The 142,701-nt window shown below is 44.5% G+C and overlaps 2 protein-coding genes across 4 annotated transcripts; one reads left to right on the top strand and one right to left on the bottom strand.

The window, feature by feature from the left end:
- The first annotated feature begins 41,718 nt into the window (after positions 1-41,718).
- On the top strand, positions 41,719-134,655 carry ABCA1 (ATP binding cassette subfamily A member 1). Of its 2 annotated transcripts, none has more exons than XM_048051479.2 (50): positions 41,719-41,865; positions 57,110-57,264; positions 62,340-62,433; positions 66,303-66,444; positions 67,291-67,412; positions 85,979-86,100; positions 89,705-89,896; positions 96,535-96,621; positions 101,200-101,440; positions 102,042-102,181; positions 102,865-102,981; positions 106,348-106,536; positions 107,376-107,581; positions 107,673-107,849; positions 108,461-108,683; positions 109,033-109,254; positions 109,835-110,039; positions 110,628-110,741; positions 111,189-111,360; positions 111,892-112,023; positions 112,554-112,693; positions 113,796-113,933; positions 114,477-114,697; positions 115,150-115,222; positions 115,726-115,928; positions 116,654-116,702; positions 117,635-117,748; positions 118,090-118,238; positions 118,699-118,823; positions 119,247-119,345; positions 120,049-120,235; positions 120,390-120,484; positions 120,915-120,947; positions 121,538-121,643; positions 122,366-122,440; positions 122,887-123,056; positions 124,214-124,391; positions 124,927-125,042; positions 125,130-125,274; positions 126,233-126,356; positions 127,009-127,138; positions 127,272-127,392; positions 127,569-127,631; positions 128,094-128,200; positions 128,610-128,751; positions 129,522-129,656; positions 130,420-130,523; positions 130,651-130,743; positions 130,925-131,168; positions 131,366-134,655. In XM_048051479.2, exons 2-50 carry the CDS (start codon positions 57,199-57,201, stop codon positions 131,504-131,506), a joined length of 6,783 nt encoding a protein of 2,260 aa, XP_047907436.1. In that variant the 5' UTR covers positions 41,719-41,865; positions 57,110-57,198; the 3' UTR covers positions 131,507-134,655. The 2 variants fall into 2 exon arrangements, with proteins under 2 accessions (XP_047907436.1, XP_047907434.1); XM_048051477.2 differs by having other exon boundaries at positions 118,087-118,238.
- Positions 134,656-135,163: 508 nt separating this feature from the next.
- NIPSNAP3A (nipsnap homolog 3A) lies at positions 135,164-142,284 on the bottom strand. 2 transcript variants are annotated; one of them, XM_013188286.3, is made up of 6 exons: positions 142,077-142,201; positions 140,618-140,825; positions 139,429-139,590; positions 137,768-137,917; positions 137,278-137,364; positions 135,164-137,175 (listed from the first exon to the last, which is right to left on the bottom strand). In XM_013188286.3, the coding sequence occupies exons 1-6, from the start codon at positions 142,152-142,154 to the stop codon at positions 137,099-137,101; spliced, it is 762 nt and encodes a 253-aa protein (XP_013043740.2). In that variant the 5' UTR covers positions 142,155-142,201; the 3' UTR covers positions 135,164-137,098. The 2 variants fall into 2 exon arrangements, with proteins under 2 accessions (XP_013043740.2, XP_066844586.1); XM_066988485.1 differs by lacking the exon at positions 140,618-140,825 and having other exon boundaries at positions 142,077-142,284.
- Between the last annotated feature and the right edge of the window lie 417 nt (positions 142,285-142,701).

The following is a 142,701-nucleotide window of genomic DNA, read 5'->3' as shown; positions in this document are numbered from 1 at the left end:
AAGCAGCAAAACCTGCTGAGAAGAAAATTATTTAAGATAGCCAAGAAGGAATTGGAAAATTCTGGAAAGTCTAGGTAATAATATAGTTATAATAATATAGTAATAATATAATAAATCAGGAGGCACAAAAGAAACAAATACTGCTCCTGGTGTTTTTATCTGTGGGATAGGAATTTTACTAGCACTGAAACAGTAACAGACAGTGCTAAATTGTTCTCCAAAGGCATCATTGATAGAAAACATCAAGAGGCACAGGATGAAAGCTCCAGCATTTCCTAGGCTCTGAAAGATTGGCCCAGTAGCCAACAGAGAAGCAGAACATTATTCTTTGCATTGTCAGCATTTCTTGTGCCTTGTGCCCTGAATCACTCTGTTTAGAACAAAATAACTGACAGGCAAAAGAGATGCCTTCTTTCTGGTGTGCAGTTCCACCCTTTCAGGATATCAAGCCCTCTCATTATAACAAATATGTTCTTTGAAATCTCATTTTTCTCACTTTAATTAACTAATTCCTGACAGTAGGATGCAAACTTATTGTGGCATATTTCACTGAACATAGAATTCTTTGTATTTTCCTAGACAGTTAAGAGTTGACAATATTACTAAAGCCGAACAAAAGAAAATTGACTTCACGATTCACTAAAAATTATTCAATTTAAAAGCAAACAAACAATCACAGTGATAGCTTGGCTTTTCTCTCTCTCTCTTTTTTTTTTTTTTTAGCTGTACTATTCTGTATTCCTCACAAATATAGAACAATAAGCAAAACTATAGTGTCCAGGACGTGTGTTAACAAAGCTAGTCTGATTTCCAGATGTTAAGTACATGCTGATCCCAAAGAGGCTAGTGACAGCTATATATGATCAGCAGCTCTGGAAACCTGTCCTGCATTCAGAGTTTTAAACAAAAGGACTTTACATTCTTACTGTATTTATGCCCCCGTACTGAAACTCATAGATCAGATATATTAATGCAACCTTAAGTGTCTTTAAACACAGTATTTTTGTCATTAGCATCTAAGCTTAATGATGCATCTGGCTGAAATCATTTTATATCCCACTCCTCCCCTCCAAGAAAACATTGTCCAAAAGTGCTGAGTTAGGAACATCGGCAATTTCTGTGAAAATGTTTGCTCTTTGATATTTCTTCTGCTTAAAAATTATAATGATAATAAAAAGAACCAGGCACCTGAGGCCTTTTAAATGTTTTAAAAATTCTGTCAGTCACTCGTGTAATGTTTATGTACAAGAAAAAAAAAGAGAAGGCATGGCAGCTGGGTTTGCTCACCCTTTGTCTCCAGCATTATGTAAATTCAGAGTGATTGATATCAGACACATTCTGGATTAAAGAAGAGTTTTGTATACATGAGATTGGATTAAGCTTTTCTTCCAACATTTGCATAGCCCAAGGACAGGTGACTGTCCCTATAATTGTAGGTAATGTTCCCTATTTTAAGACGGACTCTTGAAGTTATGAAAGGGAATTACTGAGACGGTGTTTGTTCCATTTTGATCACTTTAGGCTTTTTGTTGTTGTTGTTGTTAAGAGTTTATTAACACTTGCAGAATATCTCCACTAGAGGCCTCATTATAAAGAGATGCATTATGTGAAAGGCTAAGCATATGGAAAAGATAAAGAACTGGTAGCATCTGCCTGGCTGGACAGACAGATACTTCTCTACAATGTAAACAATCTAACAGCACGGCATGCCTCCAATAACACTGTCACATCTCCTTCCATGAGTGGGAACGAAGATCATCTACAGCCATGCAATGAACCAGATAGGAACAGTTATTGTACCAGGGTCCACTGGAAAGGTTCTATGGGTGGGATCCAGGAACATGCGCAAAACTAGTGAAACTCAAAGGGCATATGGACAATGTAAAAACACCAGAGATGACTAAGGCAATACCCACATAAAAGTGCAGTCATAATTTAGTCTTCTGAAATCTGTATGGAGGGGATGGGCAGGAAGAGGAAGTATTTGCAGCAAAAGGCTGTAGGCACCATTCAGTAGCTTCCAACACCCTTTATGACAATACTCTTTCAATAGTCTGCACGTGTTACTCAAAACACAGGCCACAAAGGTAGATCATTGTGTTGATGAGTTGTTCCGAAAACAAGAGCAACCAGCAAAACCTCAACTTTGGAACATTTTCAGCAAAATGGGTGGTACCTTTATTTGTAAGGGAGTGTCTAGCACTAGGTCCAGGTTTACGTGGAGTGTTACAATAGTGTTAGCCCTTGTCCATATGAAAGTTTGCCAGCACAATGTGTTCCTACACCACACATGATGGTCATGCGAGCACCACCCCAGAGAACTGATGGCAACTTGATTGAATTTCATTAGATGAACTAATGGAAGTCCATCGCAGGCTAATAAACACGAAGGTGAGGATACAGTTTCTGCCACAGGAAGTCCCTAACCCTCAAGACATTGAAAGATAACAGAGTATATCAGGTAACAATTTTCTCTCCAATCATCCTGTTCTTATATTGTTTTTCCTACACCCTTGCCGTTGGCCATTTTCTGAGACAAGATCTTGGATCGGTGGGCATCTGGTCTGAATGTCTCATGTTTGTAGTTGTGCCTACGAGTTAATATAAGACAGAGTTGGATTGTTGTTGACATCCCCTGTCCCTTGCAGTGGTGCAGTTTACATGATGTTTTCTGTAGACATAATCTTCGAATGCATTGTGCTCTTTTGTCACCTTTTCTGTCCTTCTACCCTTTCCAGAAAAGTAAGACAGACAGAAGATTTAACCAACTTTCTTTTTATACTTCAGTAGCTATTTAGGCAAAAGAAAATAGTGTTCTATTTACAGGTTATTTATCAAGTTATTTTAACATCTAGCATTTTTTCCTGATTGTCCTTTGAAAAAGAAGTTCAGGCCTCTCATTTAACATCTAGCTCTGCAATGTTACACTTGCAATGTGCTGGAAATATTTGTGGCCAGGTGACACTGAACTGGAGCTGTCACGTAGTGCTGGCAAAAATAATTACGGTCACCAAGTAGTAAAAGTGTTCTGAATCTGTATTGAATTCAGGAAAAAGAAAAAAAAAAAAAGCTTGAAAAACAATGGAAAACGTTGTAATTTTTACTTTGCACTTCAGCAGTATGTGGATGACTTACCAATATGTCCTTTGGATTGGGTTGAACCAGAATGATTTTTTCCCCAACTTTTGGTGTGATCATCACCAAAAGATAAAAGGTTCTTCATATATTTATCCTGATGTAGGGGAGACAGGTTCAGTTTCTACCTCTACCACACTGCTTTTCAACGTGACTTTGAACACTTCCCTCCATATTCAAGCATCTTTTTATAAAATGAAGATGATGTTTACAGTCTCTTTCATAAAACACTTTGAATTATATGGATGAAGAACACTGTAGAAGACCTAGATTATATGTTGTCATCAAAGGAGGAGCAGGATTCATATGACTGGCAATGATGGTGTTCATTTTTACATTTTTCTGAAAGTGTTTCCAACTCTTCATATTTAGAAGGTCTTAAAGCTATGACCAAATATAATTCAAATCTCAGAAACCAAAACACTGGCAAAATACACATTAGTAACTACAGTGTTGCTGGATGTTTCTCTGCTGGAATTGCTTATCATTTCATTGTCAGTGCTTTAGAAAAGTAAAAATATATCACAGGTATATTGCAGTTTTACTTTTTCTAGGTGCTTTGATGCAAATTGGTTTGATCTAGAGAGCATAAAGTGTTCTTTTCCCAGAGAACCACATTTTGTCATTGAAGTTTTCACAGACTTGAAAGCACCATTGATCCCTAGAGTAACTGAGTTGGAAAGAAGCTCTGAAGGTCTCTGGTCCAACTGCCTTCTCAAAGCAGGTCAATGAGACCAGGTTTTTCAGGGCATTACCCAGCTGAGCCTTGAAGAATGGAGATCCCCCAACAGGCCACTCCGGGCCCCTGTTCAGTGGCTGACCACCTTCATAATGTTTTTACTGATACCACATTAGAGTTTCTCAGATTTGTAGCGTTACCTCTCATCCTGTTGAAGTGCACCTCAGAGCAGGGTATGGCTCTCTAGATTGTCACTTTCATTCAAATGTGCTTCACCAAGGCAGGAGACAGAGTCCTGGAGGGCAACCATACATAAGCCACCCTCCTACTTTGCAAATATGTTACCAGAGAGCTGACAAATAACCTTTATACAGCCTAGCCTAGACCTTTAATTCAAATGTGACACACTCTTTCACCTTCATGTAAATATGCTTTTTTAAACACTCATATAACCATTAAGCTTGGAGACCAGCTTATTCTCCCTAATACTTCAGCTGTTTTCTGTAAATCCCTGCAGAACCAATTCCTCCTGTAGGACCTGAAGCAGATTAGTACAAAATAACATTACTGCAGTGTGTGCTGTCAGTGGTACAGACCTGGCTTTATTATAAACACATTTGAGGTCGCTGCTGAAGTTCTGTACTAAAACAGACTTTATGAAGTGACAAGTTAATTGATAATGGGAAGTGTTCTTGGATGTATATCCTGCCTAGCTGCATCCAGCTCTTTCTCTTCAGCTCAAGTGATGCAGAGTTAAGTACGCAGCTGTTGGTGACTCAAGACCTAGGTGGTCACATCCACACCACGTAAGTGTTTGGTGTAGTGATGCCCTGTGGCCATGAGGCAGCTACTGTTTTCTGTGATGGCTGGGGGTGGGGGAGTTCAGCATAGCAGCTTGATGGTTTTTAGCCTGAAACTGAAATGGCTGTGGCCTGAGGGCGTGCAGGGGTGTTTCGAGGGTGCAAAACCTTCTGGGATATGACTGAAAAGATTATATATGGCAGACCTGAGATGCTGTTTTATCCAGATTGCCTTTTGACTGGAGTTAGCCGCTTCCAAAATTACACTTAGGTCTTATATGAGAGGGAATTAGTTTGCTATCCAACAACAATCCCCTCACCCCTGCTCCCCCAAAAACAAACAACAACAACAACAAAAAACAACAGAGGATTACATAAGCTATGCAATTGGTATTTGTTTATTTATTTATTTAATGGAGATTATGGAAGCAAGCAGAACAAGGAATGAACAAGGGAGCTAAGTAATTCAGTGTTGATGTGTGCCATCAGACAGTTGTTCCAGATGTTTTTATAGAACGAGGAAACAAAGGGACAGTTCCTGGATGAACAGACCTCCCCATGTGAACAGACTGTATATATATAGAAAAATATTGCAATCACTCACATTAATGCAGGGGTCAAAGTAAGGGTAACCCAACCTCCTGGCAGTGAGACATATACCAAAGTCTTCACGTGGCAGATAACCACAAGCAATGCACTACACGCATGGACGATCAAGGAGGTAGGGTTTTCCAGGGCTGTTCACAGGCAGGAGATAATACTGATCACCAGGGCTTGATTACACACCACTATAGGTGGAGTTAGGACTGGTTAGCCTATGGACCTCAGGGCAACCCAAGACACCCTGAGAGCCACTTCTTGGCTCCTTTCCTCCTTCGTGTAGGGTCTGGATTACCCATCAATCCCCACCTGTACAAAATATTACTGTCTGGCACCAGAACGGCACCTGGAATGCATCATCTGCTCAAGAACATGAGTTGGTCACCCTTTGCTTAAAGCCTTTGTGGGTAGATGGGACCCAACTTTTTTTTTTTTTCCCCTTTTTAACAAGGAATTAATGTAAAATCAATTCAACTTTTTAAAATGGCATGTGTAGGAGTGATGAAACCTAAAGGTTTTAACAAAGTGATCCTCTCAAGACATACTTGTCCATGGGAAGAGTACACAAACTTGGATTTAAACGTAAAAAAGGAGACCCAAACCTATTACGAAAGAAAGGGGGATGCTTTTTTTTTTTTTTTTTTTTAATTATTAACCACCATTATCTCATGGATTGCTTGGAGAATCATTTTTATTTGACAAGTGGACAAAAATTAACATTGAGCTGATCTCACTTATCTCAGTAAAATGGACAGATCAGGTGATTAAAGATAATTGCATGTTTCTGTAATTACTGGATTGTCTCTTAACAGTGCTGATCAAATAATTTAGCAGAAACTCTGTGGCGAAAAAGTCACTTTATCAAAACCAAAAATTTCTATCAGAATATATCAGCTCCTGTACTGTATTTAGTTATTAAAAATTTATGGTTATTTATGGGTAAAATATTTTTTCTCCCCAGCTAATATTACTTTTATAAAGCTGTGAATTTGCTATTTGCTCTATGTGTATTCATGATCAGACTTTAATTTAGAGATATTAAAGCAATTTGAATATGCAGTACTTCTGAAGCTGAACAAGTGATAGATGATAGGCATTATTAAATGCAAAAGAAGAATCAGACAGTATTTGTACTGATCTATGCCTAGTAAAAGACACCTATTAGACTTTGGCATACACTCAGACTATCAGTTTGCTTTTTAGAGACAGACCAAAGTCTCCAAATTTAATAAGTTAAAGAATGAAATTCATTATGGAAATATTAATGACTAGTAGCCAAAAATCAAAGCTTAAAAGCAGAAATGTTTACTAACTAAGTTTTGTCTGTATTTATAAAATGTTTTGTTCATATTTATCTATTATGTAAATCAAAAGGTCCAAAAGAACTTCATGTTATGCTTGATGCTTAATTATTCATGTAGTAATATTAATACTAAACTACATATGCAGAAGATGTTGGATTTTGTGAAAGTTGTGATATTTTTTGTTTGTTCTTTTTCCTAAAGGAGCTATAAAGTAGCATTAATTTAGATTGTTGTTTCAGGCATACTACTCTGCAGAATGCCAAAGTGTCCATGTATTCAGAGTTTACATATTTAACATTTGGGGTTAAGTGTGTGCCACTCCCTCTTCAGCTATGAATTTGGAAATCTGCACCAAAACTGCTTTGGACCTTTTTCTGGTATTTATGCTGAATTATGGATTATTATGGATTTCTAGCCATTTGATTTAAAAATACTGAATCATAATTTTTATTACTCAGAAATTTTCTATTTCTGGCCAACCAATATGAAATCTTAGAAATCCCTCATTTTCATAGGCAGGAGCAGATGTCACCTCTCTCTGCATAATTCTGCATGTTTTTAGAAGCATGGGTGTTACTCTAAGGCATGTCTGACACATGGTACTGTTGCAGCAGAGCTGGGTCCAGAGCTTGAGACTCACTGCAAGCCTCCTATTTGCTTTGGGGATAGGGTTGGAATGACTTACAGGAAGGTCTTCAAACTCTCCCTTTCATGGGGACTGCACCTTCTTTGACATATAATTGATGCTGGCAGATTAGTGCTAAAAACTTGCTTTTATTTTTCATAGGTGACTGGGAATGCTTCTTCTAATACATCCTGAATGTGGAGAGAACAGTCTCATGAGTGAACTTCACAGCTGGGGCAGATTTTGTAGACTTATAGCCTAGTAATGCAGTAGTGGTCAAAAAAATCACAGGTTTTGTACAGAGTTTGCCAGGCCTCAGAACTACAGCAGGCTTGCTTTGCTGGAAATTTTCTTGACTGATTGGAGTTTTGTTTTTACTTTATTTAGCTGTAGTGTCATTTGTTCTAATGACCATGCAGCCATGTCTGATTTTTTTAGTTTTGCGTATCATTGAATGGCACAGCCATGATTTTTATATCAGTAGTAGTAAGTAGTTATTCAGTTTAGATCAAGACACGACTCTAATGCACTGATGTAGTGTAGAGGAATAACAGGCCTGGTATGACAGCAGAAGACACAGGATGCTGTATGGAAGAGCATGGGCATGGAGTGGCAAGAGCTAGGACACAGGTTGGTTCTGGCCCCAGATCCCCAGTGGTAAGTTAGAGAAATGCAGACCTGGAGCTGGGCAAAGCTCTCTGTAGGAATAACAAAGAGAAACAAAAAAATGCAAGTTTTTCACATACATAAAATACATTGTACATAGTAAACTCAGGTATAATACTGCAGACCGGTAGAGAAAGAGCAAGGTTTGAAAACATCATAGAAAGCATCATATATGTGAAAAATAATAGGAAAGAGTGTAAGAAAGAGAAAGCAACATAATATGCCTCCTGTCAAAGAAATGTGGATGCTGACAATTTATTCCACCCCTTCCCCTCTAACAAAGTGGAAACTGAACGTTAGGACCCAGGAAAGCAGTAGAGGGTGAGTATAACACCAGGAAAAAGTGTGGAAACCAAGAACTATGTGCGTAATGTTTTTAACTATATCATTATTGAGACTTATGTCTTGCTAGTAGTAAGTAGTATTCTTTTTTCTTTTTTAACGATTTTGTAATAGTTAGAATCATAGAATATCCTGAGTTGGAAGGAGGGACACACCAGGATCATGAGGAACACAGGCCCTAGGGAACCCCACTAGTGACTGGGTGACAGCCTGATGCAGCCTTTTACAATAACCCTCTGAGCCCAACCCATCAGCCAATTGTTCACCCATTATATTATGTATTTGTCTAGCTGCATGCTGGACATTTTGTCCAGAAGGATACTGTGAGAGACAGTATCGAAAGCTTTACAAAAATCCAAGGAGATTACAGCAACTGGATTCCCTTGGTCAACTAGATGGGTGACTTTGTCATAAAAGGAAATTAAGTTAATTAAGCAGAACCTTCCCCTCATGAACCCACGTCGGCTGTGACCAACGACCTCATTGTCTTTCAGGTGTTTTTCAATAACTCCCAGAATAATTTTCTCTATAACTGGCACTGAAGTGAGACTGACAAGCCTGTAACTATCAGGATCTTATTTATTGCCCTTCTTGAAAATTGGGACCACATTTGCCAGCTTCCAGTCAACTGAGACCTCTCCAGATTCCCAAGACTGTTGTAAAAAATTGAGGGAAATCTCGCAATAACATCAGCCAGCTCTCTGAGTACCCTGGGATGAAACCCATTGGGTCTCATAGACTTACGTGCAACCACCTGGAGCAGCAAATCCCACACAGGTTTGGGGTTGTCTGGAAGTCTATCATTACTGCAGTCACAGTCCTCCAACTCAGGGCATCTGGTGTCCCAGAGCCAAACATCTATATTGAAGACAAAGGTGAAGAATGCATTAAATGTGTCTGCTTTGTCTGTGTCCCTGTTTGTGAAGTGACCATCCTCACTAAGTAACAGACCAGTGTTTTCTCTAATCCTCCATTTGCTGTTAAAATATTTTTATAAAACTTTTTATTGTCCCCCACAGATTGTCCCCCCACACATTGGCCAGCTTCAATTCTAACTGAGCTTTGGCCACACAAATTTTCTCCCTGCAGTGGTGAACAACATCCCTTGTAGTCCTCCCATGTAACCCAAACTCACTTTCAGCATCCATTCACTTTCCCTCTTGGCCTAAGCTCTCGAAGTCCCCTGCTCAGCCTAGCTGGCCTTCTGCCCTGCCTGCTTGACTTTTGACATCACGGAATTGCCTGTTCCTGTGCTCTACGAGACACTGTGCTTAAAAATCGACCAGCACTGGTCGACCCTGATGTCTTCAAAGTAATTTGAAAGGAGGCCGAGTCCCTTGGGAGGCGGTTCTGAAGGGCAGAGGAGTCCAGGAAGGCTGGGCGCTCCTCAAGAAGGAAATCGTGATGGCACAGGAGCGGTCCGTCCCCACGTGCCCAAAGACGAGCCGGCGTGGAAGAAGACTGGCCTGGCTCAACAGAGAGTTGCGGCTTGTGCTTAGCAGAAAAAAGAGGGTTTATAATCTTTGGAAAAAAGGGCGGGCCACTGAGGAGGACTACAAGGATGTAGCGAGGCTGTGCAGGGAGAAAATTAGAAAGGCCAAAGCTCATCTGGAGCTCAACCTGGCTACTGCCGTTAAAGACAACAAAAAATCCTTTTACAAATATATCAACGCGAAACGGAGGACTAAGGAGAATCTCCATCCTTTACTGGATGCGAGGGGAAACCTAGTTACTAAGGATGAGGAAAAGGCTGAGGTGCTTAATGCCGCCTTTGCCTCAGTCTTTAGCGGCAATACCGGTTGTTCTCTGGATACCCAGTGCCTTGAGCTGGTGGAAGGGGATGGGGAGCAGGACGTGGCCTTCGCTATCCATGAGGAAATGGTTGGCGACCTGCTACGGAGCTTGGATGTGCGCAAGTCGATGGGGCCGGATGGGATGCACCCAAGGGTACTGAAAGAACTGGCGGAGGAGCTGGCCGAGCCGCTTACCATCATTTATCGGCAGTACTGGCTATCGGGGGAGGTCCCAGTTGACTGGCGGCTAGCCAATGTGACGCCCATCTATAAGAAGGGCCACAGGGCAGACCCGGGGAACTATAGGCCTGTCAGTTTGACCTCAGTGCCAGGAAAGCTCATGGAGCAGATTATCTTGAGGGTCATCACGCGGCACTTGCAGGGCAAGCAGGCGATCAGGCCCAGTCAGCATGGGTTTATGAAAGGCAGGTCCTGCTTGACGAACCTGATCTCCTTCTATGACCAAGTGACGCGCTTGGTGGATGAGGGAAAGGCTGTGGATGTGGTTTACCTTGACCTCAGTAAGGCTTTTGACACAGTTCCCCACAACATTCTCCTCAAGAAACTGGCTGCTCGGGGCTTGGACTGGCGTACGCTTCGCTGGGTTAGAAACTGGCTGGATGGCCGGGCTCAGAGAGTTGTGGTGAATGGAGTCAAATCTGGTTGGAGGCCGGTCACTAGTGGTGTCCCCCAGGGCTCGGTACTGGGGCTGGTCCTCTTTAATGTCTTTATCGATGATCTGGATGAGGGCGTCCAGTGCACCCTCAGTAAGTTTGCAGATGACACCAAGCTAAGTGCGTGTGTCGATCTGCTCGAGGGCAGGAAGGCTCTGCAGGAGGATCTGGATAGGCTGGAGCGATGGGCTGAGGTCAACTGTATGAAGTTCAACAAGGCCAAGTGCCGGGTCCTGCACCTGGGGCGCAACAACCCCAAGCAGAGCTACAGGCTGGGAGATGAGTGGCTGGAAAGCTGCCTGGCCGAGAAGGACCTGGGAGTATTGGTTGATAGTCGGCTGAATATGAGCCAGCAGTGTGCCCAGGTGGCCAAGAAGGCCAACAGCATCCTGGCCTGCATAAGAAGCAGTGTGGCCAGCAGGTCTAGGGAAGTGATTGTGCCCCTGTACTCGGCTCTGGTGAGGCCACACCTCGAGTACTGTGTTCAGTTTTGGGCCCCTCGCTACAGGAAGGACATGGACGTGCTCAAGCGAGTCCAGAGAAGGGCGACCAAGCTGGTGAGGGGTCTGGAGAACAAGTGTTACGAGGAGCGGCTGAGGGAGCTGGGCTTGTTCAGCCTGGAGAAGAGGAGGCTCAGGGGCGACCTTATCGCTCTCTACAGTTACCTTAAAGGAGGCTGTAAAGAGGTGGGGGTTGGTCTGTTCTCCCACGTGCCTGGTGACAGGACGAGGGGGAATGGGCGAAAGTTGCGACAGGGGAGTTTTAGGTTGGATGTTAGGAAGTACTTCTTTACCGAAAGGGTTATTAAGCATTGGAATGGGCTGCCCAGGGAGGTGGTGGAGTCACCATCCCTGGAGGTCTTTAAAAGACGTTTAGATGTAGAGCTTAGCGATATGGTTTAGTGGAGTACTTAGTGTTAGGTCGGAGGTTGGACTCGATGATCTTGAGGTCTCTTCCAACCTAGAAATCTGTGATACTGTGATACTGTGAGGGATTTTTTCATTGGTTTAAAATTACAGTAATGTACCCCCTCATATGAGTCTGCCTGATTCCCACATTAGATTTTTTGCTAGGTCTTTCTGTGACATGTGGTGCTGGTTTTACTCAGCTGGGCAGTGGAGCTCCACCACAACTGCTCTCTCACTCCCCTTCCTCAAAGTGAAAGGGGGAGAAGACATGATGAAAAAGGCTTGAGGGTTGAGATAAGGATGGGGGGATCACTCAACAGTTATTGTGACAAGCAAAACAGACTCAGCATAGGGAGATTAGAGAAATTTATTACCTATTACTAACAAGCTAGAGAAGTGAGAAACAAAAAACAAAACAAAAAAAAAAAAAGATGGAAACACCTTCCCCCTATTAACACTACCTCCAGCCCTCAGGCAGGGCAGGGGAATGGGATTTGTGGTCAGCCCCTGCTCCCCGTGGGGTCCTTCCCGAACTGAGCCTGCGGGGGCTGCCCGCAGGCAGCAGTCCTTCAAGAACAGCTCCCACACGGCTCCGTACCACGGGGTCCATCCATCCCCCAGGAGCAAACTGCTCCAGCACGGGTCCCCCACGGGTGGGCGGCAGCTCCCCCCAGACCCCCTGCTCCTGCGTGGGCTCCTCTCCACGGGCTGCAGCTCCGGCCCGGGGCCTGCTCCTGCGGGGGCTCTCCGTGGGCCGCAGCCTCCTCCAGGCCACATCCACCTGCTCCACCGGGGGCTCCTCCACGGGGGGGCTGCAGCGTGGAGATCTGCTCCGTGTGGGACCCATGGGCTGCAGGGGGACAGCCTGCTCCACCAGGGGCCTCTCCCTGCACAGGCCGCAGGGGAACTGCTGCTGCCTGCCTGGAGCAGCTCCTGCCCTCCTGCTGTACTCACCTGGGGGGCTGCAGGGCTGCTTCTCTCAGATTTCTGACTCCTCTCTCCCAGCTGCTGTTGCACAGCAGTATTTTTTCCCCTTTCTTCAACCTGCTCTCCCACAGACCCACCCAGCATCTCTCCCTGGCTCAGCTCAGGCCAGCAGCAGGTCCCTTTTGGAGCTGTCTGGAGCTGGCTCTGCTCTGACACAGGGCAGCTGCTGGGCTCTGCTCGCAGAGGCCGCCCCTGCAGCCCCCACTACCAAAACCTTGCCATGTAAACCACGTAATGTATGAATCAGAGTGTAAATGCATACCTGTGTGCTTCTCTTTGAGACTTTGATACTACCTACCTGAGTTGCCTCAGTTCTCTATTTAGCTGCCAATAAATTCTGAATTCTGTTTTTAGGTACTATATGTCTGTGTATGAGTTTTTGAAGTATCACGCACATATTTAGGACTTTGATTTCCATTAATAGTAATGGTTGTTGTGTGGCTAAACATTGTATGAGAAATATGAAAACATCTGTCATCATGAGCATTCCATTTATTATTTTTTATAAAAAGTATTTATACACAGTTAGAAAGTCACTGAGTATCACTGTTTCTTTTGTGGATTTACCAGCAACATACAGAGGCTTTTAATAATTGTGGTCTATTTTAATGGCATGTGTTTCTGTGGAACATCCCCAAAAAGTTGGTTTTCATGCTATTTCCTATCTGATGTGATCAAAAGCAATAATAAAAACATTTCTACAGCACTTGGGAAATAACTGTCTGTACAATTATTTTTATTCCTGTGGCACCTAGAAGCCCATTAAATCAAGCCCTCACTGTGCTAGCTGCTGTATAGGATGTGGTGTAGCTGCTGTGTAGGTCCTGGTCCTGCTAAGAGGGGATCAGTTGGGTAGGAAAGGTTATGTGTGAGGAAAGATAAGGCACTGAAGTTGTATCCACAGAGTTTTCTGGTTCCTGAGATATGCAGTTTGGTACTCTGTCTATTGACTTACCTTAGAGATCCCCCGCTTTCATTATTTTTTTCTCCTGAAATACCAGAGCTGAATGAAAAGCCAAGGCAAAGGAGAACTCCAGGAAAGTAGCTTCAAAGTCTAAGAAAAGGTCATTTTAAACACATTCACAAGCTTTTTATATCACTTCCCAGAAATGCTCTTACACGTGGATTTGCTTAGCTTGAGTGAAAACCTATGACTCACTTATTTCCCACAAAAGCAAATTAAAAGCCTGATTGTACAAGTAGTCCAGACAGTTCTCACAGAATGGTAACTCCTGATAGAAATGCATATATGTGTGCTGTACATAATTAGGGCACTCTTATAACACAATAAACTACAAGCCTGTGCTAGCCAAAAACATATGTTAGACCCAAATGTGATCTGAGACATATATTCTTGTTGCTTAGTTAAAGAAATTCTCCAGTAGAGATCAAAATGTGCAACTCCAGGAAAAAAAAAAAATAAAAATAAAAAATTAAAGTGGCTACTTGTCAATTAATCCTTGTCACTTGTGCCACCTGTACCCCAAGTATTCAAGTGATGGTGAACAAAAACTTGAAATGTGGAAGTGATTTCTGAGGGCTAAAGACAGAAAATGTGCACAGACTGAGTGCGTGAGCCCTCTATTCCCTGCAGAAGCAACACTATTAGACTGCAGAAAAGCATCATGAGTTGTTCTTTAGTGCTCCCTCTGGCTGGTACGAGGAACTGTGGCTTCAGAGGAAACAGGTTTGTAACTTAGAAGAAGGGGAATGAAACTTAGCTGAAGCAGGGGGCAAAATGCGAAAGATGTAAAAACTTCCTGAAAAGCCTGAGGTGTTACTTTCCCTTGGAAATAAAAGCTTCTTGGATGATCCCAATGGAAGGTGACATTCAGAAGCTGAGCTTGTGCCAAGACTTAAGCTTGACCACACCTGCACGTGCCCTTCGTGTATGATTAATGAACCATGATATTCAAACACCAGTGATGCTAACACTGGCAGATGGAGACTTTTTTTTAACTGAACCCTCTAAATAATGGCATGCTTGTGGTAAGTGCTGCAAAAAGGATTACATTTAGCTAAATGCAAGTGGACATGAAGAGTGATAGGAATTTGCTTTAGGGGATTGACTCATTTATTCAGGAGAAGGAAATGATCATTATCTGTTTTATTTTCGTATCCATAGACATTTTGAGACTTACTTGTGTGTAGGGCAAACTTATTTACATGCTGGACACTTATGAAATAAGCCAAACACATGATGGGCCAGAAGAAAAGAAAAGCACAGATTCACAGGAATTTAATCTTGTAGCTCATGGGAACTCTGGAGTTCATTGTTAAATTCCTCTTTTTCCACCTACTTTGTTATGCACCCAGAGGCCCTGGCCCTGTCTTGGCATGCTTCTATCCTGGCAGCTGTGAGAGATTATGCTGGAAAAGAGAAGGTTATGGACTGTGCAGGTAATCTCAGGATGAATGTATGTGAAACAGACCAGTATTAAGGGCTGTAGCAAGGTCCAAATCTGCCCCATTCTCTTTCATCTCTCTCTCTCTTTTTTTTTTTCCTTTTTTCTTTCCCTAAATTAAAAATAAATAAATAAATAAATAAAGACTAATTATGAATTTCAGCATCAGGGCAGCACAAGTGTGTCTGCACTATTCTCCCTGTTCAGCCTCTTGATTCCCTGCCACTGGCTAAGTTGCTCTTTCTAATTTTAAAAATTAGCAGCAGTGGTCAGATGTATCTGTGCAACCACACTAGCAAGCCAGAGGGCACAGAGGAGTCCTTCCTAGCCCAGTGTCTGGCTGAGATGAAGGCAAGAACACAGGCCAAGTGACTGTGGGATGCCACATATGAATAAGACAGGTATAACCAGTCTCATCCTCCTCTGGAGACAATGTGTCCTGGCTGTTTGGATTCATCTCCTCTTTCCCTTGTGAGTTCAGAGTCTATGAACCCAAGCTTAGCCCCAACCTTAAAATATTTAAGGGAAAATGCCTATGACCGTGGCACTCCTGAATTTCCAGTAGAAAAAGAAGTCCTAGAGGAGGGTCAGGCAGCTGGCTGCAGGGCAGCCTGAGAGGTGCCCTCCTTGGTCTTTGGCATCACGCTGTCCAGGCAAAGCAACTGAGCCACCTGCGGACGGTTCTGTCAGCGAGTCTTGTTTGTGTTTCAAAAGGCCATCCTTCCAGTTTGTTTGGAAAATCACATGGTGAGAAAAAGCCCTAGGAGAAGCAGGTGTTATCTTGATCTGGTAAGTCTCTGCATCAAGGTTGCTATTAGAAAATGTCTCTGGTAAAATTAAGGTCAAAATCTTCCCTGAGATCTGGATGTAGCAAACAGAGTAATTTAAAAGCCACTTTGTTTTCACGCTGCCTGGCATGTTGCTGCTGCAAAGGAGTCACTTGAAAAGCCCAGGTCTACTAAACTAACTGGATTTTGTTATGGAGGAGAGCCTTTGAGACACTGACAGCCTTTAGAGACAGATGAAGACCTATCAGCAGTTTTGCCAGTAAAATCCTGTTGGTCTGCCCACTGCAAATCTCCTTGAATGGTCCCACAGTTCACTGACAACACTTTTAATGTAGGCATCGTGAGATCGTCCTGATAATATACTGGGGAGAACTGTAGGAGTGCTCTCCCCAGAGTATGTCCATAACTGTGCTGGACAGCCACGTGGTGGGCCCCTGGGTGAAAGCACAGAGTGTTCAGAGACTGCAGAGGCCAATAAGCTCCGAGTGAGATTTTCAGTAACAAAGAAAATCGTTTCACAGCATTTCATAGCAAAATCAAATCAAAGCATTTAAAATGTGGCCCTTTGTTCCTTACATTTGCACCTAACAGTTAGGTCCTAACTCTGTCTCTTGCCCACTTGAGCACTTATCACCTTGTGAAACATGCTTTTTTTTTTTTCTTTTTTTTCATTGTCTAATGCGGAAAAGAGAATTTTGCATTTCCCTATTTCTGTGACTCAAGGCAGGCAGGAAGATCTGGTTTTGCCTTGCGGCCTCTTGCAGCACTCGTAATAATGAAAGAGTTCTTCGTCGGGGTTACTAGAGTTCAGAGCCGTCCGCCAAACACGGGCTGCCGCCTGAATCCCCAGCAAAGCACAGCCACTTTGTTTCTGAAATGGAAGAAGCGTTCTTACAGCAGGGCACAAGAGAATACCTGAGAAGAGAAGATAACTGGGTCGAAAGAGAGACACAGCCCGAGTGTGTGAGGGTAGCACCAGCAGCGGTACCTCTGGAACCAATGGTAGCTCGGTGTCAATGTACTTAAAACCAGCTGGCATTCAGAGGCTCCCCTAAGGAAGGATCAGGAAAGACCGAGCCAGTTCAATAACAACAAGCACTCCCAGTGCAGACGAGAGCTCCCAGTCTTCTGGGAAGGGCTTGGAAAGATCAGAGATGTAAATCACGAGCAGTTCCAGGGGAGCAGATACCTGCATGTTAGATCGATGAGGAGGAAAATGTAAGTACAGCTGCTTCTGAAGCAGCAGGCATGTAAAGGTCAGGGAACTGGTGAGTTCTCGGTGTGCAGTGACCATTAATACGATACATTTTGCGACTGTCTTGAAGGGCCTTCTGGTAAGAGCTGACGATAAGCCCACAGAGCAACTGTAATTACAAGTACTTCAGGGAATAGGTAGAAACTTCCTTCCTTTACTTGCTCCCTGGGTAATGCTAAAGTGAACAGGGATCTGGGAGAAGCAAAGTCACGGCAACAGAAACATTTTTCCACTGCCATCCACTTCAGTTTGGTTCACTTGCATTCCAGGCTCTTCCTATCAAGTACTGTGGGAGACGATATTCCTACCGCTCAGGCTCCACCTATTCGTAGCAAAACAACAAGATGGCAGTTTCACAGCTCTCCAGAATTAAACTACCTTTCCTCTTTTATCAGCAGTTCAGCGGGGATGTGTGTTAAATCTGAAGAATAATGATGGTGACTCCACTCTGCTGAGCTGACCGGGGTGCGGATTTGGAATCTGATTCACGTTTTTTTGAAACCATCAAAGACAAGGGGTTCCTTTAATTTCTGAGATGTGACAGATGACCAGTAAAGAAAAGTGGTGGCTTGCTGAGCCGCTGCAGTGTTGTCATGGCTTTAGAGGTCCTGCCGCTTATATAAAAGGGAGAATGTGTGCGAGAGGAGCAGTGGAAAGCAAGGGTACATCTTCCCCACGGTTAAGAGCGATATTCAGTTTCATCTGATAGGCCAAGGGGGAGGAATGTTTCAAAACAGATGCTACCATAGCTGTGTTGTTACATGAGTGTGGTGAGAGATTATAGCCCCTTCCTCCTGTTTGCTATACATACAAGAGATACGGATCTGCAATAACTTATCCTAAGCACATGTGGCAGATGCATGACTCACTCCATTTTTGCTACAGAATTAGTTCTGTGCCTGTCTTGTGTCAGCCTGTTCTGTGAAACCACTTCCTTAATTTACTTTGTCTAGATGTCATGGTTTAATCACTTGGTGTTGAAACCAATCCGGGGTTACAATAAGTCATTCACCTTGTGTTTGAAAGCAGGCTGTGTGAGCAGAGTAAATTAGAGGCGAATTTTCAGCCTAGCATCCATATGACTTCACCAAGAATAATGTGCTGTGTTGCGGAATACATTTACATTATGTAGGACAGATTTGTTTAACAGCTCAGCACTATAAAGCTCCAGAGAAATTAAACTGCCAGATTTCCCATGCAGCTCAGTCCCCACTGATCCATAGGCAGCTGCATGGCTGGAGTGGGGGGGGGATGTTCAATGAGCTGCACCCTCTCCACTCCTTCCCCTCTCATCTTGTGATGCAGTGAGCGCAGCTCCAGAGGGGATGAGGACCTAGACTTTCTTTCCCAGGTATAGCACTTCTAAGCTGCTTAATTTCACTTACATTAAGTATTCTCTTGAATACTTTCTTTCCTTTCTCAGGCTTTTCCAAATACGGTCCTGTGATTGCCTGGCTCAGTTGTCAGCATGAAGGACACTCACGTGGGTGTAGGTCATTCTCACATTCCAAGGGCCTTCCCAGCACCAAAACCTGGAAAAAAGCTCTTTGTGCAAATAAGATCGTGTGGTATGACAGACTTGCAAGTACTGTGAGAGAGCAAGCTGGGAGAGGAGGACAAGCTCTAAGGGGTACTCAGGCAGTCTGTGGCCCTCAGTACCTGGGAGGCATAATTAGCCTGCAAAAGGCTGCTTGCAGCTGGCAAGAAGAGAGTTATTTGTTGGGAGGGAAAGGGCAAGAAGGGCTTTTTCCTGAGCAGTGGGAGAGAAGAGGAAACTTGTCCAGGTTCCTAGGTTCAGGCGCACAGCTTTGGTCTGAAGGCAGTGGGAGCCTGCGAAGAGGCAGGAGGCAGGAGCAGGGCCTGCTAAAGGCAGCTGAACTACAGGTTTGAAGTGCTAAATAGAGCAGGTGACCTTGCCAATGTGGCTGGAAATCAGGAAAAACTAGTGGCCTGTGAGGCACATGGTCTTGCAACAGCTGTGGACAGCCCATGACAGACCTAGTAAAAGCCCATAAAATAAAGCTCAGCGAATCCAGGGTCTTCAGGATTCTACCCTCAGGTACCAAAGCAAGCAGCCTTTAACTCCAGCTTGCAGGGCAAGGCTTCTCCCCCAAAGGAGGGAGCCACCGAATTTCAAAAAGTTCTGGAAATGATCTGGTGACTGTCTCGACTTTGGTCCTAGTTGAAAGGGCCCCAGATGGCTGATATGTCTGCAGATAATGGCCTTGTTTCATAAGGGCAAATTTGGGACTGGATGGGCCAGCTGGGGATTTGTGCACAACGCTGGACACATGACATACCAGCCTCCTTCTTAGGAAGCTCTCTGACACTTCAGTTCCCTGAGCCTGCGTGGTTTCTCCAGCTTGACCCAGTGACTGTCCAGCACTGGTTATTTTTCTCTGTTTGCCCAGACACGTGCTAAGGAAGGGGGATTTGAGGGTAAGAACGAACTCCCAGAGCAGCCAAGTGCCTGGTCTTTTGTTTCTGCCTCAGCTTTTGGACCACGTGACACAGAGCCAAAAACATCTCAACCACTTAATTCTCACCAGGGTTTTCTCACCAGGACACTGCTGAGTAGGTCTGGCCTCTGCCATGACAAAGAACACCCAAAAGGAAATCTGCTTTTTAAATAACTTAGGGAGCTGAGCGCAGATACTGCTCTGCTGTCCCTTTGAGCCTCAAAGAGCAGGCAGAGAAAAGGGCAATGCGTAACCCTGGGAAGAGAGGTTATTCCTCCAAGTGTGTTGCTTGCATCAGCCCCTCATGGCAGTGAGGAAGATGTGTGCCAGCTCCATTTTGTCCCCGTTTCATTATGTGGGAGGCCTTGATCAGTGAGAGGTGCCACGGCAGGAAGAAGTTTGTCGGAAGGCAAACCAGCAGCACACCACTTACTTACGTAGCTGCAGCGAGGCACGATCCAACACCAGATCATGGAAGCAAAGCTCTTTAAAACTAAGCTTACTTAATGGGGGGTCTAATGCTAATGGGAAAGGCCAGGTCAGGCTTTGGCTATGTGACAGGGCTAACAGGCCCTAAGCAGCGAGGCTGCGGTGCGATGGTCGCGTACCCAGCGCAGACTTCAGCTTGTGATAGCTGGGATCTTCAGCGGTGTCTGCGGACAGCTCAGCAGAGGCAGAGGTCCTCCCGCAAAGACCATGAGGAAATTCCCCCCTGGACTGGGGGGAGCGGGGCGAGGTGATGGCTCAGAGGCACAGCCACCACGTGCTGGGCGCACGGACAACCCGACGCAGAATTGGTGCCCTGGCATGAAACGCTGCGGTGCCCCCCGGTTACTGCTCCAGGCTGAATGTCGTGTCAGCTGCTGCGGTGATAGCAAAGCGGACCGTAAACACTCCAAGGCAGGGCTCGTCTTCAGACTGCTCCGCGAAGTATCCAGCCTTTCCGCCGTGCTGCGAGGCACAAATGGTCTGCTGCTCGGGATGCCATTGCCCGACCGCCGGGACAAACACGAGGGGACTTTGAAATAACACATCCTTCCCTGCACGCTCCGTATGAAATGCTCTGAAGGCTCATACCAAACATATCTGTCCTTTTCTACTAAAACCTACTGGCATCCTCCCTGTGCCGTCCTCCGTGGCCGTGGTGCTGCTTCAGAGCATCCAGGCCGAGGATGCCTGTGACGTTAGGTGAATTTGTCTCGCCTGGCACCGGCCCACCCGGCCGCCTGTACCTGGAAAGGCTGTTTCTAGGGCGAGGTGTCTGCGCAGAAGAGCAGTGGATCCAGGAGAAAGAGAAGCCAAGCGTGCAGCGAGTTCTCACCGGAGTAACAAGGAGATGTCTGCCCGAGATAAACATGGACGGTCTCTCTGAGCTTGTAAGAGAAGATGGGAGAAATTCACATACAAGTAATTCAAAACACAGATTTAGACACCTGCTGTACTGAACAAGGGCACCATGTTTCCTCCGTGTCGTTACTGTCATCGCACTTACTGCAGTTAATGACAGGTTAGTTAAATCAGGTGGTTCTGGGTTCAGCGAAACGTGTGATTCAGGACGAAATCTGCCTGCCGGCCTCTCACACCTTGTGTTTACAAAAGGGGTGACCTAGAATAAACCCATCAAGGTTTGCACTGAGGTAGCTTTCTGTGCAGCTGCGAAGCACCTGTGGAGCTCCTGGCACTACAGAGCTGTTTGGCTGTGACAAATAGTCACAAGTCCCATCTCTGGATACGCTTAAAGCTCAAAAAAAGGGAAGGGAAGGGAAGTGGAAGGGAAGTGGAAGGGAAGGGAAGGGAAAAATAAAATAAAATAAATAAAATAAATAAAATAAAATAAAATAAAATAAAATAAAATAAAATAAAATAAAATAAAATAAAATAAAATAAAATAAAATAAAATAAAATAAAATAAAATAAAATAAAATAAAATAAAATAAAATAAAATAAAATAAAATAAAATAAAATAAAATAAAACACGGGTATCCCATTCCCGTCCTCATGTCAGCGGCACGACCCTTACGCAAACTGCGCACCGCGTTATTCCGGAACCCCCGTTCCGCAGCGCCGCGCCCGGCCCCCTCCCCGCAGCGCCACGGGGCAGGGGAGGGAGGCGCCTGCCGCGCACGCGCGCCCCGCGAGGGCGCTGACACCGAGTTACCTCTCACCTACTTCCCGGCGAGGTAACTGCCGGTCAGGCGGCGGGGCGCGGCGCGCATGCGCGGCCCCCTCCCGGCCCCCGGGGTTACTGCCGGTCGTGGCGGGAGGGCGCGCGCGTGGTTTCCCGCGGCCCCCGCCCCCACCCCCACCCCTCCCGAAAATTTTGCCCCGAATTGCTGCGAATTTAGGGCCGGGGCTGTCTCTTTTGCTGCCGTTAATTACTGCGTGCGGCTTCATTTCGGGAGGGTTTTCCGGCCCTGGAATCGCTTTTTTTTTTTTTTTTAATGATTTTTTTCCTCGTTCGCAGCAGGACAGGCCGGAGCACAAGGCGGCGGTCCTCCCCCCTCGGTGCAGGAGAGACCAAAACTGAACGGGATTCAACCCTGCAAGAATCTGTAACGCGATACGCGTTCCCATTCGCTTTGTGCCGCTCCAGAAAGGCAGCTTAAGTACAGTGTAACTGTCATTAAACAGCTACGAAAGAGATGAAAGAAGTGTTTTTGTTCTCCCAGGGGCTACGCTTTGCTCCCACTTAGCTGCTTAAAGCTGACACAAATTGCGCTGTATTGCACGGCAATGTAACATCGAGCAGCCAAGAGCTTAGGAAGAATGTTTCTGTGCTCTCAGAAGCAGCTTCCCCCACATAATACCGAGTGATTTGCTATCGAGTTAAATGCTTTCATTGTGTTCTTTTGTTTGTTTGTTTGTTTGTTTTTTTCCCTCTTGTGTTCTGCCGTGTTTTTCCCCGGGTCCTCGCCGCTCTCCCCTTGCAGACTCTCTGCTAAAGCGCTCATCTCGCTGTGTTCCGCTGTTTGCAGGTTGCTGAGTTCAGCTGTTCGTTAAGTCACCCCTGTGCTGCACGAAGGCACCAGTAAGTGGAGGGGAAATATTTATATTTGCTATGTGAAACAAGAGAGGGGTTCAGAAGCTGACCATTTATCAGCCTTGCAGCCTTTGAAGTTGTGTTTCCTCCTCCGTTCCCCTCGCCGCACTGCCCACACCTGTTGATGTGGATTTTCCACCTGCATTTGTTATCTTTCACTTCAGGGATATTTAAGGGAAACTGCACGATTGCTGTTTACAAAGTGCTGAACTATCTGGGGTCTCATTATACATACCAGTGAATCTTTTGACTTCCTGTGAGCAGTGGGGGAAGTCTGAGATGACATAGATCGAAAAAAAAAAAAAAAACCAGTGCTGAAGACAGTTTTAATGATGCTTTTTATTATTTCCACTAGAAACTCTCAATAGAAGCCAGGTGTTTGTTTCAGCAGGTTGTTTTCGCTGGTGAAAACCAAAGGGAATCCATGAAAAATAAAACTCGTGATTAGACTTAAATTTTCAGAGCTCATTCTGAGTCCTCGTACATTTAACTCTGTCTGCCTTTAAAGAAAACAGGAGACGGGTTTTATACTTTAAAGATAAAAGAAATGTCAGCATGCTTGGGAGGACAGAGTTATGAGCTAAAACATGCCTATATAAAACAATCTTTGGACAAGCTGCAGTCCCTTCCAAAAGACCCTGCCTTCCGTATATGGTCTCCTGGACACATTTTTGTGAGCGCTTGCACTTTCTGTGCTTCCTCTCCCTTCTTCCTTGTTGTTTGTCCTCACTCTGCAGCCCTTTGTCCCTGCTTGTGTGGCTGTAGCCTCGTCTCCGCGCTGCAGCCAGAAGATGCAGCTGCAGCAGGGAATGCTGTGCTTTGGGCAGCAGCATCTCACCTCCACTGTCCCACAGCGACTACATTTGAAGAGTAGAGACAAATACAGCATTTGCTAGCAGCACTCCTGCCCTGCCGCATTTTAAGATGGTCTTATGTTCCAGTCTGGGCAGCTTGAACCGTAAAAGAGCTGCTCTTTAAAAGGGTATTTTCCACCCTAAGTGGAAAGCTTGTGCTTCTGCAGTGTTTCTAACAAGACGGGGCACGTCTCCCCAGCTGGGAAACTAAGCCTGCTGAGCTGAAACTTGCTTGTAAACTGGAATGCCCATAAAAATAGCATAGATTTCCAACTGGATTTCCTTGGAACTGTAACTGGAGCTTCACTGAACGGTACTTTCATTATTGGGCCCACAAAGGCGAGAACTCCAGTCATATGTCAAGCTGGGGCATCCTCAGAAGTCCAGTACAGTAAAGACAGCGGTTAGGAATTTTAAGTGTTTGTTTTCAGCATCCCTGTTAGAATTAAAAAGCATGTGTGGTAGGAGCTCTTCCATCTCAGTTGCGGGAGGGTTTTGGTGAGATTTTTCTCATTAGCCTCCTTAGGGTCAGGTTGAGATTTCACCCATGTAACTAGTACTCCATGAACAGAGTTCTGGAATGATTTAATGAAATTATGTATGTGACAAACGAGGCAGGGTAGGGAACAAAAGGGAGTTAATTTTTCATGAGATGTTCATGATCTGCAAATGTAGTGCTCCAGGTATGTCAAAGATGTTTCTATGCTGCAAGAACTATTTTCATATTTGGTTTTACAGAATGCCTAGAAGATTTGCTGGGTTAGTGGCTAGGAGCCTTACGCATTTCTGCAGAACAAACAACAAAACGTAGGAGTTATTGTAGGTAATTAAAGATAATAAATGCTTTTGTATCAGGCTGGAGGTAAAGACATAAAGTGAAATATCATGAAGAATAACGAGGCCAAAAAGAGGAGAACTGGAAGTTAATTGTTGTAGCGTGAGCTTCCCTCTCGAAGAAAAACTGAGTTCTCAGCTTCTTTGTTTTCAAATGGATGTTCAACATATGTTTAAAGTAAGCGGTGGATATTTCTCTGTGTAAGAGAAACCTGGGTATTTTTCTCAGCTGAGCTCCCTTTAAATTTTTGTTAAATACCCAGACTCTGTCCCACAGTGTACACACAGGTGCTGCCAGCTGAGAGGCTGACAAGCATGCATCCACATGCGCTGGATTGCAGGAGCAGGGATTTCAAACAATCTCTTTTGGTTCTGCCCAGCTACTGTTTGGGGCTTGTCAGAACAGTGATCAGCACTGTACGGGTCTGAAATAACAGTCAGCTGCAGAAGCTTGGCTATGGGAGTGTTCTATCTTTTTAATAATTCTTCCATTAGTATTGTCCTTTTTTTTTTTTTCATGCCAAAACAGTAACACACACTGATGAGCACAATGAACAAGCAAAATTGTCTGGCACTAACTGTTCCTTAAGGTTCACAGACCTACACTCTGTCTAAACAGCCTTGTACTCTAAACAAAATCCTTCCTATTGGAGAAGTAACTCCCTTTGACTTCAAGAACAGCGCTGGACTCAATAATCTCTTCCTGTTCTATGGCTGAGGAATTGAGAAGTTTAATATTAAAAGAAAACAAACAAAAATTCTCTGCAGCATGGCAATTTAAAAACACATAGCTCAGTACTGAAACAAATGTGGGGCCCAGCCCTCTACCAAGGGAAGCAAGCAAGTTTTTTATTACAGTCAGAGCATGACTCTTGCTTTACATCACACGCTGCTTATTTCATTTTTCCTTCAGAGCATGTAACATGCTCTGGGCACTATGTAAATAACAATTCTTTCTGTGTAAAAGAAGCATGTTTCTCTTTTTACATGTAATTATCTGTTAGCAGTAACTTAAAGCTGTCTGCCTGTGTCTGAGATCTGGTTTTACAACGCCAGCTGGTTGAAGAGACTAAATAGTAGACAGAAAATGAAGTCAGCTATCTAGGAACTAGAAATAGTTAGGAAATCACTGGGAAATTCTCTTCCTATAGGGTAACATTTTCTTGATAATTCTTCTGATTACCATTTTTATGGGATGTTTTAATGTAGGACTGAATAAAACTGTAAATCATGTGGTTGAATCCCTGTTCTTTGAATTCACCCCAGAGCCTGCACTACAACACAGCCTGAACCAAGCAGTTTCAAACTTTCCCTTTTTTTGTCTGATTTCGGTCACTGTGGTGCTGCTGTTGTGAGTTCGTCACATCTCAGATCTCACCAGAGGTTGCATTAAGTTCGGCAATTTCTAAAGGAAAGGTGGGACAGGTGAAACTGGGCAGGAATGCCCATGCCACAAACACATGCTTTGGATTTGTAGGATTTGTGGGTTTAACATACCTTCCTCCTTTTCCTGTGCAGCTAGCACAGAGGGGAATACAAGTTGTTCCACTTTTACATTATCTCATTATACAGCGTATGAATCCTAAGTGCGGCGCTTGATACAGTCCAGATGCAGGAGGTGGGTCTTGGCTAGGAGTTTTATGTGTTAATGTCAGCACTGTTCAAAGAAGGGTGCAGTATATGCATTTTTCCAGACATGATATTAACAATAACCAAGATACGAACCCCAGTGCAAATGAGTGCAAGAAGTCTGGTTTTGACTACCAAGCTGCACGCACTTGTGAGATGCTCTAATCATGAGTAATTGTTGGCATTCTTGACTTATTACCTAAGCATTTCTCTGAACTGGTCTCTAGCCTGCTAGGAAGAGTTACAGTAAAGTATGCAAGGAAACTTCACAGTTGTGTACCCCTTGGGGACACCAGGAGCTTTGCAGGATGCAAGGCAAAGTCCTTTTCCTGAAGAGAAAAAAGGGGAGAGATTTTGTGGGTGTCTTTTGGTGGCAGGAAAGCTTGTCTCACGTGGACATGCCTGAAGGAACAACGTGATGCTTTTTCTGTGGTTCCTGTTTTTAAGGAAGAATATTGACTTTTGGCTGGGTAATAGTGGTAATTGTGGTAATAACTGACTTCTACGGGTAATAGTGGTTGCAAGTGGTATATGTCACGACGATTCTTCACTGGTCAAAGCTTTTACTTCTGTTTTAATAGTACCCATGAACACTTTGAAAGAGACGTTCTGTTTTAACCCAGTTAACCCAGTTTTAGTCTGTATGGGTATCCTACAGCCTGAATTGCATTTAGTGAATCCAAAAGTGGGTTATGTGATGTTCAAATCTTTGGTAGCACTTATGCTTTGCTTTTTACAGCTTGACATTTCTGGTCCATACAGACACCAAACAAAAGCAGTTAACTTTCTTTGCTTTACACATCTGCCCATGCTAGGAAGCGTTCAGCCACTTTCTGCTCAGGCACTGTGAGAATAACAACGGAAAAGGATGTTAAAAATAAACAAAAAATCCTGCCCAAGAACAGTAGGATCCCTATGATCTTTGGTTTTGCCTGGGACAGTGGAGCCTCTGCAGCGCTCTGGGAAGGGTAGAGCATCAGCACATAAAATCCCCGTGAGAAGGGGACGAGGACCTGCAGCTCCCAACTCACACTGCTTCTCCTTTGCCTCCAAAAGCAGCGCCCTTGCCCAAGGCTTACAAGGGCATGTGCAGGCTAAGTGTAAGCGATGTATGTCCTTTCATTTCTTCATTTATTCCCATAAGTTATCTGGAAGCCTCTTTTCATGTTATTTTTAAGTTTCCTTTGTTTAGCCTGTGCAGCGTGGTTTTTTTTTTTTTTGTCTAGTGTAAAGGGGGAGGGGAGTGAGGGCCTTTGGAAAGCAGAAACCTAAACCTGTCTTTTTACATGGTGTTGGGAGAGCTGTGCTGTGCACAGAGCTCGGCTTGTGTATGGCTTTCGTGGCAGAAAAAATAGCATGATGTACATAGCAATTCATACCAGTTTCCAGACAGTTTCTTCAGGCAGTCTCCCTGCATCTAAGTGGACGTTAAAATCCCCGAATCACAGGGGCTCAGCCTGATACTCCTAAAAATTTACTTAGAACTTATGTAAAAAGTATGAGTCACACTGTCGTGTGGACAATGGAGTTCAAGCTGTGTCTTTGCTTCCTTACAGATCATTTAGCTAGGGAGCCCCATGTGCTTACTGGTTTTTGTTTTTTTTTAATTACTTTATTTATTTATTTTGTAATTGCAGAACTCTGTATACTTTGAAGCTGTAAGACAATTGTCCCCATGGTTCCAAACTTCTAGTTTAAGAAGTAACAATTGATGCCTGTCTATATATAAAAAAGAACTGATGTAATTAGGAGTGTTGTTGAACAATTGCACGCTGACCATTTCAGCAGTTTATAGCTAGGAATGCACATAGATTATTCAGTTGTGATGGGTATACAATGACCAAACAAGTGATGCCAAAGCTCATGCTAATTTAAAATATCCGTGGCCTGGTACTGTATGCATTTTCCTGATGGAGACTGAAAACTTCTCAGAACTTCTCTACAGGTGGAAGAGGGATGTTCTCGGACTGCGCTGCCACGTCTCAAGATGGTCACCCTCCTGCTGAGTATATGTCTTGCTTTGTGGAACTGTTTCAGAAAAGTTTATCTTCCTTCCTTAGTGTTAATAAATCAGCAAAGATGGATAGAAAAGTAGCAAAGAAAGAATGGTATGTCTGGACAGAGAAGAGCTGATGGAGAATACTTCTAAGCTGAAAACAGGAGGAGAAAGCAAGAAGATGTTGGTTGATAGAGTCTCTCTTGAGATGAGTTTTAGGAAAGAGAAGGAGAGAAGATTAGGGGATTTTGCAGCACGGTACTGAAAAGGAAATGAAACACCAGGAAGAAAAGTTTCATTTTCCCTTTGGACATGTGATAGTCTATTAATAGCTGTCTGATTGAAGGGAGAACCCACCTGGTAAAAGCTCTTCAGATGCAGTTAGACACAGCTGTTTGCTGCTGTCCTCTCCTCTCCTCCCAGCTGGGTGCTCTCACTCCCTTTCCTGCCCTGGCCCTGGCACTCACTCCGGGGTCTTTTGGGAGGTGAGGAGAACATTGCTGCCGGTTAACGCAGGGGTGCAAGAACTGGCAGGGGGAAGGGGAAAGGCGAGAGGTAGGAGCAGGGCATGCTGCTGTCGGAGTGGCTGAGGCTGCTGTGGACATAGAGCCACTGTTGCTTTCACCCGAATTTCCCATCTGTCCCTTCATACAATTTTGGGATAACATCACCCTGTTACCTTCTGGGGTGCTTCTGGAGAGAATCAACATGTTTTTTGGGACTCTTCTTGGTGGCATAGAAATTCCATACTTGTGTCCATGGAAAAGGCTTGGCCACTGTTTACTAGAAGCAGCACAAGGTTGCAAAAAAAAAAAAAAAAATTGTCGGGAAAACAATTGCATGAGCCTTTAGTCACAGACCACTGCAACACCTTTGTGTGAATGAAGATAGCTTTCATCCTGGCATTTCATCAGTTTTGAGCACTTTACTTTTCTACTGCCGCAGTCTTCCAGCAGGGATTTGTGTGTGATATAGTGGTAGCCTTTGCCCAACCTGTTTAGGAGTTAAATCTTCCAGCAGTTAAAGCACCGGACAGTCCTTCAGTGAATCATTCCTGGGCATATATTCACTCAAAGCTTGGCCAAACAGTAATTTGCTTCATGCACACTGAATGTGTCCACATGAGAAGTGTGGTGCTCAGCTGTAAATTCACTTCCTTCCTTGCTAAAAAATAGCTTCCTTGTGTAGACAAGCTCTAAGACATTTTGCATTTAAGCTAGCAATACCATGGCCTGTGGAGATGGAGGGATGCCTTCCAGTGAGTAGACATATCTGAAGCCTGTCCCAGCCATTCAACAATTTGCTGACTTGAAAAAGCAAAGTCCCTGTCTGCATGAGCCAGGCTTTCATGCTGATCGGCAGTGGTGTAACGTAGCTGAGGGTATTGAATGTGCCCTGCTTTATTCTGTCACAGAGTTTGGCTCGATGGGACTGTTAGGCAGAGCAAGGACTGTTTGTCCAGGCTGAGGATGGGGAGAAATGACAGAAGTCTTCTTATAGGGAAGGAGATAGGAGGACAGGACAGGAGATGTTCAGGTCTGAACTGATACAGATGCTGAATCACATTACTTATTCTGTGGAGGTCATTCTCTCATTCCAGCATGTAAGCTTGTTGATATTTACTTTTGCACTACATTTTTCCTCAGGATAAATATGGATGAGATGCTTTAGGATCCAGTCTTCTCAGAGAGAAACAGGTAAACCAGTGTGCTCCAACCAGACTCTCACCCTTGTATAATTTGCATAGCTGCATTAACACCAGCAGATGAGGATTCACCCATTTGTTTAAAGCTCATTAAACTTGTGAGTAATTAATGAAGCTCGTGAGAATTCGAAAAGCACTAACTTTTCTATGAGAGACTCCTGTTTAACCGTCTCTGATACTGTCTTGCAGCCTAGCCAGAGGTGTGCAGGATCAGACCATATTTGTATGTGGCAGAAGGATGTTTTTCACATGGATTGGCCCCAACAAAAGAGTTTGAAAAGATTTTTCCTTTAGCATGTGCATGCGGGACCCCGGTTGTCTCATGCCCATCCACATAAATCAGTGGTATTACTGGAGCTGACCAGACTGGGATCTCTAGCTAGCAGAAAACACTGCCACCTTGATCTGTGACGGCATGAAAGGCTGCAGTGAATTGACCCCTCTTCACCAGCTGCTCTTGAACTGACGTTGTAGGAGAGACAAGGACTGATTCTGTCCTGTCCATTACTGGGGACTCTCCTTTATTCCCTGTTTATGTGGAGCCGAGCACAAGGCTTGGGCTGTAGCTGGTCTCCACCGATATAAAATGATTGCTCATCTTATCCAGAGCAGTGGGGAGGAACTTGAGTCAAAGGTGAGTGACAGTGATTTGCCAGACGTGGGGTCATTTTGTGTATTGCTTCGCAACCCCTCTCTTCTGCGCCATTATTTGGATGTACTGTTGCATTCAGCCTCTACTTCATGGTCATACACAGCTCTAAGTCAGTTTGTACATCTTAAAGAAAGGAGAAAGGCCAGCCATCTGCTATGTACTGCTGCTGCCAAAACTCCACGGAATATTAACAGCAAGACAAAGCTTAGCTGCCAGCAGACTCCATCTAAGAAGCACCAGGGAGCACAAGTGAAAAGATGCAAATTAAAAAAAAAAAAAAAAAAAAAAAAAGACTCTGCAAATCAATCCCAGGAACAAAAAGCTGGAAGAGCTAGGAAGCTAGGATTTTGAGATTCTCAGGAAAGTATGGGTAAAATAGATGTATGCAAGATTTGCATATGTGTTTCTCATAACTCACTGTATGCAAGAAAACATGTAAAGTACAAAGTATATTACTGTTTGTGAGAAACAAAGTTGTGTTTTTGCAATATAAGGTGTTCCTGAAGGTGATAGTGTCTGAGGAAATTATTGAGGTTTTTCTCACATGTTGATATATGAAGGTGCAGGTTAAAGCTAGAGTTTAGTTTCTGTTTTTCATAAAATCATCCTTGCTTTTCCTTCGGTTAACTATGTCTTCACTGTTTTTCCTCAGCAAATGGTTTAGGTGTGCAGGCCCACGCATTCTCAGATCTTAGATACATGCCAGAAAAGTGGTTGGTAAGGATGTTCTCCTCTAAAAAAACACAATTTAAGTGGCAAAAGGGTGTGTTAACTGTGTCTGTTTCACTTGTATGAGTTGCCGGTTCCAAGCAGATAAATTCCGTACTCGAAACAATTTTTTGCACGTGGCAGATAACCTCTGAAGGAGGAAGCACGTCTGTGGACAGCACTGAGTCATTCAAGTCCCCAGAGTCTGCTCCAGTTGGTAGGGGAGCCAATATCTCCTGTGCTGCTGGGAAGTTTCAAATCCTGAAACACAGAGGCTTGCATTTAAGCAAGGTGGCTTAAATCATATAAAAGGAGGAAGTGCTCCAAAATTCCTCGGCACTGGTCGGTCTTCCTCTAAGCAGCTACAGCATAAAGGGATTTTTACTGTTTGTTTTCCTGTGAGAACGGGGCTGCCAGACGTGGCTCTGTAGCGGTCAGACCCCTGCTCCAGCTCCCCAGCGGCAGAGCACTGCAGCGCGTGCAGGCAGGTGTATTTTCTAGTTGGGCTCCTTCCTTTGCTGGGAGACCAACGTGGAAAAAAAAAATAATAGGTGGGAAGATCCCTTAAGAAGTCATTTTTTTCTGCCTTCTTTTCCCAAGGTAGGGTTGACTAAATGTAAACTTTTCATAAGAAAATAGTTGGCCACATCTCAGTGTAAAGATATCGTGCAAATCAGGATGCATTCCTGCTTCTTGCTGCCACTGACTGGTAGGTTGCAGTCAGTTTTTCAGAGAGGCTGTGTGTAAGAGAGGCTGTGTTCCAGCTGTAGCCTTCAGGGACACACCTGCACTGGGGCAAGAGCAGCTAAGCTTCTTAATGCAGAGAGGACTCTGAACTCTCCTTAAAAAATGACCCAAAGAAACCTCTGAAAGAGCTTTTTTTTTTTCTCTCTTTTTTTTTTTTTTCTTCCCTCTGGAAGGAGTTTGTTCTTGTGTAGGCAGGGTTGGAATGCATCCACATATTACTGCTGTTTTTATTTGTCCACGTGCAATGAGCTTTATGGTCAGGCAGAACTGACGAAAACATTGATAATTATTCTCTGACAGCTCTTATCTGTGGTTGGTACAAACCAAAAATTTGTACTTTTCAGGGGCACCTCCTGTTTGTTTGCTGTCTTATACTTTTTTTTCCTAGCTCCTCCTGAATTTTCTTCCTTTTTTTTTTTTTTAACTTCCATGGAAAGGGTGGCAGCAAGGACAAGGGAAGGAAAGAACAGAGGTGGAGTCCCTTTATGTCTGAGTTTAGGATAAGAAATACTTTTTATTCTGTAGACAGCAGATATTTTTCATTCTTAGTTCAATAGGAAACCCATCTCCCATTTTAGAGGCCAGTTCTGGAGACAGAGAAGCTCCAATGAATTTCCCAGTTAGCTCTCCAACCTTGTTTCCAACCATGCAGTCTGAGATTTCCCAGCTGCAATGCCCTTCAGCTCACGTTGCTACATATGGACTCGTATGCAGGAATCCATCCCGGGCACAGTGTTACCTTATTTACGCAATGTTACTTGCATGTATCTCAGTACCCTACCCACTGCTCATATGCCTGAACAGTAATTGCACAGGGAGGAGTTTTGCATAAGCTTCCTGCCAACAGAGATTTATTTATCATGAATACTGAAGCATGTATAAACAGACCATTAATATTACCTTTAGACAGTACCCTAACTATCATGTGCAACCTTTAGAAGTAGGCAAGGAAAACAGGTAAGGCATTGTGACTGCAGAGCTGACACTCCATTGTGTCCCACAGAAATTCTAGAGATAGCTGACGGCTTTGAAGGTACTCATCTGTGGGAGGCTGACCTGGTCGTTCATTAAAAATGAAAACAAACTAGGAAAAGTAAACCTGAATGAATAAACCCAAACATTTCAAAAGCAGTCCTGGAGAGTAAAAGTGGAATTTTGAACCTATCATTTCGAATGGGTTCTTTAAAGTTGCTTCAGAATTTGGGACAACCACTTCCCATTTAATTGAGAACTAAAGTCACTGGGCAGCTTTTAAAATCCAGCCTTAAATTACATTTCAGAGTCAGAGAGCAGCTTTAGCTCAGTGTAGCAAAGGGACTGCAGAATATGCAGATGGAGTGCACAGAATCTCTGTGCCAGAGATAAACACACAGCCTGATCAATGGAGGGTTGAATCTGAAGGAGACTGAACTTCAGTGTCAGGAATACAAATTCCCGCAGTGGAAGGAATATGTTGATGATAAGCATTTATTCCAGACAAGGTCTCTTCTGTATATTAGTAGGCATCCATATAGCTTCTTGGCCTTTCAAGACCAAAAAATGTAAAGAGGATGGGGAAAGGAAAACAATAATGATCAAGTAAGCCTGGTTCACAGTGAAAAATACTCTGCAGAGAGACTGTGGATTTGAAGGTGAGATACTGACGTTATACCCAGTTAATCAGCCCATTGCGCTTACAGGGAATACAATCCAGCATGAATGGTTGAGACCTACAGCCCATCTAATTAATCTCTGAAAGTGATCACAACCAGAAGGCTTACATAATGGCATGTGAACACTGAAGCAGATCTACAAAGCTGTGTTAGCTCCTAACACCTTATGACTGCAAGAATTTGGCAAGACTATACTTCATGTATTTTAATAAAGAAAATACAACCTGCCAAAACTTAAAATGCCTGTTGATCTTGTGAGAAACATTGAGAGAGCTTTAAATGATAGCATATGTATCAAACTTGTCTTGCATCTACCTGTATCCTCTCCTTTTCTTTGATGATACATATCAGTTTTCTTGGTCTTTCATTTTTTTATACAGCCCTTCTGGCAACTAATACTTTTAGGCTGATTGCTAGGAATCATTTGCTCTGAAGATTTCTTTCTGATAGTTTACAATCATTCACTATTCCACAGATGGCCAAAGAAGAGTTGCGGAAATCTCAGTCAAAAAAAAAATTATCCCCAGTCATAACTTCGCTTAGAAAGATATAAAAGTCAACACTGCTGAGCAGCTTAGGGAGGAAGCCTGGACAAAGATCACGGGTTACAGCAATCATAAGAAGATTCTTTCCTGCATGCTGAAGAAGAAAGAGAACAAGTTTTTACATATACCAAGAAAAACAACACAAGCAGATATCATATTGCTCTGTAATTCTGATGGGGCTGCTGATGGCGACACTGCTTTTCTGAAGGAAAAGAATTCTGTGGAATACTCCGAGGTTCTAGAATGAAGGAGACAGCTAACAGCAGAAGGAAGAAGCCCCAGAGTTATTAGTTTTTATGGAAAATCTGGCTAAAATGGCCAGGAACCAAGTGAAGCTGGACAGAATGAATGAGTGTGTAAAGATGAATGAGTGTGTAAAGACTCGAGGACAGAGAGAGAAAGAGGTTGATGGTCTTTTTCTTCTATAAAAGCAGAGTGTGTCCAAAATGTTGGGTTAATCTTGTTACAGGGGCAGGTGGGAATGTGCTGACTGAGGAGCATCAAAGTGAGAAGGAGATCCTCTAAGCTGAAGGGAAAAGAGAGAGAACCTCTCCTGAAGGAAAAGAAGGATCTGGGATACAGAAGTCAGACAGCATTGATGCTGGGCAATAAAGAGACAGCGTTTCACCCTTGGGCATGCCACATGAGGATAAAGAGGAAAACAGGCTGGGAATGATAAGAAAGGACATGGCTAAGGTACTGGATTCTCCTTGGAAACATACAATAGATTGTGAGCCCACTGAACCTCCAGAGAGGTTGTTAATATCCTGACCAGTGACTGCACAGTCTCTGGCACCAACGCTGAAGGCAAGTTAAAGGCAGCATTTGTAGCAGCTACCCAACCACACAGAAATGGATGGGGGTGCACAAGACAAGGTTAAGCTCAATTACCTCCCCTTGCTATAGCTGCTAGGGAGAGAATTAACAGGCGCGAGGAGATAACCTGTTCTTTAGATCAAGACAAAACGAGCAGAAGCAGGAACTGGCCCATCTCGGAGCCAAGAAGCAGAGTGTGTCTGCAGCACAAGTTGGCTACACCCTAGATCCGGCCCCGGATGCCCGCAAGTAGCTACAGAATGTAGAGGTCAAGCCTGCTGCCTTGATAAAAGAGCTGGGAACATTCAGAAAGTGAAGCTATTTCCAAAGGGAGGAATATCAGAACTCAAAATCTGCTTTTTTTTTGTGTGTGTGTGTGTGTGTGTGTTTGTGTAGAAGCACAGTGCACAGCAGACCCCAAACTGAGCAAGCATTTAACCTATCGTGAGGAAAAAATGTTAGGCTCTACAGAGCAGACTGCAGTGTAAATAAGCGTGGAAGTCAGCTGGCAATTCCAAGCAGCTCTGGAAAGATTTGGGCTTGAATAAGAGATCCTTTCTTTTCCAGTGTGAGTTCATCTTGGTGTCCAGGGAATCTCCTGATTTGAAGAGACACCTTTAAAACTCGACTGCAGAAGGTGCTTCTCCAGGTGGATGAAAAGAGCAGCAAAATGTAGCCTCAGACCTATCTCTGTAAACAGTCATGCCTGGAAAAGGAGGGGTAGAAGAGGTCTCTCTTGCCTCCTGGAAAGCAAGTCCCTGTTGGATGGCATGGATGCTCAGTAAAGGCAGAGGTGGGAAAAGAGGAGGAAAGTGTTCTGACCAAAAAAAAAAAAAAAAGTATGACTTTTTCTTTTAGGGCACTATACTTAATGGCAGACGAGTCCTATTTTTTCCCTTCTCATAGACATGGAGATGCTGTCAGAAGGACAGAGGCACTTTCCCAGCTCCACACTGCAGGTTTGATGAGTGCAGAGGAAGCTGAAGAGCCCAAAAGCACACCTTTGCTGGGGTGGAGGCCAGGGGGCTGGCTGGCCTCTGCACTGCAGTGCGGCTAAGTAAGCAAAACCTTCCAGGGCCGGAGGATGGCCCTGGTTACCCGAGTGTGACTCCTGTGTTAAGTTCAGAGGTAAGGCACGGAGTGCTTTCCCCCGTGGCCTCTGGTCGTACTGGCGCTGAAACAGGCTGTACGGTTTGGGAGCCGTCCCCACCTCCCTTTCCTGCTGCTTCAGAAGCTGATTTTGTACACTTGAGTGCACTTCCTTCCCTTCCTGAATGTCGTTATCTACTAAAGGAAGAACATTTCCTCCTAAAACAAGCTCCCTCGTCACTAAGATTTGCACTGAGTGCTGTAGTCTACAGCTCCAGAGCTGTGGGTGAAGGAAGATTTGCTGATCAGGGGCTGACTGGGTCTGCAGTTTCACTGCCAGTATATGTGGCCTGATTCTCAAGTGCGTGTCTCCACCGACTTAAGGAGCTGCTCTAACACGGCCTCCACACATAAAAGGCTGAATCTTTTGTAGTAACAGCTCCAGTGCAGGAGTCCTTATTCAGGTAAACATCGCACTGAGTTTCACAAGGAATTGATTGAATAAGGATCTTTGATCAGCCGATTTTTGATCTCTCTTAAATAATTGTTTAAGAAAACGGGCAACTACAACTAATATGAAATGGCATTTGGCTGGCCATGAGGGAATGCTAGCCATTCTAGCTCACACCTCAAGGGTTAAGTTGGTGAAGTTTACCTCCTGGTCAGTCCATTTTACACAAGCAAAGATTTGTCCATCAGTACCTAAATTGAGGTTAGATAAAGCCAAATTGCAACCTTTTATTTGGCTTTATTTGCATTTGATTAGATCCTGTGTCTACCAGACCACTTCTGCTTTGTGATGAAGCCTTTCTTCCTTGTTCCACCCACTGGGGATGTTATTAGAATAATCATTTTTCACTGGGGAAGAAGTGCCAATTTTTTAAAGCATGGGCTTTGTTCACACTGACATTTTACTCTTTCCACTGCTAACCATTCAATCACATTAATGGCACAAAAACCCTAGTTTGTGCAGGCCAAGCTGTCCCTGTAAAAGTTGAATGGCAGAGTACACGTAATGTGCACTGAAACATTTCTAAAGGAGCCCTGGTGTGGGATAATTTTTGAACAGTAGACAATTGCACAGAGGAAGATTGAAATGTTATCACAAAAATTTATACATGCTGCATGCCATTATAAGGTATAGCTCTGGGGAATCTGGGGAAGGCATAAACTTGGTGTAAAATTAGAATTGCTACCTTAGGTGTATTTTAGTTGGCAACTCTACATATGCTCTTTGCTCTTTAAACTATAGGTTAGACTCATGGTTGGGAAAATCAGCTTATTTCTGGCAAGCTGAAGGATTTTTACCAGCTAAGTATTTGGCTGCATGTATATTTTACATCCAAAATGTAGTAATTTTGTTAACAGGGAGCCTCACACCACCTTATCTATAATAACTGCAGATGTAATTTGGCATTTGCGCTTACATTTAATGCTAAGCATTTGTGAGAAATGACAAGGCTATGCTTGTGGTAATGGGCCCTCTTCTTAAAATAACAGCAGTAATTTGGCAGCTTCACAAGAGATGAAGTTTTTAAATCATCCTTTTTAAACAAAATATATGTTACTTTAAGAAACATTACCCATACTGTTTGAATTGTTACTTGCTCATGTCTGAGCTTCAATATATTGTTTTATTAAAAAGATTTAGAAGTATCTTTTTGATGACTAGAGGCAGTTTGATGCTTATACTGAAGGATGCAGAGAACTAAGCAAGCTTCTTTGCCTTCATTAGGTGCTGGGACAGGCCAGCAATGTTCTTGGTCCCAAGGGCAGCAAATTCCTAGGTTCAGTACTTGACATGGCACAGACAGGCACCTTGAAGCTTCCCCCACTGCAGGGCACAGTGGAAGACCTAGGGGTTGTTAAGCCTCAACCACTTCTCTTTCTCTCCAACTGGAACGCCATCTTTTAAAGAGCAAATGAGTGTTACCTGTTTTTCTGTGAATAGGATAGGGAGAAAAAAAAAAGAAAGTGAGTGTGGCAAGCTGCAGTAAACAGCATGGTGCTGTCATTTGTACTCAGTGTGTTGTAAACCGGGCTGGAGTGACTAACTCCCATGTTAGGAAATACAAATTGAAGACGGGATGCTCAGTGAGAGTTTAGGTTGCTATAAAATAATAACGATGCAATTATTTCTTACTAAAAGTTTGGAAGTTCCTTCCAGGAAGGCCTTATGAAAGTTGTCACCTCAGCTGACTCAGATATTGCAAATCAGGGGAGAAAGTAAAACAATACTGAGCAGATGCTTGAAATGCTGATTAACCTTCACTGTGTACCCCACAATGCAATAGAAAAGAGTCCCAAAATGCTGCAAAACTGTCAAGTAATCAAAGAAGAGTTGATCAAAACTCTTTGAAAAGTAATTTCTAAACAGCAGTATTACTAATCTGTTATCTTTCCTGCTTCCTGAACTAAGTCCAAACTAGCTCACTTAGGGTTAAAAAGAGTTTGGATTTCCAGATGAAATATTTCATCTCAACAGCTGACTGCAAACTGTGGCATTCTTTATAGCTGAAGTCTGTCTTAGAGCTCTTCTGTTTACATCAAGGCATTTTTCGGTGTGACTGACTAAGCCCAATGTCTTCTCTAGCATCCTGATTTCAGGAGCCATTGATCTTGGAGGCTCAACAGTGGCGTGCCATGCCTTGTACAAGTTACAAGCATGGAGAAACAACTTCCTCCTCAACAAGAACCCAGCCCCTTTATTCCACTATATAAAGTCTTTTCCATGAACAGCAATTCACACCTTCTGGGACCTCTCACTGTAACTGTCTGGAGTAGTTGTGGTCCCTTTGGCAGCTCTCCCTTGCAAGTCTTCCCTTGCACCCAGCCTTGGACCCCAGTGTGGGCTGCATCTGCCACACTTGCAAAAATGAGGTTGTGGTGTGGGTGTAGGCTGAGGAAGAGGGTTATCCTTTGGAAAAGCAGAACAGGTTGAGTCTAGTCTGGAAGTGCATGTCACAGGAGCTGTGCATTGGCTGTTCCTGGAGGCTTTCAATAGCAGGGGGCTGCAAGGGAGGAGACCAGGAGGTGCTGTGACAGCCACAGGCAGCTTCTTCCAGCCAGCTCTGAAATGGATGAAAACGACCCACTGCATATCCAAACCTCAACCAATGGGAACAGCACATGGCACCTCTGCTCATGTGTATCTGAGGAAGGGCAGGAGACTGGGAGCAGGAGACACTGGAGGAGTAAGTGGAGGGGACGTATGGAAGGCGGTTTGGTCGGGGACATGGCTGGAGACATAATATTGAAAGGAGACATTGTGCCAGAGCAGAGATTTCCCCGAGGGGACTGTGGCCCATGGAAGACCCACAGAGTAGCAGTGAGAGGTGAGGAGCAGTGGAGGATATTGAATAAGAAGCGAGGAACAGCAGCAAGAAACCACTACACTCTGCCTCCAACCTCCCTCATCACCCAGTGCCTCACAGAAGGAATTGGGAAGGACTGGGCATAACACCACTGAAAACAAAGGATGTTGAGACTAGGAAAGAGGTAGAAGAGGTGTTTAACTGGAAGAGAGGTTGGGGAAGGGACAGAAAGGTGTTTCCCCAAGGGCTTGACTGTCTATGTCTTTTTTTTTCCCTCTCAATATCCAAAAGGTGTTTCCCTAGGCGTTCAGTTGTTTATCTCTTTTTTTTCCCCTCAATATTCAGAATCAGTACCTGGAAGTTTGTGTTAATTGGCAATAAACAAAACTGAGCACAATTCCCTGACTGAAACTCTTTTGCCTGCAACTAACCTATCCCACCTTCCATGGGACACAAAAGCCAACATAATGCTTGCTGTGGGTGTGAGACTTGGGAGGTAAAAATTTCTCTGAGGAATCTATAGGAGCTGCACGTGCTCATCCACTCTGAAAACTCAAGCCAACCAAATATAAATACTGTCGGTCCAGGAGACTGAGTTTTTATTAAAATCTATTCCTGGTTTAGCTGTGGGCTTGGCGTGTGTACAGGCTAGCCATGGGCTCTATCAATGCTCCCTTTCCTTGTTCATCTTCTTGGACGGTTCACCACAGCTTGCCTCTCAGTAACCTGACTGTGCTGTCATGCAAACAAGAAATTGTAAATGTGGAAAATGCTGTCAAATGCTAGTGCACAAAGATATTTCTCACCATCCTACAGGTATTTAGCAAACTAAATCAAATACTCCATTTGCTTCTGATGAACAGCTGTGTATTAAGTGCTTTACTGGAAGATGATATCCAAATGCTTTAACAGTTGACACAGATGCTGATTTCCAAAATTAAAAAAGTCTAGTTTTCTGATGATGTTTTGAAAAACAAGCCTCTTTCCTCAGAGAAATCTGATTTAAGGAGACACCAGCAGCAGGGCAATTTCCAGCCCCTTTTCAGTACTCACATAGCACCATTTCTACTGATGGCAGGTCACTAATTATTTTAAAAACCCTGCCCAGTACATCCCACTCTATTCAGACTTTATTGCATGGGATGAGTCCTTACACCCTGCTGATAATAAATTAAATGTACTCTTTCTCACTGTATTTGAGCTAGCATGCTGAAGTTATTTATACAACAATTTAAAATTGTGATCTAGTAAATGTTTGGAAATGTGTAAAAATTGAAAGGTGTAGTATATAGTGAAGAACACATGGCTCTATTTTTTACATCAAGGACCTAATTTTTATTTCAGTTTTGTGACCAGATGAATGTACAGACTGAGTCCATGTGAGTCAGTGGAGATATGTAGCAGTGGCATGGGGGAGCCTGGGATCAGAAGCCGAGTCTGTTTTTATTTTGTTCATCCCTGAGCTGCTCTGTGGGATGGTGACTGACCAAAGGAGCTTGGGTCATTGCCGAAACAAATGTGTCTGCGTTTATTCAGTGCAGAAGGGTCTGCACCATTAATCTGAATATTTACTACTATATATGACACTCCAGTGGATAATATTATTTCAGATCACAGTCAGTCCGAGCTCTCTGGAGTTTTGCTTTCAGGTCCTTGTATTTCTGCGCGCCTCGAAAAAATACAATTGTTGTAGGCTGAGAATCGAAACACAACCGAAGAAACTAGAACGTACAGTTCCCTCAGTAACCATGTATCATCCAGGTTGCTCATAATAAGGCAAAGTTTTAACAGCACGCACAATAACATCAATGACTTCACTGCAGATGAGCAATGGCAGTGCATTATGTCCGTAGTGGGAACCATAATTTAGAGTTGCCTGTCTTTCGCACGTTACATGTTTTCATGCACATTGGAAATGCAGTGCTACACTTCCGTAGACTGAACTGCAGTGCTTCTGGGTGCTCCTGACAAAAATTTTGGAAAGGGTGATGCGCAGGTTGGTGTTTCTGGGAGAGGAGCCCACTGGGGAGGATGACGAGCACAGGCCATTCCTCAGGTGTCTCCAACATGCTGCCCTTTGTGCTTGTCCCAACCAGGTGAAGTTGGGCACTGTGAAGAAGGGGCTTTTTTAAGGTTTTGGGAGTGGTTCCCAGTCTCACCACGAACCATTTCGGCCAAATTTATCGTTGTCTCTGGGTAGGTAGCAGCGCACTAACTTTCACAGCTCCTCACCCACTTCCTCACCACGAAGCAACACGGTGTGGGGGGCGTCCCGGTGCTCTTGAAGCTGGCACCGCCGGCGACAACGCTCCTCGGCGGTCCCCGGGCCACCCTCCACCCTTGTCGCCTAGGGGTCCCACACCACCCGTGTCCCCCAGTTGGCCTCCCGACCCGGCCCACCACGCGCTGTGCGGGCCCGTGTGGTGCGGGCGGAGCCTCGAGGTTTGTTTTTGGCTGCAACGTGCACGCCCTCATGCAAATCGCCGCGTCCCCGCCTCCCCTTCACCCCCCTCCGGGGAGGGAAAAAGTGGGGAAAAATAAAATTAAAAAAAAAAAAAAAGAGAAGAGAAGCAAAATAAAAAAATGCAAGGAAAACAAACAAACAAAAAAAAAACTAATGAAAGGGGAATAAAAAAAAAAAAATTGAAAAGGGGAAGGGAGCAAGACGCCCCGGCGCTGCCCGGCCTTGGAAGGGGCGGTCGCCGCCGCCCTATAAGAGGCGCTGCGGGGCCACAGCCGCCCGGGAGCAGGGCCGGCGTCGGGGCTGGAGCGGAGCGAGGCGGAGCGGAGGGGCAAGGCGGCTCGGCTCGGCTCGGCTCCCGGCGGGACCGACGGCGGCTGCCCAGGGCCCCCCGGCCCGGGAGGTAGGCGAGGAGGGCGGCCAGGGGGATGCGCCGCGCCGTGCCGTGCCGAGCCGTGATGCGGGCTGCTGTCGGGGGAGGCGGCCCCGGCACAGAGCGAGGGGGGAAAAAGCGAATGTGTCCTTTTTTTTTTTTTTTTTTTTTTTTTTTCCTTTTTTTTTTGGTCTTTTTGTTTCTCGCTGCGCGCAGCGTGTCTAGAGTGAGGCGCGGAGGATGGCTTGCGGGACGGCAAGGGACTGGGAAGGGGATAGTGCTGCATGCTTTTTCCCTCCCTGTGTGTTTGTTTATTATTATTACTTTTTTTTTTTTTTTTGTAATCGCTTTATTATAGCTCGTCCTGAGCGAAGCGACTCTGGGTTGGCTGCTCTCTCGGAGGGGGGCTCGCCTCGCCGCCCCTTCCAGCCCCGGTGGGCTGCTAGAAGATAACGGGAAGGGTTTCCATCCCCTTCACACCTACGGGAAATCCATAAAACGCCGGGGGCGGGGAGGGCCTTGGGATGAGCGGGAGTGTAAAAATAAAAAAAAATCGATCCCGCAGCTTTTGTGATGGGCAGGAGGTTCGCTTGCAGGCAGCATATCCCGCTTCTGTGTGCCAGGCTGTTGTGAAGTCTGTGCTCTGCTATGTTACAGGCTGCCATCAGCCTCCTACAAAACACTGCTGCTTAGTTCGGGACGTGTGTGACTGCTCAGATGCATAAAGTCTATCAGAGGAAGGTACTCTGACTGTAAATTGAAAGTTTATAGTAAACAGTATTTTTGTCTGTTTTGAACATAAGCTATTTGTCCCGCCACCCCCAGCTGTTGTGCTTGGAGATTTTAAGGGCAATCAACTTACTTGGAGGGTCAAAGTTGATCTCCAATGTGTTGGAGTAGACCTTACTAAAGCCAGGGGGATATAAACACATGCTCACACTTTTAGCTGAATTGGTGCCCATCTTGAAGATTACTGGTGTAGATTAATGCATTACAAACCCGTTAGGAGGTGGCCTTTGGAAATAGGTTGATGCTGGTACAGCAGGGAACAGCCACGTCTTGGGGATGTTCCATTAACAACAGATGGTCCGGCTTGCTGCCTTGAGGCTTTCCTAACTGAGCAGTCTCGCTTGGTTTTGAAAGGGGTTAGGGTAATAAACACACGGTGTGAGTATGTTTTTGGTCTGCTCCTGGTTGGCACAGGTTTCCTTCCTCATGAGCAGGGATGGGCGGCAGCATGTGCCCAGGCTCTCCCATAGCATCATGCAGGGAGCTGCCTGGGGCTGCGGCGTTACTGATGTGTCAGCTGTAATTGCTGCTCCTGGGTCATCACCCTTCATCGCACCCATCTGAACCTTCACGTGTGTAAAAGTGGTTCCCCAGTCTGTACCTGGTGTGGTCTGGGCAGGAGTTATATATATCTGGTGTGGTCTGGGCAGCTACGGGCAGGAGTCTGATGCCTTCACTCGCAACATGTGCCGTGTTGATCGTGTTGTCATAGTGCAGTAGGGCTGCATGGTAAGAATTGGAAGTCGGCTCTTTCCAAACTGTGGATAAAAGGTTTGCAGCCTGGAAAACAGGAGCTGTGTGGTAGAGCTTAAATTGAACTTTTGAAGTTGAGAATATCTTACTTTAGGAGAGAGCAAGAGTATGCTCACCACGGTTGTTCTGCGGAGATGGGTGGGTATGTGCTGGCTCTGGGCTGCCAGAGATGGCAGTGGCTCTTGTCTGCTGTTACAGTGTAGTGGTCAAGCATTGCAGCCATCAGAGTAACTTTACCTTGAGAAATTACTGTTGAAGTTCAATTAGCCATATGATATTTGTGTGAAACAAACACCTTGGGTGCAGCTATGTGTGAGGTTTTGGTGCTTGCAGGAGTTACAGCAATCTTTGGATATAAATTCCAGATTTCCAAATTCAGCTGGGCTGTAGTGTAAGCAGGTATATTGAAAATCTCTTAATGTCCCTTTCACCCAGCGAGACTGAGGCATGTTTATAAATGGGTTTGCCACAGGCAGCTGCTAGCTAACCTGTTTTGTCATGCCAAATTTGTTTTCAAAAACCTGTGTGGCTTGGCTCTATTGACATGAGCGGAGACCTGGTCTAGCACCAAGTTCAGCACCTGCCATTGCAGTGCAGGTGAGAGTGGTGCCTGGTGAAGTGCTGAACTACAGAAGTTGAAAAGGCATGAGTATTAAAAATGCAAATTCTCAAAGATTAATCTAGTGTACTCAACTCAGGAAGTGAGTCCTCCCTTGCCTTCCTCTCTGCAAGTCTGTTTTCTCGCTAGTAGTTCACCTGGCAGAATTGTGCCCACAAAACCAGAACAGGAGGAGGATCGGTCCCAAACCCATCCCTCCATGGCAGAATGGGATCAGTGCTGCTAGTGTTTATCACGTGTGTTGCACCACGCAGGCACAACATTTCCTAGGGTGTGGTTTCTTTAGAACTTTAATCCAAAGTAATTGAAGGTTGCAGCTGCGCTAGTAATGGACCCAGTTCACTTCCCCCCAAGTGCCCGTTCTCTCGTCTCTCCCCATCTGTTTTGCCCTCTGGGCTGGTGTTGGGAGTTCACCAACCCAGAGTGAACAAAGTTGAAATTAACTTTTTTCTCCGAGCTTTCGGGTCTGGGGGTGCTTTCACCGAGGGATGGAAGGGATGAAAACTTTTTTTAGCTTTAGCATCCTGTCTTCAGGGTTTTAGTGTGGGTTTGTGCACGCTGGTGCCAGCACAGAGATAATGACAGGAGCAGGGCAGAAGGGGAACCAGACTACCCCTTTGTTTAAGTAACCTTGGAGCAAGCACCCTCGGTGTTTATATAGGTCTCTTAGGCTGGGCAACACACCAAATCCTGAAATAAGTCCGGAGGCCATGGCTGACCAAACACCAGCATGTTTCTATTAGGCTGCTTATTCCTGATGACTCCTGCTGTGACTGGCCAGAGTCAGGATTTGCTGTTTAATAAAACACACACACACACATATATATATGCCATATTTTCCTAGTTCATCTGAGGCAGCTAGGGGCTGACATGGTAGAAGTTTTTATGTCTGCTGTGAAGATTTGAATCCTTAATTCTTGAAAGCTTACTGTGTAGTTATCCAGCACAGTTACGATTACTGATATTAAGAATAAAGATCATAAATAATATGGTAGAATTCTTACTTGTAGAAGATGATTGCTATTATTAAAAAAAATAAAATATTTCCTGTTATGTAGGAGATACTCCTCTATTTCTACTGGCTGTAGGAAAGTCATACAGAGCAACTCATAAGAATTACTATGATTTGAACTACTGAGCAGAGTACCCTCTTATCTATTTTTAGATCTGTTTTTCTAATAAAACAAACAAATGAACAAAAAACAGCAAAGCAAGACCTGTCTTTTTTAGCACTTGTCATAGGGCAGAAAACATGTGAGCTTGCCTCAAGGACTGAGGGAGAGACAGAGTAGGATGGAAAACTGTTGATGCAGCTTTCCTGACACAACAAGCTAACACTGTAGGAAAAATAGGAGCATTCAGATCTTAAGATTTATTGGGTTATTAGTGAAAAGGCTTGATCACGGATTATAAGAAGAATATACATCGGTCTGAAAGGCGTAAATATCCATATACAAGCTGACCTTTTTCCTCTTCTGTTATTTTCTGGAGGAGTGTTGCTTAGCAGAGCTCCATCTAATCCAATAAGAGATCCGTTTGTGTTGTGTTAACTTTGTTAGGGAACAATTGGCGTTAGGCAAAAGGAGGAGAGCAGAAGAGCCTTTCCAAGACTGCTCTGGCTTGGGCTAGATAGCAAGGTCGTTCTTTGGGAAAGAGCAAACAAAGTCAGAGCCTCTGACCACATGGTTCAGAGATCGTTTTGGAGGTCTGGCTTCCTTTCTAGCAGGCAGGGCTGCATGGAAGGTAAAGAAGTGGCCAAGAACAGCTACCAGCCTGCTTGCTTGGCTCCCTTAAACATTCTGCAGTTTGACTAGCCCATGTCCCAGTGAAAGGCTGTCACTGGGAGCTGGGACGCAAGCTATGCAATTAATGTTCATTAGCATTCTTGGCTGTAAGTAAAAGCCAAAATTAAGCCATGTGTAAGGTCTCAGGGCAACAGTGGTGGCGGACTAGGTGACAACAGCAGGCCCAGGATAACCTGGTTTCCAGCAACAGTGCCTGTCTTGTGATGACATGTTCCGTTTCCCCTTAACTGATTTTATTGTCACTATAAATATGAGATCACAAAACCTTATATTCTGCAAGGTAAAAGCAAAAGTGTATTTTTGCTCAGCTGCAGCACTGTAATGCATCTGTTTTTAAAGACTGTTGGCTGTGTTGCTTGTGTCAGCAACCAAATTGTAAAGCCCATGTTTTCAGACATAGCTTGTGCTTTTGCAAGTGAGTTCTTGTGCCTTCAAAAGAAACGAGCAGAAATTATCAAACGCGTGTTTTGTCTGAGATGTATTCATGGGGGATAAGTTTATATTCTTAGGATGTGTTGATGTCTTTTTCTCCTCTTACCCATGTTGTGATTATGCTCCCATAACAGGAATTTTGTTGTGGCTGCTGGTTTAAGCAGAGTTAGGACCAAATTTGAATGTATTAAAAAGTGAAACAAAACAAAACCAAAAACCTCCCCTCACTCAAACAATGAAATGGCAGCAACCTTTTGTATGTGCAGAAGCATATACATTTCTTTCTAGTAGCAGCAGTGGAGCCCAAGTTCAAAATCTAGTCCTTTCTTAAAGCATTTTCTGTTTATGAAACTAAATTAATCTTGCATTTCATTCTTTATGCTATCACTGGACAATGTGCTTTTTATCAAAATTACTTGTTTTAAAGTGTTCTTGATGTTTTTTACCCTATTAAATGAGAGTAGCAATTCTTACCACCTTGTTTATCAGCTTTAACAAACCAATATTGAAATATTCATCCTAAAGAAAGCCGTATCTTTTCTTCCCAGTTGCATTCACATATAAATCCAGACATAATTGCAGTCAATTGGATTGTCTGTGGGAGTATGCTTTGACTCCAGTGGAAATTTCTCAGCATCATTAAGAATATCCTAAGCTCAACAGAAAATGTATGGCTTGGATCCCATTTCCATTAGCAACTTGCCAAACTATTTTGTTTACATTTCTTTTACGAGCTCACTCTCTCCCTTTCAGCATTTAATGTCACTTCTGCACCTACCTGAAGTTTCTTGAATTGTTAGTCCTTTGCTTCAAATTGAATAGACCACAGCTCTTCACTGCTGGATTTAGTCCCTTGAAATTGTGCGAGTAAACTAATGGATCTTTGTCCCAAATCTTGCTTGAAGAGGTGTAACTTAGGATATGAACAAATTCGGTCATCCTTGTCTCTGTTACATCAGTATGTGCATTATATTAAAATAAACATACTTTTGTGTATTTTACATGCCTGCTAACTGTCTTGTTGAACCTAAGGGTTGGAGCTTTAGCTGCAGGAGTGTGAGTTGTACAGCTGGAGCTACAGAACATAAATGTGCGGAACGACTTGTTTCTGTGAACCAGGCAAAAAGGGGAAGCTTTGCACACAACTTTCTGGCAGCACTCCCGGCAAGGTGCCCAGTGCCACACCTGCTGCAAAAGGCATGCTGCCTCCATTCTTATCATCTATGCCAATTATTTTTTATTCCTCTATGAATAACCTTAGAGATAAGTGGTTATTGAAAGCCGTATCAGTTGCAAAGATAGAGCAGAAATTCATTCCTCTTCATAGCTGACGCTCATTACTTTCGAAAGCATTTGGACACATTTATTATCTCTAGTGAATTACTAGTTTCTACGTACATATTGTTGGGTGGCTCGTGATGTGGGAGCTGAAGTCGTGTTGTGGGACAGTTTGTTGTAGGGTTTCAAGGGTCAAACAGTTCAAACTGACATCTGTTGCAAAATACTGCCTTTGCCACCTGTTTTTTTGTGTTTTTTTTGACTATGTCACTTCCTTGCATTGTGCTAGAGGCTTTTTCTTGGCTGATTCTTTTCTGCATAGTTCAGAGAATTTTTTTTTTGTTTCTTCTGCTGTAACTTATACCTGTGTGACAGATATCAGTGCAGTTGTGTAGGTACCAGGCTTCACAGACAGCTTATTCCTTGCGCCAGTGAATCCCAAAGACACCTCTGGGATGTTTCCCACAGTATGAGCCACGTTGCATTCTGCTTTGTTACCGGACTTATGCTGGTTCATGACATGCTGCTCCCAGATGGCAAAGATCAAGAAGAAAAGAACTGTAAAGTTTATTCGGATGTTACAGGGCAGACAAACATCTCAAACTGCAGTTTAATCTTGTGCTGGGCTGTTTGTAACCTTGTCTTCTCCCAAGATCAAGAGCAAGCTACAGAAACAAGACTTTGAAGACATCGCCTTCCAAAAAAAGTCCTTATGAAGGTGATGGCAACGCTGCAAGGTGTGGTGACTTTGCTCAAGAGAAGATACAAATACCCCAGTGGTGCTCCAGCCATTCCAGGGTAGGAATGTGGAGCACTTATCCAGTGTACACTTTTAAGACAGATCTCTAGCTGCTTTGTATGGATGAAGTGATTCAGTGAGCAGGGAGTGGTGCTGAAGAGGTTTTCTTGCCTAAGACCCCTTGAGCTCACAGATTTCTGTTCCAAAAAGTTGAGAAGGCTGATGACTTTCTTGGGGGGTGCCTTGTCTTTCCTCTCACCCTGAAGGTGTCTGTGATGCAGAAAACGGTACCTTTTGCAATGTGAAATGCTTCCTCCTTTTTCCCATTTGAGGAGATAACGTCCTTAAACAGGATGCGTCATCAGCTGGAAAAAGTGACTGAGGCTGTGTTACACAGCTTTTTGCAGACTGTGTACTGACAATGCTATAGTTGCTCAGAGATCAAAGCTTAATGGCATGAATTGAGCTCAAATGTCGCAATTATTATTTTAGCAGGATGTTCAATTATTTCTAGATCCCACTACAGAGAGGAGCTCATTCTTTGAGAGCCAAAGAAAAAAAAATCAGCTAATATGGACTATGGATTTTTGGACATTGGCCGTGATAAAGCAAATCGTTTTTTTGTTTGTTTTCACCAGAGAATGGACTATATTTCGGCCTCTTTCTTTTTTTTGTACGGGGAGAGTTCGGATGTCCAGTGTAATAGGAAAGTTAAAATATTTCATGTGTTTCACAATGTTCCAGTGGAAGTTTTTTTTGGTAAAACAGACAACTGTGTTTGAGTGTTATACTTGACACTTAAGCAATTGCTCTTGCTGAATTGTGTGACACAATCTCTTGCACGTGCCTTTCTCTGGGCCAGTCCAGCTGTGGCACGTGCAAGCCTGACTTCTTCCATTGCATTGGAAACACACTTGTTTTCACCAGTGAGCCTCCTGAATGTGCTAGCAGTAAGGAGAACCAGTCGTTGTGGTCATTCTGGTAGGAGAACATTGCTCCTATGTGACCTGGGACAGGTTTTCAAAGGAACTGGGTATGCTCTGTCACAAAGGAGGCTTCTAAACACCAGCCCTGTCTAAAAACATGGCTTCATATAAATGCCTAAGGAGGCACTACAACATTTGGAAAATCTAGTCCAATTTATATTATGGAATACTTTGTAAGCTAGTGCTCAGGTCTTTCTCAGACTATCTCTTATGGTTTATTTCTCCCTGGTAGGCATGGACCCACCTGTGCCCTAAAAATACTTCTTGGGACTTCAGCTTTGCCAGAAAGAGGAAGCAAGACCATCTGAAGAGTTCATGGCCAGCAGTTTCTGTGCTTGTAATATTCATTTTGGTCTCAGGCTTTCATAATGATCTCTGCTCAGCGATTCATAGCTGGTCTTTTCGAGCTACTCAGCACTTAATATGCTGGCTTTGGAAAAATCCAACTGTTTATTCCTAGTGTCAAGGCTAGGTACCTTTTAGAAGTCCCTTTCAATTTTGCCTAAATATTTGGGGTGCTGGATTTCTGCCCCTAACATCACACTGTATTTGTTACAGTTCCTGCCAGAGCAAGGTCTAGGGTTCCTATCCTCCTGTAATTCATACTGTGACAGGCAGAACCCAGTACCAGTCTCTTTTACAGGACTAATTGTTTTAATAGCAGCAGTTAAAGCAGGTTGAGAGTAGCTATTTTCTTGTCCTGCTGTTTTTAAAAGGAGCAGTTCTTTTCTACCAGCTGTCTTTTCTCTTCGGTGAGGTTCAGCCCTCTTAAACAAAGGGTAGTCATTTACTTGGTCTTTTGTAGCTGTGTGTATGCTGCTGTAAGGACCCTGTGGATAAGTGAAATGCAGTGTCTTGGTTTTGTTTGGACACTGGTCGGATTCCATGAGAATGTTTAGTCAGCCTACTGATACCTTGACACTATTCTTAGAGGGTTTTAGGAAACTCGACATGCTCCTCAGGGGGAAATGAGTCAAACTGGTTGTGGATTATTACCATGAAGCTAGATCTTAAAGTGCTTCAGTCATATGCATCATTGTTATTCAGATGGCAGACAGATGGCCAAGTTGAAAACAATGTTCTAGTTGCTTACAGGGTTAGTAAGTGCTGGAGAACAAGGCCAGCACCTGTTTATTGGCAAACATAAAGCCAGGTAGTCAGTATGTGTAAAGTGATGTAAACTAGTGGAGGATCTTGCCAAGAATCACCACCCAAATGTTGTTTGTGGTCCTAATTAAGTCCTTGCCTGCTGACCCAGAAGCTCTCCAATCACATTGTTAACAATAAGCAGTCAGATTAAACCCTGCAATGTGATCTGGGTCATTTTGAGAAGGAAAGCACTTCTCATTGAATGAATTTTTTGATGGAATAGGAAATTTTGTCCAATATTCCTCTGGCAAATGGGAAAGAAATGGAAGTCCTCTGTGGGGATGTTACGAAAGACTTGCTTTTTAGTGTCTGTGTGGCTCCACTGATAATGATCCTGTGTCCCAGAGAGCAGGCTGCAGGTTCAAAGCTCATACCTCCTCTGCTGACCCTGCATTGCTCGTTATTGCTACAGAGTTTAACAGTGCTTAAACTGGGAGACAGACGTGTGGCATCTGGTAGTTGTATTCTCATCTCTGCTTATGCTTTGGTTGTGGCCCAGGGTGAGTTGCTGGAACTGACCATGCTGCTAACATTTTTGAAGGCATCTTTTTGTAACGTAGTTCAGGCTGTTTGAGTTAAAGGGTGACTTTAAAAGAGCAATGGTGTTATTCCTAGAAGAGTGTTATTGTTTGGGTGCAGTTTCCCTTCTTGCCTATGTGTTTTTTAACTCATAGTCTTGAGTTTTTTGACTTCATAGTCAAGAGTTAATGAGTTTTTTTGACTTCTTGAAGGTTTTAGAGATGTGAATGTCAGATTTGCTCCTATTAGTCTTGCAAACTTTGCATGGGTTGCTTTGGTTTTAGAATGGACATTTACTCCTGATTCTTCATGCACTGTCTGTTTCTGCTGTGGAGATTATCTCCAGTTAGATCCCTAACAGTGGGATAAGTAATTGCTTGCATTTGTCCTCAGCTGCTCTTTGTTGAGCCTAATCTCAACAGCATTGTAACTAATGCTGCTTTTCCAATTCCTTTAGTCTTGTTGAAGTTGTGTAGAGGCAAAATGCTTATCCCTTTCTGGAAATCATGGAAGTTATGGTGAAGGGGTACTTAATACTTGTGTCTTGAGAGTTGCTTATTGCCTCGCACTTTCACAGGTTGTATGAGGTGGATGTGGTTGTGTAAGTCTCTTGGCTGTAGCTACTGTGCTGGAAGAAACCACAAGCTTAGGTCTAGATGTCCTGCAGAGAAATGGCCAGGATGTTAGACCCTGATCTGGGAGTCGTGGACTTCGTTCTAGTCTCTTGACTTAATCTGCACCTCTACTCCCCAAATGAACAGAAGGGCTACTAGTTCTCTGATGGCTTGTCCTGTTTAAATCAAAATGTCAATTCTTGAGGCATGCACTTCTCTCTTGCCATCGTTGTTCATGGCCGTCATGGGGACCTGCTCACACTTAGTGGCATATGGAGTACTGGGGGACTTTGCTCTTGGGTCTGGGCTTTGCAGGGTTGACGTGGCTCATGATACTGTTTACTCCACGAAATGCAGCTTGACCTACCTAAAGGAAATGAAATGTTAAGTCATTTCTCGGCATTCCCCAAAATGACTGTTTCAGCTCAAAACTGCCGTTTTTTCTTCCCTTGCCCCATTTCTTTCAAAGAGCGGCTGTTTGATTTGATAGATACTTATAAAAAAGCTAATGGTGTTAAGCAGATGTACAGCTTTTAATCTGAGATGGACTGTGTAATGTGCTAGACCATGTTTGCTCATAGTAGAGGAACAGTACTGGCTGTAGTAGTACAGCAGCTAATATTTTCTTTTCTCTCAGAGGGCATCAGCTCTAGATATTAGATTGATATTCTCCCTGGCTGGTTGGTCTGTGGAGTGCTGCCAATGATGGTAGCTTTTATGATGTGGAGATCTGACCAAGAGGGTGGGACAGAAGCCACTGACTGCTTTCATGGAGGCCTCTGAACCTTCATCAACTGGTAAAAAAAGCTTTTAGCTCTGCTGACCAGGGCTGGGTTTAAGTCGTTGCTGAAGGCTTGAAGGTAGCCTGCTGCCGGAATCCTGAAATGTTCCAGTCTCATAAGGTTTGATAAGTTTGCTTTGTTCACTGTCTAAATAGTGATTTCTTCTCTAGGGAAAAGGTTTTTTCGCCCCCAAAAGAAAGCAAACAGCTGCATTGTTTGCAGAAAGCTGCTTTTGAAGGCTGTTTTATGTTTATTTAGTACAGACACCAGGCATGGGGGTAGGGAATTGGTTCTCTGCCACTTGAGTTTTTTTCCCCTCTTAAAATCTACAGCTGAAAAATACATAGCTTTGTGTTTAAGACTGATTGGACCTGGAAACTCTTGGCATACCAGCTAATGGACTTTTCAACAGCCATTCTACTTCCAAAGAGTGGGGTAGCACCGATCTAGAAAGAAAGGGTTGGTCAAAGTGTGTATTTTGTTGTCAGCATTTTCAGAGCTTGCCCCATAGTGTAATTATTTCTTAGGAGTAATTTTCTGAATTGCACACTGAGATGGAATTGCAGCCTTGCAGGTCTGGAACCTCTGCAGGGTTTCTGCAGTGGGGAGAAGTGCTATATACAAAGGCAGCCCCTGGGACAAGTGTGTGGACCCTCATGCTTTAATTGTGCAGGTAGCTGTTGTGGCTGCTTGGTCTGAGCTGGTAGAGAGGGTCCCGACCCAGTATAAGCAGGAACCCCGGACTGGATCAGAAGGTACACGCAGGCTGATCTGCCCTGCCTCTGTCTCTGATGCCCACAGATTTCTGTGGGTTGAACAGCTGTTTTGTAATTGGAAGGGTAAGCTTCTCTCGGGGAAGAGACTATGCAGAAGACTATCAAAAGATGGGGGGAATATCTAGATGCCTTTGCTTCATCCCTCCTGTGTGTTTTTTTTGTCATGAATTGCAAAAATTTGGAATGCTTAGTAAGTAGCATGTTAAGTGTATGCAAGTCTGAGTGGCACATTGGTAAGGCATTCGAGGAGGTCTGTATACTGGATACCCAGAATTTATTTGCTGGTTAAATGTAGGGTGAACCTTTGATCCTTTTGCCTGGCTGTATGGTTATCTGAATGCTCATTGCTCTATCTGTGTTGCATAGGGCATATGGTGGGATTTGGGACATTACTCCAAACACCATTTGCTTGTTTCAGTTATCAGACAGCCCTTTCTGATGGTATCTGTTTATTTGTAGTAAGGTGGTGGATAGAGTTTGCACCTGAGGTACCAGACAGCTGCCAGGTGTATCCCAAAGCTATAGGCAATTTGAGCCTCCCTTGGTGTGCTCCATGTTGTCTAAGCTATGCAGTGGTGTTGCATGTGTTGGTGAAGAGGTGGAGAAATGCTGAAGCAGAGCTAGACAAAAACAGATTGCTGGGTGATTAAGAGAAGTAAGCCTATTTATTGCCCTTAGGCTTAAAACTGCTGTGTATGGATACCTACCTCTGCTGGAAAACTTGCAGTGTTCACACAATGAGAAGATTGAATGTGCAAGGTGTACGTCTACAGCAAAGACCTCTACACAACCAGGTCGTGCTGCTTGTTACAGTTGGGGAAATTGTTCCTGCTGTCACGGAGCAGAGGTTTACAGAAGCAAGAGATTGCCAAGACTGGGCCTATCCTTTTAAAATGCAGTCTTAAATCCCTGCTGTTCTAGACAGAAATGGTGTTGCTTTTTTAGAGGGTTCTGGGTAAGTGTCAGGAGTGATCACTGATGCATACAGTTGACTCACAAAGTTTTCCTTAGGTGCGACACAAAAGGGAAACTGGCTGGTGTATGTGCATTTGGCACTGCAGTACTAAATGGCAAGTTGGGTTTCCCAGCTGTGTTGAACTTCCCAGGCTAGTCTGAAGTGGAAATACAGGTGGACTTCAGCTCCTTGAGCTGGGAGTGTTGGGTCTGTCACAGTTTTCTGTGTTGCTGCTTTATAGTTCTTGCCTTCTGACAGCTAGAACATCTGAAAGAGAGGTAACCCATTTTCATCTGAGTTTCTTAGCTTGCAGAGCATTTTGATGCATTAGTAATTCAGGTGGACCTAGTTAACCTGTATCAGCAGTGAACCAAATATGTCAGCCTCTGTGGATCAAAATCAGAGACAGCTCTAGTCACCAACAAAACCTGGGTTGCCCACTCTGTGAGAGATATTGGGGCAAAAATATGTCTCTGAAGCTGTCATCTCAACATGGCTGGAAGAGGTACAAGTGGGGACACTTCAGCTTCAGGTTTTGTGCAGTTGACAGGTATCCAGTGTTAGGACCTGCCCCTTGGCTTAATGTGGAGACTTAGCTAGTAGTGTCAACATCTGGAACAAGTTTTCCAATCTTCCAGTACAGTTGTAACAAACCAATATATTTTTCCTAACTTGAAACTTGTATCCAGACTAACTAGCCTGATATGAAAGCCTTCGCATTTTCTCTGTTCCCCATAAAGTTTATCTAAACTCTGGAGAGCTGCAATCCAAGCAGGCATAGCAGAGTCTAGTTGCACAGGCTTCTGCTGATCAGCAGAGATGTGTGTTAAGTGAGCACATATATGCCCTTATCTCACTACAGAGTGCTAATGCAATGTGAACCCTCCAACCTCTATTAAGCAGTAGTTCTGTATTTTGAATCCTGGGGGCTGCCTGCAATTGCAAGGCAGCAACATCTCGATTTTCACTGGCATGGACTAAACCAGATATACAGTGACTAACTCAAACATCCTCTGGATGGCTTCAAATTTTACTCTACCTTTATGCTGGTTATTAAAGACATTCTATGATTTCATGAACTGTGTGCATTTCCATTCAGAATGACAGGTCTCTCTGGCTTTCCTCAGGATCCTTCCTGCTCTCTTGATCCTTCCTGTGGCACTTACACTTGTGGGGTTTTGTAGTTGTTGGAAAACACTGGGAAGTAGTTTGTTGCAGAGTGTAGATAGGATGGTACAGTGGGATTTTTTTAATGCTTTGTATGTGCTATTAGGTGTTGTAGTGCCTCGCTCTGAGCATGTCTGGGAATTCACTACCTACCAGCCAGATGTGCACGCATCTGCAACGTGTTAGTGTCTGGGTGCTCTGAATAGAGGAAATCACAGTGCTGGGGGAGGAAGGCTGTCCTGCCAGATCCACTGGGCATCTACCTGTGAAGAGGAGCATCTGTGGGCACAGGTCATTTCAGTGAGTTATAGCAGTGGTTAACGAACCCATGCTGGCTGTACACTCATCTGCCTGGGTACTGACATGAGGTTCAATTTGTAGGTTTTTGTAGGCGTCTGTTATCATTCTTGCTTCCCTAAACTGGCATAAAGAAGCACTGTTGTCCTGTTGTGATTCTACAGTGTAATTGTCTGTAGCACTAGCATGACTTTGTTTCATTAGCCATGATAGGGAAACTTTTTTGTAGCACAGACCTATACTGTAAAACAACTTTTTAATCTGCAAGTCATTGTAATAATGGATTTAGTTGTGGGCAAGTCTTAAAGGCTGCAGATATTCATTAACTCAAAGCTCACATCCTGAACTACCATTTCTAATCCAGTCTTGGTCCAGTACAGGACTAGTCAGAGCATTCCTTGAAGTCTTATCTTCCTAGTACATTTAAAGATTTTCAAAATGTTTTCAATGCAGTTTGCAATCAAGCATGCAACTCTGAATCATAAGGCTCGGATACTGGTATGTGGGATGTTAGAATCAAAAGCATGTGTGTTCCCACTCTAACAGATGTTAGAGGGGATGGTTATCTCGTAGTGTGTTTGGATCAGTTGCTAGTTGTCCTGTTAACACTAAGTCTGTCCACAGAGTGTATTCAGGAACATAAATCAGAGTTAATTTGATGTGGATTTAGCCAAATTCCTGCATGGACACTTATTTGGAATGAAAATGCTCTTACTCTGAAGTGGCTTAAACTCAGAAGTAAATTAAGCTATGCTAAATTAATTCTTAAAAAAAAAAAAGTTTAATGACATTCAATCTGCTATAAGCTATAAGCTCACCTTTCCATCTGAGCCTTCCTGGAAGTCTCTGTGTACCCAAGCCTATATCATGTAATTATTAAAAGCCACCAAAGAAACAAATGTGTTTTTTAAATCCTTTATACTTTCTCATAGTCTTACAAGGTGCATAATGAATGCACAGTATTCACAACAGATGTGGAGGCCAGGTGGCTGCAAGACCTGACACTGACTCAACAGCGATTTTCCATTCACTTTATCCAAATGTAAATGGTGGTAGGGTCATTCTTAAGTCTCTTCATTTCAAGGAGATGAATGTTTCTCCCTCGCCTGTTAATTGCATAGCATTTTGTCCTACAAGCTGTGGTGCTGATTGGACTTCCAAACAAAGGGATTCCTGATTTGGTGTTACATTTTTCACCATTATAAAAATAACTATGGAAAGACGCTTAAGGGAAAAAAAAAAAACCAACAGTTGTCAGAATTGTATGGTTCAACCTCATTCAGAGAGTCTCTAAATCAGCTTTCAAAGCCTATGGTTTCTTCCCCCTTCAGGGCTGTTTTTGCTTTCATTTTTTTTGGAGGGGGAAGGAAGCAGGGAAATTGCTTTCTTGCAGGTGTTTCATTCTTCTGTATCTTGGAGCTCTGAAGTAATAGGCAGTGATTCTAAATCTGAGTTTACTTGGGCCCACGAGGCTCGGGTGGAGTGCACGGGGTAAGAAGGAAGAGACAGGGAATGCACCGGGGTGCTGCAAGGTTATGTGGGTTTGCAGGGCACAGTCTCTGCCTTTCTGTGTCTTGTTGTGTTTCCTGTATTAACACAGGTTTTCCCTTTCAGCTCTTGTTTTCTAGTTAATGCCCAGCCACAACCTCCTTGCTGTGTACTGCTGCTGCTGCACAAGAGGAGCAAGGCGTTGCTGAAGAGCGATGGCTTTTTGGACGCAGCTGGGATTGCTGCTATGGAAGAACTTCACCTATAGGAGAAGACAGACTGTAAGTATTAGCCAAAGGGTTTTTTGGTCTTAAGTTGTAGCCTTTAGCTTACTTGTAACGCAACACAGAGAAAAATTCCTGTATCTATGTGTCTCAAATCTTAGTGGATTCTGGAAGAACAACTGGTCTTCCTTTGCAGAGGGCTGATTCAAATCCCAAAAGTGTGGGTGCACGCAACTGTGGGGGCTTGGAGGTCCTGAATCCCAGCAGGAGAATATGGAGACTGAAACACTCATCAGACCAGACAGAGAGGGTGCATGTCTGCTGCGTGCAGCAGGGAGGGACGTAAACATCCCCTGGGGTCTAAAAGCTTTTGACTTCTGTAAGCTGCAGCAACAGCAGAGAAATTCAGCCACTTCCCAACACCAGCAATGTTGGGACCTCTGTTAGAGGCAGTAGCGGGCATTTTCAATCTGTAATCAAGGAGAGAAACACAAATGTTCTGTGTACCTTTCCGACAGGTGTTGTAGTTTACGTGGCTGACAAGATACGTGTTCTGAGATTCTTGTGGAGAGGAATCCAGGCAACTGATGCTTTTCTACCAAGGCATGTTCTGGTCAGTTTCAGTGCTGGCCCCACCATCTGTTAGCAGTGTGGAATCATACCTGCTTGGGTAGACAGTATCATAGAGTCATTCAGGTTGGAAAAGACCTCTACAATCATCTAGTCCAACCTTTAACCTAGCACTAAAGTCCACCACTAAACCATGCTACTAAATCTACTTGTATGCAAGAGGAGTTTCTCTTTGTGGCGACAGGGGCACAAGAGCGTGAATTCAGCATATTCTTCTCAAGGCTTTTTGTCTTAACATCAATGAGACCTCACAGCATGCTGTTACTCCTGCAGACAGCTAAAAGCCACAGAAAGCATGTTGTTTCTCCTCCAGGAATTTTGGAGGTAGCTGTGTTGGACTGGGGCATGTTCTGTAGAACAGGGCTGTGCTGAGGAACTGTCCCATTAGGACTGACCTTGAGGAGGTATGAGTAGGGTATGCAAAGGGAACACGAGTTACCGAGGTGGTGAGTGGAAAGTGGTCTCTCTGATAAGCTTTCTGAACCCTGCAAATGTCAGGGTGTTTGCCAGCTGGCTGGGGCTGGGTCGTTTTAGAAACTCAGAGTCACACGGGAGAGACAGACAGCTATCATTTTCACTAGGGGAGACAGAAACAGTCTATGAGGTCTTTGCTCAAATGTCTGGGTCTTGTCATAGGACTGGTGTCCAGTGAATTCAGAGCTGAATTTATCCTATTCTTACAGTGCTTAAATAAAATCAGACAAAGGGGACTCCTGCCAGATTAGACTTTTCCTGTAAGCTCCACGGTTGCAGTGCTATCAAGGTGGCAGGAATTTCCGTGCAAGTTGCATGTTTTTGTACTTACCCAAGAGCCTTGATCTTCCATGACAAGACAGCCCAGCTGATAAGCTGTGGGCTGTGCCAGCCCTAAGGAATGACATTGCCTGCTCTCTGGAAGTACGTATGGGTCAGCATCCTAACCTTCTGAACTGCCTCATAATTTAGAAAAATGTTGCAATGGAGCTGGGGAAAGTAGTCTCAGTAGTAGCTGCAGCTCCTAAAAGAGCAGGCTGTTCTCAACTACCACCAAAGTAACCTAGGCTCTCAGAACTGAAAATAGTCTCTTCCTCCCTTGCTACTAGAAATCTTACTCCCGTTCTCTCCCAGAATGGCTTTATGAGCCTGGGGGAACTGTAGGAGATTGTATCCTCTGGAGCAATGCTTAAACTGGTTCAACTAGGAGGAGACTTCAGAGGAGCTGAGTTTTATGCTGAGAATGATGGCTGTTTTGGCTGGACTTTCTGAAATTAATGCATTGGGTCTGAAGGTTACTTGAAGATGTCTGAGTCTAGCATGGCATGTCCTATCAAGTAACTGTAGGCTAGAGTGCCAGGCAGCACAAGTTCATACAGGTCTTTTGGCAATGCCACAAAAACGCAGAAGATGTCTGCATGTTGGTGGAAAAAGACTTTCCTGCTTGTAATTTTGTCGCAATCTTGGATCTGTTCAGCTATTTCTTGGTACCTTTCACCAGCTTCTGTATCAATTTCCCATTGCGTAGCCCAAAGACTACTGCTTTATAGTCTATTCCATACCAATATTATTAGTCAATACCCAGTGAAATCCCCAGTCATTCCTTCCTCACACATTCTGCATATATCTCCATGGTTTTGCTCATTAATGGTTTCAGTTCAGGCTTTAACTGCAGATATTGAGGGGAAGGCCACTTGAAAAAATGGAAAGGAAATGGCAGAACCTCTTTTCTCACCATGGTGCTGTCACGTCTGCACAGTCATTCATCTGTTTGCTCTACTGTTAGAAGACTGCTGTCCTTCACCTACGTTTGCTGGCAGTGGTGCTCAACCGTTTGTACCTGCTGAAGATGTAGCCCAGAAATATTTTTTTTCCTGCAAGAAGCGTGGGCTAGCCTTTTCTTCCCACTGAACTCTCTCCTCTGGTGCTGTGAGTTTGGGCTGCATTGCGAAAGCTGGGTTCAAAGCTCAGCCTGACGTGTGCAATTCAAGCGTTACTTTGTACTGGATAACTTCCAACAGCATTGGAGTGGGGGGAAGGAGCGCGCAGGGGGAGAGCAGGGGGAAAAAAAAAATCATGTTCAGGGGTCACTGTTGTGTAAAAGCGCTATCTCTCCCTGCAGTCTTGCAAATCAGGAGTCGTCTCAAACTGGCATGGAGAGACTGGTCAGCACTAGAAGCTCCCCCCATGGAAACTGGACCATGAAGATGGGGAGGGTGGTTGACAGTGAGATGGGGTGGTAGTTTGGTTAGTTGTTGCTCAACAGATTTCCTGTTGACACAGTGTTGATTTCAATATTTAATAGTAGCCAGCATTGTCAGCCAACTGGTATAAATTGGGCATGCTTTGGGAACTAGCCTAGTAAAACTATGAACAGTTTGTGCTGCCTCTGAACTCACCTTCTGTGTGCAAACGGGATGTTCCTTCCTCAGTTCCAGATGGGGCAGGGGTGGCAGCCGGGGTCGGGAGCTTGGAGTTTCGTTTTACTGTTCACCAGGCTGGTCTGGTCGCTGCAGCATGAAACAGTGGGAGAGGAGACTTGGTTCTTCAGTGTCTTCTTAGCAGGAACCTGGGAGAGGCACATCCCTTTCAGTATGCGTGTGTCCTCTTCTGCAAAAGCCCCAGCAGATGAAAAGCTCTGGTATAATTGCTGTCATGTGAAGGTCAGGAAGCAGCATGGGAAGGAACCTATTGAACTCTAGGAGCAAAAGGAAAATAATTTGTTTTTTGTCGAATAGCATAAGAGGCTGCCCAGGGAGTCCAAACTCTCTACTGAAAATCTGCAGATGCATTGTTTGACCCCAGGCAAGCCTCAATTGCCAGCCGCATCTCATGGAGTAGCATTTCATTTGCAGCTGTGATGTAGCAGCCTTCAGCTGCTAACATACAGTTCAGTCGGTCCAAATGGCCTTCCTCTTTTCTCTTTGTCCTTCCCTGGGTTGTGAATCTGGAAAGCCAGAAACATGCGTGCACATACATATGCAGAAGCATACAGCACCTTGCATGCAGCCTGCATGTGGTTACCTTCTGGATTGTGCAATTAGACTACTAAGGCATTTTTGTGGCACCTTTGTTAGCGTAGTTTCAGTGCATTTCCTTATCCGATGGCTATATAATATGTGCATGTGAATAACGGGTGGGAAACAGTATTCAAAACTCATCCTGCAGAGCCGGGCATCATTACCAGAAATGCCTGGGAGACTCTGATGCTCCGTTTTCACTTCTGGGTACAGTTACCATGTGGATGGATGTCAGCCATTAGTGGTATCTGTGAAGAGGCATCCTAGATGGTTCCTCTGCTGGATCATGGCATTTGTTTTAACATACTGATTTTACAGCGTGATATTTTTTTCAAGGTACAGTAGTGAAGAAATCTCACCTCCAAGTTTGATTGGAGTGCTCTGTGTTGAATGTCAAGAGCCTAATTTTAGCTGTTAATGGTGTAATACAGGAAAACACATTTGTGTGGGGAATATCTCCTCCACTGGATTGCAGGTCTTATTCCGTCTGGCCTGTAAGAGTGACGTAGATATCTTTTCTAATAAGATGTTTTATTCCTGCAAAGGAGAAAAGATTTCTCTTGACCAAGAAAGTACTCTCGTTTCCATTCCCCAAAGCATAGAAGTAGCAGTATAAAAAGCTTTCAGTTTTCCTTGTCTCGTGGTTTACCCGAGATGCATGTTTAGGCAGCCTTTCTGGAAGGGGAGAGGAGGGAATAGCTGGTGAAGCTCAAGCCTGGAACTCTTTTGCTTGTGTTCCAGGAGCTCTGTGTTGAAGTGTTGCTTTCTCTATGTGCCTCTGTGGGGGATGTAGCACATACCAGTGAATTTTGCTGTGCTTCAATTCCTTAAAAAATGCTTTGCATTTAATTGTACCCTTTTCTTCTTTCCTCACCTCATTCCTCTAAATAACTGAGTTCTTTTATCTTTACCTGACACTCACAGTGTATATGTAAGTACCCCAGACCAGTGTTTGCCTGCCTTTGGGAACGTAAATACACCAGAACAAAATAGTAACTAGGTATAAGCTTAGTAGCTTTGCTCTCGTGATAACAATATGCGTCTCTAACAGAGAAACTGAAAGATTTGGCACAGCTATGCACTGGCACAATTTTCATCCCTGATGTTAGGGTAGAAGCTGAGTGGTTTATTGTGAGGATGAGATGTAAGTACTTCCCACTAACTCTAAAATATGAGGCCAAAAATTCAGCTAATTGCTGGGAAGATTAATTGGGCAGTTTCTTGCAGGCAAGAGACGAAAAGAGCTATAAAAAAGCCAAAAATAACCCTTCTTAAGCACATCCAGTTTAGGCCTGTAACTGTCACAAATCAACAAGAAAAGACTAATTCTTCACAGAGTGTCTTCTGAAGTAGAAGGAACAAACTTTTTGGTCCTGGAATGCATAACCAAAAGGACACGAGACTGTGCTTGGAAAGCTGTCCTGACTTACAAGTGGATTGTACTGGAAACTCTGTTCTCTCCTGTATTTTGCGTATGACGTCTTAATACTTTGTCTTTATTGTTTCCAGTTCCAGCTGCTGATCGAAGTTGCTTGGCCTCTGTTTATCTTCTTCATCCTGATCTCTGTAAGACTTTCATATCCGCCCTACGAACAGCATGAATGTAAGTACCGAATGCAGCAGCTGCACCCAGAGCGGTTGTTCCATAGCTAGGAGGCAGCAATGCCAACTGGCGAGAGACAAAGAACAGGGGTAGTGGTTGCATACCTCTCAGTAATCTTCAGGGAAGCTTTAGTGGCTGCTTTCCTTCCATCTTGGGGTCTGCAGCCGGTTCTGACACGTTAATGTTGCTTCATTACCGTACATTGCTCCTGCTTTTCTTGATGTTCCTTAGTTTCTGCAGTTCTGTTAGCTGAGAATATGCTGTGGGAGCGTGACAAGTCTGTAAAACCCACACAGAACCTAAGCCTTATTTCTCATCCTTGATCCGTATGTGACTTAGCATAGAAAGAAAGCAGTGTTCAGATCTGTAGGAAAGCAATCTCATTTTCAGGCAGTAATGTGGGCTAATGTATTACATAAAACAACAGAGGTGCAATTCCATTCCTTCTAACTGCACACCATCAGCTCCGTATTCAGTAGGTTCGGCAGCCATACACTTGCGAAGAAAACTGTTGTATTTTTCTCTTCACATCATAAATGGGCACACGTCAGCTTTTCCTTCAGAGGAAGCTTATTCTTGCCCTGCGGATGGCTGTCATTAGGCCTCTGTGTTGGTTGCCGTTTGATTTAGGAAGCATATCTTGTTTATTAGCATTATGCTTCATCTTACCATGATTGGTGGCGACCTCATGCTGCAATCAGCTGACGATGGAAGAGCTCTTTGTTTATCTTTCCTTTGCCTGATTACTACAAGGTAAGGGTTAAGGGTCAGCACAACATGTTTCTGGAGGGCAAACTGAAGTATTTTGTTCTTAAAATAGGTGAAGAACTAGCTCTTACAGCACTTACCCTGTGGTTCTTTGCAGCGGCTGGGGCATTTTATGCTGCTTGCTAGGCTTTCAAGCTAGCAAGGAGCCTTTCAAGGTTGAAGTGCTAATGTCTGCAGTTTCCCTATATGCATCGGACACTGCTGCTCTCATGCACTGCCTAAGTCACTTTCTACTGTGGCTGGCAGGATAATTGAAGCTTCTCTAAATGCCATCTCGTACTTTGCTGCATGACATTTGAGTTGCATTTCCTAACCAAGTATTACAGTGGCATTAGGAGAAATACCTGCAATATGGACATGGAACTAGAGAGAAGCAAGAGAAGCAATAGGCAGTCTACTCAGCTGGTATAAATAACTGCAGCAGCCTCAATGGTAATTCTTCCCAGCTGTAGCAGTGCTGTGTATAGACTCAAACCCAGAAAGAGCTGCTTTTGCATAGCTGCTCATATTGGTTTTGTTATTCATTAGCCTCCTTGTGTGTCCTTTGGTCTGGCACCCTGGTGTCAGAAGCAGAATTTTAATTCAGTCTTTCACCTGCAGCCCTTTTTCCTCCCCATTTTTGTTGACTAATGTTGTTTTGTCTGCCTTCTCCCACTCTTGGCATCAGGATTCACAGCGTGTAGAGCATCTGGTAAATTTTAAATTCACACTATGGTTAATTCCTCTCCTGTTTTGAGAAGCTTTCAGCAAAATGAAAGCTAAGTCCTTTAATTGAAGTCTGGATTGGTTTCACTGCCTGTTCACTCGTATGCTGACAAATACTGGTGCGTTCTGTAGTGGAACATTTTTTGCTGAACTGTGAGCAGAGATACTGGAAGGAAACCTTGAGTTCGTGGTGAACTCTGTGGCAACCTGTGGATGCCTTAGGGAAACAGGATTGTTATCTGTAATGGCAGCACTGTCTGCTGTTATGAAATGACTCGCAGGTAATGCCTGACGATAGCAGTAACAGAGCTGCGTGCAGATGCTTTGCAACCTCCAAATACCCTCGTTATTTTGATGGCATAATGTTTTTAATTAACAAATAAGATTTTCAGCTCTTTTTCTGTTTGAGGCAAAGGAGAAGAACCAGGATTGGACTGTTTGTGTGATCAGACTTTTTCCAGACAGGACTTTTATTTCCAGCAGCTTGGTCTGGTGTGGGGAACCTTTTTCTGAAAACACGGGAAAATTTTGCTAACTCTTCAATGATAGCTGCATGGCTTTCACCAGATCAGCCAGAGAAGGCATCTCAGACTATGAGAGCTCTCTGGTATTTCTTTCATATCATCAGCATTTTATTTTAATGTAATTAAATATCTTTATCCAGAAGAAGCATTGAGCAAAATTGCTGACTTTGTCTTGTAGAGCTTGACTTTTTTTTTTCCATTCCTGTGGTCTTCTGAGGTATTCAAAATGGGCTTCATTTGTAAGAAAAAGGCCCAACAGAAAAAAAAATCTGTTGAAAAGCTAGATGTTTGCAGCAATACCATTGAAAAGGGAGTGCTGATATATTGTGTTTTCTGAGTAACTCTGCTGTCTTAAAACTGGATGATTCCACTTTACTCTTTGAGAAGCTGCCATTACATGCTTCACTGTATGTAGAAAATTACTGTGAATTCCTGTGCACTCTTTCTGTTTTCATACTGCTCTTTATTTTTTTATTTTACTTTTTATCCATGTAAAATAAAAGGCATGGAGGAGAAGGTGTTTCTTTTAGAAATTTTAGGAAAATAATCTGAACATCTTAGCGCTTTTCTTCTTTTATCCTCCCCATACCCCTCTGCCAAGAAGAACAAAAACCAGAAATGAAACAAAAGCCAGAGAGCTCAGGTAAATAGCTTTTCTATTTTAAAAAGAACACTAGGAACAAGTAGTCCCCTGGGTACTGGAAACAATGAACCTTTGCTTCCCTCACCTTTCTCCTGGACAGAGTCCTTGGCTTTCTGCAGGGAGGACTGGTAAGCACCCTGTCTTCTTTCCACCACCTGTACCAACTGGACTTGTTGGATCTGAGCAGTTTTGACTTCTGGGGGCTTGGTACCCCTGTTGTGGCTGTGGAGGTAGCCAGGCCAGATGAGGCAGGCACCAAGACGTGAGATTTGGAGAGCAGTGCAAGGCATATTGTGGGTCTCATTGTCAAAACCTTATGCAAGGGAGGGTTGGTTACCTCCCTAGGGTTGGGGTAAGGAAGTGAATTCATGTGCAGAAAGCAGAGTGACAAGCCTTCTCAGTTACGGGATTGTATGAGGGAAGCCTTTCTTTGAAGGCTGAGGGATTCTCAAGTACCCGGGTGGCATACTGGTGGAGCTCCACCATGGGCAGTTTTTTTCTGCTTTAACACTCAACCAGAATTCATAACATAAATAGGATGCTAATGTTAAGGTATGCCTTAAGTAGCTCTTTAAGTGAAAGAGCTGAATTTTATTGGAAAGACCTGAAATTGGCAGACAGATGTCTTAGTGTTTCAGGAATTCCGAAATCTTAAAATTGTCTGGAAATCAGCTATTATGGGAGAACAATGACACATTTATCTTAGGTAAACCAGTGTAGGCACCCCACACGTGCTGACCTTTTGCTTGGAGCTTACAGTGCTTGTAAGTGGGATTTCGAAAACCGAAAGGTCTGAGTATTAAGGGTCTCCAGAACCAAGATGCTGACCTGGGCTGTCGCTGTGGACAGTCCCTTGTGTTGGACAACCATGTTAATCCAGAGCAACCTGGCTGGCTAGAAAGTAATATGTGTGCGTGTGGTCAATATTGCCAGGCTTTGGAGCTGCCTATTTTTGCGTGTTCCTCAAGTAGTATGTCCCCTTCAGCATGGCCAAAAACAATAGTGCAAGCTTTTACAGGCTTAACAAGGTGTAGTTTTTAAGTGGAGGAGGCCAGAGCTGCATGGACAAGTTAACATCTACTCAACCCTCTTGGTGTTGGCCTTTCTGCTCTGTTGTAAACAATTTGAGGCAATAACCAGGACAGGATTGCCATTGCCCTCTACTGCTACATGGCATTACATCTGGCTTGTCTTGTGTCTGTCTCCTAACTCTTGTGTTTCGGTTTTAGGTCACTTCCCAAACAAAGCTATGCCTTCAGCTGGAACCTTGCCTTGGATACAGGGGATCATTTGCAACGCCAACAACCCTTGTTTCCGCTACCCAACTCCTGGGGAATCCCCTGGTATTGTTGGAAACTTCAATGCCTCCATGTGAGTCTAGTCTGACTGCTTTTTCCTAATCTCTGTTCTTGGGGGAACATATGGAAAAGGGATATTTTGAAGTCACCAGTTAATTCTGCTGCCACCTCAAGGACCAAGCTCTCCAGCTCCCAGTTCAGAGGGCCTGTGGTGTATCCCTGCGTCCAAGCAGTTGAAGCTCTCGTTGAATAGAGCTTTGCTTGGGCAAGGGCTGGGTCTGTTCTCTCACTGAGTGCTCAGGATTCAGCCCATAAAAAGGTGAGGTGTAAACTCTGTTCCCCAGGGAACCCCCATTACCTGGCTAATGTACCTCCAAGATGGACAAAGTAGAGTGAGAGACTAAGAGCAGCTTAAGAGCAGGGTCTGGGTGATTCTCCTTGTCAGTTATTACTGGCTAATGTGTTGCAGGAAGCTCCATTTGTGGCCAGCATCCTTGTACCCTACCTTGCTTGCTGCATTTGTACTGTCAGGCTAGCTAGGCTTAAAGCAGAATAAAAGGTGTCTGCAACCTGGAAAAGCATTTGAAAAGGAGCAAGGGCACACTTAAATTATTGAGTTCTAAGAGGGAGCAGTTTACAAGCAGCAGGAGGCCCTCTCCATCCAAGTCTGAACTGCTTTGAAACGCTTGGAGGCTACCAGTGTAACTTTGTTTGACCCTGCTTTAGCAGACAACTTTTATTAGGCTCCTTAATTGTCCCGAGGGTGGCCACCAAAGAAAGGGCTCATTGTACGGAAGAGGGCAGTGGGATAACTGGAAGGACCGAAGTTTGAAATTGGGATGTAAAACTGTGTCTGTTGATGCTGGCTCACAGAGCTGATGACTGCTTTTTTGTTTGTTTTTCCCGTCTCTTCCACCAGTGTTTCCCGCCTGTTCTCAGATGCCAAGAGGTTACTCTTGTACAGCCAACAGGACACGAGCATAAAGGATGTCCAGAAGGTCTTGGGAAAACTGCGGAAGTTGGGAAACTCCTCTGGGTCAGGTAATGGCATGGCGGAAAGAGCCACCTACATTTGGTTAATTCTGCATGTGTGAACTTCTGACATATATGATAAAAGGAAGCTGCATGGTTACCACTTGCTGCTCATCAGACCTTTTCCAGTCCTACAGAAGTAACTTAAGCCTCTTCATGTCAAAGCTTTGTGTGCTCTTCAGATTCTTCTGTGGAAGAGAAAGGGGAGGTCTGAATGCCAAGAATAGCAGCTGTTTTGGATGTGAAATTACAATCCTCAGCCCACTGAAGTGATTTAAAATGCTGACTTTCTCAAAGGAGTTTAGGTAGTGTGTGTTTGGAAAACACTAGTTATTTTGCCAATGAAGCAATGAACCCATTACAGCTTGAATTTACCTCTCTACCCTACAAGCTGCAAAAGGAAGTGAGCTGAAGGAAAACAGATAAGGAAAAGCTGATGTTGGCCTCGAGTTTACAAACTCAGAGCTGATTATTGATGACAATGAAGTCTTCATTTCCCTTCTTGGTTTTTAGTTTCCCTGTGACTGTTTGGTGTAGGGTACTGTATTCTCTGCTATTGTCCAGTAGGATTTTCAGTGACAAGCTCCAGAAGAAAATGTTTTGTCTTACGGGCTCTTACTGCCCTGTTAGTGGAAAACAAACAAACAAACAAAAACACCAACAACTGAGGATCCTGCCATTTTTAGCTGATGTGGGAATGCCTGGCATGGCTTCTTGTTCCATGGAAATGAATAACTAACTAGTGTGAGATCACATAGGAAGCTCGCTGCAGAGCTGGGACTTGCAACATCTTTGTCCAGTCTTGGGGGATATATTGCCAAGCCTCTCTGACATGGCAGCTTGTTAGAGTTTTTTGGGGTACACTTCTCTGAAAGATTATTTCTCTTGACTGCTTTGTTGGTACTGCATGCTTCTATTGGAAACAATAGTTGGATATTATTGGAAAGTAACAGTTTAGGAAGAAATATTTGCAGAGCTGGGAATGCAGCTGTTGAGTGCCTTCACCTACAAGCACTTGACAGTATTTTAGTGTTTTGTGAAAGTTGTCCCTGGTTTCACAGTTGTAGTGTTCCCAGCTCTTTTCATACGAGTATGGTTCAGGTAGGCTCCAGGAAGAATAATACCTGACCTGGTGGGATGTGAATAGTTTCACAAGTCTGATGTGGCCTGAGCATACTTCTAAGGCAGAGGTAACATTTTAATATTCTTTCTTGTGTTGCTCAGTACACTGCAGGTCTCTTTGAAATAATCTATGTTGTTACTGGCGGGTTGGTAGATGCAAAGGGGTTTGTCTTGGATAAATATAACCTTCCTCTCTCCCCTTAAGGGCTGTCCAGAATCCCAATGTGATCAGATCTGCAGGTGTTAGTGCAGCCTGCTGCCCTTCTTCTTACGTTAGTTGACATGTATCCTTATGTATAGGGGACACCCTTCATTCCTAGGCTCAATGTCCACCCATATTGCCAGGCTCCCTTCTTTTTACTCTTGACAGCTGGTAAGTGGCACCACCATCCTTTTACTGAAATCTGCAATAGCTAAGGGGGAGTGGGTATATGGTGAACCCTTTGTGCAGAGATGGACAGATAATGAACACAGCCAAAATGAGCTAAGATGACTATATTCCTCAAGGAGAGATTAAAAACACATTGAAGGGAACTCATTAAACACCTTGTTTTAACTCAGTGTTGTGGGAACAAGCCTTTCCTGTGGGAACAGCATAAGTTGTCACCAGGTTTTACATCTAATTTCTGCAGTACTATCGGCAAGTTAACTGTACCAAAGAGAGTAGATACTTGTGTTTTGTATTGAAACATAAAGAGAGCATCAAATGTGAACATTTACAAGAATATGACTGAAGCCATAAGCTGAAGCATCATTGTTGGGAAGGTTTGAGGGGGAGGAGTGATTCCAAGAAACATTTTGCATAGGGAGTATTGTGCGAGTCTAGTCAGAAGTCTCGTGTTTCTCTACACTACAAAGACTACTGGGCTGATTGCAAAGAATAAGCATCAGACAAGTCATCAAAGATTGTATTTCTGTAATAAAGTATTTCAAATGTGTAGTGAAAAAAAATAATCAAGCCTCCATGTCATTAGAATGACAGACTGTCCATTGTTGATATGGCTTGTAGGGAACAAAGCTTGTGCTTGTTTGTCCTTCCTATGATATGCTAATTTACAAAGCCACCAACTTGGGGGTCCCTGCTGCCCACTCTTTGGCTGCCTGATTCATTCTTTGACAGCATGCATAAAACTGCATCCTCTAATCTTACAAGTATTTACGTATTTATCCTTAGCAATGCTTAGATTCCTGTACAATGAAGGGAACTACAGATGAACCCTTCAGCTGCTGTTGACAGAGGTGTGAGGAGTAGCTTAAATCCCTCTGTCTCTGGGTTATTTCAGTGACTCTGGGAACCTAAGCAGACCGTAAGAGAGAGAGGTCAGATGTGAGAGCCTCCCAAACTGAAAGGATGTTCTGAGTAAATACAGCCCCTGTGGTCTACAGGAAGAAAGCTCCTTTGCCTGCCTTAGTACAGGCATTTCCCGCAATTAGCAGGAGGGCTAATTACCTGATGAGTTAATAATTAAAAAAAAAAGTAATACCTCATCCATTCCAGTTCTGGCCTGGATCTGACGCCTCTTCAATCAGTGATGCAGACAAATACAGTTTTGCAGCTGACATTTCCCCACTGGGAGTAACTGTATGCTCCTTACTTTGTATTATGGACTCAGCTGGGGTCTCTGCAGCTCCTTCTTCCTCTCTCCAGTTGGTGTGATGTCCCTCTTCCATACACACTTCCCACTGCTGTCTGATGGCTTTAAAACAGGCTTCAGGATGACCTTCTGTTACTAGTGTAAAAGCTAGAGCTACGGTATGGTTTGTTCTAATATTATGCAGAGTATGCATGTCTGTGTTTGACTCCAGATGTTTGAATCAGTTAAGAGATCATTTGCCAAAGTCCTCTGACTTCAAACTTGTTTTTAAAAAGAGCCTTGACAAACTAATGTCCAAGGTGGGATTGCTGGTGTTATCTGATCTGAAATTAAGCACATTCTGAACCTTGGGGAAGGGATGCGTGCCTGAGATGTCAGGGTACTTACGCAGGTGCCACTAAGTCAGGAGTCTTGGTTAAAGACACAAGGCAGGACCCTGAGATTTTGCTCAGGGAGTACTTTAAACTCATGACAACAGGCTTTGTGCCTCCATCACTTCTGAGGGATCATGTCTTATGAAGAACAGGGATGGTTTTCCAGGAGCTAGAGAAGTGTCTCCTGTTCTCTGCTGCTTCTAGCTCCAGAACTGCTGTCCAGCTGAATGGGAGGATGTGGCCGTTAGGGAGCAGCCCACATTCTTTCCATTCTAGCCAGGATGAAGCTCTGGCTGGTGGAGAGGGGGAGATCAACACCAGTGGCTGTCATACTGTATGGGAGCTGCTGTTTATGGCAGCTTCCAGCAAGCCCTGAGCAGTGAAATCTACGTGCATGCACACACATACTGCAACCCAATCGATTTTGCAGGCAGGTGCCAGGTGCCCTCTCCTTCCCAGCACTTGTTACATCTCTGTCCAGTGATGTCACCAAGGTCTTCAACATTCATATGATAAGGCAGAGTACAAATCAGAACAGAGTCAAAGACCTTGGTGACAGCACTTCCAAGAGCAAGACATGGCTGCTGGGACTGCTCCCTACCATAGGCTTGGCTCATTGGTTATAGGTGTTGGCTTTGCAACTGGCCTCAGTGCTGAGGATAAAGTGTTTACAAGAAATAAGCTTTTCTTCTGTTTTGGAAGGTGGAGGTACACCTTCCTTTTTGCTCTGAGGCATCCGTTCTTTGTTTCCTTCTTCTCTCTAAAAGGATCCCAAATGTTTTGCTTTGCAGTGCCATGGGGTAATAAAAATCAACAAGTAAAACTAAAGCCACCTTCTCTGTTGTTGCTAACAGTTGCACATGTAAGCCAGTCTAGCTGGTATTTACTTCATTGCTCTTAGTTTTCAGTGATCCCAAAGGGCATGTTTTTATTTTCCTTGAAACCAACCCAACTAAACAAAAAGGGAGCAATGAAATAGGCAGAGGGAAACAAACATCGCCTAAGAAGTTGCATCATATCTCAGGCTGTTGTTCTATACATGCCCTCCCTTTCCTGCTTGTTTGCTAGATTAGTATTACCCATGGTGTAGGAGAAACATCAGCTGGATGGCATCCTCTGCCAGTGTTGCACCTTGGTGGCTCTAGGTCCTGCACAGACAGGTGTTGGGGCTGAAGGAGTTTGCATCCTGTCCAGTCAGAGATAGTAGGGCTACTTTTTTATTTCAAGAATGGTGGAGGGCTAGGGCTGAACAGTGGCCTTGGGAGAGGCTTTGTGGCGGTATGTGACCTGCTGGATGATTATTAGGGTGCTCAGGGAAACAGGATGTTCTGCATTATCTACTAGATGACTTTGAGGTGATAGATAGCTCCCTCCTCGGTGTCTTCTCCCTAATAAAAATGGCCCCACACCCTCAAGCTAAACATTTGAATCGGTTCTTATACCTGCCTACATCTCCCTAATTAAGCTGGTTTCCTCCCTGACTTACCTTGGGAAGGATCCTAGCAAAAACCAGCCAGGCTAGAACGAGGACTAACAAACCATATGTCCAGGTGGCCTTCATCCCCGGAAACACCTGCATACACCAGTGGTTGCAGGGTGGCATTCCTGGCATCTCATGGTAGCAAGTAAATACACGTCTGGGTCCTCTGATACTGTGCTCCATAGAGACGCACAAGGCCTTGCCTTTCCTTCAGTCTGGGAAAAATGGCGCCAAAACCACCACTCTGTGGTAACAGGGGTGAGATCTTTACTCTTGGGGTCATCTAGGAAGGCCAGTTGCTGAGCGTGATTCATGTATTTTGTTGCGTTAACGTTCAGCAGAACTCCGCGTGGGGTTCTTGGAGGTCTCCAGGCTGCTGTCCCCTCCCAGCCCAAAGCATCCAGCCAAGAAGGGGAACCCAGGACTGTGTGTGAACAGCCGTAATTCTGCTTTGGTCAGATACGGTCTGTCAGGATGGAGCATGTGGAAGAAGCTGCCACACTGGGCAGTCAGATTGCAGAAAGGGATTTACTTTGTTGTGAGCTGTGTCAGTCAGACAGGAGACTCGGGTATGCACAGTTTTCCCACATTTGCCTAATTTTCTTGAAAGCACTGAGTCTCTGAGCAGGCACAGGTAGAAAACATTTCCAGTACGTTCTTGGAAGTTCAAGCCCCTTACTACAGGTAGTGAGCAGCGTCTCTGTGTGAATCCGGAGGGTTCATTATGCTTTTGTCATAAACTCCAGCAGGTAGACTGACAGTCAAGAGGGGTACCAATATTGAGAAGACTTCTTATGGTGGCATTCAGCCCAAATTATGTGTTGTGCAGTTAGCTATAACACTTTTAGTGACATGGCACAGTATTTGCTAAACTACACACTTGTACACTTACCACTTCCATTGGAGTCTGCTTGTGCTTTCCTTGCTATTTTGAAGCTGAAAGTAAGATTAAAGTAATAAAATAATTCTGTTAGAGGTTTAGGCACCAAGGTCTACTGCACTATTAAATCTTTTACCAGGAAAATCATCCTTGCTTCCCGTGGGGGTGTCCGTGAACTTTCAGAGATTTTTTGTTGGTAACAGCATTGTTATTACATGACTGTACTTAGAGGCTGGGATGGGTAAACAGAAGCAGCATAATGTGCATCACTGTCTTGTGATTCTGCAGAACTGGGCTTCAGTGCCTGTGTGTTTGTAGCTGAACTTCCCTTCTGCTTTTGAAGTGGGAGGTTTACATTGATTCTAGCTTGCACTCTAGGTAGAATATGCATGCATGTGGATATAGGAGGGAAAGACTGAAGTCCCTTTGAAAGCGGAGTTCAGAACATCCATTCAGCATCACGTTACATCTGGCCTTGCTTTAGTGTTTGCACTGTAAGTGATGAGAGCTTGAGAAAGACATCTAGGATTCCCATGATAAAGAACTGTGTGTACCATGTTAAAAAATGTAAGGGGAATCACGAGGATGTCACCATTGGTCTGTATTGGTGAAGAGCAGTGCTGACAGTTTGGTTACTTTAAGACCACCTTACCTGATGATGCCACCAAACAATTTGACCACTTGCAGGGCAACCAACAGTGCCCATAGTTAAAATATGCAACACAGCTACTACAACAAATTTTAGAAAATCACTGCACCTTAGAGGCACTGGCTTTATCTTGATGTTAATTTGTCTAGAGAAAGACACAAAGATAAAGAAAACAAGAATTGCTTATTGTGCTTGTTGCAGCATGAATAATATCAGCTGCCAAAACAGGACGCTGTGGGAGAGTTCTTCCTTTAGTCTCCTAAAACTCTCTTCAGTCTGGTCTGTCAACACCGACTTTTGTTCTGAATCACCAAGTAAAACCAAGCATTAAATGAACAGTTACACCTTTCACACTGTCCTATTATCTCACTCTTTTTTTTATGCAACCTTATCAGCAGAGCTTGCTAATACCAGCATTATGTTGCTGAAAACATATTCTCAGTGTTAACTTCAATTTGCATTTATTTTCTCTATTCCTCATTCTGACACAATTTCTGGGTTTGTTCTCAATGACTTCTAATCTCAGAATCTCAATAAATTGCCTGATTTGTGGAAGATCACATTTGGTTTATCTAAGGTACAGGCTGAGATTGGATGAGAGGGGAGAGTCACAGGCTGCTAGCACCAATCTCGATGTGAAAACAGTCTCCTAGAAAACTTGTACCACTGTCCTCTGGTGAAGAGTGCAGCTGTTCCCAGGGGATTTCCTTTTGTTTGTGCTCTCATGAGAGTGGCTATTAGGAAATGGCCACAGCTGGAAAAAGCCCTGTCCACCTCTGTATCTGACTTGGTACTGAGGCTGGAGTACATAATTTTGATCCGACCTACCATATCTCCAAAGTTAATATTGAGCTTTGGAGCCTTCTCTAGTAATAATACATTTCATCTTTTTTTTTTTTTTCATCGTTACAAACATTTATTTATTCCCGAATTTTACAGCATCCCTGTGAGCTAAATAAACAGCTGCCAAGGAACTGGAGTCCTCCTTCTACAACACAGTAGGATGTGACATAGTTTTAAATGTAGTCAGGATGCAATAAAAGATGATGGCTTTGAAATATTGTTGATGTTGAATCAAAGTTCATTTTTATCCAGGCAAGAACACTGCCTGACCAATTTCTTTGAAAACCATAAAAATTCAATTTTTGTAGGCTGCCATTTTCACAGGGAACACATGCTGTTCTATTTAAGTATTTTTGGTCATAAAATAAGTGACTGTCAATGTCAGGATCCTGGCTAAAATCAAACAACATTTTCTACCTCCTGTTGCTAAATTTCTTTGCTCCTTCAACAGACTGCAACATTCTTTACTTGCAGTCCTGTTTTTTTAGTGTTGCTGTGTATTATCAAGTAGTGGTTATGTCTTGTTTAAGAGATGAATTTTTATTTCAGATTATAGGTTTTGGGCTTGAATCAGACTTTGTAAACAAGAAACATGCAAAGTTATGGAAAAATCCTTTTGAGATAAATGAAAATGCTCCAGAATACAAAAGTGTTGCACATTTTTATGTATTAACCGAGTTGTAATAATTAACCCAGCTTGTTAGAACTTAATATTGATGATGCTTCTAATGAGATTCTTGGCTGATGAAAAATTGGTATAGCTCTGAAAAGCTTGTGGAACATAGCTCAGCTGAAGATCTTGCTCAGGCATTTTTATGCTGACCTGTCCACACTGAGGTATACATGAGGGAGATTGAAGCTGATATGTGACATACATCTCTATAAACAGCTCAAGGTTCATCCCCTATTTAGTTTTAATTTTAAGGGTGGTGCAATAGAAGACTGCATTTTAAGGGATTTTTAGTACAGATCCTTTCCTGTTCGTTTCTTAGCCTTACTGTTCTTCTAAAAAGGTAACTTTCTGGAGTTAATACTACTTCTGAGTTAGGTGCATTTTCTGTCGATGCTGGTGGAAGGCTTGCATGACTACAGCCAGGCAGACTACAGCCATAACCTGTTCCATCTCAGGAGGCCTTTCTGTGCAGTTCTCTACATATTTTAGCAAGTGCTGCTAGAACCTAGTTGGACCATATCTGAGCCTTAGGAAAGAACCAGCTGTCATCTACCCAACAAAATGGCACTTCAGAATGTTAAAAAAAATAAAAAGTGAAAAAAAAAATCACTTGAGTCAAGATGGAAGCACGTTGTCCCAACAGTTGTCCTTACAATAATGCCACAGATCTGTGACATAATCAATGTCCATCAGATCTCTCTGCTCACCTGTGCTCTTTCCTGCTCTACTCACACGCTTATCTACTGCCCAGCAGGCAGGGAAAGCAATAACTGTAGTGCTGTAAAGCCAGAGAACAGAACTCAAGACAAAACAGTTCTTTAAGCCCACAATTATCTTTAGCCATGCAGTTCATTTACTTCCTTTTCAAGTTGTATGGTAGTGCTACTTGAAGAAAGTCAAAAGAGTGGTACCAGGGTGTCCATATAAGTAATGCACAAGCCTCCTTCAGCAGTACACACTTTTTCTTCCATTAAACTGCACTGGTCTGGGGCCCTGAAGTACTCAGGACCCTGTTCCTCAAGCAGCAAGTGGCACTGCTCTTTGCTGCGTCTACTAGTAGTGCTCCTGACCTCTGTGTGAAATAGGAGGCACTAATGCTGCCACAAGTACTCCAAGGTGTATTTTCAGCTGGCAAGCTCTGCCAGTACTGAAGGGAAGGAAGGGTTAGTATATTGCCAGTCCAGAGTGACGCCAAACAGAAGGATGAGCTCTTCAGACTACCAAGGCAAGGTCTTTTGGGAGCTTCCTGGTGTAAACAGCAGCACAGCGTAGTACTTAGGAAGCAAGAGACGTGATCTGTACCCAAAACTTTTGTTACGTGAATTTGGGCAAGACGTATTCACTCAGTATCTGCTTTTCAAACCATGTTTCTCAAAGATTGAGAAAGTTCTTTAACTATTTTGAAGTGCTGTTGCTCAACAGCCTGATTAATGGTAGTAACGGGGCCGAATGATTGCAAAGGTTTCCCTGAGCAAGACAGAGCACATTCTGTTGTTGCAGTGCTGAAGCTTGATTTTTTCTTTCCTTTGGACTTGAAGCTCAGAAGCAAAACTGAAGTACATTATTAATAACTTTCCAACATCCAACCAAATTCAAACATAAGAAACACGAGGATTTGAAATCATTTAGATATAGGTATATGTTCAGAATAAGTAGGCAGAGCACCCGTTTAAGCTAGTTGGACTATAGTGATTGTCTGATTCTTGTGAATCCTTAGCAGTTTTGCTACCTTTTGGATTGGTTTGACCCTGGGAAGCTCCTTGTTCCGGAGCTGGCTTTTGCTGTTGTGCACTAGATGAGGGAGCGTTAGGACTTGGCACTAAATCCAGAAGTGACACTTCTTCCTGACAGGCGGGGAAGCAAGATGCACGGTGATCTGCTGACTGCAGACCCGGTATCGTGTTGAGCCAGATGTGAGCTGAGTTCTACGAATCCTTGTCGAGTGAGAGGAAGGCAGCCAAGGCAGAGTGAGGCTTCACACCCAAGGAAGGTGTGGCTATTTCTTTTTTCATCTTTCTGTACAAAGCTAAACAATGCAAGTGCAGGACAGTCAGGCTCCTTTGATTCTGGGCAGCTCTGCCTGTTGTTTTGCTTACAGTTCATCATTACCCCTACTGGTGTTGTGGGGGAAGCCTTTCTAATGGGATACCTGGTGCTGGGCTGCAGCTGTAAGTCAGAAGAAGCCTGGTGTTGCTGGGGTGGTTCTGCCTGCTTGTTTCAGGCCTCTGAAGCTATTCTGATACAGGTATTTTCTCTCTGCATTTGAACCAGCAGTCTCCCAGATGCTTGCTCACATCTCCAGCTCATGAAAGCCCTTCCGCTATTAGTAATGGTCATTTGATTAAAATGACCAGTCCTGCCTTTTCCTGTGACTTGAATTTCCACTGAATATAAAGTCACTTGTCCAAGCGCAAGCAACGCTGGCCTGGGTCTTCGTTGGCCACAGCTCCTCCCATCAACTTCTGCTTAGGTCCATACTTTTTGATAGCATAGTGTCACACCGTGTACTCTCACAGCAGTCTTTGCCATTGGAATAGTGGTTTGTGGCTGGACGTGACCACGCAGTTTGTTTTCCAGTCTGTCTATTGATTTTTAATATATTTTACTGTATCTCTGAGTTGATGTTTTGGCGTATCCAAAATCTGCATGTTACCTAGGGCATAATGTTCTTAGTGCAGTTAAAATCCAAACCTTATTTTTAGCAACCAACCCTTACCTTCAGGCTCTTTAGAAACACTTCTCAGGTATTGCCAAGTATCTATTTTTTTCTTCTGAGCTGGATTTGACAAACAGAGATCTTCCATAGTCTGTACTAGCCTCAAAAACTTTCTACATACCACTCCTGAAAATCATTTTGTTGTAATAATGAAGTATCATTATCTGGTCAGATCTGAGGTCTGTCATCGGTATAGCTGACAAGCCAATTCATGGGTTGGAAGATGTGCAGTGTGGCAGTTTATCCTTATTTTGTGAAAAGTAGTAGGAGAATTCTCAACCAGTTATAACTGCCTTGTGAACTCTGGAACCCTGCTCAGAATTTGCTTCTTAAAACAATACAGTGGAGGTATTCGATTTTTTTTCTGAAGGCCTGCTTCATTTATTGTACTGTACAAAGCCTGAATACAAGTAACATTTTTTTTTTTTTTAAACTCGCCAACTGTATTTCACAGTTGTCTGTGCTGATAACAGTATTTGGTTTGCAGCAGGGGAAAAGACGAGAATATCTTTTTTATGGTGTTATACAAGACCAGGGGGTGTGGGTGTGGATGGATGTGTTCCTTCGCAGACGGAAGCGCTGGAGGCCGTGTTTGTTCGTAGAACTGCTGCTGACCGCCATGCGGCTTTCACTTTTGTGTCCCGTACCTATGCTTTTTGATGCAGAGGCTATCTGTTGGCATGTTTGTCACACAGGAGGGGACCTGATGACATTTGAGACTTCAGGTAGTACCCAAACAGAGGTATAAGCCTTGTGTTCCTTGCTGACTTTCCATGCAGGTTGGAGGTGGGATCTCAGCTGGCTTAAATTGGCTCTACATTCTTGAAGCCAACACGCCCCCAGTAAAAGCTGAGGACTGCTCTCTTCTCTGTGCAACCAGCAATGTCAGCTGTGCCTTCAACCAGAGTGATTGTGCTGTCTGGTGCTTTTAAAGCCCTTCTAAGCAAAAGTGCTGACTTAAGAGAGGAATGGAGGTCCCAAAGCCTGCAAACCCAAATTGCAGGCTTATATCCTAGCACTTCTCTTAAGATGCAGCGCAGTGTTTTGTCCAGCGTTAATCTTTGCTGGCTCACAAACCAAAGCAACCAAAGCAATGACATTATGGTTAAGGTGCAAGTGCCTGACAGAGTAATGTTTTGGGAACTCCTGGGCAGGGAAGTTCAGCGGACCAAGAGGTCCTCCTGCCCATGTCTTACACCTCCTGAGGAGCTGTTCTTTTTATCACTGTTCCTCCTGCTTTTCATGTTCTAAACATTGTGAGTGTTGTACCATACCACACCATGCAGATGAGTTTGAAGTCACTTTTCTGTGCCAGACATTCTCTCCTGGTTCTGGAGCGTTTGGGCTCGTCTCTTGAGACCATGGTGATGACAGTAAAATGACCTCGGGCAAGGGGGATCTCTCTGATGTGCCTGTTTGTTGTGGCTATCCAAGCACTGCTTGGTACCTCAGACTCACCTCCTAACTCGTAGCTCCGAGCACAACAAGTGGGAAGGACAAGAGAAGTGAGTTCTCCACGGTGGAAAGAGAGGACCTGTTGCACAATACGTACCTTTATCCAGGAGAAATCCTAGCTGCTGGAGAAGGGCAGGAGGCTGCCTCCTCACTACACACTTCACCAGGGAAATTTGACATAGCAAATATGTCAAGATTACGGGCTCTAGTTAAATGGTGCTAACTTGGGTGTCATCTAATGTCTCCACAGACAGCACTGATGGACTCATCATAGACCTATAGCCTGCCATGAAAACACATCAAGCTACGGCTGTAGAAGGAACAGCACTTCGATTGCAAGCAAATTAGGCCTGTGTTTTCACATGAGCAAGTCCTGCACAACAGGCCTGCTGAGCTGCTTGATTTCTTGTCAACAAATCAGGGCACAGCCGTCTAACTTGTTCAGAGAACAGTTTTGCACTTGTTAGTATCAACAGGGATACAGGCAGCTCCGAGAGCTATTCCCACCATACAGGGGCAAGGGTGCCTACAGGAAAAGGAATATTAAACCTTAGTAACTGCCCTTTTTTTTTAATAAATATTTGTATGTATGTGTCATACGTCACTTGATCATGCTCTCCAGATGTGTTGCTTGAAGTTAGGGTTATAATGAGGGCAAATGAAAATTTGCCCCCTTGCCAAAGCCGAGCAGTGGGTCATCTGGAAGGTTTGCTTTTCACGCTGTAGATGTGGGCTGTTGGCTCAGAGTGGTACAACACTGTAACAGACTCCAACATTAGGAGGCCTCTATTTCCTCAGAGTAAGTGTCAATTCCTGAGTCCTTCAATTCCACTGTTACTTTGTTTGAAAGCCTCTTTTTATGGGAAGTAGCCTCAGGCTCCTTTCATCTATAAATCAATGACGGGTATTGAGTGTGAAAATCAGTTGAGTCATTTAAGTGCACCTGTCATGTATTTTTGAGGAACACTTCCCATAATCTCCACTGAAAAATTAGCACAAAATTCCAGCGTAAGTGTTAATCCTGCAAGCACATTTGGTTTGTCTGCCCTGGTCCTTTTCCTATGTGAGGAGTTGCTAATTGTTAAGGTAAGTCTCCAGCCAGAGTCCTCTTGGTGGTAACACGTGCCACTTGTAAATGCTTTCAGCTGCAGGAGCTGAGACTAGCTCTTGGTCTGCTGGTAGCCCATTCGTGCACTTGGTATCTTGCAAAACGTCCTGTTGCTGGGGATATGGCTGGTAAAGAAGCAATGCCCTGGGTGAAGCAGGGCTCTGTGGCCAGGGAGCCTTCTCATCTTGTCTTCTGGTCATTCAAAGGCACTGTGGAGCAGGGTTGCACAGGCATGACAGGCAGGTGTATAATCAGGCTGGTGTGGGTGGATGTGAATTACTGCCTTCACATGAAAGCTCTGAGGAGGCACTGTGCACCTACCTCCCGTTCTGCAGAAGTGCAGTTTTGTCCCAGCAGGGAGCCAGGTACAGTGAATCCCAGTTCCCTCACTGGTATCTCCTTTGGGCATTTATGGAATCCTGCTCATTCTAACAAAGCTACAGCTTCGTATGCCCAGTCTTGTCTCACTGGTTCATCTTGCAGTGATGCTTTTATGTAGCTGCTATGAAAATGATTGGGTTGCCTTATTAGCAGTCTGTGATGAGAAATAAAGGGTCATAATTTAACAACAGCTTCTCTGTTGTCTTGATGCTTGGCTGTGAGGAACACAGGCTTAGCCAAAGGGTAGCAAATCTGCTAACCGCAATGGATATCCAGAAAATAACATAATTGTTTTCTGCCCTGAACGTTCCGTAAGTAGGGACTGAAATTCCCTGAAGATAAATAGTCACACTTATCGATGGGACACACTGCCCTGTTTTCCTCCTAGCTTCTAAATTAGCATGGCATGAATCGCCTTCTCCCCCTTCCTTCGCCGAGTTCCTTGTAGGGACTTACGGCATGTGAGGCTGGGAAATAAACAGTACATCAGCCTGTCAGATTGTTTTCAGTCAGCCTAAGTTAGTTTTAAACTGGTTGAAAGTCTGGTTTACTATAGTTTATGGAGAACAAACCCTTTGAGCACAAACCCCGCAAATTGAAGTCAGACCTGGTGAGCTTTGTATTCTATGGTACACTGAGATATGTTGAACTAACATTTGCATGCCTTTTATTTTTAGAAGGCAGTGCTCAGGATATGAAAACTGTAGCCACAATTTCCGTGGGGTTTTGTTTTTCTATCCTATTGTTTCATTTTTAAAAGAAGCCGCATAATTAAATTTTGAAAGGAAGGTATGAGCCCATTGTGCTTCCAAGTGAAGCAAGAAAGAATGGGAGGGATGTTTAGGAGAACAGTCCTGCTCTCTAACCTGCACAATTTTTATCTTCGCACTTGTCTGTGGATCCTCTCAGTTTTGCTGGAAATAGTCACTGCTTGCTCTGGGAGCACTCATGGTCATACTAATAGTAAGAGCAGCAAATTAAAACAGGTTCCTCACTGTGGGTTCTCTAGCTCTTTCCTGCATTGAGCTGCCTTTAGAGCCTGTGAAAGTAACCGGTGATGTGTTTCCAGAGTGATGACAGTAAAAAACTCTAGCTGTGGAGAACATATGAACCACGGACACTTTCTTCACTGCACAATCAGTGTTTCAGTCCAGATCTAGAGGGAAAGTAGACTAGTTTATCTGCAGTGTTTCTCATGACCCCACATAGCAATGACTTGCCATTATTTATAGTGGACATATTTTGTTCTGCACTTCGACTTAACCAATAACGTAGCAAGCATGGGGTTTCTGTTTTTCTTGCTAATTCATATGGATGTCTTGAGCCCCTTGAGTAGACTTTTTTGCTATTATTGTCACAATGATTTGATTCTCAAGCCAGAAGTGACCAGTCTGGCTCTGTGCTCAGGGGCGAAGGTGCTGGAAGGGCTGAGCTGTCAGGAAACTCTGAATCTTGAACAGATTTAAAACAGTCCTCAATGTCTTCAATGTGAAAATCCCGAAATTCTATTTTCCCTGCCCAGAGCTCAGCCCCCTGCGTCAGTTTGAAGCAACAGGAAAGCCATGTCTTTCATGAAGTCAGTGTCCGTGAAATGCTGCCATGTGTGATTGTTCAATCCTGACCTGTGATTTCAGAGAGGAAGGGTGGTTTTGTGGTTAAGGCACAAGACGGCCAGTTCTGGGAGCTCTTGGTTCTGCTGGAGACTTCCTTGCGTGACTGTAAGGGAGGACATTTCTCCCTGCCCCACAGGGGAAGTGGACTTCTGCTTGCTTCGTACGGATGGGGACTGTCTCCTGCTCTGTTGCTATACAGTGCCCAAGCTGGAGCTCAGCAGAACAAGGCTCAACACATCAGTCCTGTTGGGCCTGCTGAGGTGAGGGTGCTACTTGCATGGTTTATAAGCACAGCCCCCATTTGTGTTTGTTGTTGCTCTGCTTTTGTTCCTTTGGGGTCATGACTGAAATTACAAAGGTAGGCTACCATGAACACCATCTACCTTAGTATTTCTTCTGCTGTGAGACAGTAACTTCAGATGTCCATCTCACCTCCAAATCATGGCAGAGGCTGACGTCAGATCTAATCATCTTCCAGTGTGGTGGCTCAGTCTGACCTCACGTTTGTGCCTGGGGCTCATCTCGACTCATGGTACCTGAGTTTCTGACTGGGAAGCTGTTCCCTGCTGTGGTAGTGGTGAGGGGAGCCTGCAGTCCTGGCTTTCTGTTGGAGGCAAAGGGAGAGGGGAAGAGAGTCTGTCCGTCCACATCAGCAAAACACAGAGGGACATCTTCCTGACGTGCTCTGTGGATGCTGCAGCTGCATTGCTCAGTGTCAGCTGGGTTGCAATAGCTGACCGTACCAGTGCTTTTCGTCATTCTCAAATGTGAGAGAAGACGCACGAGTTAAATAACATTTGAGCTGACATTTTGCCTCACGTTTTTTGAGTAACTTGATAGTGTGTCTGAGCTTTTATGGCAGAAAAATATTACAGTAGTTGGCCTCTGGTTGTAAAATGTGTTCTACTCCAAATGTTTGCATTATTAGGTAAGCTTGATACTAGCCTTCAAAAGACCTGTCTGTTTCTTTTGTTTTCTATTTTTGGGGTGGTTCTTTCAACTAATGCCCTTGTATTTCATATACCCTTGCGGGCAAGCAACCTTGGAGCAGAATGGCTGTTTTCAAGAGGAAAGATCTATTAACTTTCATCTTCTTGAAATACCCAGGGCAGGAATTTAGACTGACTGCAGTGTGCAGTGCTTTTCTGTGGCTTCATGTGCAAATTGTTATGTGTGCCTCCGTGACTGGGGGTGTGACATGAGACACTGAGCTGTGAGTGCTAGAAGTAGGACCAGACAGGGTGGGGGAGAAAACGCACAGTGAGAGAGGCTGGCTGTTTGCTTAGGGTGTTGCAGTGGGACCATGATGTTTGGATTTGGCCCCTTGGTCTCGCAGAGCTTCCACATGTGGTCTCAGACACAAAAAGGATATGGCCAAGTAAGCATAGGTTCGTGCCCAGCCAGTTGGAAGCTAAGTATTATCCCACAAGCAGTTCTGGTAACTTCACGTGCTGGTAACTTTATGTTCTGTTCCCATCATGTTTTCTTCCAAATGATGATAAAAACCCCTTCAGGCATTTGTAGGAGTTGCCTTAGAAGTCAGCTTTGATTTTCAGCAAATTCTGGTGCTGAGCAAGTCTGAAAATACTCAGCATGATAAAAAGGAAGGGGAGAAATACCCTGTTAACCCTGGACTGGTTAATTACAGTTGTGAAGGACGGCAGGCTGTTCCTCCGCATGATGATTACAGAGAGGCCAGGAGGAGTCCAAGCGTTGTTCAGGTTGCTTTCCTGCAACTACGTACAGAGTCTTCTCCTGACCAAGAGAATCCTACTTTCGCATGGCAGCCCCAGTGCATCTCCTCTTCCCCCCTCAAACAAACAACAATGAGGATTCAGAAAAGTAGGAGAATTATTGCATGGTTACTTTTTTTTATATTATTAAAAAAAGGTGTATGGCCCCTTTAAGAGGAGCTTGAAAAATCCTCCGAACAGGGACAGACTACATGAAAAAGCTTGCAAACATCTGAACTTTGCATGCTAGGGCACCTTCAGCCAGCTACCCTTTTGTCCATCAGAGTTTCTGAACCATTGATGATCTCACCAAAAAAAAAGCAAACAAGCTGCACAGGAGCGTTCAGGGAGCTCGCGCCTTTCAGGAGCAGCCAAGGAACGGGGCTGGGGAGGTTTTCCTTCAGCAGCATTGAGGCAGGCTGCTTTAGCCTCTGCTGGGGAGGAGGACAGCATGAGGCGGCCGCACGTTATGGCAGCAGCGGCGGGTGGTTTCCTTGCGAGGTTTCCTGCCACGAGCAGCAGAGCGCAGAGGGCGAGGGAGCAGCCTTTGTCCCGAAGTAACCTCCGCATCGCCTCGGCCGAGGGTGGTGGTGGTGGTGGTGGTGGCGGCGGCGGCTGCTCGTGCGGAACCAGAAGGCGACAGGGCGTTTGTAACTGGATATGTGGACGAGGGAGCGATGACCGACAGTAACCCGGCGCGCTTCGTGCCGCAGGAGCAGCGCCTGTGGCCTGCTGCCTGGGCGCCCGCAGCCTGCCCGGGCCGGACCCGGCACCGTGGGCAGCAGCCGGCTCCTGATGGGAGCCAGGCTCTTTTTTTCTTCCCCAGGGTGGGTTTTCTAGGAGGGATCACCAGCCTGGTGAAGCGAAAAACCAAAAGGTTGGGGGTAGCAGCAGCTGCTGTTGCTCCGCCTGTTACTCCTAAGGCTGCCTGCGGGACTTTCCTGTCAGGGCTCGATCTTTGCTGCGGGCACTCATGTCCTCTTCTTCCTCGAGCAGACAAAGCAGCATGATGCCCTGCTGGTGCGCTCAGTGTCACCTGGAAACCTTCACCCCAGTAAATCCCGCCAGGCCTCCTCTCTCAGCTCTCCCTGGCATAGCTGCTTTCCTCATCCCCACTTATTTAAGCGTAGTGAAATGCGAGTTGGCCTCTCGAAAGAAAGAAACAGCATGAGGGTCAGTCAGTTGCTTAAGCTCTGGGCTTGTGAACTTTAATATTGTACATGGGTTATAATTTCCAGATGGCTCGCGTGTGCTGTGAGGGAGATACACATTTGTTTAAAGCGGGGAGTTGAAGGTGAAGGTGAAGCTTTGGGAGAAGAAAATGGAATAAAAGTGTTTGCAGAAATTTTGCCAGAGTGGTTAAGATTGCTTCCTATGTTTTCATGCAGTTCTGTATGACCTGATCTCTTTTTGTCTGCGCACATCAGACTTTGAAATACTTTGTGGTAGAGTAAATATAGTAGTTTTGTAGAGTACATCTTGTAGTTACTATTAGCATAATTAAATATGGACTACTAAATCCCTGCATGGTCCATGTACCAAATGAGTCCTGCGTTCAGTAAGAGCACAGGCATTAAGAGAAGCTGAATCTTTGTGCAAGGCTAATGCTGGAGCAGATTTCACCCCAGAGCAGGGGAATAGCTTGGTCTCCCTTGCTGCTTCTGTGTCTGACTAATGGACAGTGTGTGCAAATTGAGTTTAAGTATTAAATTAAGTTGTTTTTAACACCCTTCTCCCCCCTTTTTTTGAGATCGAGACATCATAGTTTGACATCTCTCAAAGCTGCCATGCTTCGGAGCATTTTGCTAGCATCTCCTGCTTTCTTTATGCTATTGTTTGTGTAATCCCCTCTCCCCTATTTGTCAGCTGTTGCTTTTCCTGTTCAGAGCTCTCACATGAATTTCCTTTTGGCTTTGCCCTGACCAAAATGTTGCTGGTTTTGTCACTTTTCAGACTTGAAACTTCGGGATTTCCTGGTTGACAACGAGACATTCTCAGACTTCCTCTATCATAATGTGTCCATGCCATCATCTGCAGTAGAGGAGCTACTGAACGCAGAGGTCAAGCTCCAGCAGGTAAAGAGCGCTTTCAACCACTAATATAATGGTCAGTCTATTGTTTGTTTAACTATAGTGCCAAGATCCACAGTGCAGGATCCCTCTATGCTAGGTGTTGTACAAACAGAGAGGAAAATGTAATCCCTGCTTCTCTCTTCCTCCTTACCCTCAACTTACTGTCTTATTTGGTTGTAAGCTGTAAAAAGACACTAAGACCCACATGGAAATGCTTTGATTAGCATAAGAAACTAGCCTTTGTATCCTTCAGGCTAAATGGAATCTCCTATTTCCCATCTTTTTTTTTTTTTTCCACCCAGTGAAACATTAATTAGGTTGCTAGTGCTGCACCTGGGTCTGGGCAATCCCAGACAGGAGTACAGACTGGGAGAAGAACTTGTTCAGAGCTGCCCTGCGGAGAGAGACTTGGTGGTTCTGGTGGACAAAAGGCTCGACATGGGGCAGCAGTGCGCGCTTGCAGCCCAGGAGGCCAACTGTGTCCTGGGCTGCATCAACAGAGGGGTGGTCAGCAGATGGAGGGAGAGGATTATGCCCTCATGAGGCTCCACCTGGTGTACTGCATCCAGGTTTGAGGTCCCCAGCACAAGAAAGATGTGGACCTGTAAGAGTGAGTCCAGAGGAGGGCTACAAAGATGATCAGAGGGCTGGAGCACCTCTTCTATGAAGAAAGGCTGAGAGAGCTGGGGATGTTCAGCCTGGAGAAGAGAAGGCTCCGGGAGACCTCATTGCGGCCTTTCAATACTTAAAGGGGTCTTATAAAGGGCTCTTTACTTGGGTAGATAATGAAAGGACAAGGGGGAATGGTCTTAAACTAAAAGAGGATAGGTTTAGATTAGACACTAAGAGGAAATTCTTCACTGTAAGGGTTGTGAGGCACCAGCACAGGTTGCCCAGAGAAGTTGTGGATGCCCCATCCCTGAAGGCATTTAAGGCCAGGCTGGATGGGACCTTGCCCTGCCTGATCTAGTGGGTGGCATCCCCGCCTATGCCAGGGAGATTGGAGTTAGATGATCTTGAAGGCCCCTTCCAACCCAAGCCATTCTATGATTCTAGTTACAGCTGCTGCCCCTCTTCCACATAGTGTCTCATTCTTCAGTGAATTCTCTCAAGCCATCTTTTTCAGTGCAGTTTGATAATTATTCATACAAGTTAAGTTGTACTAAAAAAAAAGGTGGAAAAAATAGGTGACATATCTATAAATGGGTGACAGCTTCACTCATATAAGGTTGTACAGAAAGGCCTATTCAGAGTATGCAAACCTCTCACAGCAAATGCAGTCTACAAATGCAGACTTCTCCTGCAGTCTGTTGGTGTCCTATAGTTGCGTAATAAGCCCAGAATTACAGTTTGTAAGCAAGTAGGGATCTGGAATTTCTGAGGAGAAAGTTCACTGATGTTACTGTAATGTACTCCAGTGTCCTAAGCAGGGTCATGTATCCAGTGCACCACGTACGGTACAGATGCATAAAAATGGCCAAAGCCTTGTCCAGGTGTGGACGTTGCTTCCTGGGGCAGAGAAGCTCGACCTCGTGTTTCTCTGACAGTAGTAGGCATGCTGAGGGGGTTGTGGGGTTTGGAAGGAGCCCAGACCACCAGTGGGCAGGCAGCTGTGTGATCACATGCTGGATCATGGCTTGGATGGCAGGAGTAGGGCCATATCCGTGCGAAAACGGCTGAGGTCCTGGTCTGGGCTGCAGCATGACCCATTCAATGGCAGTGAGGAGTAAATAACAGTGGCCAGGGTGTATGCTGCCTGGCACAAATCTCCCTGTTTCATACAACAGGGACAGTCCCAGGAGAGGACAGTGTGACCCGTGAACCTAAAACAGTCACCTGTGACTGCTTTCTTGGAAATGAGCTTGGCATTTTGGGAGTCTTAGGGAACTAACCTGCCATTTATTTGCTTATTGAAGACACCGTGGCTTCAGGTGGCTCAAAACTGTTGAAGAGAATTGGCTAGGTGTGACTGGGTGTTCAGGTTGGAGGGGTAGGTAGGGCCTTTGTGTGAGGGTCATGTGCCTTGGATGGGCTGTGTTTGATAGGAGCATCTTTTTTCCAAAGGAGCTTGAAATCTGAGTAAAATAGATTGTCAGGCACTAGAGATTTGTTCATCCTTATTTTTTAAGTGAGCACTGAGAGACACTGGTTTTCTGTATATCCACCCAGGGAAACTATTTTTGACTGAGCCCACGACTCCTGAGTGTTATTCCAGTGTCACAAGAATATCCCTTTTACAGCATGGCTATGATGTGGTAGTAATGCTGCTGGCAAAAAAAAATCTTTCTCAAAAGTCTTGACTTCTTGATGCAGGAGCTATTCTGTGTATTCAGCCGAGTGTGCAGCATAGAAACATCCTATTTTTGGCATATGGATGCAGACTAAAGTTAAAGGTTTGCATAAGTGTTGCATTATAAATCACTTCCCTCTCATATCATTTCCATCTGCTTGTTTTCTGAACATAGTGCGCTTTTTTCCCCCTGGATTGTTGATGCCCTTTTGGTTTTGAAAGACAAGGATATTCTCAGGCTTACCAGCATTATGCAGAAACTGTTAACTCTTCTGGGATGTAGATCAATCCTCTATTTTTTGCTGGAAGTTGGGCAATGCATATTGGGTATTACAAAAGAACAGAAAGCATGAACTGTAAAGCTCTTGTTCACTGTGTGTTCACAATAAAATTGTTCACTCTCTCTAGCCCCAAGGCAAACAAAAAAATCCTTTCCAAAAGGATTCCAAATTTTCCTTGTGTTTTTCACTTTCATGAAGTGTGTACCTGTTTGCTGTGCACCTGTTTCTTGTTGAACAAACTTAGATGCTTTATTGACTTCATTAAAGAAATAAACTTGCCTACCAGGGCTGAAAGGTGTTCGTGATCAATCAGAGCAATTTTACGCATTTCCTTCACAAACAAAGTGATTGTTTGTGGATGAGTAAACCTCATCCACAAGCAAACCATCACCTTAAGTAAAAATATGCGTGTAAAAGAAGACTCAAGGATCTTATCTCTTGTTTGTTGCAGTAAGTAAAATTATTCTTTATTTCACTGGTACATTATCTGCCCCCGAAACATTGCAAAATGTTTATCTTGGCTGCTGGTAAAGAGATGCATCAAGAGCTACAGGAGAAGGTGATCCTGATCCAGAACCATACAGAGAACGTAGCTGGCAGATATAACTAAGGAGTTTGGGACATAGTTCTTTTGCCCTTCACATATATTTGCCAGACTTGTGTCTGGTCACAAGCCTTGTTTTGTCTCTATGGCACAGTTCCCAGAAGACTGAATATTGGGCAATGTGTGTACCCTTGGTTGGAGAAAATGGCTGCTATGGAGGACAAGATTACCGAAGCTCTGAGCACGTGTGCAGGGAAGTGGAGAGAGACCCGTGTCCCCCAGAACTTTTCCCCCACGTACTCTGCAGGGAAACATGTTTTTCTTGGAATTCAGAGTTGCGTATGGGTTGTGACCATGCAACTTGTAAAGAAAAATGCCCTCTTCCCTCTATCTGGAAATGTTGTGAATGGTTAGTTCTGTCTAGGTGATAACCAGTTTTGTTCTATGACTCTTAAACGTAAGGAGATTTATATGCTTTTCTCACTTTTCTAGGTCATAGTGTCTGGTTACCGAATGCGGCTGCGAGATCTCTGCAATAGCTCAATGCTGTCTGAATTTCTTACAATCCAAAATCAGTCAGTGGCCATGGACTCTGAGGCCTTCATTTGCGCCTTACCAAAGGAAAAACTCCTTGCAGCCGAACAAGCCTTCCGTGCTAACCTGAATCCTTTGAAGCCTCTTCAGGTGAGTCTAATGGTTGCAGCTGTGAGAAGCTATCATTGACATTGTGATGTTTTCAAGGGGTTTCAATCTGGAAATTCATCTCTGTATTTCTAGAGTGAATTGTTTATTGTTATTAAGAAAGAAGATGGTCTTTATCATTGAAGCTTGAACAAAGTTGCTTCTTCCTGTCATTCCTACCCTTTCCATTGCAGTGTTGCTTGCATAGTGTAGATGTGTGTGGGCTGTGATTTAGTTTGTCAAGAGGAAAATATTTATGCTGTGTAGTAACAAACAGATGATGGGTTGTCCCTATGCTTTGGTCAGCTGTATCGCAGCTGAAATGAGCCCAGATGTTAGACTGGCCCATGCTGGGTGCTAAAACCGTCATCCTCTGCACTTAGCAAGGGGCTGTAGAGTGCGGAAGTTCCTAGCCAGTAGCAGGTTTAATTCATATGTAGAGGAGTCAACTGTTAAAGACCCTGTTTGAAAGGCTGACCAACTCAATAGATTTTGGAGCAAGTGCTCCAAAACTCATTGAACTTAAGGGAAATGTGTCAGTTAGGGGGTGATTGCAGTCTGGGGCAGACTTAGCTGTTTATTCTAAGAAACACCAGTGATGCTTTGTTGTTATATGCCCACAATATCTGGATAAAGAGCAAAAGTTTGAGGAAGTTAGTGCTGGAAATACCAGAGAGAAGGGACCACAGAACCCGCTCTGTTACCCAGTAAAACAAACACTCTCTTGTGTGCACTGGAAGAAATAAACACTTCAGCTGTGTGTGTTTCCAGATTTGATGAGCCTTTCAGGACAGAAAGTCATGTACCACTTGCTTGGCTTTGTCCCCAGTCAAAGAGGGTCATTAACAAGTACTGGAATCATGTTACTCTTCAGTGCAGTGCACAGTGGACAGTTCTCTCTGCAGATCATTTTCTGTTTTCCATGTGTCCTCCATCTGCATTTTTTCTTTCTTGCTGTAAGAGCAAGCTAATCATAAGCACTAAGAAATGAGGTAACAGTACTGAAATCATCCCCATAACAAAAATGAGCTATTTTGAAAATGAATGGCTATAAGCAATTTCTTTTGTGCAGTTAGATGTGTATGCATGCATTCACTTTATCTCATCCAGCGTCTCTAGTATTTTTGGACTGAGTAGGATGAAACTAACCAGCTAACACCACTTAGCATCGGCCTTCTGGGCCCTCTGGAGACTCCACGTTGTTTTTTCTTATGTTTGAAAGTCTCTGCAATTTAGCTGACAGAAGCAGATAGTATGCCTCTGTTGTTACATCTGTATTGTTTACTGGAGAAAGAAAGCAGTCATAAGCCACTCTGATAGTGCTACTTGGCAACAGCAAAGTAGATAGAGACATTAAGAGCAATTTTGGGTGACTTCTGAGAAGTTTGCTTATGATCCTGGCTTCAGAGAAGCCCGAGCCCTGAAGCCAGAAGTTCTAAATTGGCTATATGTTGTACACCACCCTGTAAAGGTCCATGGGTTTCTTCAGAAAAATGTTGCACGCTACCCACTAGTAAAAGCTGCTGTAATGCTTTGGTGAGTGAAATAAAACCAAGTTGCTTCAGTATGCCCAGGCAAAATGATTAAAATAACACCAGGATCATGACCAATACATTTGAAACTTAGTGGCTTTAAAGGCTAAAAAAAAAATGCCATGACCTGTAGTAACATCTTGGAACAAAGAGAGAACTTTCTGTTCTTAAACAAAGCAGGCTTTTGACAAGTAGCTTATCATTAAAGGCACTGGGGGTCAAATCTTGGACAAGCATGCTGAAGCTAGCGTGCACCCTATCCACTACAGAGCCTGCAAACCAATGCCAACAAGTTGACTGTCCCAGAGATTTATTTTTAATTTTTGGCTTAATCCCCTTGATGTCAGTAAGTAAAAGTAAGGGTCAAGTCAGATGCAGGTACAACAGAAATTTAGAGGCAGGTATTTGACTCACATGATGAGACCTAAGCTCTGCTGGTTTTTGGGGAGGCAGAGAAAAAACATCTTAATATAATTAGGTAGATATAACTGGAATGAAAAGGACTTGGAACAATGTGCAAGAACTGTGTAAGTTCAACACTAAAGTCTTGAACAGCAAAATGGAAGTTTTTGCCATTCAAGTGGCTGTAATTTCTGGTGTGCTGCATATGGAAGATTCCGGCCAGCATCCACCTGCTTGCTCTTGCCCTTGTACATCCCTGTTTGTTGTTCCCTCTGCAAGACCATAAGCAAATTGTGTTAGGGAATTGATCTGGATTAGAATGGACTAATGTAATTGTATGGTTACACAAACATTTGTGCAGAAGGATGGAGGGGGGTTGTTACAAGACTGGGAACCGAGTGGTCAGGGTGTATGGGGAGGGGGCTTGAGACCCCTGTGTCAACACCTGCTTCTATCGGCTTAAAGTGTTTTGTGCCTTTGCAGCCTGAGGGAAACAATAAGTGTTTCAGGTAACTCACAACAAAACAGTAGTTTTTTGTGAATTATGAAGAGAGCAGAGTTCTAAAAAGGAAATTAAAACAGGTGCACAGTGAAATTTGTGAGCTCTGAATGTCACAGCACTGTAAAGGAAGTTTGAAAAAGAAGGCAAAAACTCAGTACTTGTCTTTGCATATCCGCTCATCTGTTCTATCCCAAACAGACACTGGATGTTGCACAAAGTGGATTAGTACAGTTAAGATAAAGGATTTCCAATTAAAATTTTACATACGCCTTTCTAGCTCTGCCACTGATCCTTTGTGTGACTTTCATTTACCCTGCTCCTGTAGGGTGAGAAAACAGAGCCAAGATGGTAGAGGCATGGTGGGGAAGTTCAGGTAGGCCTCCTTGTTCCCTCCTTCATAAGAACCTATTTGGGGGGGCGCTGTTTAGATGGAAACGCAGAAGAAAATCTAGGAGCGACCACAGGGTGCCATGGCAGAGGATCAGCTTTCCTTCTTGAAGGGAGTATTCACTCCCCTAGAAGCACCAAATGTCCATAAAAGTCAGATTCTTTTTTCTAGGTCCCACATCTCAATCTTCATCCATTCCCTGAAGCCTTTTTGGCCAGCAATAAGAACAATGGGCTGTAGTACATTTTGTTCAAGCCAGTTGCAGGCACAGCTTGTCTTCAGTGGAAGGTTTGCCTTCTACTGGGTGTATTCAGTGAAACTAAAGCAGGAGAAGCTGGTTGGAGAAAAATAGAGAAACAGAACCTCTAATTCCATGCAGACAAGTTTTCATTTCAGCTTTCTCTCTGTGCTAGGTCAGGAGTTGTCCCTTGGAAGAACTGTACAGGCTGGGGAAGGTTATCAAGAGCAATGGCATTAAGTCAGAGATGTCCCAACAGACTGGTGTTGATCGGTAGGGACTGTCTTATAGCATAAAATTACATGTCTGTGCAACAACTTTTACCTCTGCAAATCTCCCCAGTTTTGAAAACAACTTGGGGGAGACTGTTCAGTGACAGAGACGATTCAAATTGGCCTTGTGGGATTTCATCTCTGCAGTGCTGCTTAAGAAGGGCTTTGCCACATTCACTTCCAGTGGTGTGGGTCTATAATAAGCCATAAATATGTTGTGGCTTCTGTACTGTAGTAGTGCTTGAAGGAGTGTGGGTGAGCACATGAAAATCCAATTGTTCTTTTCCCTTCATAATGCAGCTGGTATTTTGTCATATGGTTAGCATGAACTAAGCATTGAATGTTGAATGCATTCCAGTTGAAAAAAATGGCTTTAGAAAAGGTCTCTTAATGTAAATACATGCTGCAACTAAACTTGTGGCTTTCCTTGCTCTTTTGAGTGTTTTCGGTCAAGCACAATGATATCGTGATTTCAAACAGCTGTACTTTGGGACTTCCACTCCCAGGAAACAAAAGCAGAAACACAAAGCATGTGATTTTTCTGCAAAGTTCAGTGCTCAGTTTCCACTAAGATCCATGTAAAATTGTAATAACTGTTTCAAAGCAAACATGGCAGAGTGGTCTCTTAAGCAGAAGCAATTAGCTGTTACGTTGCAGCAAGTGACAATTTTGTTATGACCTCCCAGCACTTCAAATACAGATGTGTTCTCATGTATGTTAAAGAGTTTTCCATCCCTTCTAGCAGGAGCTGACAGGTGGGTTTATTTAAGGCTTGTCTTGACTGGGCAGTCAACTCTAGTTAGCTCAAGTATTTCTCTATTTTGTGTCCTGTAAGCACGCACATGCAAGCACACAGCGTGTGCTTAGTGCAGTGTGTAACTGCAGAATATTAGGACATTTACATGCCCTAAATGCCCAAGACTAGATGAAGGCATAACTTACCAGCCACGAGCACAGTAATTGTACAGGGCAGCTCTGTTCAAAACCTGCTAGAACTTTCTCTTTCCACCATGTGCCAGGAAAAGACAGGTGATGTCTTCCAGTATTTCACCAGCAAATGAGCCATTATCCCCACCTGGTTCTAGTGCAGACACCTGCAAAATACACTGTCACAGTGGGACCAATCCTACTTGAGAAGTGCTGAATATAGAGGACACTTCTGAATGTAAAGAGCTGCACAGAGACACTGCAAAAAGTTCTTTTCCAGGGAAACCGAAGACATTTCAGGGTCAGATTTGAAAACTTGAATCTCATAAGGCTTACATACTTGTTCAGACCAAAGTCCTATTCAGCTCAGCGTCCCTTGAGTGCTACTCCAGCAGCACTACTTCTTCAGCTAAGCCTGGAATCTTGGTAGTTTTTTTTCTTTCATGACTTCTTAGCCTTTTTCAAGCCCATGTTAACTTTTACCTTCAGCATTGCATAGTATGTACAAAATTTCTCCATTTTGACTGGGTTGTATGTGGAATAGCTCCTTTTGTTTGTATTAAACCAGTCTTTACAATGGAAGCTCTCTGTTCTTCTATGATGAGGTGCAGTGAACAATCATCGCCTATTCATGTTTTCTATCCCACTATTAATTCCACAGTCCCCTGTCATATCCTCTGCTTGTCAGTAAGATTTCTGTTGAAGAACTGCGGTCTGTTGTTCTTCCTTCAGAAGCCATTTGTATCTTAAAATCATACTTGTGGCCTTCTTCTGTACTTGCGTTCTTTCGTAGATGGAGGATCCAAAATTGCACATAGTACTTGAGAAACAAGAACGCACCATGGATGTGTACTGATGTTGACCTGTCTTATCATTGTAATTCTGTGATCTCTTCTCTGTGTGGTGTTAGGTAGTTCAGAACCATCCAGGGGTATCTTAAGGTAGAACTGTCTTCTCCCTGTGTACTTTACTTTGCAGCACTGAATTTCATCTGGCGCTTTATAACAGTGTGTCAGCATGAGGTCTTTCACTAATCCTTTGCAATTGGCTTTCAACTTTCACTATTCTGAACCAATTAGTATCATCAGAAAACTCTTCCTCATTCACCCTGTCCCTGAATCACTTCTGAATACACCGAACAACGCAAATCTGCGTAGAGCTTGATGAGGTATAATCGAGCTGACCGGGCTTGTCTTACAGTATGCACGAATCTAAGACTTCCTACTTCATCTCCTTGCTGAAGTGGTAGTGCAGCTATGTAGCTTTGATATTTGCTAACTGTATTCCTTTAAAATGGCTTGAAGGTCTTAGCCTGTGGGGAGTTTTAATTGCTTTTCTTCTAGCTCTGATGTGATTTGGTTTATCTGAACCTTAAGGTCAGTGTTCAGTAGAAATTCATAGACGCCAGAAAGCCTCCATGAATTTACAGCTGGCTTTGGAGCAGGCATGAACTGAGCACTCAGCAAAGTTAGCTAGGTGTAAATATCCCAGCAGCAGATCAGTGGAACGGTGCCCAGTTACACCAGCTGACACCGACGAACTCTTACTAGCCTTCAGCAAGTCAGCTAGAGCATGTGAAAGACTCCAGACTTTGCTTCCAGCAATTGCCTTGGGAAAGATGTAAAAATGAAAGGCTTCAGCCCAAAAGATTTGTACTAAAATCGAGGGTCTTGACTGTTCCTCTTTGTGTCACAATGCTGTAACATGTAGCTATGAATGTGAAATCTTAGGAAATGATTTTAATCCTCATTCCTCTGAAAGAAGGATTGTGTCCAAAGCATTAGGCTAAAGAGTCTTGATGCTTCTCTTGCAAGAAATGTTTCCCATGCAAGGTAGCGCTTTAACTATCCAGAAATAAAACAGAAGAAACAAAAGAAAAATCCAGGCCCCCCACCAGTTACACGGAGGGCAACTATAAACAAGGAGTTGTCTTCAGTGGGACTCCCAGGTCAAGCAATTGCTAGAGCAAATGGGATTTCCAGAAAGAAGCTGTGCCTTCCGCTTCTAGAAACCTGTAACTATTTATCTTGTGGTGCTGTTGCTTTATGGAACCTGGTTCTTTTAATATGCACCATTGGTTTAGTCTGAAAATGTAAAGGTCTGATGGGAGGACTCAGGTGATGAAGATCACCTGAAGGTGAGATGTACTGTGCAGCAGGATTTCTGAGCTGGAAGCTGTGGAGTCTCCATTGCATTATGGGGTGCTGAAGCCTGGGGTAGCTTGAGCTCAAGGTTGCACAGAGAGCCTATCTTCCCCATCAATCACTTCGCCTTGTAAACAGTCCTATCTACCCTTCTTTACAAGGATGTCTAAAATGGTTTAATTTCCACATTGGTTGGTGCCTGGTAGTGACTCCCTGTTTCTTTTTATCTCTTGCAGAGACACATTTCTTTTAATTCTTCCTTGTGGGATCTGTCAGAAACTGTGGAGGCTTTGAAAGAGAGCCTGGGAAAGCTCGTTAAAGAGGTAAGTATGTCCTTTGTGTCAGAAGAATACGTTGGTGTGGTGGTGGCTGCCCGAGCCTGTGGTCGAGTACAAGGAGCACAAGTTTCCTTGGTGCAACTCAAAGTCAAACCCCTTGCTGTTTTTGAAATTTCTCCACCATCCTACCACCATCATCCCTATGTCGACAGGCAGCACCTGCAATGCAGCCCCTTGGTGCACAAAACTTCAGATCATGGACACCATAGGAGTTCTTTAGGCATGTGGCTAAAGATTGGGTACCTCTGGGAGGTGCAAGAGTTAAATCTTCTGTGGGGTTTACTTTCTCAGCAGTGGCACAGTAGTTACCTTTGCAATATATCTGCTGACTAGCAGCAGCTCGCAAACTGCCTGTGGAGGTTTGCCTCCTTTTTAGCTTTTTCAATCAGTTGCCAGCCGTGCCAGGTGTGTTTCTGTGTTGTAGGTACTGGCCCTTATGTTTGTTGAGGGCATGGCATGTGGAAGAGGTGTGTGTTACAACTGAGGAACTATAGGGTACTGTTTGCTCTTCGTGTTTGGATAAACAGCTTTTTGGGGCAGCTATTGTTTTCTGACCTTTGTGGGGCACCCAATGCAGTGGCATCACAGTGGCAGCTGAGAAAGGCTCTGGCAAAACGTGGTGATTTGCAGAGGCAAAGTGACATTGTAGAGACCGTGAGCATTTGTTTTTGCAGGTGAGACAGTGGATTAAGAAAAAAGCCTTGCATGCCTAGCATGAGTCAGAAACCCAAACCCCATTTATTTTATTTTATTTTTTTAATTTTTGGAGCCAGAAACATCTTAGCCGCTTTCTGCCCGGCTCCGACTTTGAAGTGCTGCTACCAGGCAAAAACTCTCTCCCTCTAGCAGAAATCACAACCATCTAAACTAAACAATACCTCCTCCTCCTCCCCTCCTCGAGCCTTCCGTCCGTCCATCCGTCCATCCGTGCAGCCAGCAAGGAGGCAGCCGCAGAGCAGAGCGGTGAACGGCAGTAACCCCGGGGAGCGCGCGGAGGAGCGGGTCACTCGGGGTTAGCAGCGTGCGCTCCCCTCCCACCGAGCCCGGGGCGGCCACCCCGCCGGGAGCCAGCGCCGTGCCAGCCAGCAGCCCCTGGCACGCGTCCCTCGCGGAGCCCCAGAACCTGCCGCTGGCTCCCTTTTACAGGGAAATTAAGATGATTCCCGGATCAGCTGCAGTTAAGACGGTGGCAGAGCTCTCGCTGCTAGCAGGGAGGCTGCCCTTAAGAGTTTGGTTACAGCTGTTTCCCGTTACGTCACTTAAGCTTGCCTTTTTTTTTTCTTTTTTTTTTCTTCTTTTTTCTTTTTTTTTTCTTCTTTTTTTTTTCCTTCTTTTTTGTCTGGGATAAAAATAATTGAAACCATGTGACGTTCAGTTTGCTGATGTGGCTGAAAATGTCCCAGGGTAGCGTGCCTTTTGCTTGGCAGCTGTTTTGGGTAGGACTACCTTTTATGCTGCCTTATTACTGTGCAAACAAAGGCAGCATTTTCCTTTGCGTACAGCGTGAGCTGCTCCAGATGGCTTGACCGAAAGTTACTTCTTATTGTCTGGCAGGCTGATTTCTGTGTGAAAAGGAGGGACTTGTTCCCTTGTTTCACAGGGCAGCAGCTTGAGGGGGTGGAGAGAGCTATTGTTTGTGCCACGTCTAGAAGCCTTTCTAGCAAGGAATTTTAATTAGAGAATAGTCTGAACAAAATATTTGTCTCTTAGTGTGGGGATTGATTGGGTCTCTGTCCCTGTGCTCTTTAAATCAACCCAGGAGGGCAGATTAAACTCTGAGAGTGAGGGCAACTATTAAGAAACACGGAGCTGGGTCTGATGTCTGGGAGAAGTAGTTCAGTAACACTTCAGACATGTGAGATATTTGCTTCCAGTGGCGTGAACAGAGCAGCTCTGCACATCTATTGTAAAACTGCTGGTGCCAAAGATGAAACAAAGCTGCTTGCTTAAACTTGGTGTTTAAAATAACAAGTAAAAATACTTTTGTTAATGCAATCCCTCTGCAAGTTAGTTTGTGGCAATTAGCTACCCTTTCTGTTTCTGTACCTTTGCTTATCCTAAGGAGCTGATGGTACGTTAGCTAAAGGAGTTGACATTTACCAAAGAAAATTCAACAGTCTTACCTAAAGTACCAAAACCTCCCAAAGGCATCCCTTTGAATTGGAGACTCACACTGTCACACCTGAAGTGCAGCCTTGGCCTTTTGGGTTAGGAGACATGAAATCCAAAATCCACATGAGTATATTTAATCAACTACAGTTGTTGTCTTACATTCTTTTTTTCATTCACGTCCTACGATGTTAGCGTCCAGTCAGTCACCCTGAATCTGTGGAGCCTGATTGATTGGCACCAGGGTGCAGACAAAGGCACCAGTGAGTAGTGAGGAAATGAAAGTACTCTTGAAGCAAGTCTGGATACAAGTACCGAATCCCCAGGTTTTAGCTGTTCTCACAGCTGTCTTCCATCATATCAATGTGTCATGTGTTTTCAGGCAGCTAAAAATAGAGGCTCCTTGTGTATGTGACACAAAATAGCTCTTGTTTAGCATCAAGATTTTTTTTGTCCAGATGTTGGCACTTCTAGAGCATGCACAGAACTACAAATGAACACAAAGGGCCAGGTTTACCTACAGTGTAGGGCCAGAGACCCTGGGTGTGCCTGCCTTGGTTGAATTGGCATTGAGTTTTTATGGGACACCATTGCTTTCTGGGGTTGTTGTTGGCTGTCTTTGCCAACTGTCCTAGACTTTGAGTACCTGCCATTTTATTTAAACAAAGGTGACAGAACTAAGACACAGCAGAACTGGCAGCAAGGCTTCGACTGACTCTGAAAACAGAGTAATTGGGGCCACCTAATGTTATTTCTGAGATGCATCTGATGAGCAATTACAAATAGGTGTCTCAGCAGCTCTGCTTGCCCTTATTAGTGCATGTCGCTATTCTGGGCAGCAGAGCAAGAGCATCACAGTTCATGTCACCTGATATTCAGTAGCAGACAAGAAATCAGATCAAATGCTAGAAAAGATTTAGAAAAGGATGTGGGACCAACTGTGGAAGATGTTAGCATGACACTATGTAAATCTGTGGTTTGCCCTCCTGTTTGATAGGGAGTACAGATCTAGGCACTTTGTCTCCAAAAAGCAGTAGCAGAACTGGAAAAAGTTCAGGGAAGGGCAGCGGGGACATTTAGAAGTGGAGTGACTTTCGCATAAGGAACAAGAGAGCAGTCTGGGACCTGTCAGCCTGGTAAGGAGATGAGCTGGGGATATGACAGAGGTCTGTTGAATGGCCTAGAGAAAAAGAGATAGGGACTGAATGTTCACTGTGCAAAAAGTGTGGCACCAAGTGAAGCTAACAGTAGCCAAGTTTAGGAGAGGGAGAGGAGGTTCTTTCCAGTGATATGTTGTATGCTAAATATTTGCAGATGTTCAAATACCATGGAAGACATTCATTGTGAGTTAGCAAATAGACAGAAGTTCCCTGAGCTGAAAATAATTGGAATCTGGAAGGTTACTTGGGGGAAGTCTGTTCTTGGCCTTGCTTTTTTGTTTCCTAACATCCACTTACTTTCACCATCACAGAGGTTACTGAGCTAAACAGGCTTTTAGTGTGTACGGACACACCTCTGTTTTCTCGCGTCTCCAGCCAGAGAGCCTGAGAGTAGTGGTCCAGTGTAGCACGAAAGCAGTGCTCATGGATGTGCATCGTTTTTCTCCTTGTGGTGAGCCTGGCCATGTCTCTGAGTGTGGAGACGTTGATGCAGTGTCTTAGGCTGAGCACCTGCTGCTTTTGTTCGTGACAGATCCTGCAGGTAGCTGCCACAACAAGTGAATGTGTCTTGCTGCACAGAACCTCCCCTCCAGCTGTGAGCATTGCATCTCTGTGCCTGGTGTCAAGCAAGCAGGGAAGGAGAAGGCTTCTCACCGTGGCTGGCTTCATGTTCTGTGGAGTGAAGGCACACATTGTGGTCAGGCCTGAGGCTGCAGCTGGGCTTGTTTTCACGGGCTTTCAACAATGCTGTTGACAAAGGAGCAGGGAGGTGCTAGGGCAGGCACAGTGTTGCTGGTCTAGGAGGTCAAAATTTCTGCCTGGTGTAAATCTGAGGAGGCTTGCTGACCCTGATGGAGCTGTGCCGGGTGACACTGCCAGAGTGCTGGGGCCTGCAGCTCTGTAAGGCTGGGTCTGATTAGCTGCTCCCACTCCGTGTTGTTTCCTTATTCCCTCTTCTGAGTCGCTCCACCCCGGAGTGAGGGGACTGCTGGAATGTGAGCTATTGTGCAACCAGAGAAGTGGTTTCCATGTGAGAGGGCAGGAAAGGCAGGAACCACCACAACACTGAAGGAGAAAACTTAGAATAAGAGCACGATAAGTACGTGGTCTCTACGTTTTCCCACAGTGGTGTGGGGAAACACACTTCCCCTGGTCTCTCCTGTTAGTTGTGCATCCAGTGGGATTCTCATCTGTCTGAAAACAGATGTGTGGTTTGAAGGAGAATGGCAGGATCTTTTCCCTTCACTAATCCGGTTCCTACCCTTGTCTCCATTCTTCTCCCACTCCCCTCCAGTTGCTGAGCATGAAGAGCTGGAGCGACATGAGGCAAGAGGTGATGTTCTTGACCAATGTGAATGCATCAAACTCCTCTACACAGATCTACCAGGCTGTGTCACGTATTGTGTGTGGCCATCCCGAAGGTGGAGGGCTCAAAATCAAATCCCTCAACTGGTATGAGGACAACAATTACAAAGCACTGTTCGGAGGCAACAACACTGAAGATGATGTAACCAACTTCTATGATAACTCCACAAGTAAGTGTAACCCTGTCGTGGTCTAAGGTCCCATCCACTGCATGGCTGTAATGGCTGCTGTATTCCACGGATGAAAGTGGTCCTGAGGATCAGCATACCTACTACTGTTTCAGAAAAGCACACACATGCTGTCTGAACAGCCATCTGCTGCCTCCTGCATGTGCCTTTAGGGCCAGCGAGGGTGTCAAGATGCAAGGGATTCCCATGGGCCTCATGCAGAAGGTCCACTGAAGGCTATGTGGACATCCTTGAAGGGCATGGAGAGCACCGTCATGTGCAGTCCTTGGAAATCTGGCCTTTTCCGTGCAAATTTTGGCATGCAGTGGGTTGCATGGGCTGTGCAGATAAGTGTGACTGTTAATCATAGAATATCCCATTAATGCTGGAAGCTGTGCAGGTATTCCATGCTTGCTGGGCAGACGGTGAAGGCTCAGGCTGAAAAGGGCATTTTGTGGAGCTTTGCAGCAGAGGAGGGTTTTTGTTTTGTGACAGCTGCTCTGCTTTCAGCTGTGACCGTCCTTAAAGTGCATGCGAATGGGTCATGTGCCTTTGCAGTTGTCACACTGCTATTCAGCCACTCACCCTGTCCTCTCCTCCTCAGCACCCTACTGCAATGAGCTGATGAAGAACCTGGAATCCAGCCCGCTTTCCAGAATTATTTGGAGGGCTTTGAAACCCTTGCTGATTGGGAAGGTCTTGTACACTCCAGACACACCAGCCATAAGGAAGGTCATGACTGAGGTAACTCTAACCCTATCCTCTGATATGCAGTGTGAGGTATGTGCTCTGGCTGTACAGCTAAGCTTCTCTGTGTTAAATTGGGTCCAAATGCAAGCCTAGAAATGATTGTCCACAAAGCACAGCCTCCATAGTCGCTCACTTCCCATGCCAAAGGCTCAAAGAGAAAAGGCCAGTCTGAACTCCATTTCTACACCTTGCTGGAGACATTTGTGGTGGTGCTTTATGATTACCCACAGTATTTGCAGCTCTGATGTGGGATATGGGACTGGGAAAGACCTTGATATGCCTTCAGGTGTCTTTCCTCTCCCCCACTGCAGGCTGGTCAGCTGATCCTTAACCATTTCTGATAGCAGCTTACCTAATGTGCTCTCTAGTTCCCCTCAGTAGACTCTTCTAACACATGGGGAGAGGCTGCCTCTGCGTGCCCTTCATCTCCAAATTCCACCAAGCCTTAAGGGCAGTTCTCTGAGTAGGCCCCACTCAGCCACAGCCATCCTCACTCCCTCTTCTAATTTTCCTTCCATATGCACATGCCTTTCCTTACTCCTGTCCTTGCGGAAGCTGTTGCTGTTTGAATATAAGCAATGCTCAGTACTTCACTTGACAGGTCAATGCACCCTCTCAGCCCACAGTGGATCTGAGCCAGGTTTTGGGAATAACCTTCCTCCTCTCTTTGCCGACAGGTGAACAGGACATTCCAGGAGCTGGGTGTGTTTCGTGACCTCGGGGGGATGTGGGAGGAGATAAGCCCGAAGATCTGGACGTTTATGGAAAGCAGTCAGGAAATGGATCTGATTCGGGTCAGTATGCTGTTCTTGCCAGAACCACTACCATCGTCTTCTGCGATAAGTCATGAAAGACTTGTTTTAGATAGTGCTTCAGGGCTAGTCTGGGCAGATAAATAGTATGGATGTGACCCCCTTTTTGAAACATGTTGTGGTTGTACCAGTCTTGCATTGTGCTGGACGCTCCTTCATGTAACATCCTGCCATGAACAGGAGCAGACCGTGTTTGTCAGCTGCTTCTAATCTACCTCTGCGGGAAAGTGTGCCACTTCTTCCACGCCGTTGCCCTAATTCTGTACAAATACCTGGCTGGTGGTATTTTTGTGGCGTTGGTGACATATTCAGCTGCCTGTGCTGTGCACTGCTCTGTGAAAGTGCTCTCTGGAGCAGCCGCTTTCGTGAGCCACCATATACCTAGACCAGATCCTGGAACGTGCCAGGTGGCCTCAGGCCCCATTGAGTACAGTAAGATTTAAATGGTTATTGTGTTAGAGCTAAACCTAGATGCCTGGTGGTCACCTGGCACAAACCTTGTAAAAACTTAATTTTGGCTTGTATGGTATGCGTAATTTAGTAATAGTTGAGTATTTTTGGGGGAAGAGGGAACATCACCCTGCAGCTGATCACTTCATAACACGTTATGCGTACGAGACCATGAAGAAAGGGTTGGGAGCCTTGTTTGGATTTGACACACTGTGCTATTCTGTTGGCTCCCCAGAGCATTGTGCCCAGTGTAAGACCTGCATTACTCAGGCATTATCTGCTTATTAAAAGTACAAGAGGTTTAGTTCACTTTGCTTCCCTCAGGTGTAGTTCAGGGGTGGGTCTTGCACCTCTGCACTGATGTCTTTGGAAACACAGTGATGTAAAATTGTAACAGCACAACAGAAAATCAGTTGCAGAGGAGCTTTTCCTGCTGGCAGCTAGGTCGGTGTCATAGCACGGGTGTTACACAGAGATCTCCCTGGGTTTGTTAAGCCTTGAAGTTCATTCCTTGTTGATCCAAATGCAATGATGTGCAGAACAGTCCCTGACCTATCCTGTTGCACTTCCCAAGAACACGACATACCAGAGAGGATGAAGACATCATTTTTATTACTCCTGTGCCTCTGTTGGCTTTATTAAAATTACTTCTGCAGATACTGGCAGCAGAGAGATGAGAATCAGGCCCACCAATTGTAAATTGAACTGTTTGCTGCAGGGAGTGCTGACAAAGCCAGGATTTGGCTATTGGTTTGGTTTGCAGTTGTGTCTTTTGAAAGGTGAATGTTGCTGGCTTGTTTTGTTTGCTTTTGTTCTTAAATGAGCCCTAGGCTTTACTGATTCTTTATTTTATGCATCCTGTTAACTCTGCTGGCTCTGGTGTTTACTTCTTGATCTTCCCAACAGTGTGGTCTCTTCCCCCGTACTGGTGCAGTAGCAGAAGTTCCTTTGCGGTCACCTGCAGCGGTTCATGCTCGCAGCAGTACTGCATTGTGAACACCTGGGCAGCTCTCAGGCAGCATCCTGTTGGGCTTAGCAATGCCGCGCAGCTCACAGCGGTAGGCTAAAACATACAGCTGCCTGTTTGGGGCTGTTCTACTCTGCTGTTTTCAAGTCCCTGAGACTGCTGTGCTGTCGGGAGACAGGTTGTCACCTCCCAGCATCCTTTGGTGTGGAACATGTTTGGTGTATTTCCTTCTGCGGTAGAGGAAAACTGCTTTTCTCACTCACTGCTGGCACTTGCAGCCTGATGCTAACGCAGCTCCTAACTCCGGGGAGGACGAGACGTACCCCCACGAGTCACTGTCTGTTAATGCTGCTGCTGGACGTGATGAGGCTGAGCCCCGTGCCTGCAGGCGTGGTGCCCTTCCTGCAAGCGAGGGTGGGGTGGCCAGCCTCGGGAGACCGAGCGCGCAAAGGCAGCATCGTGCAGCCGATCCCTGTTTGTTCGGATTTCCCTTTTGCACGTTCTCCTTTGTCAGCTTGTCTTGTTCTGTTCTCCCAGTTTGTGATTCTGTTTTTGTAACTCATGTGACCCGTTGCTTTCGGGTTTGTTGCTAACAGCTGCACATGGGGACGCTCCTCTCTGCACCTCTCAGCTTCATTCTTTGTTCTGGCAGAAATTCCATTTCCTGTTTTTATTGGTTATGATTTTTAGTTTTCTCTCTTGTGCTGGCTGTTTTTTCCTCCCCTTCAGGTTAGCTGTATCTCTTACAATTAATGCTGCCTTCCTACCTGCGCTTACATTACTGCCCACAGATCTCAGTTCTGCTCAGTCCTTGCCAGGTGCTCCTACCCGGACTGCCCTTGTGCAGAGTGTTGCAGATATACCTAGTGGGTCCACAGCCCACCCTCCAACAGCTTGGAGCTAAGCCGCGTGAAAACAGCACTGTCTCCGGTGGGAGAGCAGAGAGGCAGGACATCATTGCTGTACAAGGCTGTTTCAGCCAGCCCCAGTGACACAACAAAAAAGCACATAACAAAGCCACCCGGCTTTTGGTGCTGGTATTTCTGTTTATTACCTGGAGAACTCAGCCTCTGGCTGCGCCTTACCCCCTCTCCATCCCAGCGGGGAGCAGAGACTTGTTCCGAGCCAGATGCATTTCTTCTGAGCACGTTTCTTCCTGCTCCGTGTCTTGCTGGTGTAAAACCCCTTGGTTTGTGGGGAAGGAGGGAAGGCGCGGATGGGTTTTGTTGTCTTCTTCAGCTCTCTCCTGCCCGAGGAGTCCGGTTCGTGGCTGCCATCTAGGGCTGAGCCGGGGCTGGGCAGCACTTGCTGAGTTTTCCCAAGGTGCAGGGCTGTGCGTGGCTCTCTGCTGCCCTCTCCACGGAAAAGATGTGGCAGGACAAGGAGACAGCAAGCCCGCCTGCGAAGTGTGCCCGATAGCACAGCTGCTGCGCTGGGAGACGTGCGTCATTTCGGTAGGAGAGGTGCCCAGAGCTGTCAGGAGCACCCCCAGGCTGAGCTTCTCAGTAGGGCAGAGTGCTTCTCCCTGGGGAAATACGACTCGCACAGTTAAAAGAGGGTGTGAGTGGCAGAGGGAGCATCGGCGCAGGGAGACAAAGCGACTTGCTTGGCACTCGGCAGCAGACGACAGAGATGAGACCTCCTGACAGCCAGGCGAAGTGGCTGGGGCTTGGAGGTGGCTGGTGCTGGAGGTGAACATTTATGGAGGGCCGCTGCTTGCTGCCACCTGAAACACGGGCATCATACCCATCCTGCAGCTGCCTTGTGTGCAGGTGGTTGAGGGTCTCGAAGGGAGCTCTGGTTTAACATCAGTGCTTCCATCAGTGCATTTTAAAGACGTTTTCCCCAGTAATGCTAATTTTCATGACAAGGGGGTGATCCAACAGCAATTCTCAATGTAACTATTTCCTCTTTGATTAAAATATCCACAGACGCTGCTGAAAGGCAAAGCTCTCTGGGACCTGCACTTGCCAGCTTCCAACTGGACGGTGGAGGACATTGCCCGCTTCCTCTCAAAGCATCCGGAGGAGTTTGAGACAGATAACGGGTCGGTGTACACCTGGATGGATGCCTTCAATGAGACAGACAGGGCTATTCAGACCATCTCCCGCTTCATGGAGGTGAGATCATGCTATAGTGTGGGCAGGGAGCTGGGGGACAGCAGCAACTTGGACTCCACTCACATGGTGGGATGGTTCCTGGGAAGGGAAGGTCAATGTTCTTCAGTCCCTGTTCTGTGAATTACCACGCTTTGGTGGGGTTGAGTGCAAAGTATGTTAGAAAATGCTATTTATTCGGGAATCTAAATATAGATGTGGGAACCTAACTGTAGGCCTTGTTCTTGAAGCTCTTGCTTTGGCCATTGCATGTGGTTTCTCACCCTGTTGTTACTGGGCGACTGAAAGTGGCTGCTCACTGCAGCCATGTCGCAGCTCATATTTCTGTTTGGGGTTTTAGCTGAGGATAGCAGTGAAGCTAGCAGCTTCTTTAAGCTGAGAAAGATGAAGCAAATAATGAAACTTGTTCTACGTGTTACTCACTTATCTTGGCAGATGAGTGCAAACAAAAGCAGGTCTTGGCCTTTTGGAGGCTTTCAGTCAGACCTAGCTTGTTGGTAACAGCAAAAATAAAACGTCATCTATAAAAATCGATGCTTGGATGGAATCCTATAACTACCACTGCAATGCTTCCTAACCTCTTGTACAGAAAATACCTTTGGGTTATTTCTCAGGGACACCTGTTTGTCTTGCAGATAACCAGTAAGCTGGAAAAAAAAAAAAAGACATCTCTAGCAACTTGCTGGGCTACTGTGAGCCATTGCAAAGTATCCGAGTGCTACAGCCTTTTCATGGGCCTGACATTAGTATTGTAGAGTTATCCTTTTTTGTCCCTCCTGAACTTAAAGTGTGTTCTGGTTTGATCTGATCCCATAAACACTTCCAAATCTGTCCCTGTCTAGTGTGTCAACTTGGACAAACTGGAGCCTGTGGCCACAGAAGTCCGTCTTATAAACAAGTCCTTGGAGCTTCTGGATGAAAGGAGGTTCTGGGCTGGTATTGTCTTCACTGAAATAGCTCCTAACAGCACAGAGCTCCCTCAACATGTGAAATACAAGATACGGATGGACATTGACAACGTGGAAAGGACCAACAAGATCAAGGATGGGTGAGGCCTGACGTACTGCCTTATGAACAATTTCTTACTGGGGTTGAGCTGACTGAGGATTTCTAACAGAAACGTCTTGTTCCCTTGGCAGGTACTGGGATCCTGGTCCCCGTGCTGACCCCTTTGAGGACATGCGCTATGTTTGGGGTGGCTTTGCCTACCTGCAGGATGTTGTAGAACAGGCCATCATCAGGGTGCAAACAGGCACAGAGAAGAAGACGGGAGTTTATGTGCAGCAGATGCCCTACCCGTGTTATGTGGATGACATGTACGTATACAGGCTGCTTCAAAAGCTACCAGGAGCATTCTGTTTTAGGAGGCATGGGCTTTTCTAGCTCCTCAGGCATTGGCTTACTGTGTCCCTATTGTCAGTGTGGGAGCAGATCTCGTTAGCCTCCCTATTCTCTGAATTAGGGCTCATGTATGTAATTTAGGATATGTAATGACTTGTGGAACCCTTCCCAAATCTGTACAGGACTTCCACATGCAGAGTAGATGGTAGCAGGAGTGCATTCCTGAGAAGTGCCAATATCCCCAAACCTGATACAGGCAAAACTAGCACTGGGAAAAAAAGCAGAGACCTTAGCACAAGAGAGAGGAAGGAGAACAGCTGAGAGCAGTCCCCAGGAAAAACAGCTCTTTGCACCTACTCTTCAGTTGAGCAAGAACTCCAGCTCCCTCTCAGGGCTGGTGATGTGCTTTAGACCCATCAGCCTCACCCTGTGGTGAGACACTGATGCTGTGTCATGGTTTGCACTTGGGCTGCTTTGTGCAGCGAAGCCTTAGCCGCCACCATGCTCTGCTAGCCGTTGAGCGGTAGCCAAAGTCACACTAATGTTTCTCACTTTGTTCTTCTGTCCCTTTTCTTCCTGCTCTCAGATTTCTGCGCGTCATGAGTCGCTCCATGCCTCTCTTCATGACTCTAGCCTGGATCTACTCAGTGGCTGTGATAATTAAGGGCATCGTGTATGAGAAGGAAGCCCGGCTGAAGGAGACAATGAGGATTATGGGCCTTGACAATGGCATCCTTTGGCTAAGCTGGTTCATTAGCAGCCTCATTCCTCTCCTGATGAGTGCAGGTCTGCTGGTGCTGATCCTCAAGGTGAGCTTACTGGTTTGGTCTGTGGCAGCAGAATCCAGAGGTTTGATGTGTAGTGGCCTGCACTGGCACGCTGGGAAGGAGGTAGTGGTTGTTGGCTGATCAGAAGCTCTTTGGGAGCAGGGTTTTGGAAACAAAACAGAGATGAATTGCTGAAAACAGCAGGAGGTGCTGTGATAGGTTCAGTGCCCTTCAAAATGTACCTCTGGTACCACCTCACTTCTGGGAATGCTGCTGTGCAAATCGCAGCCAGCCCAGTGTCCCCTCAGCAGCATCGCTGAGAATCTGCTTCTACTAGAGCCATTTTAGAGAGCCCCTTCAAAGCTTGATGTGCCTGTTGTTCACTTTCTAGATGGGGAATCTGCTACCTTATAGCGACCCGAGTGTGGTGTTTGTTTTCCTCTCGATCTTCGCCATTGTGACCATCCTCCAGTGCTTCCTCATCAGTACCGTGTTCTCCAGGGCCAACCTGGCAGCTGCCTGTGGGGGTATTGTGTATTTCACACTGTACCTACCCTATGTGCTGTGTGTTGCCTGGCAGGACTATGTCAGCTTCTCACTCAAGATCTTTGCGGTAAGTCTCAAGGATACTGTCTGGGGAACCGGGCCTCCACTGCTATGAAACCCAACAGCACTCTAGCTGGACACTGATAATTAGCAGGGAGGGGACAATGAGAGGATAAATTTCCAGCATAAGAAGCTACTAGGGCTGAGCTTTTGTTGGCTTTGGTAGGAGGAGTAATTCAGCTACATGAAGCTCTTTTCATCTTTGTATGCTGTGGTGCTGTACCACCAGATGTGCAGGGCTGTAGGAACCATTTGACTTTCTCCTCCATAGGACTTCTCATATGCCTGGAAAAGGTGTCCTAGTGGTGTCTTCCCTCACATAAAAGTCCAAAGAATAATGGAAGGAATAGGGAAGTAAACTGATTTCTGGGTGGTGGGCCAGCAGAGATTGCAGGCTTTACTTGTTTGAATGTAACTAAAATGGTGTGTGCCACTCCCTCTCTGCAGATCTGGTCATGCTCCTTGGACCTTTAACTTTTCCTGCAAGGTCTCTGAACTAGGTTGCCTTAGCCTTGCATTAAAGCCGAGCTGCCCAGAGCTGAGTAGTTGTGAAAAACTTGATATGTGTTCATGCCTCCGGTTTGCAGAGCCTGTTGTCTCCAGTAGCTTTTGGCTTTGGCTGCGAGTACTTTGCACTGTTTGAAGAGCAGGGAGTCGGTGTTCAATGGGACAACTTCTTTGAGAGCCCACTGGAAGAAGATGGCTTTAGCATCACCACATCTGCCGTCATGATGTTGTTTGACACGTTCCTGTATGGAGTCATGACCTGGTACATCGAGTCTGTCTTCCCAGGTGAGGTCTGCTTCTGTATGAGGGTCATACCTTCACACTTTCACATGGATCCTCTTGCCTTACTCCTTTCACACAGTGCAAAATGGGCCCATTTTTAAGAAGAGCTGCAGAAAAGTCATGGAGGAATACTCCATACCAGCATTACAGGGAGGCTGTTGTGGCTATTAGCAGTGAATGTTTCCCAGCACAAGGGCAGTGCCCCATTGTGGTGGTGGCTAAGGTAGCCCCAGAAGCTTTGGTGCACTTCAGCTGTTCCCTTCTCTGGACTGCTAATTCCACAGACCGTACTGAATGGGAGGCATTGAGAATATCAGTACCACATGTGGATGCTTAATGCCTTTCGGCATAGGAACTCTAACCCTAAAATGGAATTTTAGAAAAGAGATTGTTCTTACCCTGAAGACTGGCAGTGTCTTCATCAGTAAAGATCTTCTTAGTCCTGCCTATCCTAGAGGCTTACTACAGGGGTAAAATACTTCCCTTTGTGTTATGAAAGCTACCTTGGGAAAATGGTCTGCTGCAGTTGGGCTCACGTAATTTTTTTTGTTTGTTTGTTTATTTTTTTTATTTTTATTTTTTTCTCTTTAGGCCAGTATGGAATTCCCAGACCCTGGTACTTTCCTTTCACAAAGTCCTATTGGTTTGGTGAAGAACAACAGGACAGGCAGCCCCTTCATCCTGACCAGAAGGGGCCTTCAGAAGGTAAGTGTTGGAAATAAAGGAGCCCTTCTGCAGTGCAGTGTTGGGGTCTCCCTCTTTGAAAGCAGAGTTCACAGGCAGCAGGACTGCATGGGTGAGGTGAAATTGGTCTTCCATTTGTTCTCAGTTTGGGTAGACTGATCAGCTGTGTGTGTCTAGGTAAACCCAAGGTACTTATCCAGAAGGGTACATCAGCCGTGAGTTGAGAATTTCTCTCATTTTTGCTGAGCCTGGTGACACTGTAGATTTCTAACCTCCAGATGAAGCCACGAGAGTGAAGAGAGCTAAAGGGCAATCTCTATGGAAGGTTCCTGTCACTAGGAAAGAAATGTGGCCAGTTATTTGTATAGCTCATTTATCCATGGATCTCCACAAATTTGGAGGAATGTGTTGTTAGAGTTCTCACACAGTTAAATAATCTGCCTCTACTTTGCTCTGCTTTCCTTCCAGTCTGCAAGGAGGAAGAGCCTGTGCATCTGAGCCTTGGTGTTTCCATCCAGAACCTGGTAAAGGTTTATCGTGATGGCAAGAAAGTTGCTGTAGATGGTCTCACACTGAACTTCTATGAAGGGCAGATCACATCCTTTCTGGGACACAATGGAGCAGGAAAAACCACTACCATGTAAGGTCAACATAATACTTTTGGGAAGTGGGGGAAGTGGCTCTGAATACTGCTGTACCTATCAATATGGTGCAGGTGGCTGTACAACTGCAATGGGGCTCTGCTGGTGGTGCTCCACTGATTTCAGTGCAGCTTTGTTCATTTACTCCATCTACCTCAGAAGATGCACAGATAAAGGGGACTGAAAATGGAGGGAGTTCAGACTGTGACTGAATGCATCTACTGGCAGCATATTTTTAGTAATCCCATTTGTGATTCTGACTTATAAGGAAGTGAGTTGAGCTTGAAAGGATGGGAAGCTTTTAGAGGAGAAGATATTTCCTTCAAGCAATGTCATGTGGGTGTGCTTTGATCACTGTGTTAAAACCACTGGAGCCAATTCTTCATCCATTAGTGAGATGTTTGTCAGACTACTTCCCTAATGTGGGAGCTCCCAAGGGCTTTCACCCGCTCTTCATTGATCCATCCTAGCATGTACAGCAGCCACTCATTAGTGGTAGAACCTGCATATCTGTTTCGTTTGTTCTTCAGGTCCATCTTGACTGGCTTGTTCCCTCCAACCTCGGGCACTGCTTTCATCCTGGGCAAAGACATCCGCTCCGAGCTCAGCACCATCAGGCAAAACCTGGGTGTCTGTCCACAGCACAATGTGCTGTTTGACTTGTGAGTAGCATCCCTGAGATGCAGGGCTATTGTTATCCATCTGGTGTTCGGGTTCCTTTTGAAACACTGTTGTGCTTTCAGCTAGGATGGATGTATCTTCAGCTGTGTGGATGGTGACAGACAGCCGGATGGTGTGAGAGTGGTACAAGGACATTCTGGTTATTAGTGTGTTCATGCATGCTTATGTGTTATCAGCAAGAGCCTACACTTTCATCTTTGTCCTCTCTGAGGAAATCTGTTACACTAAACTTGCTGAGGCTAAATGTTTCCACAGTGCCTACTGGTTTGGGGTGTTATGGTTAAGCATTGTCAAGCTCCTCTAAAGGAGGATTATTTGCGTCGGTGCTGATCAGCCACACTCTGAAATCAGGCCCGAGCTGAGCACACTCAATCTGTAGCTGCTGTCTAAAACGTCGGCCTTAAGAGATGTTTTCCCAAGCAAACACATGCGCTTGCTGTAACACTAATGCAAGGGATGTATCCCAGCATGGTGCTCTCAGCTGTGCCCTGAGTTTGTTCTTGTTCCCTAGGCTCACTGTGGAGGAGCACATCTGGTTCTATGCTCGGCTCAAAGGGCTGCCGGAAAAGCAGGTGAAAGAGGAAATGGAGCAGATGGCAATGGATGTTGGTTTGCCTCACAAACTGAAAGCCAGGACAAGCAAACTCTCTGGTAGGTTCAGCAGCTTTTACATTTCTGAGTAGCTCCCTCAGCCCTCCCTCTCAGCAGAGCTTGGCAGAGGATGCATCGCAGATCTCGTCTGGATCTTCCAGTTAAGGCTGGATCCTTCACAGGCTACCACACAACTTGAAACTTAAAATATTAGTTATTTACTAAGTACCTAATTATCATCTATATTAGGAAACATAACAATCTTACAGTATTTCATGCTGATACCATAAAAAGTCAATCACTTTCTATGAGTATTTTGTACTTGTTTCCATCACGACACAGGCATCCACTCTAGCCATGGAATTTGCGTACCTGTGATAAAGCTACATGTGATATTTGTTCTCCAAGTGCTTAACTAGTATGTTTGGGTTTTATGGGGTTAGGTGAGGGTGGCTCGGACCATAACCTAACCTCCAAGTCATGTGCTGTTTGTGAACAGCACGTGCCCTTTTTATATCAACTTACAGTTCTTCAGTTGACATCCTGGAGCGTCCTTCCCCTTTGTTCCAGGATGCCAGGATTCCTGTATCATTCTGTACCAGATACTTGAGGACTGAGACTGCTTTGTCTCGGAGTCAACATGTTCACAGACTGCACATTTGTCCTCGGAAAGGGAGTGTAGATGGCCTCAGGTTGGCTTCACTGAGAGGAGTGTAACATAAGAGAGGTTGAAGGGTATATAGTAATTCCTCACTGCTGCCTCTGATGCACTTACACAGGAGAGGAGTCTCTTGGGGACCTACTGCTGTAGCTCAGGCTTCTAAAGACCTGTGCTGCGTATCCTCAAACACGGTTAAGCCTCCAAGCAGGAAATTTGCTACTGCTGATGTAGCAAAGATACATGTAATTCACTTATAGAGGGGGTTGCAAGATGTGGTTTGCTGTAGAAGAAGAATTGGGCAGCGCTGAGGGAAAACCATCCCTATGAATTATCCCCTGTCCTGCAGTTTATGGGACCCAGAAAGCCTGAAACAGTAGCAGCACTGTCTTCTCAGTATTCAATTCTGCTTTCTCTTGGAGAGCTCAGTTTCTGCTGTGTTGGTTTGTTGTTGTTCTCATGCTCTCTGTGTCAGCCTGAATTCCTCTTTCTTGTGCCTGTCAGGTGGCATGCAGAGGAAGCTCTCAGTTGCCTTAGCCTTTGTGGGTGGCTCCAAGGTTGTCATTCTGGATGAACCCACAGCTGGGGTGGATCCTTATTCCCGCAGAGGGATATGGGAACTGCTTCTGAAATATCGGCAAGGTAGGTGGTCTTTTTCTGTACTCCCGATGAAATGTGTCATGGAAAGCAAAAGAAAATCAATCTCTGATTCGTGACTGTTCCCAAAATAGCAATGCGTCTTTGCAACTCTATTGTTGCCTGCACTGAGGAAGGAACAAAGAGCATGTGGGACAAGCGTGTTCTGATCTTTCACCTGTCCTCATTTCTCATCCCATTCATATCAGAGCTCATGAACAAAGCTCCTTGATGTATTGTGAGAATAGTAAAGGCAAAAATTCACCGTTTTCTTGCAGCAGTGTCCTGTCATAGTGCAGCCATGCTTGCTGACGTGAAATTAACCCACTTCAGCTAAGCAGGGCAATGGTGTGCAGAGAATGGGGAGAACATAACTGTGACAGCAATTGTTAACCTTTTCCGTACTGCTATCCTTGTTCAAACGAGCTTCAACCTGGGTCCAAACCTCCCATTCAACTTCATGGAAAAACCCAGGTGATCATGGCCTTTCTTGTTTTGGGAGCTTGGGTGTGGTTGTTTTATGCAGTGTCTTCCTTTGCTTTCTTCCAGGCCGTACTATCATTCTCTCCACACACCACATGGATGAGGCAGACATTCTGGGGGACCGGATTGCCATCATTTCTCATGGCAAGCTCTGCTGTGTTGGTTCTTCTCTCTTCCTGAAGAACCAGCTGGGAACAGGCTATTACTTGACTCTGGTCAAGAAGGATGTGGATTCCTCTCTGAGCTCCTGTCGAAACAGCAGCAGCACAGTGTCCTATCTGAAAAAGGTACAACTGACCCTTCCTGCTTATATTCTTTCTTCCTGCATGACATTTTAGGCTTACAGCACTTAAAATTTTACATGACAGAATATATTGAAGAGAAATCCCTTATTCTTTAAAAGAAGGGTTGCTTGCTTTTGTGTAGGAGCTATTGCAGACTACACCTAGTTAAATTGTTGCATGGGATATATGCCTCTATTATAGTTTCTTTCAATGCCACTGTTTCCAAAGCTGGTTGGAGAGAGACAGGATAGATTAAATGCACCCTTCTGTGATACTTGCATACTTCTTGCTTGTATTTTAGCCCTTTGCAGTGGTATGTCACCTTTATTTTGACTCCTCTGTGGAGTATCCAGCATGGTGCAGCATCTGTTTGGAGTTATAAAGAGTGTAGCGTCTGGGCAGGCCCCTTTTCTAACTAAACATTGTTTAATGGTTGTCTTCTCTTTTGTGACTAGGATGACAGTGTCTCCCAGAGCAGCTCTGATGCTGGCCTTGGCAGTGACCATGAAAGTGACACCTTGACAATAGGTGAGACTTGAAAAAAGAGTATATAACATTCAGTTCCAGTGCTAACATTGCTCATACTTTGACCTTGAACAACTGCCTTAACTTTGTGTCCCTGTGTAGCTACAGTCTTGGGACAGTTATCAAGTTCACAGACACAGCATTTTTAAATTCATAAATACAGGAACATTTTTCTCCTGTGAGCCACTTGGAGTTCATGTTGTCTTGAGATTTAATAGCCAAAGGTGATATAGTTGCTAGGCCTGTTAGCAATACAACTTGCAGAGCTGCTGGTAGCATGTAATAGATCTCCCACATTCTACAAATAAAAGGAATAACCAGACTTAGGTCCAAGTCTTTGCTAAAAATAAATGGAAGTCAGATTTTCCTTGGAAATGAGCTGCTTTCCAGAGATGTCCCATATTCCTTCCTTTGCTTCTAACAGGATTATTTTAGACTGAGCTGTTTTTTCTGCATGATGAACAAAGTCAAAAGATGAATACTACCTTTTTCTTTGGTTTATCTAGATGTGTCTGCAATTTCAAATCTCATTACAAAACATGTTCCTGAGGCCAGGCTGGTGGAGGACATTGGCCATGAGTTAACCTATGTCTTGCCATACAAAGCTGCTAAAGAGGGAGCTTTTGTGGAGCTGTTCCATGAGATTGATGACCGTCTCTCCGACCTTGGCATTTCCAGCTATGGTATTTCTGAAACTACCCTGGAGGAGGTGAGTGAGCTAAAACTTCTTTTTTGGTTTAAACCAGGGAAAATGAATTATGTCAGAAATAAGAGCAAGGCAGTCTTGTCTCTTCTTCCTGTAAATATTTGTCTGTTTCTTGTGGAGCAAGTAGCTCTATTCTCCTCTCCAAAATTGATTCTCTTCCATACCATTATAGTGTTTGTGTTAAAAATGGAAATGTAATACAGGCAAGCTAGGTCCTTTGTACTCAGTTGCACTTCACTGAGATGTCTGTCATGTGAAGTATGGCCCCAGATTGGCTTCTAATGACTGTGTAAACACCTTTGAGGTGTTTTTAGGGATGCTTTGTGCTGCATTTAACTGAAAACATGCATTTTCAATACTGGAGATTGTTGTTTACAGAAACCCTATGGCCATATGTCCTTGTCAGGGTTTTGGGGCTGATCCTTGTGATTGTGTTCTGATACATTTAGTACCAAGGTGTTTCTCTCAGACATAGGAAAAAACTTTCATTTAAGACATACTGAGAACTGATGTTGGAAAGGGGGAACAACTACTATGTGATTACAGCCTATGCTTCTGGGGAAGCTAAGAGAAAGTCCATGCTCCGATCACCCAGTGGACAAGAGCCTATATCCTCTGTTCTCATGATACAAATGTCAGTCTTAGGCTCTGTCGTGGCATTTCCTGAAGGAGTCCCCACAATATTGCATCCCTTCTAATTTTCACTGACACTTACCATTGCCTTTCAGATCTTCCTCAAAGTGGCTGATGATTGTGGTGTGGACGCAGAAACCTCAGGTGAGTGTAGTTGTCTCCTAAAGTGTCGAAGGAGACTTCAGGGAGGGTTACCCTATTTGTGTTATTTAAGAACACGGCTGACGGAGCCTCGATGTTTCAGGAGTAACGTTTCAGTGCAGGGCTTAGCTTCCAGGGGAAGAAAGGATGTAGTGGATATATCAAATGAAGAGTGTTCCTGTTCTCAGTTGTTAGCCTTGGACAGGTGGGTGACCTTTGTGTATGGCGATGTGTCCAGATACACAGTGACATATGCCCAGGTGTGATTGTCCCTATTTCAGGCTGAAGCCGAGCTCTTCTATGGTGAGAGCTTTTATAACCTAAAGTAGCTGTTCGTAGTATGCTTAAAGCATGCTTGTTTACTGTTACTTTCTATCTACTCAGTAACAGCACCCTCGTTTTGGAAAAGTGCAGAGTTTCAAGTTTCTGAGTGTATTGTGACGTTGAGTGACACTGCTGTCTACTCTGAGGAGTAGGAAGAACTTTTGACAGGGTCAGACCACAGTACCCTCTGACTTTCTCTTTTCCTGAGAGCAGCTCACTGCACTAAGTGCTTCTGTCAGTGTTTCCTGATAAACTAATGCTAGCAAATTGTGCTTGGTGTCATGTGCACATTAAATGAGAATTTTCTTCAGTGAGAGAAGCCTGCAGTTTCTATGGCTAAGTGAAAAATTAAAAATAAAAATTAAAATTAAATGTCCAGTGCACTGGAAGAAGCTTCTAGGACAGCACGTGCAGAATAGTGCATAAACCGTATGACCTTGCAGAGTGACAGTCATGGTTTTAGGTTTTTCTGCACTGGAATCACTCCAACTCAGCTGCTCAGTTTACCGATGGGCGTCATGTAAAATGAAAATGATATTGCTTTGCTTTCTCTGGTGCTAGCTGGAGATCAATGGAAGCAGTTCAGCTAACCATAACTGCATTATTTTCAGATGGGACGCTGCCAGCCAGAAGAAACAGGCGTGCGTTTGGAGACAGACAGAGCTGCCTTCGTCCATTTACAGAAGATGATGCATTTGACCCTAATGATTCAGACATAGATCCAGGTATTGCAGATTCCCAAGCCTGTTTTCTTCTTGTGGACACTCTTTCACATTATAAATTGTGCAGACTACAAGGCTGAGAGTGCCAAAGGATTAGTGGCTTATTTGCCTTTAGTAGGCAGTGCAATATCCATACCCTATTCCAACCTTCTGTCAAGGCTCAAAGAGATAAAGGTGTAAATGCGTTCATGTGAATTTCTCTTGCTTTCTCAACCTGTTGCTCTCTTTTTTTTTGATGCGTGAGAGTAACTGATCCAGCCATCACCTTGTTTCTCCAGTACAGAATTGTCCAGGGAATATCTTTGTGAGCTTGTAATTAATTGTTTCTTGCTTCTTGCCAGCAGAATCCAGAGAGACAGACCTTCTCAGTGGCATGGATGGGAAAGGCTCCTACCAGATGAAGGGCTGGAAGCTCTCCCAGCAGCAGTTCGTGGCTCTGTTGTGGAAGAGGCTGCTTATTGCCAAGCGAAGCCGGAAAGGCTTCTTCGCTCAGGTGAGAGCATCCAGCATGTGCAAGGTCCCTCATCAAGGGAAAGTCTGGTCCACATGATGCGTCTAGGGTTGAAGGCAGAGAGGAACCTTCAGGAGAATCCAGATCACCCAAACTAGTCTGCTCTGCAGATCTGAGCAAAAGGGGGCTTGTGCGAGTGAAAGGAGGTAGATGATAACCGAGTGCTTACCACGTATTCTTGCACAGGAAGGGTGCAAATGAGATTCAAATCCAAATTCTGCCTTGAGAGAAGCAAGTGGGGGCTGAGTCCTCTGCATGCCTCGTGAGTGACATGATTGCATGTCAGGATAGGCCTTGTCTTGGTGTCTAGAGGTGCCTTGGTAATTAACAAAGACCTTCCTGGGAAACTTGGAAAAAGTCTTGATCCGTTGACTCACCTGGAGCTGATGATGCCACTGGAACATTCACCTCAAAAATGCTCACTCTTTTGTTGCAATTTCAGATTGTGCTGCCAGCTGTCTTTGTGTGTATTGCTCTCATGTTCAGCCTGATCGTTCCTCCCTTTGGGAAGTATCCCAGCCTAGAATTGCAGCCCTGGATGTACGATGAGCAGTATACTTTTATTAGGTATGTTCTTTGTGGCACAGAAATAGTGCTAAATCCTAAAATTGTTTTCTTCTCTGCTAACTTAAGTTACTGAGTACTGAATTCCTTACCGGATTGTTTAAATTTGTTTTCTGTGGTTAGCTCAGGGGTACATTTGAAGGGAATGCTGGTGTTTTCTTTTTAAACCTTTAACTGCCATCCTTAACTACTAGCAAGGCCATATCCATTTCTGAATGGTGTTATGACTAGTAATGCTGTGCAGAGAAATAAATGAAAACCAGAAGTGTGTTTGTGCTCCTAGGCCAAGTGTTTTTCAAAGGGAAACCTCCACCCATATCCTTTTCCTGAGCTTTTTCACTGTGTTCTCAGCCTTACTCTGCTGCTGTTTTTGCTGTATGTGTGTTATCCCACTGACCCAGTGGTGTTTGTCTTCTGTATCCATAGCAATGATGCTCCAGAAGACGCAGGCACTCAGAGGCTTTTGGATGCCCTTCTCAATAAGCCTGGCTTTGGGACACGCTGTATGCAAGGACACTCCATCCCGTAAGTAGAACTCAGTGCTGGGAAGGGGAAGCCCAGCCCTGGCTTCTGGTCACTCAGCAGAGTTTAGTCAGCTTCGGGGAATGATACGTACACATGGCCAGGGCAGTATTTAAACCAACAGGGTTGTAATTACATTAACTTTTTTTACGCTCAGGGCCTTCTAGAAAATGCCAGCACCTGGCATAGTAAGAGAGCAGGGTCTGAATGCAAGTCCTTACTGATGAAGCTGGAAGGGAGACTGTAGTCTCCCTCAAATTACTGTTCAGTTCTGAACCAAAAACAAAAGAAAAAAAGAAAAAAAAAAAAGGACTTAGTCATAGAATCATAGAATGTTTTGGCTTGGAAGTGACCTTAAAGTTCATCTAATTTCAGCACCCCTGCCACGGGCAGGAATGCCTTCTACTCTTGACTGTACCTGTTCACACCATCCTCTGTTTCCAGCTGCACTAAAAAAATCCTGGTTAGCACCCCCACAAACACCAGCAGACAGGATGGAGAGCCAGGCAGCATTGGTGGTATTTCCTAGCTCTGCCACTGTCTTGCTGCATGGCCTTGGGCAAATCACTGAAGACTCCAGGCCACTTGTGCAGAAGGGGTATACAGAGTCCAGGCTGGTTTGTGCCTAGGCTGGAAGAACTGCAGCTCATCTTCACTGGATGATGGGAAAGGGGGTGACGGTTGCCTTGCCTCTGTCCTGACACAGAGACACTCCTTGCACCGTGGGGCAGACGGAATGGACCACTGCTTCAGTCCCAGAGTCAGTCCTGGACACCTTGAAAGGCAACTGGAGCATGGAGAACCCTTCACCGTCATGCGAGTGCAGCAATGAGAAGATCAAGAAGATGCTGCCTGTGTGTCCCCCTGGTGCAGGCGGGCTGCCACCCCCACAGGTAGGAGGGATTTGAGGGGTCCTGCAGTGAGGGGTGGTCCTAGAGAGGGGAGTGGCTGGGTGTGATTACTGTATGCAGTACTGAGCACAGTTTATCTGACTCGGCACTTGCGTTTTCTAATGGATATTCATCTGTGTTTCCCCGGTGACACCAGCGAGAACAAGACACTGCTGATATCCTCCAGAATCTGACAGGCCGCAATATATCAGACTATCTAGTGAAGACCTACGCGCAGATCATTGGAAAAAGGTACCTGTTAACATGCCCTGTCCCTTACCTCCCCACCAAACACAATGTGCTGTCAATGAGATGCTGCATAGCTCAGACAAATTGGTCTTGGCAACCCGAACTCTTAGCTCCTCTGACTGTCCTGATCCACAGTTCAGGTGTTTCTGCTTTATAGTGATGCCATGGCAGTTCTGGGGAGGGGAGGCAGGCATGTTCTGAGCCTTGTGGGTGAAATAATGGGAAAGATGGGGTGCAAACCCCAGGCGTTTTACTAGAGAGGAGTTGTGGGACATGGAATCGTTGAATGGTTTGGGTTGGAAGCGACCTTAAAGATCATATGCCAGATGTGAGGGGGTATTGCACCCTTTTCCCTGGCTGGGTGCCTGAAGCACTGGTAGGGGTTGTCTCCGCTTTTTCCATAACACATCTGCTTTCTTTTCTGTCTTTGCAGCTTAAAGAATAAGATCTGGGTGAATGAGTTCAGGTGAGTTTGTACCTTTTCTCTAGTTTGTTTGTTTCCACTGCCCCCTGTGCACTGTGTTGACCAAGGTTCTCAGGACAGATCCACCCAGTTTCATAGTTTATTGTATGTGGCTCTTAACTGCCAAGTGTCCAGGGAACACTTCAAAGGATACACTTGGGACAACCCTAGAGCACGCTGCTGGAAAACCTGCCTGGCTTATATGGAGAGCAGTACTGGCTTGAAAAAGTTCACAGGCGCAGCCAGCAATACTGTCTCATGGGAGGTGCAGTTTTTCCAAGCAGGGGAAGCAGAGATGGGTCCTGCTCTGCCCGCACAGGCCGCAGGGGACAGCTGCATTCATTAAACACAGTCTGTGTCTTTGCAAACAGCACACTGTAGTCATAAGCTGGTTATTTAACCCCAGAAATAAGGGGTGGGAGACAGCGGGGCTAAGTAGCAGTGTGGAAGGGTCAAAGTTTGCCCTTTATATAAGAGAGGGGACACGTGCCTTGGTTGTAGTGCGAGAAAAGGAAACATCTGGGAAATAAGAACTGGTGTTTTCTGAAGGTGTGTAGTCATATGTGTGCTTCACTCTCCATCTGTATGCCCAGATATGGTGGCTTTTCTCTGGGAGCCAGCAGTTCCCTCATGCTTCCTCCAAGCCATGAAGTCACTGATGCCATTAAGCAGGTGAAGAAAATCTTGGAGCTAGCGCAGGTGAGTAGCTGTCTCCCATAAACCCAGATAGTGTTCGTGTAACAGAGTTCTGTTATCTGGGAGATGACTTGGAAACTGTAAAGTGAGAAGAGTGTGTATGTTAGCTTTCCAGTGGCTTCTTCCCATCACCTCTGAGTTGGGGTTTTCCAGGCTGGTGTTGGGCAGCAGCAGAAGGCTTGGGGATGCACTCAGCTGACACGTGCACAGCCCTCATTGCTGATGCAGGTTCTGCCCAACACAATCTGCAAGTCAATGGGGATTACAGCCACCTCTGAGAGTTTTGTGGCAGGGCTGAGCCCGCTGTCTCAGGGAATTAACAAGCTGTTGCCAGCTCCTGTAAAACCTCGCTTAAGTTCTTCTGTGCCGAGTCTGTCCTGGCTCAGAAAAGAACCTGGTTCACTGCTTTCTTCTGAGACTGCCCCTGGGCTGTGGTGTCACCGAAGATTTTCTGCAACCCTGGTTTAATACTTGTCACTGGGAAAAAAAAATATTAAAACAGGCCTAAGGCTGATCTCTCCTATTGGTAGGACTGCAGAAAGGAAAAGGGGGAGGGGAAAGCTGCACTTCCTTAACCTTCTTACCACCTCTGTCTTGGAGGATACAGTCTGCAGACTAGAAGGAAAACGGTCAGAGCCATGAAAAACCTAGGGTGACCCCCAGAGTCCAGGATGTGAGAAAAGGAACTCTCAGAGGAGAAGTAACTTTCTTTTTGCTGTTTGCAGGGGAGTTCTGGAGATCGATTTCTCAACAGCTTGGCAAGTTTCATGAAAGGCCTGGATACAAAGAACAACGTGAAGGTAAGTCAAGCATCCTCACAACTGTGCCTGCTGTTTGAAACTTTGGTAACCCGGGGTTATTTTCAGTTGGCAAAGCCTCAGCAGTTTGCCATGGACAACTGTGCAGACTAGAGCTCTCTGCATTTAAATCATTTTCTAGTGGAGAAGATGCAGATTATATTCTTATAGTTTTCACTGAAATTTGTTAGCCCCTGTCCAGACCTAAGGCTCAGAATGAGTTCTGTGCTCAATCAGTGGCTTGGTTTCAAGGCACATGCTCTTGCTTCCAGCAGCCTCTAATGGTTACTGGTCAAACTGTATGTCTGGTCCCTGAGCAAGCTGTCTGGAAAAAGACAGAAAGAAATTGCATACCCTCAACAGAGGAAGGGACATTCTGCAGGGCTCAGGAGTCTGTTCGGTGGCTGATGTACCTGGTGCCTTTCTGATGCTGATGTGGTCTCTTGCAGGTGTGGTTCAACAACAAGGGCTGGCATGCCATTGCCTCCTTCCTAAATGTGATCAACAATGCCATCCTTCGGGCCAACCTGCAGCAGGGCAAAAACCCTAGTGCTTATGGGATCACTGCCTTCAATCACCCACTCAACCTCACCAAGCAGCAGCTCTCTGAAGTGGCTCTGTAAGTCCTAATGTGAATACAGATGGGTTTGGGATCATCAGCTGATGATTACTGGAAGCGGGCAACATGTGCAATGCTGTAGCATCATTGATGGGCAGTCAGTGGCTTGTGGCAATGAGGTTCTGCCATGCTTGCCCTAATTTTCTGTGGTCTGGGCAGGCTAGTTTAACCCCTCGTCTCTCAAGGAAGATGAATAGCCGAAACACAAGAGACAGCAGAGGTTTTGTAAGGATTCTGTAAGTCACTTACTGTTTTTCTGTAGCTGGTGTAAATAGTCAAACAACCTGTCACCACTGTTTTCACACTGTTATGTTCTCAAAGCTTCAGTGGTTTATCTCCAAAATATGGTAGATCCTCCCCAGGCAGCTGCATATGTAGATGTCACGAAATGAAAGGGAACCTCTTTGTTGTGTGAATGTAGTTCCCTGTTTCTCAGTGCTGGGCAAGCTTTCTGTGTATGGTTCCTTGAAGCTGTAACTTCCAAGAACTAATTAAATCCTCTGATCCACTGCTGCTTGGGGAATTTCAACAGTATAACTCCCCCTTTCCTTTCTCAGCCAGAAAGGTGACTTGCCATACCATTCGTTTGTCCCAAAGTGCCACCACTTGACAAATTGATAGGTCCTGTTCAGTTTTGCCCGCTATCTCAGCCTGGGGGGCATGCAGTAATGCACAGGGCTTACTCAGTATCACTGAGGCATTGATGAGTTCACAAGCTGAATCAGGACTCCTAAACTGTATGCAGATACATCCGTCAAATCTTACAGCACAGCAATGGCAGGTGACCGTCAGAGATACCTTTGAACTTAAAAAACGAAAGTGAAAAAATCCCAACCCCAGTAAGTGCATTAAGTGAGAAACAAAGTTACGCAGGGTGATGATGAGGAAAGCAGAAAGTAGGCTATCGTGGTGAAGTTACCAACCTGTCTCCAGGTTTTGGTGCTGTCTTTGAGGTGTTCACAAGCCGTATGTATTCCTTTGATCATATAACCCTGTAGTTAACATGTCCTGGTGTGGTAATCCTTTACCCTGCAAAACGAGGACAGCAGAAGGAAAACCAGTTTCTGTACTGCCCTGCATGAGCTGCCTAACCTCATCTCAGGGAAGCCAGTACCGACATACAAACACTTTGCTTTCGTTCTTTTTTTTTTGTCCAGGATGACCACCTCTGTGGATGTCCTAGTCTCCATCTGTGTGATCTTTGCCATGTCCTTTGTTCCTGCCAGCTTTGTGGTCTTCCTTATCCAGGAACGCGTCAGCAAGGCTAAGCACTTGCAGTTCATCAGTGGTGTGAAGCCTGTGATCTACTGGCTGGCCAACTTTGTCTGGGATATGGTAAGGGCCGAACTGTGCTTTGTGACTGTGCTTAATCTGTCCTCAGTCCTGTGTTTGCAGGGTGTCCGCTGAAATGTAAAATGTAGCTGGGGCCAGTGGGCACAACATTAGTTCAGTGAATAACAACTGTGACTTCTGTCTTTATGCTCTTGGGACTATGGTGGGACAAAGAACACTGAACAGAAGATAGGAGGACAACCATAAGCTCCAGCATTGGCATTTTTAACGTCACTTTAGAATACTTGCCCCAGAATGTTTGTTTGCCACTTGTTCTGCTTATTCAAAGCAGGCTTTTTAACCCGTGGTGTCCAGAACCCCTGAGAGTCTATCAACTACTTCATAGGGGATCCAGAAATCTAAATTCATATGTACTACACTGCAGCTTACATATGTGACACTTCTAAGAGTCTCCCATCTCAAGTAGCCTTGGGAACACCACAGGATGTTGAAAGTCATAGTGTCAGAGCAGAAAGACACCTTCATTTTTTGTCATCTAGAAACAAATCTAAAGCTGTTTTTTTTTTTCACCTTCCAGTGCAACTACATTGTTCCAGCCACGCTAGTCATCATCATCTTCATCTGCTTCCAGCAGAAATCATATGTATCCTCCTCCAACTTGCCTGTGCTGGCTCTTCTTCTGCTTCTCTATGGGTAAGGGATTTCTCCTCAGAATAAGGACCAGGAAGGAACTTAGATTTGGAAGATCCTTATCTGATGTTGCTGTCTTTCCTCTTGCAGGTGGTCTATCACCCCTCTCATGTATCCAGCCTCCTTTGTGTTCAAAATCCCCAGCACAGCATACGTTGTGCTGACTAGTGTGAACCTCTTCATTGGCATCAATGGTAGCGTGGCCACCTTTGTCCTGGAGCTCTTCACCAACAATGTAAGTCCCTGCAGAATCTCCTTAGTTACAGCAGGGGTTTAAACATGGGCATTTCTAATGTTTAAATGGAGTTCCCTGCATGTTCCTCCTAAGGGGCAGTTACTGTCTACTAGAGGCCATTTCAAGCACCCAGTTTGGTTGTCCTTGGTTTTTCCTCCAGTGGTAAATTCTCTGACTATATTGGGAAGTTGTGCACCTCACTTAAGTTTTTGCACAGCCAGATGCCTACCGGGGGAGGTGCAATTTTCCCTCATGCCATTATACAACACCAGACATCTTAGCAGGCCCTGTGGCACATATTGGTGGGAAGTACTCCTTGAGGGAAGGGACCCTGTGGGATTAACCTGTTGATTGTACCACTGCCTGTGGTACTTTTGCACTGCCTGTAGGTACAAGGCAGCAGTCCTTGATGATGATCCCTTTTGTTACAAGGCCTATTTTAGCTCAGTAAAGACATGCACTTGCTTGAAGATAAGTGCCTGGCAGAATAGAAACCTCTCTTGAGGCTGCTGTCAGTCTGACCTGTGGGTTAAGCCAAATGGAAAACAGCAAAGGCAAAGGATTACAGCATCCAATATTGACTGGGGAGTGGCTACCCACAGCCACTTGAGATAACCAGGCTGTGCCACCACGAGTCCTGTCTCCATGACCTGTAGCCTTTCTGTATGTTGCTATTTGCAGGCACTGCCTTTTAGACTGTGAGCATTTGAAGGAATCTGTCCTTTGGTATAGTTTGCTAGTATTAATAGCATCTTGAGCAAAGAGAGCACAACATTGACTGTCCAGAGGAGCCATGGGACTGGCTCTTGGCAGAATGTTTCTAATCCTTGTTTTTTTGTGGGCTTGCAGTGCTGCTAGTGGGCTGTGGATGGTCACTCACAATATGGTGTCACACTCAGCAGGTGGTGGCTGCTCTCTACTCAGATGGCTCACTGGCACTTCATTTTTGTCTTAACAGAAGCTGAACAACATCAATGACATCCTGAAGTCCGTCTTCCTCATCTTCCCCCACTTCTGCCTGGGGCGGGGACTTATCGACATGGTGAAAAACCAGGCCATGGCTGATGCTCTGGAGAGGTTTGGTAAGTGAAATTGTGTATGGAGGCACAGTGGCATGAACTGGAGAGGGAACGCTTGAGTCTGCTGCAAACGAGCACCCTTTGCTCTTCTGAGTTTTCAGGAACTGAAAGTGTACAGTTTGCAGTGCAGGGCTGAGCAAAGCTGGTAGGTCTCCTCAGCTGTTCTGTTCAGGCTTTGAGCATTGAGGAGGTCTGGCAGATAGATCCCCAGTACTTTGAGTTACTGGGAGCCTTAACTGAAAATACATGAGGTCAGTATGCATGGAGAAGATCATTAGGCCAAGTGAAAGGAGTCGCAGAGATTCTGGAGAGCTGGATTTTATTGTATTTTTTTCTGGGATGCAAACGCCAGGCCTGAGTCAGTTGTCTTGTGCTTCATCAGAAGGTGGGCCAGAAATTCTTCATCAGGCTGGATTCTCAGGGCTCACGTCACCTTCAACTAAGAGCAATTGCCCACTCCCAACTTTGCTGCAGCAAGAAACATGCGTGCAGCCAGAATTTGTGTAGAATTTGTAGCCAGAATTTTTGTCGCCTCCCTCCTCTCACTGGTTGCTCTCCAGTTCCTCTACTCCTGACCTGGTGAGCTCTGCAGGAAGAAATGATAGCCTGCTCCCAATGCTCTGGAGAAGTGACTGTGCTCTTCTTACCTTCACAGGTGAGAATCGCTTTGTGTCCCCTCTGTCGTGGGACTTGGTGGGAAGAAACCTCTTTGCCATGGCCGTGGAGGGTGTAGTGTTCTTCCTCATCACCGTGCTCATCCAATACAGGTTCTTCATCAAACCCAGGTAGGTTGTCTGCTCCACTTCACCACAGCAGGCAGGTGAAGTTTTTCATGGTGTCTGCTGTGAACTGGGGAGAAGGTGAACTATGGAGGCTCTGTCACATGCTGTTGAGGCTTTACCATGTTGCTCTCTCCAGGCCTGTCTATGCCAAGCTGCCTCCTGTGAATGATGAAGATGAAGATGTAAACAGAGAGAGACAGAGAATAATTAGTGGAGGAGGACAGAGTGACATCCTAGAAATCAAGGAGCTGACCAAGGTAACAAAAGTTTTGTGTTTCTGAGACATGTTGGAGCAAAGCTGTGCAGTTCACCAGCATCCTCACTCAGAGGTTAATGGAATCAGAACCAGAGAATATTGAAGTGTTGAATATGTATGGCTGTAGTTATAGTTCTCTTTTACATTGTTGTTCCTTTTTTTTTTTTCTGTTTTCAGATTTACAGGATGAAGCGAAAGCCAGCAGTTGACAGAATCTGTGTTGGAATCCCCCCTGGAGAGGTAAGCTTGTCAAACTCATTGCTTTGGTATTACTGGAGTATTTGAAAGCACAGCACAGAGTAGGGTGATATTAGAAGCAGGTGATGTTCAAATTGCACCAAAGGGTGCGATTGCCTGGAAGTTGAAGCAGTTCATGACTCAGGCTTTCCCTGCCTTTCAACATAATAGTGAACTCTGCTACCTCTAGAACCAGAGGCCAAACTATGGCACCCTCCAAGGTTTAGCACAGATACGCTGTGGTGGCACTGCACCAAGGTGACACCACAGTTCATTCCTTTTCCCAGCCTGAAGATTTATGCTTGAAATGAAAGTCTAGAAGTTTATTCAGAAAAAGCACTGAAGTCTCCCTTCAGGTTGTCTTGAGAATCAAGTTTGTCACCTCCAATCTTGTCAGTGGTGAAAATTATGTGACTGAACCCTCTTCTCAGATTCTGTGCTCATTTGCTCTTTTTATATCCCCAGTGCTTTGGGCTCCTGGGAGTAAATGGTGCAGGCAAATCATCCACTTTCAAGATGCTAACTGGTGATACAGATGTGACAGGAGGAGAAGCTTTCCTCAAAGGGAACAGGTGAAAGACCGTGCATCTTTTCACTGCTCTGTGTTAAAGAAAATCCTTTGCTGCTTCCTCCTTCAACTTTCACAGTCTTTGTTTCACTTCCATCAAGTCTAAATGCTGCCACGCTTTTCAATTTTGAGCTCTTGGTATCTGCTTCAGCCCTTTATTGAGTTTCCTAAAGTACTTCAGTGACTTATGAAGGTGTATTTAATCTGCTAGTCACTTCTAAATACCTGTCCTACCATGGTTAAATGTCACATCTATAAAAAGAAAAGAAAAAGAATTGGGCAAAGACAGACTTTTAGGATCCTGTATTTTTGTTAGTCCAATGATTCCAAACCCACTGATGCACCTTCCTCTTTTTATTGTCTAAATGGTGTGTATTTGTAAAATCCTAACAGAGGGAGTTCTTCTTTTACAGTATTCTGTCCAACATCCAAGAAGTCCATCAGAACATGGGATACTGCCCGCAGTTTGATGCTATTAATGAGCTGCTGACAGGGCGAGAGCACTTGGAGTTCTTTGCGCTCCTCAGAGGTGTTCCAGAGAAAGAAGTCTGCAAGGTAAACGAAACACCATAGGACCACGCCCGTGACTAACTGTTCCTGCTTGCTGCATGCACACTCCCCACAACGCACACAGTATTGTGGTGGTCTGCATCTTTTTGAGTCATCACACCATATCGTTACGCTGCTCCTGTTTCAGCGTTCACACATAGGCTTATGCTAACAGTCTTTAGGCAAATAATGACAGCTGCCAGTACTGTACAGCACCCTGTTTAATACTGCCTCATTGGGTTATCAGCAGCTTTCACCATTTGTGTCCTGGGTTCTGCAGAATAGGGACTGCTGCAGGACATCTGTACCTGATGGTTTGGGCAGCATCACCTGATGCTGTGCCGATGCTCAGCTGATGCTGAAGTGCATGCTTACTTCATGCACTCGGACAGGCTCCCCAGGGCACTGAGTCTGCTGGAGTTCAAAAAGCATTTGGACAATGCTCTCAGACATATGGTTTGGTTTTCAGTTGTCCTGTGTGGAGCCAGGAGTTGGACGCAATGATCTTTGAGGGTCCCTTCCAACTCAGAATATTCCATGATTCTGTGATAACTAAGATGCAGCTGTTGGATTTTCTGGGCCTCCAGGGGCAGGGTTTTGTATGCTCTGATCTGAAGGTGAACCCAGTGTTCCAAAACCTAGATCTGTGCCAGACTGGAGCATCAGATAAGGGGTCCTTCTGAAAAATCACTCTAAAACTAAAGCTTGTAAAGAAACTCCCACTGTGTAAATGTAGCTGTGCTCAGTTCAAGAGGGTGTTGTGCTGTCTCTTTTAGGTTGGTGAATGGGCAATTCGAAAACTGGGCCTTGTGAAATATGGAGAAAAATATGCAGGCAATTACAGTGGAGGGAACAGGCGCAAGCTCTCCACAGCAATTGCACTCATTGGAGGGCCACCTGTGGTATTCCTGGTGAGTTTGCGAACTTTGCTTGTTAACATTTTCCTTTGAAAACAGAGAAATCGGGCTTAGATGAAGGCTGGATATTTCATGACCACCTAATGTCTGAGTATGTCATCAGTCACTTAAATGTAAGCAAAGAACACAAGGAAACTTTATTTCCCTATTTGAATGTAGGCTCAAACTATAACGTGCCTCCTGGCTTCTGTTTCTGAAAAATCACTGTGGAAATGTGGGTCTCAAATATGATGCCAGACTACTGACTGCTAGAGCATCTTCACCACTGCTACAGAGATTTCTATACCTACAAAAAATTGAGTGCTTTCCAGCACTTTCTAGTTTTTGGGCACAGGCAAATCTTTCTGTCTGGGAGAATCAGTCCTGTGTTTTTAATAATTCAATGAAAGTGGGAAATAAATGTTTTAGGATTCTTTAGATTAAAATGAAGAATAAACCTCAGGATTAGTAAAGTTCATAGTATAGAAAGAAGTAGTCTACTGCTCTATTTAAATTTGGACTTGTTGAGTTTAACTTGTTTAGAACTGGCTATTTCAACATATTATAATTGCAAAATAAACAGCACTTAGTTCTTCAGATTTTAAGTTAGCAACCATCTTTTTGAGTATAAATTGTTTTCTCATTTTAAAAAATGAGTCAAACTTGGTTATTTTCAGCTTTTCCAATAAGCATAATCGGAATGGCCAGGTCATGTCAGACATGAGGCGTTTGTTGGTGGAATGGAACAGCATAGCCTACTTTTTTATGTATTTTGCAGGATGAGCCAACAACAGGGATGGATCCCAAAGCACGTCGTTTCCTGTGGAACTGTGCTCTGAGTGTAATCAAAGAGGGGAGATCAGTGGTGCTTACGTCTCACAGGCAAGTAGCAACGCAATTGTACCATACCACTGCTACTGCATCTGCTGGGGCTGGATGCAAAGCTGCGCTCGGCTGCTCTGCCCTGCAGCACTTCTCGCAGTGCTAAGAAAGTTAATTCTTTCTGCAGCATGGAAGAATGTGAAGCCTTGTGCACTCGAATGGCGATAATGGTCAATGGGCGATTCAGGTGCCTGGGCAGCGTCCAGCATCTAAAGAACAGGTAGCTATTTTCTTTTCACTGCCACCACAGTAGGAATTTTTAGGGAGATACAGTTAGATTTAATCCCTCATGCAGCATTCCCATTGCTTTTCTGGCTGTGGGAACAGCTGCTGAATTTTAAGCTGCACATCTGTTTCAAAGCCCCTGACGTGAATTCCTCTGCTGGCCCTCTTGTTTACAGGTTTGGAGACGGTTACACTATCGTGGTGCGAATTGCAGGGGCAAACCCAGACCTGAAGCCTGTTGAGGAATTCTTTGGGCATGCCTTCCCTGGAAGTGTCCTAAAGGAAAAGCATCGGAATATGCTGCAGTACCAGCTTCCCTCCTCACCATCATCCCTGGCCAGAATATTCAGTATTCTCTCCCAGAACAAAAAGAGACTCCACATAGAAGACTACTCCGTTTCTCAGACCACACTTGACCAAGTAAGTTTCTAATAGCCGGTGCGCCAAAACTAGCAGAGGTAGGAATAAATCCAACAATCTTCCAGTCGTGTCTTGTAAGGGCATTTCAGCAAGCTGGAGCACTGAATCCCAGGTTTAGTCCAGAAAGCCCAGTGCATGAAGTGCCCTGAACTAATGAAAATCTAGACTGATGTTACACATGGCCTTTTTCCTTGCAGGTATTTGTAAATTTTGCTAAGGACCAAAGTGACGACGACCACACTAAGGACCTTTCATTGCACAAAAACCAAACTGTGGTAGACATTGCAATCCTTAATTCCTTTCTGCAAGATGAGAAGGTAAAAGAAAGTTGCGTGTGAGCCAATTTCAGCCAAGAAGTGATGAGCAGAATGCAAACTTCATTTGCCTGGGGATAGGTTACTCCCAAAGAAGAAGCTAGAGGGAGAGAAACTGGACACTCTACTGATAACCATTCAATGCAATGCAATTCAATGCAATGAAAACAAAATTCCATTTTAGGGGCAGTGCCTCGTGGAGTCGTCTTGTACTGTTCTTAAGTGAAAGACTTGAATTTAGCTCATTTACAGTACAACTCTGTGAAGCTGTGGTAAAGCACCCACCAGATGCTGCGGGCTTTCATCCATACTGTATCTTGTCCTGTACAGTATGTTATACTAGGGTTGCAAAAAACAGTTCATTGAGGAATCACGGCCAGTGGTTATTTATTGATATTCTAAAGACGTGCATGTTTCACTCTTGAAAACATGCATGTCAGGAGTGGGAATTCCCTGGTGCTACATCCATTGCTGGCAATGAATGCACCGGGACAGTCAGTGGCAAGAAAAGTCACCAGCCTTGTGGCCTGAGTTTGTAAAAACTTAACTGACCAGCTTCTTTTTCTAGACTGCTGTAGGTCTGTCAGTGACAAATCTGGGGCCACAAAGCAGTGCTGTGCGGATGGGATGGCAAGAGATGGGCCATCATATCCATACATCTATTTTAGAGGGTGGGGATATGTAGAACTGTGAACCCTACAAATGCACAGGATTGTCCCACCAGCATCACAACCAGTAACCTACTCCGACTAGGTTTTTGTGTAGCTGAGTACTCTCCTGCTCCTTCGAGGTACTGCAGCAGCTGCATGAACACCTAGCAGAAGGGAGTGGGTGAGAAGCAGGGTTCTGACCACAGCAGCAAACTCAGTAGTTGTACAAGCTGCTAATACCGAGAGCAAATTCTAAATCGTGATACGTCACTCAGATACGTAACGTCTGCTCTTTAACCCCTGCTTTGCACCAGAAAGGTACCCATCAACTAAAGTTATTGCTTAGCACAAGTGTTGCCATTTCTGGCTTTGCCAGATAAAACTAGAAATGTAGGTCTTTTTTTTTTTTTTTAACAGTATTATTTATATGACTTTAAATAAGTAGGTAGCATAATTAGGGATTGAAAGTGCTTTCACTTGATCTTTGTAGCCACAGTATTTCTTTACATTATGCCTGCAACGCTGTGCTCTCGTTCTCCATTCAGCGATAGCTATGTTCATGATCTTGGCGAGTTCCACGTTCTTGCAATCAACCTTTATCTGGAATTAATGCAAGTTGTTCACCTGAAGTTTTCCCTGTTGGAAGCTAATATAATGTTAGATTAATGTGCAAGTTTGTACTTCTGTTGTGCAGTATAGTTTCAGTCATTAGGTGATCCCTAACTGGAGAACACACCCTTGTTCATGCGAGAAACTGCTTCATTAAAAATTCATCTTGAACAAGATAGTTCAAAGTAGTAGTGCTACAAATTGTATCAGTCAATTTTTAAAGTTTTACAAAGACGGATTAATAATAGAAGGGAGATTATGTGGTGAGAACAAGCAATTCTTGTTCATCCTGTACAACAGTTGTGGGAGAGTATGTTTTTGTTAATAAACTTACAGGCCGTTCCGTCTTGCTTTTACAAAGTTCAGAAATAGGTTCAGTATGTGGTTTGAACCCAAGCGTAGTAGTTCCTGGGCTATTCCTGTATGTCGTGCCTCTGCCTTAAATACCTGTACAAGTTCTGAACTAGTTTTTAACGCTACTCTGCCATGAACGAGCCACGGACCACTTTCTTCTGTGAATGCTCATAGCAGCCCAACAAGCAGTGAGGAGGCTGGAATGAGCCTTAAGGCTGATTACGTATTTCCAGGCATACGTGGTAACATTGACCAATTCAGCATTTTTCTTACATAGCTAAACATTTAGCACAAGTCCCCAGTCCCTGCTGTGTTCCACCTTGGGATAAAGTTAATAGCTTACTACATGTTCTGCTCAAGTGCCTTTTTCATACTAATTATTTTTTATCTGTATATTACATTGCTAAGGGGATAGAAAGGAGAGTAATGGGGATTGTTATACCTCACTTAAAACATGCTTTGTTATTACCTTGATGGCATCCTTGCCCCCATGAGGATGAGTCTGCACCAAACTTCTAGGTGCAGAACAACTACTAAGCAGCTGAGCTACAGCCATGACCTTTCTATAGCAGGCTGCTGGTAGGTTATTTTATCAGCTAAACAAATAGCATGTATTGAAGACTTACCACTGCTAGAAATTGTGATTACAAATCAGAATTAAGTCAAAATCTCAGCATAGAGACTGAAGTGAAGGGCTTACGTTTTGCACTGCACAGATCTAGTGCACGTAGAAAACTACAAGTTCTAGGAGGATTCAGATTTGGTCAAAAAAGAGCTGTGGTCTGCTCTCTGTAACTGTTCATATAAATGATTAATTTAGCAGGAAACAACAGTTTATTTTTCCCTTAGCTGGCCAAAAAGACATTATTGGTTCCTGTGCCCTGTGACTGTCGTGCTTATAACCTGCCACAGGTAGTCTGGTATCTGTGATGAAAACCTTACAGTAAACATGGATATTAACTGAACTGTTTCACAACTCTAGTCCATTTTGTTTGTAATCATACTGAACAGACAGCTTAATACAACGCTCATGCAGATTTGTCGTGGCGTAATTCCAGACGACAATTTGTCTACCCTTATTAACAGTTTATAGGGAAAAAATCACTCTAGTCACATACAGTATGATTATGAACCACTCATTATAATGAAGCTGCACTGAGGTGTTAACTTATTTTAAACTGTATTACTGTTGAAATGTTGCATCCCTCTTTGTAGTACACTTGTATTTCAGTAAGAGTTGTTATACTTCTCCCCCATGGTTAAACCGCCACTTTGTGCTTATCCTTGCCTCCTGAATTATAGTTGGTCCTTCATTCCAAGCACTTTATGCTATCTGTAATGGGATCTATTTTTGCACTGGAATATCTATTAACTTTGCAAAAATCTAGTGAGATTTCACAACTGAAATTTCTGAGTTAAATCCTTAAATGGACGTTTTCATTAAAAGCGAAAAAAAAAAAAAGTATATATATTTGTATTTGCTAATAACTGTTATGTGAAGTATTAAAAGGCACTCTAATTGCCTTGTGTTAAGTAAAAAAAAATAAAGCTGTTCTGGCACCTTTGGTCTATAAAGTGTCATTTATGCATATACTGTTGAAAAGTGCTACTTAGAAGCTCATTGTGCCCTGTTTTGGTCTGGTCTTACTTTCATGCATAATTGATGAGCAAGTTCAAGTATTCCTACATACTAGTGTGAGGCACCTGCTATTTTCAGGTAAGTGAGTGAGGTGGTCCAAGATTTGAAACACAAGAGCTACTTTAAGCTTCTAAAATTATTAAGTAAAAAGGTTTCCAGCAAATCCTGAAAAAAAAAGTAATTGGTATAACTGTCAAATCCAGCTACAGAGCTTCTAAGAACCACAGACCCATCTGGATGTTCAAATCATCTGTCAGGCACCCACCCCAGAATATTTCCATCACAGAGGCGCAGCAAGGTGCAACTATATTGATAAGTGCTCGTTCTCTTTTCTATTCTATACCTGTTTTCACTGACAAAGCAAAATGTTGTGTTTGTGTATAAGGGCTCTGAAATACCTTAGCTAACATCAAATTAAAGGACAATCCCTCAAGTTAATAATGTATTGATTTTGAACAGCAATTTAGAAATGAAAGCAGAACAATGATCCGATTGCTGAAAGGAAAAGTGATTTAAAAATGCTGGCTTTTACTGCCTCTTCTCCCACTGTCAAAGTTCCAGAATCCAACGAATTCATTGAGTTAGACTCCTCACAAAAATTCTTCTCAAGAAGCCAATTAAAATGACCTGTTTCTTCTGCCTTAATACAGTGTTCAGCCTGCAATTTGGGTAGTGTGCTTTATTCATCAACTTTTTGTGCCACAAAAAATACAAACTTCGGAGTAAAGTACATCTCCAACATTCTAAGTATTCATCACTTTAAGTGTTTGTGATAGAATAGTTTTATTACAAAATTTTAGTCTTTTTGTAATACTTTGCTGTTTTTCATGTCAGTTAATAAATATAAGTAATTTGTTGCATTTGTGTGCAAAAAGTCTTATTACTTCCTTGTACCATTTTAGTCCATGTTTTTTGTTCAAGAAAAATGAACAGCCCCCTTTTAACTGCTACAAGACCACATTCTAAATCAAGGTGCTAGTGATGGTTTATCAGTCATTTATACCTTTAAAAGTTTATTTGTAAAATATAACTCAGGGGTCTCTGAACTAGTCCGCTGTCCACCCTGAGAACGCTAGAGGTCCCTCTGTCACGGGGCGACAGGATGAAGACTGGAGTAAAATCTGTGACCTGTTAACACTCCATTACACAGCAGCTGGATCCCATCCACTCAGCTTGGACACCAGCACAACTACCTGCAGCCGTTTTTTTTTTTTTTCCTCTCTAGTGCTTTCCATGAGACCTTAATGCACTTGACAGAAGCAATAATCATCATTAGGCAGATTGCACAAAGATAATTTGGTAAAGTGAAATCAGTTGCTTATCGCAGGTCAGTGAATAAACTGTGGAAAGGCCTCCTGTGTGCACTGCCAATTACCGACCTTCAGATTTCAGCAGAGGGTGCTTTTCACTGTACACAAAACCTAAGTGACACCTCACCCCGTGTGCTCTCTGCCCTGCTGCTGCTTTAGCAAATCACAAAGCAGCTTAGTGACTCCAGAGCAGCTATTACCAGGCCTGGTGATAACCAAAATGCAAAACCTGCAGAAGGCTGTACTTGGGAGAATGGGGTTTATCACAGGTCAAACCCATAAAGAGCTGGAGATGCAAACACTAAAATTTCATTCTTTATGCAAATTTATTTGGCTTTTAACAATCTGGCAGACAGTATTTCAAAGAATGTAAGCATGTATAGATGCGCTGAATTTGAGATACAAGATTGTAAATTTTAGCACCCTAAATAAGTATTAAAATACTTCCTCAAAGCTAGCGTACAGAATACAAAATGAAAGGACTGAAGTCAGGGCAGACTCCATCAGAACGCCACCTAACCAGCTTCACTGCAGCACCTCTTTGGCACAATTGTAGCCACACTGAAATTTTACATTACAAAGAATTAATATAAAGCATCCCAATGAGATGTCTGATGAAACATAACCATGTTACAAGGACATAGGGGCATTCATTCTCAAGACACTATGTAATACCCATGATGCAATGATTAGAAGAGTTGCCAATGTGCATTATGAAAATGATACCACCCTGAATTGCAGCCTTGGAAAACAACACTTTACTTACAGGGGCCTATTAGTAAACACAGAAAAGTTTTAAGAAGTGAGATGTTAAAATAAAAGATCTGCAAAGCCAATTTTCATGTTCTATTTCTGGAGATGTAGAAACATCACCATAAACTATCGTGCAGGATTTTACTAATTTTCTTTGGTGTATCAGCATTTTGCATCATTCACTGTAAACTGAAGAACAAACCACACAGTTCATGAGGGTATGACAATCTGTGCGATGGTACTTGCTGACGGTGCTTCCATCTTGTCTTTTCTGCCATCAGTCACGTCGTTTAGGGGAAGGTTACTTCAGGGGTGAGCATGCCAGAGGAATCATCAGCATGTTGTGCTGGGACTCCAAGAACCTGACGCTGTCCCGTACTGCAATGAAACGCGAATTTAATTAAGAAAGAAATCCAATGAGGAGTAATACTTTTCTCAGCATGCATACAAGTAACAGCAGTGAGAGCCAACATCTCTTACCAGCTGCTACCACTCTGGCATCTTCATGGGCACTGTGCCTTCCTGCTGCCCGGTGATCCGGGCTCTCATTCCACCAGATCACATGGACTGAAAAGTACAAATAAAGGCAGCTAAATATTGTTACTGTTGTAATACAATATGCACGTCCTAGTTTTCCACCCTCTCACGTTGGATGCCTTGCATCTAGCAGAAACAATTCACCAGGCGAGTATGTGGAGAGACAATCGGTTGCTGAGCTTTTAAAAGGTTTGACTCTTGAACATCAGATCTGAGAACCTTTTAAAAGAGCACCACCTGGCTTAAGCATATAACCCAATACACAAAGTTGGGTTCAAGGACTGTTTACAGGACTTCTGTGATCCATACCAACATTTTTTTTTATCAAGCCATCCAATCGTGAGCCAGGACAAGGGTTTCTCCCACTTTTCCCACCCCTTCTCCCCCAGTCACCATTCCCAAGTCTTTATCAGAAAGTGAGTAGTATTTGTACCTGTGTTAAGTAACCCATACTCTGTGTGGAAAACACCAATCAGCTTAGTGTAGCCTGTATTGATGTGAGCATTGATTGCAGCCTGGAACGATTCACCCCACAGAGCTGGCCCACCAGGTTTCATCTGGAAAGTAACCCACTCGTATACACCTGGAGGAAAAGACAAAGACGACCTCGAGGAAGGAAATAAAACTTAATTTGCTGTTTCTCAGTCTTTCACAGCCACATTATAGTCATTGTGAAAGCAGTACTGCAATTCCCTGCCATTAGGGGTGGGCAGCCCACAAAACTGCCCTCTTCCTCCCAGCCCACACATCATCTCACAGCTTCCAGAGGAGCACAGGGAAGTGGCTCTTCAGCTGGAACTGTTTGAAGTCTACATAAAAGCTCTGGGACCCAGAGGTACAGAAGGATTACCACAAAGCCCAGCTTAAAGGGAAACGGTCGCATGAACATTCACAGCAGTTCAGTGTACTTTGCAGAAATCACAAATACTTATACTTGGTAAGTTTGCGATGGCTGATTGAACTATGCAAGTTGGCCTCTTCTAAGACTAGTGATGTCTTCTGGAGCTGGTTTATGACATTATAAACCCCTTTGAATCTTGGCAGCTGGTCGCATCAGGATTTGAAGTCATAAACAACAGACCACGACTAGATTACTGTCTCTGCTCTCCCAAACAATCTGCCTTGCTTGCAGACAAACAGCACGATATCCCAAAAAACTCTAGTCCTGCTAAAAGACACGTTACCTGCCTCCTTTCCATTCACATAGTTACTCTAAATCACACTTGCTAACACTTTAATAGAAATCTGGACAACTGTCGTATGGCAATGTATTGTCTAGTATTGTTCTCCAAATACGGGCTGGAGATTTAAAAAGTACAAACATGAAAATGGGAATTGAGTGTTAGAATTGCCAGAATTATCCAATTTTAACAGAAAACTGGACTGCTTTTAAATTCAATTGTAACACAGCATAAAATTCACCATCTCTCAGAAATAAGCAACAAAGGTTACTGTATGCATACACATTCTGAGGGGTAAAGCAGGGCCTATTTGACATCACTCCACTGACAGACTAAAGTCTGTGAATTTTCTTCAGTAAGCGTATAGTCTTCACGACAGAAAGAAAGAAAATATACAGAGACAGGACATCTAAACCTAATCTATGATCTACAAAGTATGCTTGACTTATGTGTACCTTTAAAAAGTAGGTTTGGGCGTCTTTGTTGTTTTAAAAATAATTATGCAAAAGAAGCAGTAATATAAAAATTGACAAACGAGAAAAACTCCTGTGAAACAGAACAATCATTTTTTTTTAAAATGTTTCCAGGAAACATCCCCTCACTGACAGATGGACAAAGCAAGCCCAGGATGACTGCTCAGAACATCAGTGTGGAGTTGTCATCCCGCATGTTTGTTTATGTGACTCACACAACTTTTTTACAGCCTTACAACTGGATCTGTAGCTTTTGACATAGGTAATTACAAAGCCATTCTTAAAAACTTTCTACCTCATCTGTATTATGTCACCTCTTTCACTTGTTACATAAAGGGTTATAAAATCATGTAATACCTGGTTTAAACTTTAAGGTGTTTTTTGTTAGTCGGTCAGTCAGCACCAGTAACTTTAATCAGTAAAAGAGAAGGTAAGCTCACCCCCTTCTTTTGAAGGTTTCCCAAGCTGACACCAGGGTACCAGATAAGCAACTTCATTGTGCTGCTTCTCTATACAGGTAAGGGCTGGAGAGATGAATTTTCCCTGCCAGTCCTTGTCATTGGCTAGCGCCTTCCGGACTGCTGTTCTGTGGGCAAAATTATCTGTAAGAAAGCGAAAAAAAATATGAAAAAACGTACTTACTGCTACATCAGCCAGTATGAGAAAGACGCAGCATGAGAGACTGGAAAGAACCTTGAGGAGTATCAGTATTTTGGTATTGAGAGAAAAAAGTAACAGTTTTCCTTAATTACTTAACAACATTTAAGAAGGGGGATGATGAGACAAGGAGAAAGGATGTTGAACCGTACACACATAAACATAATTATGAAATAAAAATAATTTTATTTTTCCTTAGTTTTCCATTTAAAAAGTTTCTCAGAAACTATTCAGATTTTTTTTTTTTTAGAAAAAGGAACAACAGAATAGGGCAGAAAATTGTAAGAAGCAGGACATTTCTTAACCACAGATGCATGTGGCAGACAGCACTGACTCCAACAACGTAAAAAGCTGATGACAGCACCAGCAGCCTGTTGCAACCATCGCTGCAGCAACAGAGCACTTCACACACGTAGGATGACAGAGCTGGTGGAGCAGCTTTCCAGCTCAGCACAGCGTAGCTTCAGGAGCCTAACCACACAAACTGTGTGCTCTGTTTTAGGGGAGTGACTGAGCTAAACTTGAACTATGCTCATCTAAAATTTGGGAACAATTATACGTGCATGATTCTGTATAAACACATACAGACACTTGCATATGTATTGTCTGCAGTTATCCGCATTATCCTACTGAGGAGGTCTCAGTCTTTTTTCCATCCATTTTGAGATTGTGAAGACATCTGTGGTTCAGGAGCTGGCCCTAAGCAAGACACCTACCACAGACAAAAGCTGCAGTTCATCTCATACACCTGCGAGGCACAAAGACCACCCTGTAGGAACAGCTGTAATCCTTTCATCCCAACATGTCAAAATTGTCCTACAGTGTTTTGTTTTGTTTTTTTTTTCAGTAATCAGTATGGTAACATCTTTTTTTTTCTGATGCTTGGTTACTTATCGTAAGGGCAACAAACAAAAGCCACGTAAGCAGTCCCCTCGCTGGCACACGGAGCACGCAGAGGGATGCCGAGCGTACCATACTTCCACACATGGACAGCCTTATTCATCGCTCCCAGCTCCACAGTCCAGAGTCCCACCAGCTCTGAGTGAGCTGTGCGAAGGTGGAAGTACTTATTGACCAGTTCCACAAACTCCTTCATCCTCGATGGCTTAATATCGTATGTGCGAATTTCATAGAAAATGCCATTATTTTGTCTGGGGCCTGTAGCAAGGGATGCGAGTACCTAAGAGAAAATGTTAAGAAAAGTAACAAACTAATTCTCAAGCCAGAAAACCATCTTCTGTCTCATTTCTAGACATTCTGTTTTACGGTGAGGCACAGGTGTTTTGTTGTTGTTGTTGTTTTGTTTTTTTTGTTTTGTTTTTACTGGGGACTGGGAGAGGGAATGCTTCATGACCTCCACTGCAAGAGTACCTTGTGACTTCTTCCTTTGGAAATACTTCCCACGTGCACAATTTGCTGGAATTCCTTTTGGCAGTGCAACAGACCGTCGCGCTTCGTTTGTCAAAATAAACTGTTTAATTATTACCCATTAAAAAAGAAGGGGTTGCCTTTCCTCACCGGGGTCTCATGGGGGTCTTCCCAGAACCACTGGCACCAGGGTATGCCTGCATGACCCGGTCCTCTGCCATGGAAAAGATGCCACGGCACGTGAGCCAAGGGTCAGTTCGATGGAAATGGGCACAGGGGAAGTGCTGCCTGCCAGGTTACTCATTCATTACCCTCTGCAGGGCGTGCTCTTGCCTTGGCTGCTTGTGAACACAAAAGCGAACCAGACATCTTGATGATTACCCCCTGCAATACGCTTCTTAATATGCTTTCAATATGTAAATTTAGAGTTTATGATTCTAAAAAAAAAAAAAGAAAAAAAAATTAAAAAGGTGGCTAACGCTTCATATCATTTAACAGTTTAATGCAGAGTACTGACTAAACCAGAAACCATTACTAATTTTGCTAAGGAAACTTACAGTGTGCAACTGCATAAAATAATAACAATTAAAAAAAGCTACTACTAATTTACAATTCTGCATTAAAACACTGCTTCCCTTGGCACTGTTTAGCCCAATACTTCACCAGACTACATTGCATTTTTACCAACGCTAAGGAAACACGACCTTCTATTGCAATACGCCTCCTAATTACAGCCTTAGATCGGTATTGACAACTTATAGATTGCTGGCATAAGAAACGGAAAGAAGCAAACGCCTGGGGAGAGATTGCTTCCTTCTAGCAAGACGCTGCTAAACCCTGCCTCCTTGCCTTTTGCTGGCAGCCTCCCAAGTGCTGCTGGAGAAGAGTTTTCCCGTCCATGCCAGATAAATATTCCCCAGCCCCGCAACAGGCTCGCTTTTTCGGCTGACTGAATAGCCAGGAACCGGGCTCTCGCCCCCCCACCCGGGAAAACCACGGCCAAAACAGCGCCACGGCCTCCCCTTCTCTTCCCTGCCCTTCTCTGCCCCGTCCCGGCCCTCACCTGCGGGCGGCACCGCGCCCCGCACAGGCGGGCGGCGGCGGCGGCGAGGGGTCGGCGGAGCAGCCCCGGGGGCAGCATGGCGGGCGGCGGGGCGGTGGCGGCGGGCGGGACCCTGGGCGGCCCCTGGGCCGGAGCGGGGCGGCCGTTGAGCGGGGGTGGGACCGTAGAGACAATCGTAGAGTCGCGGAGTCATAAAGGTTGGAGGAGAGCTCCCAGATCTTCTGCTCCATCCCTTTACCACCAATGTCACCCACTAAACCGTGTCCCTAAGCACCACGTCCAGCCTGTCCTTGAACGCCCCCAGGGACAGTGACTCCACCACCTCCCTGGGCAACCCATCCCAGTGCCTGACTGCTCTTTCTGAGAAGAAATGTCTCCTCATTTCCAACCTGAACCTCCCCTGGCACAACTTGAGGCCATTGCCTCTGGTCCTATCGCTAGTTACCTGTTGAGAAGAGGCCGACCCCCAGCTCCCCACACCTTCCTTTCAGACAGTTGTAGAGAGCAATGAGGTCTCCCCTGCGCCTCCTCTTCCCCAGACTAAACACCCCCAGTTCCCTCAGCCGCTCCTCACAGGACTTGCGCTCCAGGCCCTTCACCAGCTCTGTAGCCCTGCTCTGGGCAT

The sequence above is a fragment of the Anser cygnoides genome, chromosome Z, assembly GCF_040182565.1.
Source record: "Anser cygnoides isolate HZ-2024a breed goose chromosome Z, Taihu_goose_T2T_genome, whole genome shotgun sequence".
Lineage (NCBI taxonomy): Eukaryota > Metazoa > Chordata > Aves > Anseriformes > Anatidae > Anser > Anser cygnoides.
Note: the sequence above shows the minus strand (reverse complement) of the source record. Positions and strands in the feature narration are given on the sequence as shown.

Coding starts and splice junctions, on each gene's coding strand:
- NIPSNAP3A (XM_013188286.3), bottom strand. CDS start 142,154: ATGCTGCCCCCGGGGCTGCTCCGCCGACCCCTCGCCGCCGCCGCCGCC. Junction 139,591..140,617: donor TGTCCATGTGTGGAAGTATG/GTACGCTCGGCA, acceptor GCTTTCTTACAG/ATAATTTTGCCCACAGAACA. Junction 137,918..139,428: donor GAAACCTTCAAAAGAAGGGG/GTGAGCTTACCT, acceptor CTTTTCCTCCAG/GTGTATACGAGTGGGTTACT.
- ABCA1 (XM_048051477.2), top strand. CDS start 57,199: ATGGCTTTTTGGACGCAGCTGGGATTGCTGCTATGGAAGAACTTCACC. Junction 110,742..111,188: donor CCAGAAGGGGCCTTCAGAAG/GTAAGTGTTGGA, acceptor CTTTCCTTCCAG/TCTGCAAGGAGGAAGAGCCT. Junction 111,361..111,891: donor GCAGGAAAAACCACTACCAT/GTAAGGTCAACA, acceptor TTTGTTCTTCAG/GTCCATCTTGACTGGCTTGT.